This window comes from Pelobates fuscus, chromosome 2 (genome assembly GCF_036172605.1).
Source record: "Pelobates fuscus isolate aPelFus1 chromosome 2, aPelFus1.pri, whole genome shotgun sequence".
In the NCBI taxonomy this organism is placed as follows: domain Eukaryota; kingdom Metazoa; phylum Chordata; class Amphibia; order Anura; family Pelobatidae; genus Pelobates; species Pelobates fuscus.
The window spans coordinates 216,070,503-216,214,681 of record NC_086318.1 but is presented as its reverse complement, the minus strand read 5'-3'; the positions used below and the strand labels follow the sequence as shown (position 1 = coordinate 216,214,681).

The 144,179-nt window shown below is 40.7% G+C and overlaps 1 protein-coding gene across 1 annotated transcript; it reads right to left on the bottom strand.

The window, feature by feature from the left end:
- Positions 1–32,110: 32,110 nt before the first annotated feature.
- RSPO3 (R-spondin 3) lies at positions 32,111–116,321 on the bottom strand. Its single transcript, XM_063441170.1, has 5 exons — positions 115,409–116,321; positions 71,828–72,019; positions 69,873–70,019; positions 68,132–68,327; positions 32,111–34,259 (listed from the first exon to the last, which is right to left on the bottom strand). The coding sequence occupies exons 1-5, from the start codon at positions 115,503–115,505 to the stop codon at positions 34,124–34,126; spliced, it is 768 nt and encodes a 255-aa protein (XP_063297240.1). The 5' UTR covers positions 115,506–116,321; the 3' UTR covers positions 32,111–34,123.
- Between the last annotated feature and the right edge of the window lie 27,858 nt (positions 116,322–144,179).

Here is a 144,179-nt window from a genome sequence, read left to right as displayed (position 1 = left end):
CATCCTTTTTGAAAACAGACGAATACAAACATCACACAATGGCCTATGACATTACATGAACTACACCGCATTAACCAACTATCACCCTCATTGACAGTGTCCTCCCAAATAGTAGATTTGCAATGACAAATAAATGAAACACACATACAAAAAGCTGTGTTCATTTGAAAACAATAATTGCCACTACTTATGTACAAAGAAATAGGGCAAGCAAATTACTAGCGCACAGGCTTACAGAGAGACAGGCACAAACAAGAATACCATATGTTATGTCCCAAAATGGCCAAAAAGTCATGATACCTAGGGCCAAATGTAACAGATTTGCAAAGTACTACAACAACATCAATATATCCCAGCCTACCCCTGAAACAATCAACAATTATCTAGATGAGTTGTCACTGCTCACTCTAAGCGAATCACAAAGAATAGACACTAAGACAGTGTCTGGAAGCGTTGAACTGCATTAACCCCTTAACACCGCAGCCAAATGTACAAGTTGTGAACGAAACAAAACGTAAACAAAACCTGGCATTTGCGCTATATGTCTGTCCAACCGTAATTCACCTCTTTCATATTAAATGCACCCCCCCTTATTATATATCATTTTATTCAGGGGAAACAGGGCTTTCATTTAATATCAAATATTTAGCTATGAAACATAATTTAATATGAAAAAAATGGGACAAAATAAGATTTTTTTTTATTTTTTTCGTTCTACATGACATTTTAACTGTCAATGTCATAATACTGTTTGCTTTTACTGCAATAAAATACACATATTTGTATTCAGCAAAGTCTCACGTGTAAAACAGTACCCCCTATGTACAGGTTTTATGGTGTTTTGGGAAGTTACAGGGTCAAATATAGCGTGTTACATTTGAAATTGAAATTCGCCAGATTGGTTACGTTGCCTTTGAGACTGTATAGTAGCCCAGGAAATAAATTTACACCCATAATGGCATACCATTTGCAATAGTAGACGACCCAAGGTATTGCAAATAAGCGATGTCCAGTCTTTTTTAGTAGCCATTTGGTCACAAACACTGGCCAAAGTTAGCGTTCGTATTTGTTTGTGTGTGAAAAATGCAAAAAACGCCAATTTTGGCCAGTGTTTGTGACTAAGTGGCTACTAAAAAAGACTGGACATACCCCATTTGCAATACCTTTGGTTGTCTACTATTGCAAATGGTATGCCATCATAGGGGTAATTTTCATTCTTGGGCTACCATAGGGTCATAAAGGCAACGTAAGCAATCTGGCGAATTTTAATGTGAAAAAAATTACACACAAGCCTTATATTTGACGCTGTAATTTTTGAAAACACCATAAAACCTGTACATGAGGGGTACTGTTGTACTCAGGAGACTTCGCTGAACACAAATATTTGTGTTTCAAAACAGTAAAAAGTATTGCAGCAATAATATCGTCCCTGTAAGTGCTGTTTGTGCGTGAAAAATGCAAAAAACGTCACTTTTACTGGCGATATCATGGTTGTAATACATTTTACTGTTTTGAAACACTAATATTTGTGTTCAGCGAAGTCTCCAGAGTAAAACAGTACCCCCCATGTACAGGTTTTATGGTGTCTTGGAAAGTTATAGGGTTAAATATAGTGCTAGCAAATTAAATTCCCTATACTTTCGGCATGGGTGGTCAGGCAGGTCCCGCTAATTGTAATTAATTAGGATACCTAATTATGTAAAATTATTACATAAATATATGTGTAGAATTAATATATGTATATATATACATATGTGTATATATACGTATATATATATATATTTTTTTTAAAAATATTTTTATTTATATATAGGTATATATATAGTGATATATACATATATATTTATGTATATAGATATATATATTATTTCGTTCTACGTGTATTTTGATATAAATATATATATATTAATATCACAATACAGTTAGAACGAAATAAAACACATCTATATATTTTTTAATATTTTATTTTTAATTATTTATTTTATTTTATTTTTTTACGTATTTACATATTTTTTTTTTTAATATTATTTATAAATATATATAACAATAATTATATATATATTTAATCAGTATCAGTCTACGTGTAATTTGATATTAATATATATATATAATTATATATATATTAATATTAAAATACACCTAGACGGTGTATGTGTGTGTATGTATATGTGTATATATATACTTAGATCATATATATATAATATATATATATATGATCTAAGTATAAATTTTTTTTTTTACACTTTTAACATTATTTTTATTTTATTTTCAGCCAGGGACCGCCGGCGACCGGGTAAGTTACTAAAAACCGGAGGGCGTACTATTACGTCCGGCGGCGTTTAGAGCCGCTTTTAAAAGGACGTAATAGTACGCCCTCCGGACTTAAGGGGTTAAATGGACACTATGGTCACCAAAACAGCTTAATGAAGCAATTTTGCTGTATAGATCATGTCCCTGCAGTCTCACAAGGGGCGTACCTAGAGCATTTGGCATCTGGGGCGGATCCTGTGTTTGCCCCCCCCCCCCCCTCTCCCCTCCACACACTTTAAAATGTAAAAAAATTGCACAAATGTGTACATTTTGTTAAAACCCTGTCCTGCCCCTTCTACAAAACCCCTCTCCTGCCCCCGTTCTACAAAGCTCCTGCACCCCCTTCCACAAATCCCCTGCTCAGCCCCCCTTAAACAAAATCCCTGTCTCCATTCTACAAACCCCTTCACCACCCTTCCATAAAACTCCTGCACCCCCCTTCCACAAAAAACCTGCCTCTCCCTCTAAAGCCCCTGCTCAGCCCCTTACAATAGGATTCATTTTTTTTACACAACAATATTAGAAACAGTTTTCAGAGTCCAGTCCCAGGCACATAGTCACTCGCACACAGTCACACACGCAGTTACAGACAGTCACACATACAATTACAGGCAGATAGTCACACACAAACACAGTAACAGACAGATAGACACACACACACACACACAGTTACAAGCAGCAACCCCCAATCATAGGCAGACAGTAACATACATATAGTTACATGCAGACAGTCACACGCACACTCACAGGCACACTGTCACACACAGACAGTCACAGGCAGGTATAGTTACATAGTTACATAGCTGAAAAGAGACTTGCGTCCATCAAGTACTCTTTCTTTAATTCTCCCTCAGCAGCGAAGAGAGATGTATACAAACAGAAAAAACAATATAACATTTGCATATTCACAGTGCTACCAATAGTATCCACCCCCGTAGTATATAAGGTGTAGCACTCCATCCTTCTTCCTCTTTCAGTCCAATAACCAAAACGATAAACTTGAACCGAAACCGGAACATTGGGTAGTAGTCAAACATCCATTCTTTATGGGCAAACTGTAGAATTGTCCTTCGAAACTTCAACACCTCGATAGAAATATTCAGGCTAAAACGAGAGGAGAAATATGGTAATATCTCGGTTGTCACCTGGTTGTATCATATACTTCAACGTAGACTGTTACTTGGGCCTGAAGCAAAACCATTGTCATGATGCCATAATGCATGATACACATAATAGACTATATCTAACTTGATAAATAAACCTATGGCCACTTACCTGCGTAACGCAAGGGAGGTGGCTTATTATGACAAACCTGATTATAGAGACACACCCAATCTGCAACTGTCATTCATGTGAAATCCCAATCACTCCACCCAGGGAGGGCGGGAGGGAATAATACTCGCCTCCGTGTCATTAATAAAATCATGACTTTACGTCATGTTAATAGTAAAACCTTGGAATTTTATTAAAGACACTGAGGCTCCTATTATACTCTTTCAAAGCTGAGCTATAACTCCTTCCGAGAAGTGCTGGATTGGTTTAAAATAAAAATTCCAGAACATGGATTCCGTAGACCAACCTGCGGCCTTCAAGATGTCTTCCAACCGACATCCTATTGCCGATGCCTTAGTGGCCATAGCGCCCCTGACAGAGTGGGATGAGAAGACTGTGACATCTATCCCGGCTGAAGCCAATAACCACTTGACCCAACATGCGAGAGTAGGTGTAGTTACGAGGAGGTGCGGTTTCTTCAGTGAAATGAACAAAGGTACGTCATTCGACGAGCGTAGAGGAGAAGTACGAGATTCGTATTCTTTTTAGCACAGCATCGGGCACAGATTGGGTTGATTTGGAGTTCTTGGGTAGAAGACCTGTTTAGTTGCCGATTTCATTCTCCGTGAGATATCAAATGACACTCCTTCCGGAGTGAACATACGGGCCTGCCAGTCCAAAGCCCTCACGTCCGACACTCGTTTACAGGATAGTAGGCAGAATATCATAAGTAATTTAGCCGACAATTGTTTTAATGACAGTTCCGTGTTAGAGGGCCATTTCTCTAGGAACTTGAACACTATGTTGACGTCCCAAAAAGATCCATATCTAGATTTAGGAGGGCGTGAGAAATGTACACCCTTGAGTAGGCGACAGACCAAGGGGTTCTGTCCGAGTGGAAGTCCGTCTACGGTATCATGACCTGCCGAGATGGCTGGTCGGTACATGTTGACGGTACGGAAAGCCTTGCCTGATTCGAATAGGTGCGTCAGGAAGTCTAGTACCGTTTTTACAGAGGTTGATATGGGATCCACCGATCTCTCCAGGCACCAATTGGACCAAGTTCTCCATGCCGCAGCATATGTGCGCCGTGTTCCTGGTGCCCAAGCGTTTGCCAGGAGTTGGGTAGTTGTTCTCGAAACCTCTGTGATTTCCCAGGGTCCCAGGAAAGGAGCCACACCACAAGTCGGAGGATTCCTTGTTCTATCAGGTCGTGATTCTCCCCATCTGGATTGGTAGCAGGGAGGGTTGATCCGGAAGCAACCGTGGGAAGTCGATCGCCATTTCCAGTAGGTGGGGGAACCAAGGTTGAAATCTCCAGCACGGTGTTATCAGGACCAATGTGCTCTCGTAGTGTTGGATGTATGCCAGAGTCCGGGCAATCAGGTTGAACGGAGGGAAGGCATACGCTCGTCCCTTGGTCCAGTCCGGGAGGAAGGCATCTGTTGCCATGGCTTCCGGATCCGGCCGCCAGCTGAAAAATTGAGGAAGCTGTGTGTTCAGTCTGGACGCAAAGAGGTCCACACTCAAAGGTCCCCATAACTGAGCGATCTTGAAGAATACCTTCGGATGAAGTCTCCAATCCCCCAAGTTCCTCAGGTATCGGGAGTTCCAGTCCGTGGTGTAATTGTCTAGCCCCGGTATGTGTTCCTCGGTTACCGACACATTGTTCCGCAAACAATAATGCCAGAAGTCTCGAGCCAAGACTGCTAAGATGTGTGACTTGGTACCTCCTAGATGGTTTATGTACCTGACTGCCGAGACGTTGTCCAACTTGAGAAGTATCGAGCATGAAATGCCCCTGGGTGAAAGGCTACGGATGGCAAACGAGGCTGCCAGCAGTTCCAGTGAGTTTATATGTAGGAATGATTCGTCTACTGACCATCTGCCTCCTTTGGATATGGAGCCGCAACGCACGCCCCAGCCATGTAAGCTTGCGTCCGACTCTATCACCACATCCGGGGTGGAACTGAAGATTGCTTGTCCGTTCCACGCTTCCATGTGGGTTAACCACCAGTTCAGCTCTTCCCTGGACTCCTCGTCCAAAGTGACGTTGGTCTTGTATGACTGTCTGTTCCTTAGGCAGGATGCTTTCAGACGCTGTAGTGCCCGATAGTGTAGTGGCCCCGGGAAGATCGCCTGGAAGGTGGCCGCCAGTAATCCCATCACAAGTGCCAATTGTCTCAGAGAAATGTCTGGGCGGTTCATTAACCGCCTTATTTTCTTTTTGATGCTGGACATCTTTTCTGCCGGGAGGCATAGAATCAGTCGAATGGAGTCGACTCGGAATCCTAGGAATTCCATCTGTTGAGAGGGTTGTAGCACCGATTTCTCCCAGTTCACCAGGAAACCGAGGTTCTGGAGGAGGTGAAGGGTCCATAATAAGTGGGTTAACAGTAGGAATCGTGTCCCCGAGAGTATGAGGATATCGTCTAGATATATAATAAGACGAACTCCGTGTAATCTGAGAAAGGCAACCACTGGCTTCAGCACTTTTGTGAAGCACCAGGGAGTGGAGGACAGTCCGAAAGGAAGGCAGGAAAAACGCCATTTCCTTGTGCCCCACTGGAATTGTAGTAGATTCCTGTGATCTGGTGTTATCGGGATCGTGAGAAACGCGTCCTGTAAATCGAGTTTTACCATCCAGTCTCCCGGGAGGAGCAGATCTCGGAGGCAGTGTATGCCCTCCATCTTGAAATGCTGGTACTGGACAAAGACATTGAGGGGTCGCAGGTTGATAACTGGGCAGACACCTCCGCCTTTTTTCGGCACTAAGAACAGGTTGCTCACAAAACCTGGTGTATCTAGAGGGATTTCCTCTATAGCATTTTTTATCTGCAGGACCCTGATCTTCGCAGAGATGAGCTTGCGGTGTGACTTTGGCATGTGGAGCACATGTGGTGGGGAATCCTGAAAGGGAAGACCCATCAATTCTAGGTGATAACCGTCTATAGTCTGTAACACCCAGCTGTCGGATGTGATCATGGCCCAAGCCTGAGAGAACAAAGCCAATCTGCCCCCCACATTTATATGGGAAAAATTGGGAAAAATTGTACTCACCATAAGGGTGTTTTCCTGGGGATGTTCCTCTGCCGCCACGGGCATTCCAAGGTCTTCCTCGAGAGGGGAAGAACGGAGTATAGGAACGCTCCTGGTTCTGTCTCTGAGTGTTGAAGGAGCCTCTGCCCGGTCTGGAGAAACCTTGGGAGTTGCGGCCTGATAGACGGCTCCTACCTCTACCGGCCCCACCGAAAACCTTTTGGTTGAAGACTTGGGCTTTGTCCAGAGCCGTAAAGGTTTTTACATATGAGCCCAGATCTTTAACGAAGGACTCACAGAATAACAAGCCTTTAGCTGAGGCCCCTGGTTCAGAGGAGGCCATGCTAGCTAGTTCGGGTTCGATCTTCAGCAGGATAGCTTTCCTGCGTTCGGTAGACATGGCTGTATTGGCGTTGCCGATCATACAGACCAAGAGTTGGAGCCAGCCAAACGCCACTTCAAAGTCCAATTGTGCCTCACCCGACTGAGCTGCTACCAGCAGTTCATACAACTTAGTGACGGGACTCAGTGTGTCTAGGAACTTGTCCTGACAGTTACGGAGGGAATCGTCTAGTCCCCTCTTAGGTTTCCAGCTGGTTTTAGCCAGAAACTGCACTATCTGTGGGTCCACTTCCGGGGTTTTAGCCACAGCATCCGGTATGATGGGTCGGGGGCATGCTGCTCTCAGTTTATTACGACCCTCCTGGGAGAGGTATTTACGTACCCTGAGGGCTAGGCATTGAGTGATATGCTCGGAGGGCTCCCATTCAGCGGAGCGCGGATGTCTTAAATTATCCGGGTTAAACAAGGGTATAACTTTGGTGTTTCGGGCTGCGTCTGCCCCGAGCGCCTCTGACTGTGCCGTGGCACGTGTTGGTGTCGAAGGGAATTGTTTTCCCTGGAGGCTCTCGCCCTCTGAGAGCTCGGCCTCGTAAGGATCCAAGTATTGGACGTTTGACCCCTCATCCCCCTCATCGTCTGAGTCAGACAGTATATCTTGGGCCAGTGCCCGTTTCCATTCTTGGGCTGCCGTAGCCTGGCCAGAAGCTCTAATGCGCGGTTGTTGCGCACCATCATGGACAGCCTGAGGTGTGTCAATCAGAACAGGGTTTACCTGTGTGGGGGGGGTCTTGAGAATGTTTGCGCTTGCCTAGCGCTTTGCGCCCTTGTAATGCCCCCTCAGGAGGGGTAGGTGGCTGTACAGGGGTAGCGTGAGGGTGGGCTTGCTTGAGAGCCTGTGTAATGGATTGTGAAATGGTAGAGGACATAACCCCCATGGCTGATAAGATGGCCTTAGAGATAGAGTTGTACATGGTGGCGTCCAGTAGGCTCTGGAATTCTTCTGAGCCTATGAGCCCAGGGTCAGCCTGGGGGTCAGGGCCAGGTGTGCCCACTGAGGGACTAAGATGACTAGGGAGGTTATCATCAGACTGCATGGCAAATAAAATGAGTGCAAGAATGAAAATAATAAATAAATAAAGTACAAGGATTGATTAACCCAAGCACAGGATAAGAATGGGTACAGGGAGAAGGGGGATAGCTCTATTATATATGGAATATATACTAAAAATGTACCCGTCCGGAGAGTTAGAACAGTGCCGATTGCCGCTCGCTAAGCTCGACACGAGGTGTTAACACACTAAAATGGCCGCCGCCTGACTGGCGACGAGAAAACCCCCCAAAATATGGCCGCCGTGAGCTTACCGCTCAAGTGCGCCGTGAGCGAGCGGTGAAAGTGAAAGTTAAAGTAACCGCCGCGCGGACGGGTTTAGGCCCGCCGGCGGGTACTATAAACGTGCCGGGAACGGAGCGGGGAGTGATGATTGACCCCTGCTGGCGATACCCGCCAGAGTGTGACCGGGGAAGGGAGTACCCACCCGGAGGGGGGAGGGAGGTGAGGGAAACAGGGCTGGTGATACAGCTAGTAGAAAAAAACCTGTAATAAATTCCGGTCACACACAAACAAATAAGGCAAATAGGTAAAGTGTATGGAAACTAAGGCCAGTGGGAAGAAATATACATAAATAAAAACCCTAAAAGAATATGGACAAATAGTACAATCCCACAAAAGCACACAACTGGTAATAGGGAAAGTGTCTGGTCTGAGGGAGCAGCGAAGAAAGAGGCAGAAGGATGGAGTGCTACACCTTATATACTAAGGGGGTGGATACTATTGGTAGCACTGTGAATATGCAAATGTTATATTGTTTTTTTCTCTTTTTGTATACATCTCTCTTCGCTGCTGAGGGAGAATTAAAGAAAGAGAAGCATAATAGGAGCCTCTGTGTCTTTAATAAAATTACATTACAGCAGCTTGGCTGTAGCATACATGATTATGGCTAAAGATGAAACATTCATTTGTTGCAGTTACCCTGGCCTTTTTGTCTTATGTAAAAAAAAAAAAGCAAATGGTCTTATACTGTAGGTTCTCCTCCCATTTAACATACATCTGTCACCAACACATGTTCATGACTTAACCGTCATACTCTATAAAATGGACTAAAATCATCCTTTAATAAAAAAATTAAATTATATTAGGACATAACATGCAGAGCGGGTGAGGGGCACAAAAGAGGGAGACAGTAATGAGTTTCATTTTGGGCAAGACACTTCCTCAGAGAGTGTGAGGATGTAGTTATAAAAAATAATTGCCCATATAGTAACCATCATGATTTAGCAGTCTATTAAAGGGACACTATAGTCACCCAGACCACTTCAGCCAGGGCCGGACTGAGAACCCTCAGGGCCCACGGGCAAAATAAATCAAGGGCCCCCTTACAGGCCCCACCCATGCTCCGCAGCAAGCCCCACCCTTGTCCCGCCTCCAGCCACACCCTACACAATCTTTAGACACAAGGAACAAAAGTGCAATAATCCCCTCGAGGCCCCAGTAGAGACTACAATTGAGGGCTAATGGGCCATGGAGGGGGGTCTTTCTATCAGAGGCTATCTCAGTGTCCTTTAGAGAGTGTTAGAAAGAATCTACTCCAGGCCCCATTAGAGACTACAATGGAGTCTAATGGGGGCCTGGAAGGGGGTCTCTCCAACACTCTGGTCCTATTTACAATATAGCAACACTGTGGCGAAACCGACTTCACCACGTGTCCTTGGAGGGGGCTGCTTGCCCGCCTCTTGCCTTTAGACTATGGCCCCTGTTCTTTTTCCCTGCAGAAAGGCTGGTTTGTGCCTTAATGCGGACTGTTAAAGCCATGCTGCCCCAGATAGCTATGCCATGGAGCCCAGCCGTATACTGAAAGTCTGTATGAAAGACTTTGGCTCCATGGCGATTGAACTGTATGTATGTGATCTGAGCGCCATCCGGTAATAATGTGCGCTCAGATCTAAGCTATCTGGGGATAGGTAGAATGTCTGTATTTTATGTAATAAATGTAACCTTGTGTATTTTATTGTATTTTACTGTCTTTTTACTGCCATGTGGTTAATGGAGTTTTGTCTCTGTCCTTGGAGATAATTGAATTACTTCTCAATTATCTCCAGGATAGAAGACTCTGTGGAACTGGTTTTGGGCAGAAAAGTCATGCTTCATTTGGTCACAAAGGACTTCGATCTATCTTTTGAACCAATGAACCAATTTGGATGATTTTGACATATGTTTGTATTTGGAGTATGCTGATTCGGAAAATGTAAAAATTGTAATATTCTTTTTTTTTCACTCAATAGAACATAGCAAGTGTACATTCCCTGTGGGCGAGCCAAGGGTTCAGGCAGAAATAAAATTTTCAAAGAACATAAAGCATGTCAACGAAATGCAATACATGCCTATACATTATAATACCAACAGTACTTGCCGTCCATTGAGGGATTTTATCATGAAGGACAGACATTTCGGCGATACCAGTAGCCCAATCTATTCATGAATTAAGCTTGCGGTTGAGCTACCTTGTTCCTCCAACCGTTTAATCATGTCTGGAAAAAATAAAAAATAAAAAGAAAAAACACTTTCCGAGGCGAAGCCCTGGGAAGGGCTATTAAAAAGAACATAAATTAAAGTGAGACCAAAAAAGCGAGAAAATCTAGAGATGAGGAAGAGATAAGAAGAAACAAAGTGGAAAAAGGAGAGCAGAGAGGATATGGAGAGGAATAGGAAGAGAAGGATAGGAAGGAAGGCGGAGGAGTGGGGGGGAGTGAGGGCATGGAAACCCCGCCACATCGATGTAGGAGCTATGTCTCCTTTCAGGAGGGATCCCCTCTAAATCTGGACATATACCTCAATAAAAGGCCCTGTCATTCCCCGTTTGAGCCCACTAAACTGTTGTCCCATGGTTCCCAAAGTTTTTTGAAATGTCGCAGTTGTCCCTCTCACTTTTGCTGTAAAGTCGTCCATGATTCTACATTCTCTAATCCTAGATATTACCCCAGAGAATTCTGGGCCCTCTGGTAAGAGCCATGCAATCGCTATAGCACGGCGTGCGCTCAGAGTTATCTTATGCACTAATTTCTGTTCTCTCCTAGTCCATCCGTCTAGAGATCTATTTAACAGGTATATCCATGGGTCCATGTCCAGAGGCCTGTTGAACGTCTGTCTCAAAAGACCCTCCATGGGCCTCCAGAAGCTACTTATCTTCGGGCAGTCCCACCACATGTGGATATATGTGCCTAGGGATCCACAGCCCCGCCAACAGTCGTCAGTAGTCAATTTGTGCATTCTATATAATTTAACTGGCGTGGTATACCACCGAAGCATGGTTTTCCATGCGTGCTCCTGAAGAGTGACACAGATTGAAACAGAGGCATTTGCCTCCCATATCTCCTGCCACTCAACTCCTTCTAAGATCCGTTTCCCATTGATCAGTATAAGTCAGACTTCCCCATTCTCCATTTTCTGTACTAAGATGAGCGTATAAAAGCGTGATGATACCTTTAGGGGCTGCTCCATCCATACAGAGCCTTTCATAAAAGGACATTTTTCCCAAGGCTGCTGATTTGATGAGAGGTCTTCTAGCAAAGTCGCAGATCTGGATATATCTCAAAAAATCCGCAGGAGTTAAGTGGGAACCTTGTTGGATTTCTGCAAATTGAATGACCGCTCCATTCCGATATAGCTGATGGAGCCGTTGGAGTCTGGTCTTTTCTATATTACTAAATTCTCTGGGTGCCATGCCAGGGAGAAATTCTCTGTTTCTAAGGATTGGAGTCATAGGAGAGGGAGACGCTGCTAGCCCATATTTGGTGTTACAAGCGTCCCAAATTTGGAGTGAATTGAGTATGGCAGGACATGTAATCCGTATCGCAGGTCTATGTTCCTTGGGAACCCACATCGTGAACTGGGGTACATCAACCCCCACCATCATAGACTCGATATCCACCCACCGTCTCTCTTCCGGCGGGGAGTGCCACATGGCCACCTGCGTCAATTGAGCCCCGAGATAATAGAAGTATAGGTTCGGGAGGCCTAACCCTCCCCTGTCTTTACGTCTATATAGTACTCGTCTGGAGATTCTATGCCTCTTATTTTGCCAAATAAAGTCCCCCATCGATCTTTGCAGAGGGATCAATTGAGTCTTTGTGACACGGATGGGTAACGCTTGAAACAAGAGTAGTATACGTGGAAGTATGTTCATCTTCACAGAATTGATCCGGCCTATCCAAGAGATAGGCCTATCCGTCCACTTGTTTAGGTCTCCTATCAGGGCTCTAATCATCGGGGTGTAGTTCTCAAGGTATAGGCGCCCAGGGTCAGCCATCAGATGAATCCCTAGGTACTTTATGGAGTCTGTTTCCATCCGGATTTGATAGGTTTTCTTTATCCGAGCAGTATCTGCCTCAGAGAGGCAGACCGGAAGAGCGCTAGATTTCTGGATGTTCACTTTATATCCCGATAAAGCACCATATTCCATTATTACCTCCTGTAGCGCCGACATCGATTCCATCGGGTTCGTAACGGTCAGGAGGACATCGTCCGCATAGGCCGATACCGTAAATTCTGTATCACCCACCCTAACTCCTCCAATGTTTGGATGCCGACGAATAGCTTGCAATAAAGGCTCTAAAGCCAATACGAATAGGATGGGGGAAAGAGGGCACCCCTGTCTGGTTCCATTGTACAGCTGAAAAGGGGTTCGAGGGGCTCCCGTTATCTGAACCTGAGCTTGCACATTATGGTACATTGCTTTCGTTATCGCCAGATAACCCTCCGGGAAGCCCATATTCCTCAGAACCGGGAAAAGAAATTGCCAGCGGACCCTGTCGAAGGCCTTTTCCGCGTCTATGGATACCACCAGAGTGGGTGTCCCCGTGGCCACTTGCTTCCAAATCAAATCAATATTCCTCATGGTATTTTCAAACAATTGCCTACCCGGGATAAAACCTACTTGATCTGCATGGATGAGCGAGTTCAACAATGGGTTCAGTCTGTCTGCTTGTATCTTTGCCAAAATCTTCAGATCGTGATTAATTAGTGAAATAGGCCTGTAATTTTCAGGAAGAAGTGGATCCTTTCCTGGTTTGGACAGCAATACGATGGTAGCCAGAGACATATCAGGGTAAATTTTCCTCCCTGTCTGAGGTGTTCAAAAAGGCACACCATATGAGGAGCAAGCTCCTCCTGAAAGGTTTTGTAATATGTGCCGTCAAATCCATCCGGTCCCGGCACTCTGTTACCTTTCAAACTCGAGATAGCTTTGTCCACTTCGTCCTCAGTAATTTCCGCCTCCAAAACGCCCACCGCCTTTCCGCTCAGTTTATTAATCCCAGATTGTCCAAATATTGCAATACATGAGCCTCCTCATGGCCCAGCGTGTGGTTGTATAATCTTTTATAGAAATCTTCGAATACCTTAGCTATCTCGGTGGGTGTCGATTTCGTCGTACCGTCAGGATGTCTAATGGCTGTAATGTGAGTCCGTTCCTGCCTGGGCCGGAGTGTCCTAGCAAGGAGAGTGTCCATCTTGTTAGCCCTTTTCATAGTATGTCCGTTTTGACCAAACCATAGATCTTGCCGTGTCATCCAGCAAAAGTGTATGGATGTCTCTTCGCACTGCTTCTAATTGCCTGTATATTCTCTCATCCGGCACTGTTTGGTGTTTCTGTTCGAGAGTTCTCAATTGTCCCAATAAGGTCTCCAATTTCTGGTGTTTCATTTTCTTCCTCCTGGTAGTGAGTTTGATCAAATTCCCTCTCGTGACCACTTTATGAGCCGGCCATAATGTGCTCGCGAGAACTTCTGGGGTTGTGTTCAATTCGAAATATTCATTGATCCCTTTCTGAATCTGTTCTCGTATCTCCTCGTCCCGTAACAAGGACGCGTTTAGTTTCCACGTCCACCCGGATGATGAGCCCGCCATATGTCCATCAGCCCCGTTTTTGCTATGAAGTCTTTAAGGAGTCTATCCTGACAACCCCTGCCCTGGGATCTAGGTATTCCATCACGTGAGCTCCTGTCAACGGCCGGGCATGGGGCAGCGTTAAAATTGCCCCCCATGTACACCATACCGTGGGGTAGTGCCAATAGTTTTTCGCTGAGCCCAGTCCAAAAACCTGGGTCTGGCTGATTTGGCGCGTAAATGTTTATCAGATGTACGATATGCGAGTGTAGAGTACCCGAAAGGAGGACAAAGCGCCCCTCCGGGTCTGTCTCCTGAGAACTCACTTGAAAAGGGCAGCTGCCTCTAATAAGTATCGCCACCCCATTACGTTTGCAATGGGATCTGGCTTCAAAAGAGCCGGCAAAGGTGTGGTCTCTAAGCCGAAACTGGGCTTCTTTTGGCAAAGGGGTCTCCTGGACAAAAGCTTTATCAGCTTTCATCCTTTTCAGTTCTTTAAACATTAGTCGGCGCTTCCTTGGTGCGTTAAGACCCTTAACGTTCAAGGAGGTGATCTTAATCTCCATCTCGTGATGCGTTCACACCCGCCATATACACTAGACCTATTTCTTATCCGTGTCGCACCCTTTCAAGTCCCTAAGGTTCTGGCTTCCACCATCCCCCAGACCCCCAGAATAGGATAAAAGACAAAATGAAGGAGGAAAGAAGAAAAGGATAGAAAAAAGGTGAACAGCATCTGGACACAGTCCGATGCAGAACTACTCTGGTCTTACCAATTGCCAGAGTTATGTGGGGAACATATTCCCACATCCCAGCCACGATCAACGTTGGGAGGAACAATGGGTCTATGAGCTCCTACAACCTAGGCGCCTCTCATTGGATAAATTGGCCTCTGGTTCGCCCCCTATCGTATTGGTGTTTCTATGAACCAATAGGAACCCCATCCTTCCTCCTGTTCACTTCTAGTATTCACGGGAATTCCCGGGTCGGGGCCTTGCCATCAACTTGTCTATATAAGTCGGTGGTGGTCTATACATATGACCAAGGTGAAATCTTGTTGTTAGCCGTCGTAAATGACCTATATCGTCCTCCGAAGGAGAAGTACCCTTGTCCCTCTCTGGTCATCCTGCAAGTCGGGATTTGGCCCTGTTCCGTATTCCCTTGGTCGTCTGTACCTCTAGCGTACCGCTTATGTCCGCCAGTCTATGCTACTCTAAGTCTTCATGCCTCCTTGCACCCTAGCCCCTTCCAACCTCGTCAAGATAAATAAAAGGGAATAAACAATGGTGAATTGAACTTACATATTCATTTAAACATGACCTAGGTCCCCTTCCCATCTGTTCACAGTGTTATTAAGAGCGACAGTCTACCCCTTGTTATTACATGACATTATTATGTATCATGACGGCATTTAAAACACAAAGTTTGGTCCCTCCTTAGCTATACATGGCGGTTTCGAACTCAGGGCTGTACACATATCCAGAATCACACACACGAAATCCCAACCTTAGGAACCCCCCTTGTAAATAACATAACTTATAAGGATAAAGTGCAAAGACAACCCCGTTTTACAACAATGTTATGCTCGTATCACTTCAGGGCCCCACTCGTTAGCCTGGTCAGACCCTTCAGCCACCCCAGTTAATCAATCGATCTGGGAAAGGGACAAGCAAACTATGAGACCCGAGACACCCCCCACCCCCTTACCAATGGTCTAACAAGCAAGCCCCCCCCCCCACCACCAAAGCCACATTATTGCCAAATTAGCACTCTACCATGGTAACGGCTTGGATCTCCCCCCGGCTCCGCATCCAGCAGGGCACATCGGTATCAGGGGGAGGGGAACCGCTACGTAACAGACACCCTCCCACCACCCTCAGAAGTAGTAGTGACCACCCCCCGCCAGTGTCCCCTATCCCGTATAAGAAAACAAATGGGTCATAAACAACATGGAGTATAGGTCGGACCATAGTTAAACCGAGTTGGGGTAGAATTCTGGAGAATATAATAATCAGGTCCCGTATCTGTATACCCCTATTCCGTCCCCCGTGAAGCCACGTTAGTCGTGTCTTGTTTGAAGCTACACATTGGTTTAGTACATTGCACAAAATATAATTTACGATGAACAAATTCCCGAATCCCACGTGATCCCAATTAAAACTGTTTCTATTCTTTTTGAATTTTTCATTTTTTCCTTTTTTTAAAACCTTTTTTCCTTTTTATTTATTTTTTTTTTTTAAATATACACATATAAATATTTTCCCTTTAAAAGGCTTGCAAAACAATTAGAGAAACTCCTCGGAGGAAAGGGGAGGACCCATAAGTCAAAGACTAGCTGGGCCACCGCTTGCTCAATAGGAATTTCCAACTTTGGGGAGGGTTGGGGAGCATAGAGCCCATTACCCTGGGAACATCATTGGGACATCTACATATACATTCTCTAATTAAGTCCCGAAGCATCAATGTTCGCAACCATCCTTGTTGTCATCACCTGGGGGGTAGGAGCTATCCCTGCATCTGCAGAGGCTCCAATGACGACAAATTGTAATCAGGGCAGTCTAGATATGGCGATAAACCACAAGACCCGGACAACCCCAGACAAAACTATATCTCCTCGGGTCGTGGGCTGTCCACAAAAAAGCCTTCGGAGGCCGGGCGAGAAAAAAAAAGGGGGTGAACAAAAAGGGGAAGAAAACAAAAACAAAAAAGAGGGAATGGAGTACCGTTGAACCCCCCTTCATCCTCCCAAACAGACCGGCCCATATATGAGAGGCAAAAGGGTTATCCGGTGAGCCTCATAAATCCCCGACCAATTTGAAGGGGATGGCAGTGTTAGGGGTATATATTTCGTGCAGCTTGTGCACATGGAGCCCCAAACCCATGCCCCCCACCCAAACAAAAAAACCTGATGCCCCACACAAAAAACTAGGCCCCTGAGGGATAGTTAGCATACGATACCACTTGTGTATTAGCGGCGACTTCTCGATCCTACTTCCCGCCACTCAGCTCGCAGGTGTGGAAGGTCCCCTGGATACATCGCCGCTGTCGGAAGGTCCGGGGGCGGCTGGATCCACAGGCCCTGGAATAGACATTTTGGATTGCCGCCTGGTGTTAGCACATGCGCTCTCCGTTCTCAGAACACCATAAGTTTGAAGGGGAAGCCCCATGCTTATTTGATGCCTGCTCCTCTCAGCGCTCCGGTTGAGGGCCGCCAGTCCCTCCTCCGCTGCAGTGTCGAAGGGGCTAAATCCTGATAAAGGGAGATCACAGCTCCATCATGCCGGATCGGTCCCTCCCGACCCCTCTTCATCAAAGCCTCCTTTGTGCTGAAATGGAGGAAGTTAATTATTACATCCCTCGGGGTGTTAGTGTCGGCACGTTGTGTTCGCATCGCCCTATGAGCTCTTTCAATGTGCCATTGCTCCTCCGGAACGTGCGGAAGGAGAGGCTTGAAAATGGAAAGCAGGAGCCCTTTCAGGTCTTCTTCTGGCCCTTCAGGTAAGCCCCTCAGGCAGATGCTGTTCCTCCGGGACCGGTTAGCTAGGTCCTCCAAGGCCAGGTCTGTGTCCACTACATGGGTCATCATGCGGTTCAATGGAAAGAGAAAAAATGGAAAGAGAATGGAAAGAGAGTGCCATTGGAGTTCCTCTTGTTTTTTTCTCCACATATTACTTCACTGGATTTCAAGGACACCTTTGTGAAGACACACCCCATTTTACGCCTCAGGATCCCTGTTCTTATACATGGCATCTACCATTATGGACTTATGATAAGTGTTTTGGACTATTGCCAATTATCCATTTATATTTCATTTAATATTTAATATTAAATTGTATTATTTTATATTATTTATTATATACACTCTTATATGTTTTACTGTATATTTTAGGCGCAACCTTTGTTTGTTCTATTTTGCATCATGCGGTTCACCCTGTCAACTACCTCGTAGTGGGCCTGTGTGGTAGTTTCCATGCGGTCCTCGAGTTTCGCGGTGCGCTCCCCCAAGGCGCTAATGTCGGCTTGTAACACAGCTGTAGATTTCACAATTTCCCCAGCTAGGTAAGCCTTAACTTTGGCAAATTTTAGGAGCACTGTGTCTTGATCAGCGGCAGGAGCCCCTTTTTCGGCACTAGGCGATTTGTGTGGGGATCCCCTGTCGCCATCTTGACTCCCGGCCCGACCATGCCGCTGAGCTGTAAGGAGGTCAAGAACCGATCCTCCAGCCTCCGTGTTCCTCTTGGGCTGTTTTTTAGGGAGTCTCTTCTCCATCGTAAGGAGTCCCTTGAGGGCTCGTATGAGGCAGAAAAAGGCCGCTTTTGTGTGCTTAAGGCGCCTGTAGGACGGAGCTCTTGAGAGACACCTCTAGTCTCATCGACGGTGAGACCACGCCCCCCGGAAAATGTAAGTATGTGAATGTGATGCATACTTTCAACGTTATGAATATTGTGTAAAAAACTGTATTCCACTGCCTGTGATAATGAGATTACCCATTGTGTTCAGTAATCATATCACAGGCAGAGGGGAGGATTTTGTGTGGGAGTGTCTGTGTGTATTGTACGGATCGATTGGTTGTTCTATAAAACCATGTGGGCTGTACTATGTTTGTGGATTGGGAATAAAAGAGACTGTATGAGCCAGATTCTGCTTAACCCTCAAAACGAAGTGTCGTCTCGTTATTGGGGGAATTGGATTGTATGCTGACTGCCAGGAGTGCAACCCTTTCATATGGTTTTCCTGTTCGGCTGCTTCCTGTGTTCGTGTGTTTCCTATTCGGGAGTTGGTGACTTCGTGCAGTTTGCAGTTCGGGAGATTGGTGATTGCAGAAGCTGCTTGTCTATCTAGAAGGGGATTATATTTTTTAACCTCTGGTGAGCAAAACAGTCCGTTACAATTGGTGGCAAGCGGCGGGACCATTCCCACAGCCCAGAAGGACAGCTACAAGGTAACACCATTCCCTGGATTTACAAATTGAGTGTAACGCTTGTATCCGTACAGCGCCCCTATCTACAAAGGAACTCAGAAAATGGAGGAGAAGTTGCAAGATAGATTGTACTGTTCCGTATCCCTGAGGTCTGGAGCAGTGTCAGAGGAGGACATGTTGATGTACAGAGAGACTGCCAGAGCCCGGTTGTGGGACGAAGCCCTAGTGGAAGTACAGTATTCGCGAGGGGATCGGCGCCGCAGCAGAAGGCAGCGAATCCAGGCTCGAATGGCAGAGCGGATGCCCCTCCTGAGAAAACAGACCGAAGAAGCGTGGGTGACTAGACTCGAGATTCTAGTATATGCAGAACTGGCGCTCGACGACGCATACCAGGCGATACAGTGGTAGAGTATGAGTTCCCAGAAGGCGGAGATTACGCTGGCCCTGGCCTATTTTGGGATAATATTGACAATGAGGACTTTGGGAAAGCTACCGACTCTCGTTTTTGGGACCTGTGTTACGACCGAGAAGACATGCTGGGTCTCCCTAGCGCTGTTGATCTCAAGGCAGACCTACGGTATCTGGTCACCCAGGAATGTGACCTGGAGTGGGATTACCTGCGACTCATCAATGAGGCCTGGGAAGAGACAACCGGTCCTCTTTCCCAACAGCAACCAGCGGTACCCGAGGTAGCGGACCTCCTATGTAAGAAATTATGACCCTCTTACAAGGATATTCTTTTAGGGAATGTGTGACAAATAAGACACAAACACAAGTGTATAATAAAATGTATTGTTAATATTAATTTAAGGATACTGTTAGATTTTAAAAAGATATACACATTACACATTATAACCATAGTCAGTCCAAAACCAAAAGATACATAATAAAAGGGCAATACTTAAACATTTCAATGGAGGTCTTCCCCTTGCGCCTTCATCTTGGATAATCTGGGACAGACTATCAGTTCACCATGGCCCTGCTTGCTGTGCTGTCCTCTCCAAAGAGACAAAGAGAGCGAGCCTTCCTTGGATGTTGTCCTTTTAAAGCCTGATTCTTGGAGTAATAAACTACAAGTTCCAGAATTCCTTTTCCCTCCCAAAAGTGGTTTATCCCACCCTCTTTCTCCAGAGAGTTCCTTCTTTACACAAGTCTTTCCCTTTGATCTCTTCCCTCCAGCTATACTGTAATGTTCGAAGTCACCAGTTAGGGTTGGTTCCTGGGTAGGTTAGAAAGCTTGGGAAAACACACACAATTCCATGGTTACACCTAGATGTTAATTCTCTGATCTCCTGATAACATACATGGAATACTGGGGGGGGGGGGGGGGGGGGGGGGGATGTTGTACAATGCAATTGAAAGCTTTGATCCTTATCACACTGTTATCAAGGATAAACCCCAACTTGTGAAACCAGTCACATACACAGAAAGTTATATACAATATTGCAGTTTGGCATATCAATTTCTTACAGTCCCCACCTAGAGGGCGAATGACTCAAAAAGAAAATGAGCCCTCTCAAAGAAATACAGTATTTTATTATGTGTGTTTTAAAATGTTTATGTGTTTTACTGAGACACAAATGACTTGACAACCACATATATTTATAATTTAGGGTACTGCGAGGCATAATTTAGCCGAATCATTGAGGCACTCACAGTTATAATATTTTACCAATAATTTGTACTCCTTCAGCCATATTCTTAACCTTCCATTACCCTCATAGGCTCAGCATCACTGCAACCATTAGATTTCACTCCCATCACGCTCAATTACCTGTGCCACCAGCACTGCTTCCACCACACTGTTCCTTTAACCCTGGCCTTGCTTACTTTGAGCTGTTAGGCCCCTGACCTCTGCCCACCATGACACCAGGTGTATTTTCACACCAGCAGCAGTTAATTTGCTGTTTACTTACATAGTGTATTGAAGAGACCACACAAGGGAGAAACACAGTTTATTGTTTGCAGTGGGGATCTGAGTGAAGGTGTTTGTGCACGTTTATTGAAGGTTTCTTAAAAATTGTATAGCTGGAGTGGGTTTGTGTTTGAGCCCTTGAGGACGTTTAATAATTTGTCATTAGGCCCTTGGCTTCCGGAAATTAAAAGATACTAAGCACAGAAAGTGTGCAGTGTTACATCATGCAAATCACTAGTGGTTTGATTATCGTCCTTGTCTCAGTATTACCATCTGGATTCACAAGTGGTTATCTAAAACATTGTAAACACAAATGTGAGCAAAATGCAACCAGTATTCATGTGTACTAAGGAATACATCCTCATAACAGTATAAAATAATTTACTGTAATCTTACTAAAACCATAAATATTTAACCCCTTGTGGATAACCAAATAGAGCAAATAGAAAATCATATATTGTCACTCACCCCACCTTGACCCAAGACAATACAAAATACACAAAATTGTCTAACTTGCCCATATTCTATACCCCACCTTGAGAGTATAAATTAAACAAAAACAAACAAAAAAAACAAACAAACAAAGCATAACCACTATCATTCCATTGTTCACCCCACCTTGACTCAAGGCAATATACCATATACCCTTTAGAGTGTTAAATACAATAAAAAGCATAATAAAACAAAAAAATCAAAGGAAATGGAGAGAGATAAAAAAGTAGATTGAATGCTACCATCACCGTAAGTCATTGAACTGTATACAAAGTTTGGCAGCGTGCAATCTAAGGAAAACTGACAATGGTCTGTTGCCTTTTAAAGATAAAAAATCAAAAATTACCTTGAGGCTATTTTTGTTGGTAACCAAATGAAAAAAAGACAAAAACAAAAATATTTACTGTTGTGAACCAACAGACAGTTACACTATCACATCTCTCCAGTGTGATCAAAATATAAGCCTCACCTTGGCGACAATTCACCTGATCTAGAAATATATAAAATTAGTAATCCAGCATCAAAATACAAAAATAAAACATAGCTGGCAGTGCAGGTGTGCTAAACTAATAAAAACAAAAATAATTTGGAATTTGGACCACCTGACTGTAATGAATGAGTTTAGAGACTTATCCTTAATATGAAAAAATATATAAAAATACATATTAAGGTCCTCTATAAACTTTAACTGTATTTTTCCTGAAAGAAATAAACATGTTAGATGATTGGTCTTCTCACAGGTCTATATTTTTCTTCCTTCACAACTGGCGTCATCTCCATATTTTTCTAAAAAACAAACTTTAAGGGAAAGTTAATAACACACAACTAGAATAGGTCATTCAAGAGAGACTGTATCTCTTATCAGATTCTTTATGTTAACCATCTCCTCCAATGTACTTAATTGTGCCTTGAGACAATCCAGTTTTACAAGGAACTCATTTCGTTCACATGTTAGAGCAAGATTTTCTGCCTTTAATTGTCTATTGTGTGCTTTAAGCACATTGTAGGGAACCCAAGGGTCTGTGGGGGGTTTACTGTTGTTATCTCTTCTCTGTGATCTCCATCTAGTATTCATTTGATTATTTTTATTTCCCTGAGTCCATCTATCACACATGGGCCTTTCATGATGAATATGCACATCGGATTTACAGAATTTTTCAATATGTCCCATCCTACCACACCTAAAACATTTAATGGTTTTTATATGTGGGGACTTTCTCTGATTGATATATCTGTGAGGTTGGGGACGGTGTAACAATGACACTTGTCTTTTATTTACTTTTTCTTGATTTAGTAGAATTGCTTCAGCTCTTTTTAAGCAATTCAGTATATTTACAAAGGTGTCCTGTGGGGACACAGTTAAACCAATTAACTCTCGAATATCTGGCAGTGTCCTGTTAAGCAATGCTTTCTTATATGCATATTCATTCTGATCAGCATGTGCTCCAGGTGGAACAGTCAGTTTGAAAAACACAAATAATCTATTTACAAACCCTTGAACAGACTCCCCTCTCTGCTGAGCACATTTACCAAAAGCAAAATGATGATTTTTTTCCTCTAGACCAAGAACGTTTAATAACTCTTTGATAAGTTGTTGCTTGGTTCTAGGTTCTATAAAAATCTCATGTGGCAGACTTGCTCTTAGTGACTGGTCTGTACTAGCAAGTATAACATCAAAAATATCCAATTCATTTAAATTTCTGTGGATTTTTTCAAATTGATCAATTTTTAACATTATATCTACTGGATCATCATCCAAGCTTATACATCCCAGTTGTTTGCTCAGTGCAATAACCTCTGTACGTTTTAAGGAATGGGTCACAGTAGTTTTATGTAATACATGTCCCTGTGCATCCACCATGTGCTCTGTAGAGACTGGTGCCATTTTAGCAGGAATACTGCACTCAAAATCTCTTTCATTATTATTAAGTTTATGTTTTAAATCATCAATATATTCAAGGCAGGCAGAATGATCAGCCTCTTTCTGGCTACTGGAAGCAAGGATTCTAATAGCACCCTCTGCATCCTTCAGCCTTTCTACAAGCTGCACATTACTACTGCGCAATTCCTCATTTTCCAGACGCATTTGCTGACTACCTACACACAAAGCAGCAGCATTTTGCGCAGACAGTTTAAATGCTTCCACATCATTCTTTAAATTTAAAACATCTGCCTCTAATTTCTCTTTCTGCCTATTTAAAGATTTATACTTCTCCGCAATCCAACGGGCAGCATAAATCAAAGCAATTTTACCATTAGATTTGGACAATTTCTTTTCAATAATTGCCCTGGCCACATAATCCTGAGCATTAAGCCACGGATCTAATGCACCATCCATACATTTAATTATTGCTTCTGGATTAGACACCTTAGCAATCTTTTTCAATAAATTCTCCATCATTGACAACGCACAATTCACTGAAATGTCTATACACAATATCTGAACAGTATCGAAAAATCAATTTACAATCTATACACTTATGAATATGCTTATAAATCACACTAAATCCCTCCTACCTAGGCTCGCCAATTATGTAAGAAATTATGACCCTCTTACAAGGATATTCTTTTAGGGAATGTGTGACAAATAAGACACAAACACAAGTGTATAATAAAATGTATTGTTAATATTAATTTAAGGATACTGTTAGATTTTAAAAAGATATACACATTACACATTATAACCATAGTCAGTCCAAAACCAAAAGATACATAATAAAAGGGCAATACTTAAACATTTCAATGGAGGTCTTCCCCTTGCGCCTTCATCTTGGATAATCTGGGACAGACTATCAGTTCACCATGGCCCTGCTTGCTGTGCTGTCCTCTCCAAAGAGACAAAGAGAGCGAGCCTTCCTTGGATGTTGTCCTTTTAAAGCCTGATTCTTGGAGTAATAAACTACAAGTCCCAGAATTCCTTTTCCCTCCCAAAAGTGGTTTATCCCACCCTCTTTCTCCAGAGAGTTCCTTCTTTACACAAGTCTTTCCCTTTGATCTCTTCCCTCCAGCTATACTGTAATGTTCGAAGTCACCAGTTAGGGTTGGTTCCTGGGTAGGTTAGAAAGCTTGGGAAAACACACACAATTCCATGGTTACACCTAGATGTTAATTCTCTGATCTCCTGATAACATACATGGAATACTGGGGGGGGGGGGGGGGATGTTGTACAATGCAATTGAAAGCTTTGATCCTTATCACACTGTTATCAAGGATAAACCCCAACTTGTGAAACCAGTCACATACACAGAAAGTTATATACAATATTGCAGTTTGGCATATCAATTTCTTACACCTAGACTGGTCCTGCAAGGATCCCCAGCGGCAGTATGTATCCCAGGGAGCTGAAGGTACCATTCTTTCTCCCCAGCGGCAGTGTGTGTTACAGGGAGCCAAAGGTGCCATCCTTCCTCCCCAGCGGCAGAGTGAGTTACAGGGAGCCAAAGGTGCCGTCCTTCCTCCCCAGCAGCAAAATGAGTTACAGGGAGCCGAAGGTGCCGTCATTCCTCCCCAGCGGCAGTGTCTGTTACAGGGAGCCAAAGGTGTCGTCCTTCCTCCCCAGTGGCAGTGTGAGTTACAGGGAGCGGAAGGTGTTGTTCTTCCTCCCCAGCGGCAGTGTGTGGTACAGGGAGCTGAAGGTGCTGTCCTTCCTCCCCAGCGGCAGTGTGTGGTACAGGGAGCCAAAGGTGTCGTCCTTCCTCCCCAGCGGCAGTGTGAGTCCACGGGAGCCAAAGGTGCCGTCCTTGCTCCCCAGCGGCAGTGTGTGGTACAGGGAGCTGAAGGGGTCGTCCTTCCTCCCCAGCGGCCATGTGTGTTACAGGGAGCTGAAGGTGCCGTCCTTCCTCCCCTGCGGCAGTGTGTGTTAAAGGGAGCTAAAGGTACCATCCTTCCTCCCCAGCGGCAGAGTGTCCTGCAGGGAGCAGAGACCGTCGGTCTCGCACCCCAGCATAAGGACAAAATATTGAAAGGGGAGACAGTTGGTTCCCCCCTCCACCAGCAGAGAGAGTGTCAGGGAGAGAAACCTGCTACCCCCTCTCCCCAGCGGCTGAAAGTGTTCCAGGGAGAGGAGTCGGTGACCACCTCTCCCCAGCGGCAGCTTAATTCACAAAGGGGAGACCCTATTCCCCCAGATGGGGCAGATGAGGCAGTTGGTCTTGCCCCACAACAGCAGGACAATATATCGGAAGGGGAGACAGTCGGTCCCCCCCTCCACCAGCGACAGAAAGTGGGTAAGGGAGAGGAACTTGTTACCTCCTCTCCCCAGCGGCAGCCTAGCCAACCAAGGGGAGAGGAGATGGGACCGTGGTCTCTGCATATGCCTCCCAGGGGCAAGGGATGGTCCAAAGGGGAGACGGCCTGTCATGCCCTCCAGCAGCAGTACCGAGTTCAAAGTGGGGAGCCTACTACGCCATTCCCCCAACTGGGCTCCAACCAGGCTACTCCCAGGGTAGCACTGGCAGCACTCTGCCCACTCTCTGCCCACTCAGCAACCCACCGATTCGGAGCGCCAGTAAACCCCAGAGCCGAGGTGGAGCTCCTGGACATGGACAAGCGACCCACTACCCCAGGTGTAGTAACTCTCTATTGTGGGTGGGCTGTACTGCTGATTGTGTTCTGTGGGTGGGTTGCTGGACTAACCAGGGCACTGACCGACAGGAGGTCAGATACCCTGTTAGTCTGGTTGGAAAAGGGGAGAAATGTGGCGAAACCGACCTCGCCACGTGTCCTTGGAGGGGGCTGCTTGCCCGCCTCTTGCCTTTAGACTATGGCCCCTGTTCTTTTTCCCTGCAGAAAGGCTGGTTTGTGCCTTTCTGCGGACTGTTAAAGCCATGCTACCCCAGATAGCTATGCCATAGAGCCCAGCAGTATACTGAAAGACTGTATGAAAGACTTTGGCTCCATGGCGATTGAACTGTATGTATGTGGTCTGAGCGCCATCCGGTAATAATGTGCGCTCAGATCTAAGCTATCTGGGGATAGGTAGAATGTCTGTATTTTATGTAATAAATGTAACCTTGTGTATTTTATTGTATTTTACTGTCTTTTTACTGCCATGTGCTTAATGGATGATTTTAACATATGTTTGTATTTAGAGTATGCTGATTCGGAAAATGTAAGTTTTATGTGAATGTGATGCATACTTTCAACGTTATGAATATTGTGTAAAAAACTGTATTCCTCTGCCTGTGATAATGAGATTACCCATTGTGCCCAGTAATCATATCACAGGCAGAGGGGAGGATTTTGTGTGGGAGTGTCTGTGTGTATTGTACGGATCGATTGGTTGTTCTGTAAAACCATGTGGGCTGTACTATGTTTGTGGATTGGGAATAAAAGAGCCAGATTCTGCTTAACCCTCAAAACGAAGTGTCGTCTCGTTATTGGGGGAATTGGATTGTATGCTGACTGCCAGGAGTGTAACCCTTTCATATGGTTTTCCTGTTTGGCTGCTTCCTGTGTTTGTGTGTTTCCTATTCGGGAGTTGGTGACTTCGTGCAGTTTGCAGTTCGGGAGATTGGTGATTGCAGTAGCTGCTTGTCTATCTGGAAGGGGATTATCGCCTAAACGGTTTTTAACCTCTGGTGAGCAAAACGGTCCGTTACAAACACAACATAGCTTGCTGATACCTAGGCCAAGTTGGCTCCTCTTACCTTAATTACTGTTGCTGGCTGGCAGTCTGTGGGCTTGCTGGAAGGCTGTGGTCTTGCTGGCTGCGGCTGGCAGTCTGTGGCTTCCCGGCAGGCTGTGGGCTTGCTGACTACTGCCAGCAGGCTGTGGGCTTGCTGGCTACTGCCGGCAGGCTGTGGGCTTGCTGGCTACTGCCGGTAGGCTGTGGGCTTGCTGGTTACTGCCGGCAGGCTGTGGGCTTGCTGGCTGCGGCTGGCAGGCTGTGGCTTGCTGGCTGCGGCTGGCAGGCTGTGGCTTGCTGGCTACAACTGGCAGGCTGTGGGCTTGCTGGCTGTAAGCCTGTGGCTTGCTGTAGGTCTGTGGGCTGGCTACTGGCCTGTGGCTGGCTGCTGGCCTGTGGGCTGGCTAACTGGTGGCCTGTTGGCTGGCTTGTGGCCTGGTTGGCCTGTGGGCTGGCTGGCTGGCCTGTGGGCTGGCTGGCTACGGGGGCACTTGTAGATTATTTAAAGAAATAATCCATGCACAATAACCACTGCTGCTCTGTGTAGTTATTATGGTGCCAGGAGGGCAGGGACCCCCTCCCAGAGTAAGTAGTCAAACCGTTTAAGAACAGTTTGAAAACTTACCTGGGGTCTGCTGGGATATGGGGCTGTAGTAGGGTTCAGGAGCAGTGGTGCATTGTGTGAGGGGTGCAGTGTGTGTGAAAGGTTCAGTGTGAGGGGGGGTGTAGTGTGTGAATATGTCGGGTGTGTGTGGCAATGTTAGTATGGGGGGCTGTGTATTAAACCCTAATTTAAACCCTAACATTAACCCTAAATGTGCCTAAGGTTAGTGTATGCACTAACTATAATGAAAGTGTAAAAGTAGTTTTACTTACCTTCCAGGACCTTGCTGTGGAAGAGTAGCAGGAGTGCTAGCATGCATGTGCAGCACAGGATCCAGCTGATTCCCCTCACCGGAAGTGATGAGGGTAGGGGATTTTCACGGGTAGGGAAATTTGATAGAACACTGGCGCTGGATAAAGGTAAGTGGCTGAAGGGGTTTTAACCCCTTCAGCCCAGCGGGAGGGGGGCCCTGACGGTGCGGGGGTGGGGACCTAAGGGTTATATAGTGTCAGGAAAATGAGTTTGTTTTCCTGACACTATAGTGATCCTTTAAGTCAAATGCGTTATTTGCATCTGTAGATAAGCATAGGGCTGGGAAAACTGAATCTAATCTGTGTATGATATTCAGCATCCATGTATGCTTGGCCTTCCTGTTCTGCACAAACTCAAAATCTTGCACAAACCTTGGCCTTCTTGTTCTGCTCTGGTCCACTTGCCACAAAACCCGATGGGAAATAAGGTTGGTGATTATCTTAGCATACAACATTAGGTCAGTGATTAGAATCTTTGTGTTAAGGTAGCTAGTACTGATAAAGTTAGTAGATGGTTATTTCATCAAATAATATATGGAGACCAAAAATCTAGTGATTTTTCTTCACAGTTTCTTTGACTGTGAGTATAACTTTTAGTTAATGAGTTTCTAGATTAACAGTAACATATGCATTTAACTACTTTGCACCTCTTGAATCTCCACTTTAGACATCATGTCTTTTTAACTACATGAATAGTATGCAGGCCTTGTTAGTTAACTACCAGCCTTGTGTTTTATAGCAGTCTATGGGGTCCAAGATGGTGACAAGTTTCAGGGCAGTTGATAAAATAAGTAGGCTTAGGATCCAGGGTACATTAGTCCTATTGACAAAACCAATTAAATAGTACAGATAACGCAAAAAAATAGGTTTCCTTATTTCACACAAATTCGACATTTATTAATGAATACATAGACAGAATAAGACAGAATAAGTAGAATAACACATTATTGTTCCCAATGTACAAGTAAATATAAGTGTAGATAAAGAAAATAAAGTGTAGATAAAGAAAATCAAAATACTAAGAAAATAAATTACAGTAAACTACTGTCAAAAAAGTCAGACAATAAGAAGACCTAGCTTTACTGGGGTTATTGGAGGAAGTCAGGGAAGTAAGTAATTTCAGACTTGTTTGGGGTATAACAGTGACAAATGTAATCATTATAGTAAGATATTCTCTTACATAAATAAACACATACCCCAGTATCTAATACAGTCCAAATTTTTCACAAAGTAGGTGCTTTTAGGCTCCATTATTTTCCATTTGCAACATCCTAATCATCAATACTGATGAACTCAGTCAATCCATTTTTTCTTCGTAGGACAAGACTGGGGGGCAATTGTGCATATGTGGGAATCTCTGTGCCAATAAGCTTCTCGTCATAAAGATGCATCAATTTACTGTCTTCATTCAGAGAGTAGAGATGACAAATGTCAACTCTGCAATCATTGCAGGACTGCATCCAGGAAGGCCCTCTGATAGTTGTCCTAGTAACAGCCACTAGAGGGTACATTGGACAGCAATGTATACACTACCTTTCTCAGAAAAGGCAGCGTGTACAGTGCTCAGCCTGCGGGGACTATGTCTTTGCCCCAGAACCACTACAATTAGCTGTATTAGTTCTGGTGTCTGGAAGGTCCCTTTAATATGACTTTTTGAATTATGTTGTTCTCTCATATACGTTGATTTATGTTTTCTTTGCAAATCAGCATTTTTTTCCTCACATGGAATGTGTATGTTGATATGAAGTGTGAGAATGTATGCAAAAGGTAATTTTTTTTAGTTGTTTTATTTTTTTATAAACCAGACGTTGAGCAAAAGTTGTAATAGTGGAACCTTCATTATGGAAACCAGAAAATATCTCTGCTAATTGCTCCAGTTTTAGAACTTTGCCAAAGAACTGGTCTTCATAAATATTCCCAAATGGGCTTAGTTTCCCATTATTTGGTATTACTTCAACTTCATAGTAAAATGTACCTTTAGAAATTTCAATTCATTTTCAAAAGATCCGTATACATGAAAGGATTTGGAATTAATCTGCTCATTGAAGGCAACCTCTTTGAGAATGGCCACCCTGACAATATGTTGAGAAACAATGGCTTCAAAGAGATGCTATGTCTACTGAACCATTTAAAGTTCCAAAGTGATTTATCAATAGGAAAAAATGGACTCATGTGGAAACATTTATACTGTCATTTTGTAGAAAGTATATTGGTTGATGCCTTTAACAAAGCATCATAGCTCATGAAATGTTCTTTTTAACAATGGTTTTCATTGTACCGAGTTCAGTGTGAAGAAGAGCACCATGAGACCTTATGTTCTAGGAAATCCATTTTACAAATGTACTATATTTGTGGATCTATTGCTATGTCAAGGCCTTACAATAGAAAGCTGACATTACCAAGTCTATAAATATTGCAGGTCATAATTATTGTTGTAGCACTTAACATTCCCTTGGTTATAATTCTACACAAGTTCCTTTAACAGGTTAATTGTCGCTGATTTATGATATTTCAACAACTTCCATATTAAGCACCCGTTGTAATTATTTATTTGCATTTGCATTCTTTTTTTTAAATTATGTTGTGTGGAATATTCAGTGAATATATTTTATAACTTTGTGTGTCAATGGTAAATCTGCCAGCTCTGTGCTTCTAGTTGCAATGCTAGAAACATAAACCAGTAACAAAGAACTAATACAATGTCTAAAAATAAGGAATCTATCTTACCAAGAGAATGTAATGAGATTGTGATAGATAGATAGATAGATAGATGGGTAGACAGACAGACAGACAGATAGATAGATTGACAGACAGACAAACAGACAGACAGAAAACACAGAGCTGGCTGAGCTGCTGGGAGCGGAGGGGATTGTTTAGAAAATCTTCGTTTAAAAAGCAGATTCTGAAAAGTGGCTGTCTATCTCTATTCAAATTGTTTCAAATATTTTCCCTAAAAACAAAAGAAGAAGCAGCTGTCAAGTTCTTTTCGATTATATGTTTTTATTTATCTGTTAAGAATCTTCTTATTATCTGCAAAATTAAAAAAGGGTAATTCACCATTTCACTTCCACTGGTGTTTAATTTGGGTATTTCTGTGATGGTTTAGTATTTCAGTATCTTTCCTCGGTTCATACCCAAGTGTTCACTTTTATGGCACATAAAGCATGTTCTCTGACGTCAAACAATCCAAAGAAGCTAGATTCAATTCTTTATTCTCTATGCAAGAAGAAATTGGATCTCGTGATAATGTTAAAAATCTGGATGGATATTTTAAGAATTTAGAGAAATTAGCTATTAAAGAGACTAAAAATGGTGGGAACATTCTGTTCATGCGCAAAAATGGGATCCGGCGTTAGAGAAATTACCCCTAACCCTTATGAAAATCATTATAGAGTTTTAAAAAGACAACCTTAATACATTGGTGGGTGATATGGAGGAATTAGAAAACGATTTTGCCTTTGATAAAAATGATGAAATATATATAAAAAAAGACAAACAGATAGATAGATAGACAAACAGACAGATAGACAGACAGATTAAAAATATATATTTTATAGGAATGAATTGTAATGTCTCAGATATTGTATAAAAAACATGTATTCCAATAAAATAGATTTGTAGTTTCTATAGTAATAAAAAAACAAACTTTCAACAAGTATATTTATTGAAGTGGCAGTTTGTTTAATTAGATACACAACATCGTTGAAGTTGTATCCCTTTTCCTCCATGCTGGTTGACAAGCAGATTACAAAACAAAAATAAGCTTTTCTGAAGATAACATGACTGGGAAAAAAATATCACTATTCTTCAATGACATAGCAATTCTTTGCTTTTATTAGCTAATTCTGCCTGACAACTTAACCCCTCTACTTCTGGAAGGGGCCCGCAGCCAGACACACAGCACTGCTTTTAAGGTCCCACCAGCAGCAGAAGGTTTAAAGGTGACGGTCAGTGTAAAATGTTTTTTTTTCCTTTAACATGCAGACAGATGTATGATAGATATAGCAGTTAAAATGAAAGCAAAGGACTAGAACGTGGTGCCCTGCACAGAAAGTAATTATGTCTGGACACCATGTTCGTCTGAAAACCATTCTGACGTCCAATACATTAAACAGCATCTCTTGCAAAGCAAAATAACATTTTGTTCAAGAATTTTCTTCGAGTTTGCACAGAAAGAACCATTACAAACTCTTAAAGGCTGCAAAATGCTCCACTAAAATACATGTGCATATCATATTTCTTTTAATTTGTTAACTGTAAAAAAAATGTTGCTAGGCAAAGCCTGGTTGTATTTGAGGGTGTTTGTTGTTCCTCGGTAAGAAACAAAAAGAAAAAAAAAATTGTTCTCGTTCATGTGTAGCTGAAGCATTTGATAGATGCATAAGGTATCATGCTGTTGACCATGATGTATCTGCTATTGCCTGAAAAGTATATGCTATGCCTCATTAAATAAAACTGAGAAACATAGCAATTTTACTTGTAAGGTTTATTTTTTTGTTTCATTATTTTATAACCATAAAATAACCATAAATTGTAAAACAGGTTATTTTGGGGGCTAGGTTTAATAAATTAAATGCCTGTTTATTGTGAAAGTAAAAACAAATGTGCTTACATTTTAATGTTGTAATTTAACAATAAAAATATGAGTGACATCCGATTCACCTTCACTCACTCACTCACTCACTCACATTTTATATAAGACCGCAACAAGCAGGGCTGCCATTAGTTGGGTATGACTGGCACTCCAGAACTAGGTGAAGGAAGAGCCAGTGCCTCTACCATCTAGTCATATACCTACTATATTAAACAGGCATGAATGGGCCCCCAAAAGCAGAGAGCTTGCTTAGCGGTGGTAATATCAGGCTGGGCTAGACCGATTTTTTGGCCCATTCTGTCTGCACAGTGCTCCAGGCATTTGCCAGTAAAAACATTATGGATCTTGAAATAAGGAATTGTTAAGTACAGGGAGTCTTTAAAGAATAGTGCCAGAGTGAAATAGTAAGTGGCACGAGAAGAAAACAAGGAAGTAAGATGGACAAGAAGGAGGCAGGAAGGAACACAGTGAGAGTAACAGAAGTGAGTTGAAATAAACAGTAAGGATAATGAACAAAACTACAGTACATATATACATTGATGGTGTGTAAATGGGTAATGGTTGAGATGGTTAGAGGCTGTAAGGGAAAGAATGGGAATGAAAGGAAAAGGGGACTTAGCTAAAGAGGAACATACTACGGCCTGGAAGATTGAATACAAAAAGCTGATGGGCATGAAGGGGCTGAAAAACAACAAATGGGAATGAGTTTGACACAACCAGGCCCAGAGGAACATAGAGATGCTGAAAGGTACAAGAGAAAAGATTTCAAGGAAGAGAGGAAAACGCTTGGAAAATAGCAGGTTACGGAGAAGCGCTTGTGGAAGGCTGGTGGCGAAAGAAGTTTGTTGTTATTGTGGTGCTTGGAGATACAAGGATGATGCAGATGTGAATTTAGAAACAGGCATTCAATAAGAGAAAGAGAGAATACGTAGGAAAGGAAGGGTTGAGGACCATGAGTGGGTTTTGTGTTCTTAAGAGGAGGCATAAAAAACAACATTTTGTTTATTTTGTGCTTCAAGTTCCTGTTTGTAGCCTTTGCAACATGTTATGTGTAATATTTGGTTTTAACCGCTGAATCCTGCCTTTTTGTAATTATTATTCAATTGAACTGTAGGATATAAAGTTATTTGGAAAAGATCCAATTCTACAGCTGGCATGGAAAGACATAACCATTATTTTACTGCATATGCCATTTCATTTTTTTCATAGCAACATGTACTTCTTGTAATTTTTTATGATATAACCACATAAATGTGTTAGAGGAATGGTGCCATTGAGCTCTGCATATAACTTGCCTATAATTTTTGAAAATAAAAACAGCTTCAAAATATCTTACAAAAGAAAAAAGAAAAACGTTGCTGATCCAGGTGTCATTCATAATAATGATATATCTTCTATACTATTCATAATTACATACAAAATGTCTTAGTTGTCTTTGAAAGACGCAAAGGAAGCATACAAGACTAAATCATCCACTGCGCACTTAACAGCACTTTAACTCATTATTTTCTTCCTGGCTTTCATTCACCTAAAATGTTCTCTCTTTTTTTTCAGCATTTCCACATTAAGGATGACGGAGGCTTAGAATGTTGCACAGGCCTTCGCTGTATGTAAACAGTCCCGTTCCATCCATGGGTACAGTCTAATGTGGATGTGATCAGTATAGCAGCATCAAAAGCCAGTCACACTTGTGAGGCCTACAACGTCCAAAGGTAATGCAGAAAGATTTTGGCTGCACCTTCTGCACTTTTCGTATCCTAGTCTTTGACTTCACTTGGCCTTTCATCCCCTCTCTGATTTCTCTCCTGTTTTCTCTGCCTTTGTTTTCTTGGTACATCTCCATCTTTTCTCTTCTGCTTGTTCTTTTTGGTCTCGTCTCCTTTTTTATTTGGTCTGAAAGTAAAAACAAGGAATTAGTTACAGAAAACTGCATTGTTGTATGAAACTTGGCAAGTACATGAACTATACTGTGATCTACATTAGTCAACTCTGTATCCATCACATAATACCTCCCAGCAATAAATGAACAGTAGTCGGTTTACCCAAACTAGTGTTTGGCAGAAAAAAACATTTAAATCCACTGTGGGGTGTATTTACTACGTTGACAAGGTAATACAAAATAAGAGTACCATATTTTCCCATGTATAAGACTATGTTTTTTTCTAAAAAAATTTAGTTTAAAATTGGGGGTCGTCTTATACACGGAATGTCACTGCAGGGGATACAAAAAAACACTTCTGCGCGGGCCTTAGTTAAGATGGCGTCTGATGCATATCAGTGTGCCATGGCATACACACATACCTGGCCTCCCTCCTGCCGAACCCCTTCTGAATGCTGTGGCAAGGAGGAAGAGGTTCCTATATGCGTGGAAGCTGCAGCAGACATCAGCACTTACCACCAATGGAGCTAAGAAGTAGGCTGCATATTCTACAGAAATGACACATTGTTTAAAACACTGAAAACCAACTATAACTCGTCTTGGACATTTTCCTTCAAATGAGTCCAGCTAGGTCATATATGTTTATGTTTTTCATCCTTTGAGCTTCATTTATGATGACTGACACGTGAAAATGGCCAGTTAAAGCTTATAGCAATGAATGATAGGGATCCAAGATGGACATGGTTGTTTCTAAGCATTTAGATTTTTTTTTCATTTGTTTGTGCGTTTATTTATTTTTAGAGCTCACAAGCACATTTTAGTGAAATGTAGGTTATATCCCAACATAATTATTACAAATCCTGGAAACTGATGGATCTCCTTCAAGGTGACAAATTTCCCTGCTACAATGTACTTATAGCTAACAAATAATACACATTACAAAATAAGTGGACTTAAAAGGGGCATGCTGAGCCCCATAACCACTGCAGCTTATTGTAGTGCATATTTTGCAAGCCTTGTTTTTCTTTTAAACCTTTCTGAAGTGGACATGGTTGATTTTTCAAATGCTACAATGCAATTTTTTTTAAAATTCTTTATTTTTGTTGTGCAGGAGGGTACAAGATATCAAACAGACGCCACAACAACGTATTGCAGGGTTAACATACATTAGGTAGTGGCATGAGAGTTTGCACATTTTTATAATTTTAACCAGCTTAAGTAGACGATTATACTTGCAGTGTAAAAGTAATTAAAACAAGTGAGAACGATTATTGTTTAACAATTTTGTATTAACTATGTTAGTGTCAGTATGGTGTGCAATCATGTTTTCGTGTTTCAGGTCTATGGTATGTGTTGACCATGTATGATACAGGCTGCTATGTAGTATCCTGCTCGACTGTCCCATGGCGTGGGTGTCTGCATGTTGTGTAAAGTTCAGGTAAATAACTAAATTGGGACTACACATTGCTTATCTCTATTCGTATTCTGGCATGTACAGGTATATAAGGCATGAGAATATATGCTACAATATACAGCTAGTCACTGATTAAGCTTGCTGAGTGTATCTACTAGCAGGTAGGCGCAGCACAAGGTATGGTATGTTGGTCACAGTTCAGCAGGGACACATGTTGCGAGGTAGGTATCTGGGCTGTAGGTTGTTGTCAGCGGTAATAACGTCCCTGAGGGTGCCAAATGTATAGGCTGGAGCCCAGCACCGTAAGCCGTTTAATTCATCCCCCTTTTGCGGGTGTGAGGCATGGGAGTGTGGATGACCCCTCTTGAGCTGTGGTACCGATCGCTCCCGGTCCAGTCTTCGAGAGCGGTGTGGCTGGGGAGATTCCTGCTTCTGCTGTGAGGCTGGGTTGGGCTTTGGCACTCGGAGAGGTGTTCTTGAGTGTCGTCGGGGTCGGGCTCCTCTGGGCTTGAGGGCGTCGGGCTGGCTTCCGCGTGGAGCAGGCCTTGCACCTGTATGGCAGTGCCGCCGCTTTCTTTGCCGTCAGTTGTTTGTGTTTCGCATGAGTGGGTAGCCTGTGGCCTCGATGGGCTCAATCTCCCGATCACTCCTTGGATTTGTATGTGCTTGTGAGGGGTGCTTGTCATCCGCCATCTTTGGAGGCCATGCGGCTCCAGAGTTTTTGCTCTGACTTGTTGGCTCTGCTGAGGTGAGGTCGCACCCTGTAGGGACCGGGATATCCCCGCCGGTCCAAGGGGGGGGGGGGGGACAGGGCTGTGCAGATTCCTGTGGCCGCTTGGAGCCCGGGGTTGGGAGATCGGCTGCCTCCCCCAACACCCAGGTCGTCGACCGTAGTAGGCCGAAAGCTGTAGAGCTGTGTGCTGCCATCGGGTCACCCAGGTTCAAGCTTAGGGAGTAGTTGAGGGTGTTTAGGGTGATCCTCTGGTTGCCTAGGTTCGGTTTTCTCCAGGTTTTCCTTAGTTTTTCAGGCAGTTTAGTTTAGTTTAGCAGGAGCTTGTGACAAATGTGTCTAGCCATCTTGGCTGTCAGGCCCCGCCCCCATGCAATTTTAATATTATTCCACAAGAAGACTTTTATTCACTGTAAATTGTGTTGATTTGAAACCCAGATTACCAAATGTGATCTAAATGACTATGCATAGAATCTAGATGTATGGGTGAATTTTCTTAAAGCTCACCTATTTTTGACTAAAATTTGTAATTTTAGGCTTTAGTTTACTAGCCCTCTCTACCTGGTTGCACATTAGCAGAGGTACCCTCCTTATTGGAATATGCATGCAGCTTCCTTTGGATCTTTTGCATAAATACTGATTTGCAGCAGAACAAGGCAGACTCCTGAAAAATGGCACGTTATGAGCAATACTAGTTCATGTTGTTTTCATTATTGTTTGGGTGTGAATTCTGTTTCCACTTAAAAATAGAAGGTCAAGCATCAACCAATGTTCTTTTCCTTCTTTTTTTTCTTCCACTGTGATATACTTTTGTGTTTTATGTTGTTTTTTTCTAAACAGCAATACACAGTAAAACACTGAAAAATCACAGTGAATTGAAAGGGCTTGCTAACATTTAATGAAGTTTACAAACAAGTCCTTGCGACAGAATGGAAAAATAGTGGATATTTAAATTCCCTGCTCATCTCTCTTGGTTTAGTGAACTTTTGAAGTAACAGAAAAGTTGTGAAACTATATATTTTTAATTAATGTCACATTATTATAAAGGCGTTTATAACATACAAAAATAATATAATTTTGCTCTACAATGATTGAACCTAACACGGTGCAAGACAACGCAAACCCACCAACACATCTCCACGCAATGTGTAAATGATGACTATAAAAAAGAAAAGTATCCGATTTCTTTACATGAGCAAAATTAAACATATTAACTACTTAATCACAACTGAGCAGAATCAATAGTTATTTGAAGAATGCTCCAAGTCTAAACACAGGTATGCATCATGCATCTTGCAGAAAAAAAATGCTGATTTGTTTTTGTAGGATGACTTTGTTTGCCAGTGGCGTTTTCACTGAATGTCTTTTGCAGACTGCAGGGTTTGCATCTTTCCTTAAAAGCACAATAACCACTTTTACTTGGCCCAGTGTTCAATCCTGCTCATTCATGCCCATGGACGGACAACTTTGGAACACCAATGCCAAATGTACGTTTGCAAAAATATATAATACGGCTCATTGTCCTGTATCAAAATAAAAAAATAAATGGTCTTGTCTAGCCTTTAAAAATGTTATAAAAGCTGTAATATAAGCTATTTTCATACATATATTATCCAGTTATGTCAAAACATTGAATCCTGATCTCCTGCCCATGGAAATAGGATCCGAATAAATAAACCATACCGTCTCTATGCAACTATTTAAAAAGAATGTATGATTCCTGCTGCATGGCTGGAAACATAACGGCACATTTCTGGAAATGGCGAGGCCTGTAGAGCCAATCACAGGGCATCTCAGGAAATGTCCCATATCTGACCTCAATGGAAAACAATATCCAGCTAGAAGCAAGGGTTTTTATGTGTAGCCTCATTTTTTTTTTTTTTTTTTTTTTAATAGTCGAGTTGGGACGTTATAGTTTAGTTATTTATTTTTTTGAGCCAGAGAATAAATTTGGGAGGAGGTGTACACAGCGCTTTGAACCAGAGGATTTGGCATCCGTGGTTGTTTAATAGGTGGTCTTCAGAGGTTTAGAACTCCCTGACTCACTGTTATGGTTTACGCTTATATCACAACGCACTTAGAGTTGTGTCTCCCTCCTTTAATAATTGTATTGTATGTGGGAATAATAGTTTAGTGCAGGATCAGCAATCACTAGTTATTTTTATTTCATGTCATTTACCTTGTACTAGTTAGGGAACGCAGGGAGGAACAGTCAGCAAAATAATCAGTAGCATTTGCCAATCATTCTATGTGATTGTGAGACCAAAGCCCAATAGTGTACCCATGTACAAAATAAGAAACTGGCAGCCACCAGCTTCGTCTTTTAATTATTTGCTGCCCTTTCTGGTTGAACACTTTGATTCCTGATGCAGAAGTCTCCTGAGACTAAAACTCAGTCTCAAAGACCTGACCAAAGTTTAAGTTACTATGTTTCTTCCTTTGAATATTACCAACACATCTATTAGTAGGGCTTAATCTACCCAAAAAATGAAACTGCAATTCAACTGTGAGCCCCTAGGTGGTGTCCTTGATTAAATTAAAAGAGAAGTTGGAAAACAAGTCTCAAAATATTTTTCATGTTCCCATTTTTACTTACAGCATAAACAAAAAGTCATATAGACTATGTATTAGCAAATGCACAGTTTCTATAATTAAAACATTAGCTTTCAGTAGGTATATGTTAAAATGATATACTAAAAATGTAAGCTGTATAAGAATTTCCATGTTTAGAAGTTTAAGCATCGAATTGGGAAATATAAGTTTAAAGCTTATATCATTAACATGAAAATAAAAAATGGAATACCACTTTTGGCTGTTTTTTGTATCGTTTCCTGATGTATCCACTTTGTTTCATGGTGTCCCACTTTTTTGCGGACAAAGGAACAGTTTCCAAAAAGTGTAGCACTATTAGATGTTCTTACGCTGCACTCAGGGATCTAGGACCCTGGTACAGTACTCCCTGCATGGTCCTGCTCTTAGTGGGCTTGCCTGCTTGATTGCAGATAAGTACCGTATACTGTAACTACGTTCAACTTCAACCCCAGCTACAGCACAGAAATCAGGCTTGCCACCTTCAGGAGTCTTTGGAAAATATGAAGGTGAGCGAGCTGTTTTAACTTAATAACTGCATAAACTTTGCAAGCTCGTAACTTAAATATTGTTATGAGTGCAGCGTTCCTTCCCATATATTATTTGTATTAACTTAGTAATAATTTAACGCAAGAGAGGGCTTAATTAGATTTAACGAGATAGGGGTCTTCTGATCTCTTTTTGTAGTTTCCTATGTGATAAATTCAAGATTGCAATATTTCCAGGAAAACATGTATGGGTCATTTCCCACCGTTAATCTTAACTAAGTATAATAGATATAAGAGAAATATCTTATAAATAAGCTGTAATGAACCAATTTGTAGAATAGAATAACGACTGTTACTTACAACAATATGACTTTTATGGGAGTAAAGAATAGTCATTGCTATCATGTTGTTATACTCTGGTGAATAATATGTTTTGATTAACGAGTTCCCTTTTTACTGTATAAAGAAGGAGAATTAAACGTAGTGATTCTCTGGTTCATTATGGTTCTATATGTCCTCACACTGTGATATATATCTTGACTGACAAACTCTACACTGGGACTGTAGTACAAATTGTATTGCGCTACAAAATTGTGAGGCTAAATGTTGTTTGTTCAGAATATCTATGTGTAATAGATTCAGAACTACTAATCATTTATTTAGTTAAGATTCTCAACCAACTCTTTAAAGTGGAACTCTCACAGGCACAAACCAAAAGGTATTTAAGAACAATGAAATCTGAACCTTGTACATTTTTACATCATATTCTTGGCTGTCTTGCCAAAGCCAGAGCATTCTGGGTAATTTGTTTAACACCTCGCTCCCCCACCGCCATTCCTGCATACAACATTGCAACACTGTGGAATAAATGAATGCATGTGCTCACACTCAAACGGCAATTCTCTCCAGACACATGGCCTTACACAAGCATTATGGGGCATTATGTCTTATCTCCACTGCTCTAATTTTCCATGCAAGTGCTTCAGTATCACATGCCTTCCAACCATCCCAATTTCAGAAGTACAGTCTCAATATTTGAGTGCTGTCCCTCCTTAGTTCCCTGTTGTTCTGCTTTTGGGGACACAGGGGACTGTCCCCACCAATCATAAGACACGCTCGTTTGTGCTATGTTTGGGGCATTAGGTCCCTACGGTGAGCACTGACACAGTGAGCCAGCCTGGGTGATGGAAAGCAACCTGGTCTGTGTTCGCACCAGGTTGACTTTACATTAATTTGGATGGATCCTCCCCCTTTCCATCAGGGTCACCCTTTGGGCGCAGAGCTAGTGATGCAATTGTTTCACTGGCTGGCCCCCTTTACCTCCCTATCACCAGTGTCCCGATTCTCAGGACGCTGGAGTTGGGTAGTATTACCATTTACTGGAGTGAGGAAATGAGGACCTGTCACTTCTAGACTAGTGACAAATCTTTAAATTCACTGTACAATTTAAATACATAAAATGTAGTCCTTGTGAAACAAAAATACTCTGTCCAAAGAGGGTGGTTGTATTGCTGTTGCCAAAATGTGTGCTAAGGTATCCGTTATGAAATGTGCATACTTTTAGAGACCTTGATGCATGCCCTTTATAACTAGTTATATGATGATATTTAAATTTGGGTGAAGGACATCTCGGAAATCATCAGCTCATGCATTAATGTACTTAAGAGGTTCGTCACTAAACTTTAAAAATAGTTAGCAATTGACCAGAAATTTTTTTGGTGATGTTTGTCCAATTCAGCAATTTTATCTAAGATTTTGGCTGCTTGGTTAATGACAACAATTCATGGTTTTGTGATATTGTGACAGTGTATTTATCAACTTCGATGAATACAAAGCCTGTCTAGCCCACCACAACTCAAAAGGCCAGCTTTATAACATATAAAGGGTACACCATGGAAATGGAAATTAATCCAATAATGGAACTTCTACCACAACCAATGAAACCTACAAGGACTTGCTCCAGTTTATACATGTTCCATGCTTCTACCACAGGATAACTGCAGCCAAACCCCTGGTTGCCAAGAGGAGGGGCCTGCAAGGGTGAGGCACCATGCACTGCTGCTTCCAGAGGAGAGAGGCTGAACTCCACCTGGGCCAAGTCCCTGATAAGCCACATACATAACCTAATTAGTATAGTGTGGAGAGGAAAAAAGAACTAGAGATCTAGACCTGAGGCGGAGGTATTTATAATCATTGATTTCATTCCTGTCCAGTGTGAGGGGTAGGAGGAGCTAAACAGAGAGCAGTGCTGCCATGGCCATTGCCGGGAAAAGTTTATAGAGGCAGATGTAAATGGGTACAAATATATACAAATCTATATATAAACTCTATATCTCTTCATATCATGAGTTGCATTCAGTGTCATATCTATGTTTAGATGGAGTAAGGTGCAAAATCCCAAGAAATCAATAAATGGTGCAAACAGAATATATAACTCGCAGATATTCCGTCCATCTATCTAGTGCTCATCTTCACATGTTCACATTATATTTAACACTCACATCATCCCTCAGAACCTGCCATATTTACCATAAGCCAGTCACATGGTACAAGGGCAGGACTTGGCAGGGTAGTGTGTATGACTTTATGACCATACTCTGTGAATCATTCTTTTGTTATATTATGCCCATTTGAACTATTTTCAAAACATTATTGACCTAGTAGTTTATTTAATGAAAAGGCAAATAAACTGAGTATATTTAAAATACATAGCCTGCATATGTGAGAGGAACTGTACATGTTCCTTTCTTCCAGAGCTGTGACGTTACACTTCCAGTGACTTCTAACACCGTTTTAACTATCTGTTGGCTCACACTAATCTCGGACAGCACTAAGACATGGGACATGTATGTTCAAGTGCCTTTCTTACAATAACGTTCTCCCCTTTACCCTTATAATACCCAACACTGGTCCTTAACTTCTACAATATCTCAATACTTTACTAACAATAATCTCAACTTAAACATATCATGTAATACTAAATATACATATTGCTGAAGCATGCATTAGGGGGAAAAATATAATTTTGAGGTTTTGGAGGCTTCGATAAACTACACAACCTTCTGACTCGTGGTTTATTATGATGTCCTAGATAATAATCTATTATTATATATAGTTTATAGTAATGTGTATGTATGTATATATATAAAAACATAAATTAGGAAATCTGGCATACTGCCAAAAAACCTAATAAAATATACCTTATAGTTGAACCACGGCGCTGAAACTATATGTAAACCAAAAACATGAGAGCACTCGCTGGATTTAGTGAAAAATCAAATATGTGTATTCAAATCAATGCTTTAACCTGAACATCTTGATGAAGACCTGTTCAGGTCGAAACGTTGATTGAATTGATGCAAAATAGAATACACATTTTTTCATTTTTTTCACTAAATCCATCGAGTGCTCTCATCTTTTTGGTTTATATATACATATATATATATACTCCTAACATCATAATTTCCCTATTCAGGGCCCTCCACTCTACCATGTAATGTTGACATGTGTAAAAGTTTAGAATGCCGCAGAGAATAGAATCAGCACAAGACATGTTCACAGCCGTAAGTTGCATATAGTATTACGAGTCCTGATTGGGCAGTTTTGACTCCGCATGGTATTGATTAGAGGACATCATTGATTTTCTTTTAAGCATTAGGAGATTTGTGAAAGGAGGGCATTTCAACAAGAAAACAGAGCTTGATTATTTAATAGAATATAACCAATTAGTCAGAAATACCATCTTTGGTATGCAGCACTTGCTATTTACACACATTCCACAATGTACTTCATAAAACCTACACACAGATATTTGCTGTGGAATCAATGCTGTGATATATGACATATACATTGTAGTTGATGGAGAAGTACATACCATCCAAGAGATAACACTCAGAAAACAGAGGCGGAGAGCTTAGCCCTGTTGAACAGCAATCTTAAACCTTTAGATATGTTTTGCAATCACACATTACATTTATGTATTACCTTTCTCTATTTCTTTTTTCTATAATGTTCACATTCTGTGTTACATTGGACTTTTAATACTCTCCGTTCCATTGCGTATAACAGGATTCTTAATGTTTGGCATTGCTGAAATTCCCAAAGTCCTCTGTCTTGTCCTTTAATCCACTTAAGGTCACATACGTAAGCCTTAGATATAATAGTTTAAAAATTTATACACGTTTTTCTCCTTTCTTGGAAACATGATAGTCTGTCTGTAACAGTGGATACTTAGAAACACACCAGCACAAAACTATCCATATCTTCCAAGAAAAAGTGAAAATTGTCCATTCTTTAATCACTGTACCACAGAGTTCTTTTAGTTAAAAAGAAGTAATGAAACATAACATTAATTTGAATTGTGGGATGCACAGCTAGTACATAAACATAACAACTATTTAGTGTATAGATTTCTGTTGAATGATACCTTAATAAAAAAAAAAAAAAAGAAAGCATTCATGGAATTTGAATTCTTAGTATAGTTGTTATAACTAATATTTAGGTTTGCTATATCATATTAGAGAATGTCTTGTATTCCTTGTATTGTATTGTGTGTTTTATATAGGTTTGAAAATAACTTGGAAGCAAAAATATAATTCTATAACATGTTGAAAGGTGTGACATGAATAACAAATGTCAAATAATTGCCTATAAATACTTGTACGTTACCTGCTTCTATTTCTGTGATTGCAGATTCCCAAAAATGCCAGTAGAATGTAAACATTAGTACTTCATGTGAACATAACACCCCTAGATACACTTGCCTAGCTAAAATAGGCATCTGCTTCATAGTAAGCATCACAGGCTGTTAATGGAGGCTGGACATATGCTAATAACATGCAATTGTGAAATCATTTGTGATAAAATATTTACAAGATATAGAGCAAGCACTCACTGTATGTCAGTATCATTGGACATGATAGCATCACAAGAAAATCATGCTGATCTGACAAAAACGGTAAATAAAAATGCCTTTGTGCATCAGAACAGATGTTATTGGGAATATTACAAATCAGTAAGTTGTGATAAACTGTACATTCAAGGTGAAAATAACTATGTTGGGAACAATTTCAGCTAGCTGGTTGAAAGCTGAAAGAGCTGAGACAGTCCCTGCTGCTCCTGCAGCCCCCTGAAAGGTGAGTTAAAGGAACACTATAGTCACCTAAATTACTTTAGCTAAATAAAGCAGTTTTAGTGTGTAGATCATGGGTCGTCAACCTGGTCCCTACCGCCCACTAGTGGGCGTTTCGGGATTCCAGGTGGGCGGTAGGGATTTTCACATTTTTTTATGGATTGGGTGAGCGGGCGGGCGGGTGTGAAACGGCGGTACCCCTGCGATCGGGTACCGCCATCACCACTTGCGGCCCCGGCCCGGGCGGCAATCCGCCGGGGCCGCATATAGAGGGGTCCATCGGGTGGCCCATGCTGTCAGGGCCACCCGATGGATGTGGATTGGGAGGGGGCCCGGTCAGCGCTGGGCGCTTTAACAGCGCGACCGGCCCCCTGTGATGACATCATCTCTGCTGGGAGGAAGTGATTCCCCGGTCACTCCTCCCAGCATACTGAGAGCCCGCGCGGGAGGAAGGAAGAGGAGGGAGTCAGAGTGGGAACTCTGACTCCCATCCACCTGAGCCACCACTGGACCCCAGGGAAAGTCACCCTCCTGCACCTTAAAGGTAGGAAACAGGAGGGTGACTTAAATATAATGTGTGTTTGTTTGTGTATGTGTCTTTGTATGTATGTCTTGTGTGTGTCTGTATGTGTGTCTTGTTTTTGTATGTATGTCTTGTGTGTGTATGTGTCTTTGTATGTGTCTGTATATATGTGTCTTGTTTTTGTATGTATGTCTTGTGTGTGTATGTGTCTTGTGTGTGTCTGTATATGTGTCTTGTTTTTGTATGTATGTCTTGTGTGTGTGTCTGTGTGTGTGTCTTGTTTTTGTATGTATGTCTTGTGTGTGTGTCTGTGTGTGTGTCTTGTTTTTGTATGTATGTCTTGTGTGTGTGTCTGTGTGTGTGTCTTGTTTTTGTATGTATGTCTTGTGTGTGTGTGTCTGTGTATGTGTCGTGTGTCTGTCTGTATATATGTGTGTATGTATGTGTGTCTTGTCTTTGTATGTATATGTTTCTTGTGTCTGTCTGTATGTGTGTGTGCCTGTCTGTATGTATGTGTGCCTGTCTGTATGTATGTGTGCCTGTCTGTCTGTATGTATGTATGTATGTATGTATGTATGTATGTATGCCAGCAGGGCCGCCATCAGAAATTTTGGGGCCCCTAACACAGCTCAAGGTCTGGGCCCCCCTTCAAGCCCGCCTCCAAATCCTGTCCACAGGAATACACACACACACACTAACAGATACAAATACTGAAACAGACATACACACATGCATACACACTGGCATACACACAGTGCATATGCATACACTGACATACACTGGCATATACACATACACTGGCATACATACACACACACATACACTGGCATACATACACACACACACACTGGCATACACATACACTGGCATACACATACACTGGCATACACATACACTGGCATACACACACACTGGCATACACACACACTGGCATACACACACACACTGGCATACACACACACTGGCATACACACATACACCTCATTTTCAGCCACCCTCCTCTCCCCTTACCGTCGCAGGAGGGAGGCTGGGGATGATGCGAGTCGGCTGCCTCTCCTCGCGGCCTTTCTCTCCTCCTTCCCGCGCGGAGTAAACTGGGAGGAAGTGACCGGACGTCACTTCCTCCCAGCAGCACTTGCTTCCGGCTGCATTTTTTTTTTAAAGGGGCCCGGTCGCGCTGACCGGGCCCCTGAAGATAATAGGGCCCATTTGGTGGCCCTAAATGCTTGGGCCACCTGATGGGCCCCATAAGCGTGTGGGCCCCGGTGCAGATGCACCGGCGGCAGTTCCGCTGATACACGTGGGGCCCCCAGGGCCGCCAGGCCCGTGACAATTGTCACGGTTGTCATGCCCTGATGGCGGCCCTGTGTGCCAATCTGTTATACTGGGATACCTAGCTCAGCCTTCCTTCTGGGCATTGCTATAAGGAAGGTTAAAAAAAGGGGGAAAAAAAGGTGGGGAGGGGAATTGAGGAGGGATAAGAGGGGAGATGACGCACAGATGAGAAATCCTATTATGCGCAAACAGAGAAGTCGTCTGAATATCACCGAAAGAGGAGACCTTTGTTTGTTCCTTACGAAAATCGAACCAGATATCAAATATTTAGTCTTGCAGCATCAACCTCAAGGATCTCATTAATCACTAGTAAAGGTAATTTCAATTTACTTTATTGTTTTCTCATTAAACTTTATAAAGTTAAAAACATTATAAACATGCATTAACCCCTTCACGACGGGTGACGGACGAGGTCCGTCATCCTGGGGATGCCCTTAACGACGGGTGACGGACCTCGTCCGTCACGCGGTAAAATTAACCCCAGATCGCCGCAATCGCGGCGATCGTGGGGTTAATGGTGCTCCGGTCTGCCTCTGCATTAGAGGCAGACCGGGAGCACCGGATCGGGCTGTCCCAGCTCATGTGCCCGCTCTGACAGCATGTCAGAGCGGGCACATGTGCTCTGTATACTCACCTCCGCCTCCCTGCACTTCCGGGTTCACTGTGAAGTGCAGGGAGCCGGATCAGTGATGATCCTGCCCCCTGGTGTTAAAAAAAAAAGTTAAATTAAAATCCCACCCCCCTTTACCCATATTAATAAAAAATTAACCCCTTCCCTGCCAAATGATCACTGACTACAGTGATCAATTGGCAGGGATTACATTTTAATATGATCTGATTTTTTTTTTAACCCCTGAGGGTTAATTCTTTTTTTTTTTTAACCCTTAGGGGTTAAATTTATTTTATTAATTAATTTAAATATTTTAAAATGATAAATTTAGCTAGCTGGGGAGGGTGGAAGTTAGTGGGGAATTGGGGGATTTAGTGTTAGGCTAACTAGGGGTTAACGTTAAAAAAAGTTTTAAAATAAGCTTTAAAAAGTTAAAAAATTAAGTAAAAAAAAAGTTTTAATAACGTTTAAGTAAAAAATAAAAAAAAAATAAACCCTTTACCCAGTCCAAATAAAAATTAACCCCTTACCTGCCAGTCTATCACTGCCTACAGTGATCAAAATACAGATCACAGTATTATACTGTGATCTAATTTTTTTTTAACCCCTGACGATTAACTTTTATTTATTTTTTAACCCTCAGGGGTTAAATTAATTTAATTAACTAATTTAAATATTGTATAATTAAATATTTTGCTAGCTGGGGTGGGTGGGAGTTATGGGAAAATGGGGAATTTACTGTTAGTGCTGCTTACTGCTAGTTAGGGGTTAACGGTAAAAGAAAAAGCTTAGAAAAATGTTAAATCTGTAAAAAAAAAGTTTTACGAAAGTTTAGGAAACTTTAAAAAAATTAATAAGCAAAACAAAAGTTTAAAAAATAGTTTTAAAAAGTAAAAAAAGTTTTAAAAAGTTACAAAATTAATTTAATAACGCTCATTACCACTACACCTGGTACAAGCTAGCGGAAAAATGATCCCACGCTAAGGTTCAAAATATGCCTTTTGAAATACCCTGGGATGTCTTCTTTAAGAAATGGTATGGCTTTATGGGGTATTTGGATTATATAGCCTGGTAAAATACTCTAAAATGGGACATGGGCACAGCGTAAAAATTTAAAGTTTGAAAAAAAATGGAATGGCTGTGTCCCAAATGTGCCCCTCCGATGTCCACATATACCTGGCAAAGGTACATACGGGGGTATTTTTGTACTCAGCCGACATAGCTGAGCAACATATAAAGTATTATAGAGTGGTGGTACACATAAGGTTTGCAAAATATACTGTGCAAACTCACTTTGTGTGTCAAAAAGGCAGAAAAAACGCTTATTACCACTACACCTGGTACAAGCTAGCGGAAAAATGATCCCACACTAATTTTCAAAATATGCCTTTTGAAATACCCTGGGATGTCTTCTTTAAGAAATGGTATGGCTTTATGGGGTATTTGGATTATATAGCCTGGTAAAATACTCTAAAATGGGACATGGGCACAGCGTAAAAATTTAAAGTTTGAAAAAAAATGGAATGGCTGTGTCCCAAATGTGCCCCTCCGATGTCCACATATACCTGGCAAAGGTACATACGGGGGTATTTTTGTACTCAGCCGACATAGCTGAGCAACATATAAAGTATTATAGAGTGGTGGTACACATAAGGTTTGCAAAATATACTGTGCAAACTCACTTTGTGTGTCAAAAAGGCAGAAAAAACGCTTATTACCACTACACCTGGTACAAGCTAGCGGAAAAATTATCCCACGCTAAGGTTCAAAATATGCCTTTTGAAATACCCTGGGGTGTCTACTTTAAGAAATGGTAGGCCTTTGTGGGGTAGTTTGAATTTAAAACTTACGAAGATGCTTGGAAATTGCATATAGGCCCAGCGTCAAAATTCAAAGTTCTGTAAAAACTGATATGGCTTGGTCTCCAATATGCCACTGTAGCTTCACAAAATAGTGCCAAAGACATTCATTGGGGATGTCTTTTTACTCAGAAGACTTAGCTGAGCATAATTTGGGGGGTTTGAACTTAGTGGCACATATGAAATATACAAAATGCCCAGCAAAAATGCAATCCGTATGTAAAAAATGCACAAAATTATTTTTTACCACATACTTTGGCATGTAATGGTAAAAAAATGGGGGCATGTTAAGGCACAATATGCACCTTATGAGATACCCTGGAGTGTCTACTTTTACAAATGGTAGGCCTTTGTGGGGGTTTTTGAACAGTCAAACTGTTATAATACCCCAAATGGAAGCATAGGCTCATTAAATCCGTCTCTCAAAATTCTACTGTGAATACTGAAAAAGACAGGTCTCCTGTATGGCACTGTAGCTTCACGAAATAGTGCCATAGACATACAATGGGGGTGTCCTTTTACTCAGAAGACTTAGCTGAGCATAATTTTGGGGGTTTGAACTTAGTGGCACATATGAAATATACAAAATGCCCAGCAAAAATGCAATCCGTATGTAAAAAATGCACAAAATTATTTTTTACCACATACTTTGGCATGTAATGGTAAAAAAATGGGGGCATGTTAAGGCACAATATGCACCTTATGAGATACCCTGGAGTGTCTACTTTTACAAATGGTAGGCCTTTGTGGGGGTTTTTGAACAGTCAAACTGTTATAATACCCCAAATGGAAGCATAGGCTCATTAAATCCGTCTCTCAAAATTCTACTGTGAATACTGAAAAAGACAGGTCTCCTGTATGGCACTGTAGCTTCACGAAATAGTGCCATAGACATACAATGGGGGTGTCCTTTTACTCAGAAGACTTAGCTGAGCATAATTTTGGGGGTTTGAACTTAGTGGCACATATGAAATATACAAAATGCCCAGCAAAAATGCAATCCGTATGTAAAAAATGCACAAAATTATTTTTTACCACATACTTTGGCATGTAATGGTAAAAAAATGGGGGCATGTTAAGGCACAATATGCACCTTATGAGATACCCTGGAGTGTCTACTTTTACAAATGGTAGGCCTTTGTGGGGGTTTTTGAACAGTCAAACTGTTATAATACCCCAAATGGAAGCATAGGCTCATTAAATCCGTCTCTCAAAATTCTACTGTGAATACTGAAAAAGACAGGTCTCCTGTATGGCACTGTAGCTTCACGAAATAGTGCCATAGACATACAATGGGGGTGTCCTTTTACTCAGAAGACTTAGCTGAGCATAATTTTGGGGGTTTGAACTTAGTGGCACATATGAAATATACAAAATGCCCAGCAAAAATGCAATCCGTATGTAAAAAATGCACAAAATTATTTTTTACCACATACTTTGGCATGTAATGGTAAAAAAATGGGGGCATGTTAAGGCACAATATGCACATTATGAGATACCCTGGAGTGTCTACTTTTACAAATGGTAGGCCTTTGTTGGGGTTTTTGAACAGTCAAACTGTTATAATACCCCAAATGGAAGCATAGGCTCATTAAATCCGTCTCTCAAAATTCTACTGTGAATACTGAAAAGGACAGGTCTCCTATATGGCACTGTAGCTTCACAAAATAGTGCCAAAGACATACAATGGGGGTACCGTTGTACTCAGCAGAAGTAACTGAACACATAATAAAACTTTGTACAGGAATAGCACACACCAACTTTACAAAATACACATGAGAAGTTCTTTGTTATACGTTTGTGTGCGAAAACCCCCCAAAAACACAATTTTACTCCAATATTTAGCAGAGGTTGGCGGTAAAATGGCTACGTAGAAAGTGTCAAAACAACCTTAGGTAAATAGCCTGTGATGTCTACTTTATATAAATATATACTTTTGTGTGGCAATTTTGTTTTATTTTATGGCTATTAGGCTTACAAGACAAACATACCAAATTCTAAAATCGCTCCACATTAAAATTTTATTTTACTCCTTGTGCTTTGTGACCTGTAACTACCAAAAAAAACTTAAAATCCCAGACACATTATATATTCTGTAAATCAGAACAAATAAATGAATTTATTTTTAATTACTTTCCTTAACCTGCACTAATTATGCACACATTATGATTGCAAAAACTGTAAAAAAAAAACAATATTTTTCATTTTTTTTGCATTTTTCTGTATTTTTTTTATAATAAGTAAGCATTTATATATATATATGTTATATCAAATTAAAGCCCTTTCTGTCCTTTAAAAAACAGTATATAATATGTGTCGGTGCAATAAATGAGAGAGATGCAAATTGCAGTTGAACGCAAACAGCAAGAAAATGCAAAAATTGCTTGTGTCATTAAGCGTAAGTCAAGCTTCTGAAGCTCTGTCCTTAAGGGGTTAATTGGAAATAAAAAGATAAATGAATGTACACGCTCCTTTCGAAAAACATTCCGCACTTGCGCGAAAACTGGTGGGCGGTAAGGAAAATTTTTCAACCAAAAAGATGCATTAGTGGGCGGTAGTTAGAAAAAGGTTGACTACCACTGGTGTAGATCATTCCCCTGCAATTTCACTGCTCAATTCACTGTCATTTAGGAGTTAAATCACTTTGTTTCTGTTTATCCAGCCCTAGCCACACCTCCCCTGGCTATAATTGACAGAGCCTGCATTGAAAAAAAACTGGTTTTACTTTCAAACAGATGTAATTTACCTTAAATAATTGTATCTCAATCTCTAAATTGAACTTTAATCACATACAGGAGGCTCTTGCAGGGTCTAGCAAGCTATTAACATAGCAGGGGATAAGAAAATCTTAATTAAACAGAACTTGCAAAAAAAGCCTAAATAGGGCTCTCTTTACAGGAAGTGTTTCTCCTAAATGGCAGATGATTGAGCAGGGAGGCTGCAGGGGCATGTTCTAAACACCAAAACGGCTTCATTAAGCTAAAGTTGTTCAGGTGACTATAGTGTCCCTTTAATAATATTATAGGGCACTTGTAAATTCACACTGTGACATCCCCCATCCTCATAGCTGTAAAACACCCACCCTGCCATTATACCCCCACCCTCCCTGCCATTATACCCCCAATCCACACCTTGCCATAATACCCTCCCTGCCAATATTACCCCACCCTCCTTGCCATTATACCCCCAATCCACACCTTACCATAATACCCTCCCTGCCATTATACCCCCAATCCCCACCTTGCCATAATACCCTCCATGCCAATATTACCCCACCCTCCTTGCCATTATACCCCCAATCCACACCTTACCATAATACCCTCCCTGCCATTATTCCCCCACCCTCCTTGCCATTAAACCCCCACTCTCCCTGTCCTATATTACCACCCTCCCTGCCATTATACCCCCAATCCCCACCTTGCCATAATATCCTCCCTGCCATTATACCCTCACATTCCCTGCCTTTATACCCCCACCCTCCCTGTCTTATATTACCACCCTCCCTGCCATTATACCTCCATTATACCTCCAATCCAAAACCAAACTAAAAAACACCCATGCTAAATAGTTTAGAAATACCCAATGTTAACATGTACTTAGCTTTTTTTTGGAAAGTTATATGGCAATAAGTACAAGTAGCACTTTGCTATCTCCAAACTTTTTTTTTCAAAATTAACGCGTTACATTGTAACACTGATATCTGTCAGGAATCCCTGAATAACCCTTCACATGTATATATTTTTTAAAAGAAGACAACCCAAGGTATTAAACTTGGGGTATTTTGACTCTTTTCATGCAACCATTTTACCACCAATCTATGCCAAATAAAAACAAGTTTAAAAATTTGGTGATTTTTTTTGACACACATAGCAATTTAAGAATACATGTACTGAGAACGTTAAGGGTTACTGCCAAAGAACACCCCAATATGTGTTCAGCAACATCTTCTGAGTACAGTGATACCACCCATATATAGGTGTGTCAGGTTCTATGGGCGTTAAAATACCTTATTTGGAGGGTGCGCATTCCAGTTTTCTAACTTGGATTTTTCACATCTTGTAATCATGCACCCATGTCCCATTTGAGACATTTTTGAAGCCGGCCAATGTAATTTACCCCCATCAAACCATATATTTTTGAGAAGTAGACAACCCAGGGTATTCAATTTGGGGCATGTCCAGTCTTTTTAGTAGCAAATTAGTCACAAACACTGTCCAAAGTTAGCATTTATGTTTGGTTGTTGTTAAAAATGCAAAAAACAATTCTGAAAGCTAGTGGCTACTAAAAAAAGACTGACCATACCCCATTTGCAATACCTTGGGTTGTCTTCTTTTGCAAATGATATGCCATCATGGGGTAATTCTCATTCCTGGGCTACCATACGCTCTCAAAGGCAACATTACCAATCTGACAACCCAATTGTCATATGTAAAGATACCAAATTAGGGTGCTGTTTAGCAGATAGCTCCTTTATTTGGTGTCTTTAAATATGGCAATCTCACATAAGGATAGCAAATAGGGGAGTTATCTGCTAAGCAACAATAGAAGTTAAGAGGTGTCAGCCAGCCCAGAACAAGAAATTTGGTTGGCTAATGTAAATTCTATGCAAACGTGTTGTCTGATGCCAGCATGGCAGCACATTACCCCATCCCCTAGTTAGTATTATTAATGCAACCCCCCCCCCCCCAGTTTTGACTGTGGTATCTTATGTGCCTCCCCTTTATATTGTTCCTAGAGTCGCCACTGCTTCAGGGGCCTGGTTGTGCGCTACAGGTCTTTAACAGTACGACTGGGCTTCTGTAATAATGTAATGGCAGCCCACACTCAGTGCTATATTCATTAAAATAAATTTAGAGTGTTTTTTACATTTTAAAGTTGGTGGTGGGTGGGTGGGGGGGGGGGAGGGGGGGGGGGAGAGATTGCAAAAAAGAGAACCGCCCAGTGCCAAATGCTCTAGGTATGCCCCTGGCTGAAGGGAATCTTGTACATTAAATATTGACAGTAAGTCTTTTTAAAAAAAAACAAAAAAAACTTTATACCATTTCTTTTTAATTGCAATATATGCTCTAAGCAGCTTTGAAACAGTATAGCATTTGTTATATATGACTTAAGGTACATTTGGTCCATGTCTTCTTTTCCCTTAAGGGGAAGAGAATGTATATAGTGCATTATGCAAATAGACATGTGTTATGATGAACTGCATTATTTATAGACCTATGTTTGTGTCAAATGTAAATATTTATTTCTTTTACGTTTTTCAGATTGGTTTCCACTAAATTACATGGTCGCTGCTTTTTGAAGTGGTTAAACCGAATTATATTAACCCCTTAAGGACCAAACTTCTGGAATAAAAGGGAATCATGACATGTCACACATGTCATGTGTCCTTAAGGGGTTAAAGACATAAAATGTGGTACGTCCCATAATGTTCTTTACTATCATAATAGGATTCTTCAAAAGATTGTGTTATTCCATATAATGTCCCATGTTTTTTCTTTATGAAAAAAATATTTAACTGTCAAATATAATTTTGGATGCAGATGCAACTCGCTAATACTCATTGGACTTCTACTATTAGCTAGAATCTTGGTAAACTGGTAATAGGTAAGAGGTCAGTACAATTTTTTTCTGTTTAAATATATTGGAATTCAAATAGTTAAGAAAAAAAATTTGGATACAAGATTAGTAAACCGTCAACTGGTGTATTTTGTTTCAAGCAAATTGTGATTCGTCTAAATTTTGGACAATCAGAAATTTGGCCAAAATCCTGAACTCCGAAACTTTATATGGAAGAATCACGAAACAAAAGAAATGGACAATGGGCAAACTATATTGTTTGTTTCATGATTCGGAATTCTTTACATGGCACCAAAAAGAAGATGAGTTATAATTATGGGACAGCCATTAAATGTTGATTTTATTTACAGATGGAATAGTAAAAAAAATATATAAAAAAATATTTATATATCTTCCTACTTGATCTATGAACCAAATGGCATAAAAATGTGCCTGTTGGTGTACTGCAAAATGTATACCTAATATTTATATTAATGAGAGTTAATCTTGGCACTCACCCCTTAATTCTCACTAATGTGGTACTTGCCTCGGTGCAACCTGCGTCCATATATAAACTTAAAGCAAGGAGGTGCACCCAGCGGTCTTTTTCAATGTGCTTTTACAAATCAACTTTGTGTCCTGATCGATGTTTCGACCCTAATGGGTCTTTTTCAAGATTAAGTTAATATTTATATTATGTATACATGTTGCAGTGCACTTATATGCAACTTTTTGCTTCATTTTGTTCATCCAAATAGTTTTTCCCAAAGTGATTGCATGGACAAAATTAGTTTGAACTGAAACGCCACAAGGATGTGCAAGAAAGAGCCCAAAACAATAATTTTTTTCAGACAAATCGATTTGGACGCATTGCAAAAGTCTAGTAAACAGTACTGTCCAATGGACCGTTTTGATAAGGTCTTGACCACATACATGGTCGATGTAAATGGTCGATTTTTATTCTGTAAAGGATAGCTTATCATTGCGTTCTGAAATACAACAGATCATGCCTTAGATCCCTTCAGGTCGCTAAGGCAGGAATATTGAAAGAAGATATTTGAATAATTAAACTTTAAGCAAGAAAAATGAAAAAGAGTATCTTCCTTTTTTAAAGACAAGTAAAGATCTTGAAATATGCAGATCTGTCATAATGCCATATATCCATGTATTATATCCCCAGCCTCAGTAATGCAAGGGGTAGTCAGCCCACTAAAATATAATCCACAAAAAAGAAACAGAAGAATATGTGTTCCTGAAATATTCTCACCACTGCTCGTTCCTGGATAAAAAATATATATCTTTATTCAAAATCTTCTTAAAATAGTATACATAGACATACAGCGGGAAAAAGTTCCTAAATCTTCAGAGCCACGGCATAAAATCTATGCGTATCATGTGCAGAGACACTTTATCAAGATTTTATGTTTATACTATTTTAAGAAGATTTTGAATAAAGAGATTTTTTTTTTACTGGGAACGACCAATATTGAGGATATTTCAGGAACTAATATTTTGCTGTTTCTATTTTGTGTAATTTATTTGAATAATCAATGGCATTTTTTCTATATATTTTGTTGTCTGTTCCCCCTTGATTTACAGATCCCCCTCCCTCTTCCTTCTTTGGTAGAGTGATAGTGTGGTTGGAGAAAATCTCAAACAAGCACTTAACTTGTTTCCCTAGCAATTAGAAGCTAAAATGGGAGCTAGGGATCTTATTTGGCAAGTTCATAGTTATGCTCATGTGTTTAATTGGCCAGTAATAGACACATTAACTGTCTAGTAGTAGTTGACTCGTAGGCCGCTGTTACCCTTATAGATAATAAAAAATATACAAAATATAGAAAATGTAAATCAATAAACAATTCAAACATTTAAACATTATTAATTTAATGGCTTTAAGAAATGTTATTTATTCCAGGTGCCAATGACCTTGATAAAGCTGCACAGGTGTTAAATTACACAAATTCCCAAATGAATTCCAGTTTTAATTTTGTTGACTTTTAACAATATGCTTTTATCTTGAATCTGACTTAAACATGCCACTAAGCTGACTACCCAGAAATCACATGTAATGTATCAATAAACCATGCATACCACAGTCTTTCACTAGAGCAAGTGATCCCCGAATGACTACCTTTTAATAGATACTGTATAAAAGCAAGCTATGATTGTGCAGCCACTGTGATTTTAAGAATTATCATTCCTTAGCACATCTGGCTAAATCTGTGTTTGTCATGCTAACTCAATCTTGCTCAAGAATAAATGTTTCCAAAAATATGGTTAACATTTTGGACTGGTTTCTCTGTAAAATCTCATCATACACATACTTTACATTTATTGGGAGTTTTATATAGCTTAACTAAGTTTATACAATGGGAAACCCCAAAAAACGAAATCTCAAGTGCAAGGCACACAAAAATAAAGAGAATTGTGCAAACAGTATAGCTAAATATGATTACTGCATGTCTAGACCTTCATATAGACAGAATAGAGCTCCTATCCTATTGTGGATAGAAAATAAATTACTCCTGAAATTACCTCTGCAATAATAATTACCATGCAACTATGAAAAAAGTTAAGTAAAAACCAAAGACAAAAGAGAAAATAGAATTCCTAAAACTTACATTCCAATGACAAAGCCTAGCTTGAGTGCACGTGTCTTCAAATCGCAAGTGTCTATGCTGCACATATGAATGCGTGAATGACGAGGATCTGGTAATGTGCACACCACATGTTCTCTTGAATTAATTTCACACATGCACAGCCAACTTTAAATAGCTTTGTTGACCAAGTCCAAGCAAACTTCATGGCAACTTACACAAAATCTCTATGCAGTGTCACAGAAACCAGTATCCAGGAATTGTAATGGGATACCTGGGAGCACTTATGGTTCCCCTGGAGGATTTGTAAATCACATATGAACACCGTGTCCGACAAACAGAGAACTAGTAACATTTAATTACGTCCAAACTCTGCCCACATATGATCACTCTTCTTTGAGATCTTGCCCATTTAAAACCAGATGCTTACGCCAAAATATGCTTGCATAATGACCTCTTGGCCTTGCGACAATATGAAAAAAAATTTTTTTGGGAAGTAATTGTTACCCTAGGTTAGGGGTCCTCAAACTCCCATGATTCTTTGAATTACATAGATAGCCGGAGAATCATGGGAGTTGTAGTTCAGCAACATCCTGTGGGCCAGAGTTTGAGGACCCCTACCCTAGGTGATTGGTAGAATATGGTCAAATAAGTTTTATATATCATAATGGTAAGTAAGACTAAAGAGCTCATATTGGGAAGGATGTTGCATTTAAGGGCTGGTTCCTAAATTGTTCGCTGTCTTCTAGGATCAGAGAATTGTTTAATCCATGAGTGAGCTAGTCAGATTTGCGAAATGTTTGTTGTCACTTATTTTAATGTTTGTTGTCACTTATTTTAATGTTTGTTGTCACTTATTTTAATGTGGCCTATGCAGGGTTTTGCAATATCATATAGCCTTGTTCTACGCAAACATTTTAACCAGTACTAGATTCTTCCTGTTTGTTTTCATGAGTTTTTTGTGCTGTTCTTTAGTGAATACTGATATCGGTTAAACAGGACTGGCCAGTGCGCAGGTTGTTGGAAAATCTGTGTATTTCAGACGTGCTTTTGGGACTTTAATTACTGGTATATCTAAGCCACCTAATTGTGCTTGCCCCAGGCTGAAATTTGCGAGTCTGCCCCAGTCTGACTATTGCACATTATTACCGTGTTAATTAAATATCCAAGCCTGTTCATTTTAGAGAAAAACACGGTTGTGAGTTAAAATAAAAAGCTGCACTTCATGTTTAGCAATGCCTGGCAAAGAATAGGATATAAACATCTGTCATCTGCCATTCATTAATATTAATTATAAATGACCACTGGGTGGTAAATTCCAAACTGAGCAGCTGTGATCTTTCCAGATCTGACCTCTTCTGCAACTATGTGAAAAAAGTGTTTTGCTCTCTTCTAGCTGAATCCAAGTTCAGAACAAAAGTGTAACATTTAGGTTAGACATCTATAACAATACAAAAATAAGCCTACTCATATAGTACCATGGCAATGTAATCTTCTGATTTATTTTTACAGCACTGCCCTTGATCGCTGTGAGATTTCAGATTAGGAAGCTAAAACATCATGTTTGATATTTAAAAATTGCAATAAAAAAAATCTTGTGTTGAAGGGTTACTTAACCCTTTTCATGTAAGAAAAGCGAAGCGAAACAGTAAAATGATGACAGAATTATTTCACGAATTGGCTTCAAGGGGTTAAATAAACCCTTTCCTGGGATGAAATGACTGATTCTGTAGTTTTCTGCTGAATAAGCATATTCCTGTTTTTTTATTTTTTATTTTACTCTCATTCCACCATCTCTTATCATCTAAGTTTAATGACCTGATGCAGGACTGACTACCCATACTGGGAGCTACTATAAGTACCGGTAATAATGCCTGCCAACAAGTGTGATATATCTCCTTAATGACATTATCTGCACCAGTGTAAGAACTAACATGTCATAGATTGTTTCACACTAAACTAAACAGTCTGATTTTTATAAATTGTAAACTATCATGAGTCTGCTTGCTCATCTCTACTGTAAGAAATGACAGAGCCATGTGTTCGCCAAACCTGTATTTCCTTAACAATTCAATCTCCGAGAGGAGAAAGTTTTATATGTGTTGGCAACTGGGCAAATGCCACCCTCTTACACCAGTTTTCTGCACATCTTGCTGTTATCCAAGATTTCTATAGTAGACCTAAAACATCCAAGATATGCACGGACATACAACTTTAAAGTGCAACATTACTGGAATCTGTGTTACCCCAAGATAGGAGAGAGGACCACTACAAAAAGGCAGATTAGCTTACATTGTACCTTCTTATTATAGTGAAGCTACTTAGCTCCTCGTAACTCCTGAAACTATCCTGCCCCAGGCCATCATCAGATTTAAAAGCAGTTTGAAAACTGGAAATAAATTAACTAAAGACTCAATTTCTATATATAAAAAATATAAACTCTCTCAAATGTAAAGCATTCATTAAATACCTTCACAGAAAATTGCATTTGCTATTTTTAGAAATACAATGATAAAATGTATTAAAAAAAGTATGTGACCATATAGTGACAAGAGAATATAATTGTATTAACATAATGATAGTATGTATATATAATATAACACAATGTTAAAGGACCACTCTATCCAGCCAGACCACTTCAGCTTAATGAAGTGGTCTGGGTGCCAGGTCCAGCTGGGGTTAACCCATTTTTTTTATAAACATAGCAGTTTCAGAGAAACTGCTATGTTTATAAATGGGTTAATCCAGCCCTCAAATCCTCTAGTGGCTGTCTCACTGACAGCCGCTAGAGGCGCTTGCGTGATTCTCACTGTGAAAATCACAGTGAGAGCACGCAAGCGTCCATAGGAAAGCATTGATAATGCTTTCCTATGAGACCGTCTGAATGCGCGCGCAGCTCTTGCCGCGCGTGCGCATTCAGCCGAATGGGAGGAGAGGAGGAGGATCGGAGGAGAAGAGCTCCCCGCCCAGCGCTGGAGAAAGGTAAATTTTAACCCCTTTCCTCTCTCCAAAGCCTGGCGGGAGGGGGTCCCTGAGGGTGGGGGCACCCTCAGGGCACTATAGTGCCAGGAAAACGAGTATGTTTTCCTGGCACTATAGTGGTCCTTTAAACACAGATTTGCACACCAGTCATGCCATAAGACTTGCTTTTCCCAAAGAAATCACAAATTTGCAGTGATGTCACTAAAGGATTCTTGGTGGGCATATGCAGTAGTTCAACAATCAACAAAGAATCAAATTTTTGCCTCATTCCATTATAAACATGGATTCCTTGGAGTTTGTGTTTGCTATACAACAGCTTTGAAACACCACTCAGGATATGTATCCCACTATCCCTCGCTTTCTCTTTCTATATATATTTCTCTCTCTATATATATATATGTATAGAGAAAGAGAGAGAGAAACATAAACCTTTTTAGTTCACTTTAAAATCAGGCAGCAATGCCTTGCACCACCATCTTTTCACCTCCAAGATCTCTTAGGGGCTAACAAATATTTGCCCAATGGTTAGAAAGATATACAACCATTCAGCATCAAAGGGAAAATAAGGGTGTATGATAGTTTACATGGATTAAAGGGTATGAATTGTATGTTCCATGGTCTCAGCACTGGTCCATGTAGATAAAACACAGAAGCATTCCTGAGATATCCTGTCTGAAACCTCAGTTTTTCCCTAAACAGAAAGTTGATGACTAATGAAGAAAGTGTATATCACAGAAAATGCTGTATATCTGTGGGCAAATCTTAATAGCAGAGCTCTATGCTGTAAATCTTAGAATGCAAGCTACTGTTCCTTGCTACCGCTTGCTTGAGATTATGTTCCATGAATTTGTGAAAATTCCAGATGTTTGAAGGAAACCTTCCTCTCTGGAAGAACGTTAGCAATTTAGCCTCAAGGTTCTATTACTTAAATTATATCAGCAAACTGAATACAGATGGCAGTTTTGTATTGTTCTACAGTTTTGCTCAATTGTGCTACATCAAATAGACCAACCGTGCAGACACACACAAATAAAATGCGAGATCTGAACTATGCAAATTGGCTCCCGGTGCCCTGAAATTACAAGAAATCATGAAAGGAGTTGGCCTAAAAGAAAAAAGTAACCTAAAGAAATGGAAGTATTTTAAGAAATAAAGTAAAATTAATTTTATCCTTTAGTGCTTATATTGTTTAGCACATTGTTCAAAACCTCATCCATCCCTTGGAATTTATTAGAGCAATTTGATCTTATGGCTTTAGTGTAGACATAACAAGAGAACACAGATAGCTAGTTAGATCAGGGTGGTCCCTACCGCCCACTAGTGGGCGGTTTGGGAATTCAGGTGAGCGCTGGTGAGTTCTGCTGAAAACACCCAGTGGGCCTTGATGGCCTTGGGCCAAGGCTGGTGGGAGCAGAGATCTCACTGGCCCGCTGGCACTTAGTTCTAGCAGAGGGAGAGAAGTGCATGGGAGGTTCTGTGATCCTCCTGCGAGCAGACTGGTCAGAGCGTTGCCGCGCGATACCATGGCAATGCTCAGATACAGTGCTGTGCTCACAGGAGGACAGGAGAGCCAACCTGCAGCAGGAGGAGCTGCAGGCTAAAGTGAACATGCCACCACTGGACCACCACTGCTTGCAGCATTGACCCCCCTCCTTGGTAAAAGGAGTAGCCTTCACACACATTCAACATCCCTTACACACACACCACACCACTCACACAAATAGCACCCTTCACACACACACTGCACCTCTTACACACACACACTACACCTTTCACACACAAACATACACACACAGCACCCTTCACACAACAAACATAGCACCTCACAGACACACATAGAAAAAAAAGTAGAATAGAAAATAGAAAAAAAGGGAAAAAATGTGATCAATATAAGTATATATATATGTTTTTAAAAACCCTCCTTTCTAAAAAAATACTAATAAATCACACTTGCTTTATAAAATTAGTTACTGCGGCACCGGCGGGCGGTAAGGAAATTTTATCATCAACAAGTAGTAATACCATTGCTGAAAGTGGTATTGGAGTTAAGTGAAGGGACATTTGTGTCTGGATCCGAAAATGCAGCTCTATATGAGATAGATATGTTAATTACAATAATGCTGAAGACAGTTAACACATATCTGAAGTAAAAAAGAAATATATGTTGTATATGAAATGTCTAATGGGAAAGCCGTATGTGACACACTATTTACAAGGTGGTAGCCTTGATAAGGTCACTAAAACACCAGAACTTTGCTATTTTGTGGTTGGTTTGTCATTTAGTGTTTACTAAATGACACTGACAAACATTCCTATTTCTTACTAATTGATCTATTACTATGCAGTATGTTTACAAAAAATCAGACCAAAATTCGGTCAAGCTCACAATCTAGGATTTCGAACTCATCTGTTTTGGCGGGCATCTTTCATCTCCTTTCTTAGCTCACTGCATCTCAGTATTGAATAGATCTTGAAAATAAAATCTACATTATATTGTTATATAATTTTTTATTTTCAGAATTATTTTTCTACAACACTATTCACAGAGCATTTTTGCATAGAAACACGTATTTTTTTTGGTGCCTCTAAAGGACATAAAACTGCCATTTCTCCAAAAAGGTACTATTTAGAGCAAAAAGCCTGCAGGGACAGACTATACTTAGTAGAACATATACATTAAGCTATAGTTGTTCTGATGACTATAGTGTCCCTTTAATGAAGTCTCTTCTCAGTACAAAATGGTCCACAATATCCTGGAGAGAACACCACTACAGCACACAATTTATTACAGGGCATTGATTTTCTTCTCCTAATGACTTTATTATAGGGCACATTTCTTACCCTAATAACTTCCTCCTAGTCCCGAGAACCTTTCTATGCAGGAAAATGTACTCAATGACTAGTATAATCACTCTTCCTCCCATCCAAGTTTAATTGAATGAAATTCAATAGATTCTTGCTATAATTAATAGTTTGTTTACAAAAGTGAACATAATATGGTGCATCCAGCAAGCTACATTCTTGTAAAAATCCCTGTAAATGTAATTGTAATTGATTACTTAATGTTGACATATCAACTAAAGTCAAATGTTAACTGGAGCTTAATCATAGGTTATCCCGTCCTTTCTACAATAAGCCAGCAAATCCATGTTTGAGCTAAGGAGGGAAGGGAAGATTGGTTGTGGTTCTGATTGACTCATTTGTACTCAAGCAGGGATATCTGTAAATCTCTGCCTGTTGGTGGTCTAATGTCTTCATACTGAATATTGCATTTGACAACCCATGTTGCATTGAGTCACGGTGCAATTGTTTTTGAAAATGGCATAATCTGGGAGGACAAGGGTAATGAGTGATCCATCAGGGAAATTCTTTTGCTACATGAAATTTGTATATATATTTTACATTGCCTGATTATCTTACTTTTAATTTAACATCATATAGCATTAAATTATGCAAATAGGGGTTAGACACATGACCCCATCCTTGGTATATTTGACTCCTTTGAAGCTCTTCTTTAGATCCAACATATTTGTTTTAAATTGCTTTAAAGCATTCTTGAATGTCAACATGTAAACAATTCCTCATTGTTTTCTACTTGTAAAGACACGTCACAATATGCATAAGCAATAAAAGAAAAAAGCAAACAAACAAACGAATGACAAAAGCACAAGAGGCGACATGATTGCATAAAGAGGTCTCTTAAATGCTCACTTCTGACCTTGTAGTATATGCAAAACATAAACAGCAGGAAATGGTAATTAGTTTTAAGTTAATTTTAGAGTCCAAGAGGCCCGGGGAACAATCACACAGTAAGGTCATTAACCACACTGGTGTCTTTAACACACAAAACACACTCCGCTCAGCTGTGTTACTGACATCTACTGTCTCCTGCCTTCAATGTTATCCTGGGCCTGATTAGTGTCCGATACACCACATAGGATGATATGTTTATTTTTTTGACTGATTAACTTGTCTTCTTTCTCTGAACCATGTGTATTATATGCACAAGAACAATCACTATTCTAATTTGTTTGTATACCTTGTTGAAATGTCACGTGACTATGATGGTACCCATAAGAGCCAGTTGTACCTTTAAATACTTCTACTCTTACGAGTGTTTGACACTGCTTGCGGTTTGTTTACGCTGTCATTTTTGATAAAGTAAGTGGAAATATACCAGAACTCATTTATTTCCATCACGAATAAACTGTGAGATTAGGCACTAATTTTCCTGTTGATTTTGTAAAATAAACATTTTGATTTTTAAAGTGAAATGATGTTTGTATTTTCTGTATTCCGAGGCAGAAGTATGATGATTTTATTATAATAAGTATTTCCTGTGACACATGCAATATATTTAAAGACCACATGAGAGTCATATTCTGAAGCAGGCATAGCGCTGGCTACATTTAAGGTATAATTAAAGATTGTTTTGCTAAAGGGCAACTCCAGGTTATCAAGTCTAAATTTTTTTAATCTAAAAAAGCAAATATTTGAATAAAATCTCATCCGTGAGGAGTACTCTTGTAATAAAATGCAAAATACAAACAAACAAAAAAACACTACAATGAGTCTCAATTCATAGAAAAATAGATTTTGACAAAATGTTTTGTTTTTTACTCGGGAAGTTTCGTTCTTATCACAAAGTGTTTTTAACTTTTCCAGTGTATTAGTCTCACCACTCCTATACTTCCTTCTCCTAAATATTAAGTAACAGCAGCTGTAGCATCCCATAACTATAAAATAAAATATTTTATTTGATATTTCTCTCTAATATTTATTTATATCTATATTTTTTTAAGGGCCCTTTTCACCAATCGCTCCTGTGCATCAAACATTTACTTGCATATTGTCTTTTTCTTGCTTATTAATTGTAGAGCACGAATGTGGGATATGTTGAAACTGTAACACTTTATAGATAGCACTTAATTGAAAATGTGCTTACATTTTTATAGTTACTCCTGTTTAGCAATATGGTAGCATTCCACCTTTTGTTACTCTTCACTTGATAAACATTTGTGATGGACATGTTTGCATCAATATTTTAAATGATGATAGTCTGTTTTCTCCAGGTGGAACAGCACCCTGTGATATCTACGATCACCAAAATGTCCATAGGACAAGTTGCCTCCAGGGGTGCTGTGTGCACCTCCCTAGTAAGTATATCTGTGAGAATAAGCTACCTTGCATGTATAAAGTAAGTAAAGGTTGAGTGTTTATCTCTTTCCCTAGTGTGTTATGGTCTACATGAACTGTACCAAAACATGAATGAAACCCAATTTGTCCATCTAATTTCATCGACTAAGCTATCCCATTTACCATAGACTTCTCTGTCCCTTCCCCCTGGTATAAGATTTCTCGTTATTCCCAGGTATGGCTGAGAGTTTTCTAGTGTTCAGCAGCTCTGTTAATGTTTTCACACATTAAATTGATTTGATACAGGTTTTATTTAAATAATGTTTAATTGAATGCACAGCTAATTATGTAAGAATAGAATAGTTAACGAGCCTGAATTTCTACAAATATCTTTGCAAATAAAACACTGTACCACAGTGCACATTTAGCAAATTAATTCTGATTTAATTTACTTATATATGTAATGTGAGAGGAAAACTTCTGCTTTAGCTATATTTGAAAATGGAGCCAGATCCTGGGACCCATGTAAGTGACAAACTAATTAAAAACAGTTTGATTGCTAATCGTGGGATGATACCACAATCTCACCATAGTGGTTATGGAGCTTAGACTCTCCCTTTCAATAGAGACTTATGCCGAACTATTTAGGAATAGAGATGTCCCGAACAGTTCGCCGGGAACTATTCGCCGGCGAACATAGCTTGTTCGCGGTCGCCGCGGCGGGTGAACATATTCGATGTTCGGTCCGCCCCCTATTCGTCATCATTGAGTAAACTTTGACCCTGTACCTCACAGTCAGCAGACACATTCCAGCCAATCAGCAGCAGACCCTCCCTCCCAGACCCTCCCACCTCCATGACGAATAGGGGGCGGACCGAATATTGCATATGTTCGCCCGCTGCAGCGACCGTGAACAAGCTATGTTCGCTGGCGAACAGTTCCTGGTGAACTGTTCGGGACATCTCTATTTAGGAAGGAACTGGGGTTGTCCCCAACACACAGACCATGCTCTTATCACTCACACTGATAATGCAAATTTTACACTTGTGCATTAATTTAAGCTGTTGTGGTTAAGTTGTTTAGAGTGCCCTTTAATACCACTATGGGTGAGTAAAGGCATTGCATCTTTACTTATATTTGTGCTTCAAACATTTACTGCTTTTTTCAAGTTACACCATATGGATATGGTTAACAATTTAATATAGTTCCCTCTTTATTCTTGGAAAAAGATAAAGATTCTATAAAAATATATAAAAAAAAAAAAAAAAAAAACAATTCTCTATTCTGCTTTGTAAATGCAGTTTCGGAAACCTCACAATACATTTCTTACCAAAATGTCGAAGTTTTAAAACAGAGTTGGGACTCTACATTGACAGGATAAATTATTGAAGAATAAAGTGGATTAACTCAAGATTTTCATTGAGCACATCATTAGATTTCATAGCAAGTCTGCTGCCTTTCTGTGTTACATCAGAACGAATCTGTGATGAGTGTGAGTGGGTGGATGAGAAGAGAATTTAACACTTAATATTTTAAGCCTCTCGGTATTATATTACATTATCTCCAGCTAAAGTAACATTTACTCTAATCTTGATGCATGGTTTGGGGAATTTTTTCCTCTACATATTTTTGAACTGCAATCAAAGTATGATAAAACACAGTGAGTACAAGCCAACTGCATACTTATCAAATCCTCCTGCCCAGAACTTTCACAAACATTGCATGTAAATGCTCCTCTCCCACCAGCTGAACCACACATATTCACTAATATAACAATCAGTTTTTCTGACAGGGGAGTATATTAGGACCGAGCAACTTCATTCTGGGGAATCATGTCAATTCTAATTCAGGCATGTTGATTGTCTCTACACAAACAAGTGCTGATAAATTTACTGAATAATCCACAAAGTTTACATCATTTCTTATTCTTAGAAATCACACTTTTTTTTCTTTCCATTTCTCTAGGACTGCGTCTAGCAATTCAACCAAAGATTACAAAATAACGTTATAGAATTTATCCTTAATTATGTTAGAACATATTCTACAATTGTGTAAAACTCTCGTCATATGATGGTTCATTGTCCGTGCATGACAACAGACGGTCCCTTACACATTTCGCTCTTCGTCTGCAAGAATTTAATTTACAAATAAAATGACTATTGCAACTCACTACTGTATTGATTATATTGGCACATTGTTTCATTGTTCTAATGGTTTTATTTTCCTTTACAGAATAGTAGTTAGAGCTCTCTGACTGAGTATAGTTTAAATGATAACTAATATATGTAGAATTGATGCAAGGTCTGGTTAACGTTATTCTTTAACCTGCTCAAAAGTCGGCGATGTCACTGTCTCACCCCCAAAAATACAAGCATAACAATGAGAAATTTGACAGCTAGTAGAGGGTACATGCAGCATACACTAATACATCTAGTTGCCTAGTTTGACTCTACATATCTGTTTTATTTATGTGATTTTTCAAATAAAACAAATGTATTTTAGAATGATTTCTTGTTGTATGTATTTGCTTAATATGTCTAAATAAAATCCATGCTGCTGTAATTTATTAATTTATATAAAATATTACATGGCTTTATAAGAATTGGTATGGTCACAAGGTGGACAAAAAAACTAAAAACAAAACATAATGATTTATTTGCTTTACCAAACTATAATTGTTTGGTAACCCCTGCAAATACATATGGAACATATGGGAGGGTAGACGTATGGGGGGTGGCAGGGGATAGACTATGAGGGGTGGCGGGGGATAGACGTATGGGGGAGGGGCTTCAGGGCAATTTTGGAACCGGGGCCCCGTGGTTTCTAGTTACACCTCTGAATGGATGGGATGTGTTTCTCAGGAAAGAACCTGTTTCTTTTTGTAAATAATACATAATATAGAGTCATTGAAGTTACATTATAATGGACATTACCTTTTCCTGTCTGGACACTTCTTTTTCTTCACTATGCATTTCCTTGTCTCAGTTGTTGGTGGACACAGTGTACCCCTTGCTGAAGGTTGCTGCACAATCTCCCGAACTCTGGTTTCATTTCCTCTTTTGAAGTCACAAGTCTTACCCTTCTTTGTACAAGGACCCCAAGGACCCCACTCACTGACGATACAGTGCACTGTTAGAATAAAAATCAAGATTAGCTTCACAGTCGCCTAAATATTTCAATCTATTTGTCAATTATTAAACTAGAGGGGTGCTGATTGACTGGGCCTATAAAATGGTGTTTTTGCAAATTTTGCATAGCACTCTGGGTAGTTTGTGGAATTGTATTCATTCAGAGTTCCTGTGTATAGAGCACACATTATTTTCATTGCTAGATGCTACTCTTCAGTATTTTAGAATATACAATAATCACTACGTTTTCTTAAATCTTTTTTTTCCCAGCGCAACATTATGAAAAGAGAGAGACAGCTTCAGAAAAATTCATTGCTGCCACAGGATTGGGTATCTCTTATAATCATACACTGTTCCCCCATATCTGAATTTAGCCAACATGAGGGGCAGACTGTACACAGCACATGATAACTAATGTAGGATTATAGGATTCAAGTAATGCAAAGTGTACACATTGGGATATATAGTCTTCCTATGGTGCTTCCTGATTCTTGCCCCATCAACTGCTCAAACAAGAGTTCCGGCTGCTGCTTTCAGCCATGATTGGCTATTGGAACAGCTTTTGCAGCTCTACAGAAGCTGTAACCTCGGCAGCTGGCATGACAGGATCCTCAGAAAAACAAGTGACAGGAGATATGGCAAAAGGACAGAGAACTTTGGATGACAATAAGATAGAAATTAGGAAGATGAGAAAAACAGAAAGAAAGTAACAGAAGAAAAGTCAGTCCCCACACAAGAAGCAGAGGAATGACAAGGAAGGCCAGCAAATGGAAAGGACTTGAAAGAGTCTTAAGAAGAAGCTAGAATGAATATACTCTCATTATGTAACTGGCAAGAGATGTTAATTTGCTATGTGTAGTACTGCAATGCAAATCATTATATGTTCTTTGCTATTAGAGCAAAAAAAACAAATACAAAACAAAACAAAACAAAAACCCACAAGGGTCTAAAAGCCAGCAATATACACATTAAATATTTTTAAATGCAAATTGAACTTAAAACGTCCCGTCTCTTTTGAGCATAGTACGTCCCAGCATGCATCTGCCCTAGTCGTTCTGACTGTATCTTGTTTTCTTTATAACAAGAAGAGGAACTAGAAAGTCCGATCAAGAAACCAAAATACCCAAAGTGTAATGAACTTCAGGCTGCTATAAATCTATTATTACATATATCATGAAAACTGTTCTTTTTCCAAGTCACAAGTCACCTCTAATGACAAAAAAAATCCTACTTTTTTCTCAAGAATATTTTTTTCAATCCCTCTCTGTATTAATATTATAATTTTTTTTCAGATTTATTTTAAGATCTGCTGTGATATATTTGACACCCCTGTTTATGTCTTCTCTCACATTTCCACCTCGTTTGTCTACTCCATATAGGGTTTACATCATTCGAGATTTGTTTTTCAAACAAAAGAAACTGGTAAGTATCAAAGAATACAAGACAACGCAAAAGAATCATGCAAAATAATAACTGTAGTAAAAAAAAAAAGAGGAAAAAAAATCCTAGATCTCCTTATCATATGGATGGATATAAGAACACTCACCTATGTTACTGCACTCCATGCTGTGGTTGTTATTTTCAAAGCCTTCTGGACATGTTTCAAGGCATTTTCCACTGTGTAAGTAAAATCCACCCTTGCATTTTGTGCAGAAATTTTTGTGGAAACATGTTTCGCAATCAGCTTTACATTCTAAAAATATAAAATAGACAGTCATATCCTTCAATTCCACATGTTACCTCTAATGCATTCTTTGGTTAATCCTATCTAAAAGCAGAACATTAGACTGACAGAAACGCCATATAGTAACAGACACTCTCCCTTTACTTTAACAAAATGGACTCAAACAGCCTCAGTATTCACATTCCGCTCACTGGTGCTCTGCCGAATCACTTGAAAAAGCCCCTCAGTTGCCGAAATGCGGTATGTTGTTTTAAACCATTGTTTTTAAGCCTTAAAGGACCACTCTAGTGCCAGGAAAGCATACTCGTTTTCCTGGCACTAGAGTGCCCTGAGGGTGCCCCCACCCCCAGGGACCCCCTCCCGCCCGGCTCTGGAAAGGGGAAAGAGGTTAAATCTTACCTTTTTCCAGCGCTGGGCGGAGAGCTCTCCTCCTCCGATCCGCCTCTTCTCCTCCCCGTCGGCTGAATGCGCACGCGCGGCAAGAGCTGCGCGCGCATTCAGCCGGTCACATAGGAAAGCATTCATAATGCTTTCCTATGGACGCTTGCGTGCTCTCACTGTGATTTTCACAGTGAGAATCACGCAAGCGCCTCTAGTGGCTGTCAGTGAGACAGCCACTAGAGGAAAAAGGGGAAGGCTTAACTAATTGATAAACATAGCAGTTTCTCTGAAACTGCTATGTTTATAAAACAATTAGTTAACCCTAGCTGGACCTGGCACCCAGACCACTTCATTAAGCTGAAGTGGTCTGGGTGCCTAGAGTGGTCCTTTAAAGTAAATTTTACTTTCACTCTACTTTGTGTTTGTCTATTTTTTTTAGACCTTTTATGCTATTAGCTGCTTTTGGTTTTAGGTTATTTTTTATCTTTTATTTGTTCCTGGCACATCAATATTGAACATACTTACCTGATATGAATACCCTAGAGAGTACTCCTCTTTGGAAGATCCTTGGTGGGGATTATACCACCCAAGCGCTAACATCTGAGCAGGATCTAGTGCTCTACTAAATGTGTATAGAATACACATATCCTTCAGTGGGGATTGTGGGGATTGTACCGCTGCATGCTGTTATACTTAGAGCTGGTTTTATGGCTCTCTCAAATGTGAGTGATATACCATATACTTTTCTATTGTGTGTCCTGCACCCAGTTCCTAATGCTCTGCACCATCACTGGTTATATTCTATTTTATTCCATATACTTCCACTATTTGAAGTCTGGACGACTACCAACTAAGAACATATTCCAGCACTTGTGGACTTATTGGACTTTATATCAGCGCAACCTACATCTATTATCTCTATAAATGAATGCTTAAAGTACTATTTTGCAAGCCAGTGGCACCTTCACAGAGATCTTTATAAAATCTCCAAAAATGTTATAAGTCACCAGGAAATGTCCTTTAATCCGTTGTCCATTGTGAAGACTCACAATGCAGTTTAATATCATCATCTAAGGTATTTTTTTGTAAAATTGATTGTATTTTGTAATAGTTAAGAGATTAATTAACCATTTAATAGTAACAACCTGGTCTTAAATGAAAAATAATTTATGAATAATCTTTATCTATAGAGATAAGTATCAACAATCAATCTCTAACTGGGCTTGTGTATATTATGTAAATTTGTAAATGGAGTACTAGAAAAAATGCTTTAACAAAGATTTGAAACCACTCTTCATAGTTTTCATTAATTGTGCATAATGTTTAATTTAGAGAACTGTAATATACTAATATGTATAAGGGCAGCAAATGCTCTACCATGTAGAGATACATCAACATTTAGATAAACACACAGAAGGCAAATTGATACCACTTACTTGTACATTTATTTATTTCTGGAGATCTCATTCCAAAGTATCCACTTGGACAAGAGGGCAGGCAAACCCCAACTTGCTTCATGCCATTCCTCACCAGAGCAAAAAATAGTCGAGGTTTACATGACAAACAGCCATTGTAGTCAGAACATGTAGCACACCCTCCTTGGCAACCCTGGCTGACATTTGGATGCACTGAAGAAACAAGACAATAAGATGGATGTTAATGTGACATATGCCATGGTTTGGCAGTAAACAAATTGATTTCAAACAGTAAAACAGTACCACATAGTAAGCCAAAGGAAACATCACAATTTGCGAATTTTGCAGAGTGTGTGGATCAGTGTAAAACAGATCCACATACAAATGCATTACAATCTGCCTCAATTGAAAATGTGATTAATGGTTACTTGGATCCCTGATGATCCAGCTTTGGAGATCCACAGAAGGTCCTAAAGGAGATCCATTGAATGTATTAAAAGTCTGACTTTTAATTGCTAAGCTGAATCTCCAGCTAGGAGCTTCTGTTACCCATAAACCCATAAAGTGCCTAGTCAGCTCATCGACTGGGAGCTTCAGCTGATCACGCTCAATCAATGATCTAAGCCCTGCACAACCTGGCTTATCTAAGGCAGAAAGCTTCCACAGACTAGTGGACTCCAAGTAAGAAGTCAAACTGTTAGCAAACAAATTGATTCGTTATATTGGAGGGTGCCAGTGTGCTGTGGTGATTATGTTTTGCTTTTTCCAAGAACAGTTCTTGGGCAAAGTTCTAAAAGTAAAACAATAGACAGGAGCATGGCATTGTTTTCTAGAGTGGTAGCTCCACTTTATAACTTTGCCTCAAAATTGTTCTTGATCCATAATGCCCGCTTTCTTTTTTCTTATAATTGCAAATAATCCAGAATAGGAAGAGAGTATTTCTGGTTAGGATTTTGTTTTTGTATTTTTTTTTCCCAAATTGAACGAGCTGGCGGAATACTCTCCTTTTGGAGGATTTGGAGCGCGCTGACCATCTTTTATTTCTTGTATTTGTGATTAAATGCATTTTCAAGTTACACCACAAATAAAAATGTTAGAATGATTGCGTCAGAAAAAAAGTGCTACTATGAGAGATATAAGTAAAAAAAAATCATTAAGAAAAAAGTAAAGTTCAATTCATGTAAAAAAGCTGAATTATATAATGCTATTTATACAATATAGCTATAAAACATATACATATAAAAAAGCTGTTTACGTTCCCAACTATTTAGTGTCTCCACTGATTATCAACTGAGCTCATCAAGCAATGCACAAATTACAACATGATCCGGCCAATTCTCGTTATGACTAAGATATATAACAGGGATATACAAATACATGAAATGTCATTATTTGAGTTGCTGTTTCATTCCTCTCCAGACAATTTTCAAATAAAATAAATATATTCCATATTGTAGCATATTTTATGAATTTGAGTTCATATGGCATGCACGTTATAGATCTTATCCAGCCGAATGAAAACAAAATGACACAAGAACCGAGTATTTAAAGTGTAACTGGAAGATTGGCAGTCATGCTCTTTTAGAATAAAACAATAATCAATGTTCTACTATCTAAACTGGCAATACATCATCGAGGGGGTAAAAGAACTGGAGATTTGAATGTTTTTGTATTTAAAAAAAATGCTTTTTCTCCAACTATACATTTGTTAGTAATTGTATGGTATCCAGTTAAAAGAGCTTCTCTTTTTGAGCTTTTAGTTTTAAACATTGTTATTTACACTGTTACATTTTAGGGTGTTTTTATGTATTATTACTCCTTCCTTTAATTTGTTGAATAATGACAGTGGCTTTTTACCTAGTGTTCAGATTTCTACAATATCCTAAGTAATAGACAAATAGACGATGGATGGATTGATGGGTGGATGGATGGACAGACAGGCAAGCACACACCCGGCAAGGTTGGTTGGAGGTGCTTAAATCCAGGCATATTTGATCTTTTGTCCAGGGTAAAGGCATACATGGCAATATGTGTATGTGTTACAGTTTTACTCGTCTGATAATTCCTCACTAATCCATCAATTATTCCCTTGGAACTTAACACCATGCCCATTGGAACGCTTGATGATGGTTAGTGTGACTATAAAACAGATTCTATATTTTTTAATTGGCTGCACATTAATGTTTTTTCACTTGATTTAATGCTCCTTGCAATTGCCCCCCTACCTGTCAGACAAATGTCAAATTCACTTTTGAATTAGTTCCATCGCTTGTCCCTAACTTACAAGAGAATATTGACAATTGACTCACTAATGTTTGGTAAATGCTAAATATGATACTGATTTGCCTTCTAATTTGCACTCTGCGTTGCCACCTCTGTCTCTATTTTTATTCCTAACTTTATGTTCAACGATTAGGCTATTAGGGTGTATTAGCTTCTTTGGACCTCTGCAAGTTACATATATCAATAATTGTAATATGACACTCACAGGCAAATAGCTTGGTGAAGAACTAAAGTATCAGTGTCTTTAAATACATTTAAATAAAAGAGCACAACATTTGGTTATACACTCACTTTTGACATTTTTATTTTTTTGGTGATTGTTGGTCTTATACAGGCTGTAGTTGTGTTAGCTTTTAAAAACAATGAATTTGACGAATATCTTGGCCACTCTCGTGTTTGTTGAAAGAAGGTAAAAAATAACTCCCCTTTATTGTAGGGTTTACTTGAAATACTTAGAAAAATCTGTTACTCTGGAAACAGTTAATTATGTTAAGTGAATACAGAGGCAAGTATAAAATAGTTCTCACACAGTCCCCTGTTGAAAGAGGAATAATGTTTCAAAGAGCTACATGAGGATTTTGTGTGCATATTCAATTCTACCAAGTCACATTCCTTAGCACCATATCACTCACATGTCCTTGATAGGGAACCTATAGTTCCAAAAATAATATTTATTTTACAGGGGGACTAAGTTATTACCATAACTACTGTCCACCCCATTACAAGACGGAAAAGCTATTAAAATATATTTTTCTTACTTTGCTTCCAGTGTCAATACATCGCTAAAGCTGCCCGATCCGCCTCCTGCGACATCACGCTGACTCCTCTTCCAATCCAATGGTTCTCATAGAGAATTTTTTGAATATGATTGACAATGGAGAAGCTTATATATTATAATAATGGGTTGAATGGTTCTTATCTGCCGTCACATTCTATGTTTTTATGTTTTTTTTTTTTTTTTTACATTTGAATTTTATTGAATTTTATGCGCATGGGCAAATATTCATATCAGGGTATGGAAGTTAGAAAAGAAAGAAAAATAAGCAATAAACAACCATTTGACATAACGATATACAGTAAGTTGGGCTCTGTATTGGGTTCTATCCTGGGCAGTATATCATGCAGTGTATTGGGCATGGGGCGTTCTAGGTTGGACAGTCTGTGTATACCTCAGTGAGGTTTGGACCGGTGGTGCTTCCCTCTGGCATGTGCCTATGGTGCTGGCAAGTATGACCGTGATACAGTGCCGGTGAAGGGTGAGCGAGTGAGCCCGTGTGAAGGACGGGGATCAGGGTAGTGACAGGCAGTCAGAAATCAGGGCAGTCCCTGGGTTTTAGTCTCTGTTGATGATCCGTGTGTGCTCTGCTCTCTCGGCGTTCCGCTGTGCTCAGTCTGCGAATTCCCGGGTAGTCATTCCTGGGGTATTTTCGCAGCTTGTCTTCCCCTGTTGCTCCCCTCTCTTCTCCTGTGCGGTTATTCGTGTTCAACCTTGCCGGCGAGTGCTCTCCAGCCATGCAGCATCTTCATTTCTCTGGATCCTCATCCGAGGTAAGTGTGAGGGTTTTGCCTTCGTGTGGCACCATCAGGGTTCCATCAGCTCCCCAGCGGTACCTCACCGCGTTGTCTCTCAGTTTTTTTGCTATTAGGGCCAGTTTTCTTTTCTCTAGGAGTGCAGCAAAGGGGATGTCACTAAAGAGCATGATGTTAGCTCCTTCAAATTTCGCGCTCCCCATCTCTCTGGAGCGTGACATAATGGCCGCTCGTACGGCTGTGTCTCTGGTTACTATTATGGTGTCTCTGGGTGCAGCCTCTGGTGCCAACGGGGCTTTCCTGACTCTAAAGGCCGCCGTAATTATTGTAGGGTCTGTTTGGCCCTGCAGGCCAATGGATGCGAGGAGCTTTTGTGTGTATGATAAAAGTGCGTCCCCTTTAATGGCCTCGGGTACCCCCCTCAAGCGCACATTGCGGCGTCTATGCCTGGCCTCGAGGGTCGCCACCGAGTGGTGTAATCTTTGTACCTGCTGGGTCAAGCCGTCCACGGTGTCTTCAGTGGCTAGTAGCCGGGTTTCCCGGGCATTGCCTGTTTCCTCCACCACTTGGAGTTTGTTTTGTAGTGCCCCCATTTCCTGCTTAATGTCTCGGAGGTCCGACTTCCAGATTTGTCTCATCTCCAGGAGCATGTGTTTAATGTCCCCCTTAGTTGCTGGGGACGAGTCTTCGTCGGAGTTAGCTTCCCGGTAAATGTCTCCCCGCCTCGGAGAGTTAGGGGATGCTTCCCTCTCCTCGTGGGAGTCTTCCAACGAGTCTGCTGTGCGGCCTTCCACGGGCGCCATTTTCGGCGGCGCTTGCGGGGCATGCCGCTCAAATGAGAGCCTAATGTCTCTTTGTGTGGTGATTTCAGGCGCTTGAAATTTGCGGTGTTTGCGCCCCTTTTGCCTCTGGTGGGGTGGGATTGTGGCGGGTTCTCTCCAGGTGCAATTTTCGTCTTGGTAGGTGATTATTCGTTGTGATTTAGCAGAGCTCCACAGAAACACGTCTGTGCAGTCTCTAGGTTGGCCACGCCCCATGTTTTTATGTTTAATTTAAGTGTTAGTAGTAGACCTCAGTCATTATCTACACTCCTTCAGGAAGAGTTCAATGATCAGAAATCTATACCATCTTTCCAATGCTTTCTATAACACATGCTTTTCCCTGCCAATATAAGTGATTCAGGCTCCTGCATACATTTTATCCAGGCACATCATTAATTCTCTTGAATTCCAGCAACTTATGACTTTGATTTTATCACATTGGCAACAGGAAGGAAATCAGTTACCCTGTTGGTTGATTGTATTTATTCAATAAAATATATTATGGAGGAGTTCTCTTTGTGCTTACTTCTACTGTTCTGATCTTCAAATATGGTGTTTACATGGCACTTCTTATGGGTTTCACGATACTATCTCCACTAATTCACCCAAGAATTAAAGTGTATTTTTATATAAGCTTCATGCTTACACTAAGTGCATACTTTAATAACTTTTTGTATATATATCGAGATATGTTCTAAATCCCTTGAATGCGACAGAGCGCTCTGGACACTGTAGTGCTTCACTTGTTTTATCTTACGTAAATTGTCTGCGAATGTAAGCAAAGCGACAATTAAACGTATTTGAATTATTATCAAACTCTGTTTTATAGAGCAAGAGCAGTACCTTCCACTGGGAGACAGGTTTGCACAAATACCATAGCCTGTTCTTTTGGTGAAGTGCTCTGTGGAACTCAGTTTGGTATCTGGATCCAAGGAGAAATTTGACTACCAATTTGGGGTAAGAAGGACTTTTTTGCCTAGTTTGTTGCAAATGGGAAAGCATTTAATACATTTTTTTTGCGTTTTTGTTTTTAACTTCTTTTTGATCAACAGTAAAAACAAATGTAAGAAAGGCTGCACTTGATGGGCACAAGTTTTCTTTTAGCCCATGTAATTATGTAACTTTTAGACACTGATACCAATTCAAATACAACTTCCCTGTTACATTATAATAATGGGAATATTATACCTAAAGGGATACAATATGCATCAAAACAGCTTTAGCTTAATTAAGCAATTTTAGTATATAGATCATGCTCCTGCAGTTTCACTGCTCAATACTGTGCCATTTAGGAGCTAAATCACTGTGTCTCTGTCTAGGCAGCCCTACCAACACTTCCCCTAGCTGTGACAAACACAGTCCACATGAAAATAAGTGATTTGATTTCAAATCAAATGTTAACTTACTTTGAAAGTTTAAATCTCCTACTATGAAAATTGAGTTTTAATCACACACATGCTTCTGTAGCCTCTAGAAGGCTTTTAAAAGAGCAGGAGATAAGAAATTCTAAATTAAACAGCCTTTGTCATAAAGGAAGTATAAACATTAGATGTCTCTTTACAAAAAGTGTTTAGGAAACTGAGCAAGTCACATTCAGGGAAGTGACAATTATTATGTAGTGTAATTCTGTATAATGCCAGATTTTTGAATAAAAGGTTTTGAATAAAGACCAGATACAATGCACATCAGCTCTATCTCTCATTCTAAAAAGTGGTGCAAATATGTACAAGGGGAGGCTTCACCTGCCAGTTCCAATGGTTTCCATGGTGATTTCCCAACTTTTACTATTATGGACCACTTTTTAGATTACAGCACTGATAAATCTCACCCACGTATCCAACTGCCAAATATCACTGGACATGGTAAGGCACCTAACAATAAACATGGATGTAGTTTCATGTAAACTGTTGTGCTTGGCCTGTGCTTTAGCATGTTATTTAACCCTGCAATGTTTGACATGGCATCTAAATTTTGTCTATCTGAATTTTGTGATCTGTCTTCTGTATAACACTAAACATATTTTTAGGAATACAACTAGCCACCACAAAATTCCGAACTTCTCTGGTACTCAAAGGGTTGGCTGGCTTATGCTGGCTTATCTTAGCAACAAAAAGAGTAATTAACCCCTTAAGGACAGAGGCAATTATACAAGTTCTGAACCATAATTTACCTCTTTCATATTTAAGTACACCCACATTTATATTATATGTTTGTATGCTGTGATTTCCCACAAGTACAATGATGCTCCCCATGTACAGGCTTCATGGTGTTTTGGAAAGTTATAGGGTCAAATATAGTGGCTGGGTTTGCTGGGTTTGCCAGTCTGGCCAGTATGTTGCCTATGAGACTTCCAGGAATGAAAATTACCCCCATCATGGCATACCATTTACAAAGGTAGACAGCTAAAAGTATTCAATATGGAGTATGTCCATGTTTTTTTTTGTTTGTTTTTTTTTTAGCAGGGACTTAGTCACAAACAATGGGCAACGGTAGGTTCATATTAGTTTTTTGCCTTTTTTTTTTCATAAAAGCTGCACTTTCACTGATGATATCATGATTATACTTTTCACTGTTTTAAAACATAAAATCTAGATTTGATTAAATAATATGTGTAAACTAGGTCTGTCTTAATAAAAAAAAAGTTAAACTATTATTTTATATGGTATCCAATTCTGTCTCATATAAAGAATGTAATTTTATTGAAGAATGTAAATGATTAATGAGTTCACATGCACTGTATTAAGATTTGACCTTTTAGCTGAACTCAGCAAGGTGAATTGTTAAAGTTGGACTCGCCTAAGGTTTTGCCTTGTCTTGACAGGTGAGCATACACCTAAATGACCGTTGGAGTGATACTAAAAAAACCTCCAGTTATTTAAATGTGGATAGGGATTTGGGATAGTGTACAAGTAACTTTTTTCTTTGGTTATATAATATTAGTTAACTAGGTTTCTCTTTATCAATTAAATAAAAAAAAGTTAAACTATTGTTTTATATGGTATTCAATTGCTTCGTCGAAAGAATGTAATTTACTAAAGAATGTAAATTACTAATGAGTTCACATGCACTGTATTAAGCATGTAGTTACAAGCAAATTATACTGGGTATTTCCAAAAATGTTTGTCTACGGCTCATTAGAGTGGAAAAGAAAACTGTGATAAAATTGTGACCATGCATCATTCAAATTCTCAACATATTCCAGGCATAATTGATTGATGACACTAAAAAGATAACAGTTTGTAAAAGGACTCCTGCAGAATTTAACAAAATCACATGTTTAAATTGAGTGAAACAAATTGAACACATGTGCGGCTTAAAGGAACACTATAGTGTCAGGATTACAAAGATGTATTCCTGACACAGAAGTGCTGGAGTGGCTATTTAGTTAACCCGCCCCCTTCCCTATGAAGTGAAAAGGTTGTTTTACTTACCTCTTCTCCACCGCTTCACATCAGGCATCACCTTTATGGCTGCGATAATCAATGTTGATGATCTCAGCCAGTCCAATGCCTTCCCAAAGGAAAGCAGTGGGAGGCTATTGCACATGCGCTGCAAAATGCATAGTGTGGAGACACAGAATGTAGGAACCCTGGGCAGCACCGAGATAGCAAGCACATCTAGTGGCCCTCTGAGCGACAGCCACTAGAGGCGTTACTAGCCAGAAATGTTTTCAGTGTTAAGACTGCAAAGACAGACTATAGACACCAGAACCACTACATTAAGCTGTATTGGGTCTGGTGACTATAGTGTCCATTTAAAATAGAGATAAATGCTGACTTTAAAATAAATAGTCCTATCGTTCTGTATCTACATTACCTTTTTTAAATAACAGCACGTTCTTTGCTCCAGTTGTTTAAATAAATGATCTGATGTGTAGCTATCTAATTTGCATTTGATCTGATTTAAAGGATTTTGTTGATGCGGAAAAAATTGTGCGTATCATGGAAAAGATAGAGAACATGATAGTGTACATGTCATTATCATATTTTATCTCTAATGCTCCATGTAATCACTGTCTAAATTGATCACTGATGCACAAACGGCAACAAAAGTGCAAACATGCAAAATACAATTTCATTCTTCTGCCTGACTTCAGTTTATATGCGAAGACTCAGCTTTCTAACATACTCTTTACGGTCCGGTATGAATCTAAACAAAGGAACTCATATGAACTGGTTAAAGGAATACTCAACTATTTAGTAGATAAAGCCCCAATGAAAGCATTCGTGGATTTAAGTTAAGCATTTTTATCTGAGGAATATATAAACATTATTTGCCAAATTAAGAGAACCCTGGGAAGATATATGTTCTAATCTTGTAATGCTACAACCAAAACATGCCCCCCACATGACTCACTTATATAGTCTGCCTCTGAGACATAGAGCCATCTGTCTCTCTTGCCTGATGATGGTGGTGTTCATCTCCCAATGTTTAGTGTAAATAAATCCATAAAGTACAATTAGAATTATTACGTGTTTAAATTACTGTAAATAATTGCATACATATGTATTATTCATCACAAGTAAATATTTTATCCTTGGTATACTTACTCACTTCATACAAGTAAGCACCCAGCAATTACTATTAAAGCAACACATCCCTAAAATATCGAGGTAGACAGAGGTCTCATTAAGAATATAGTATTGATATCAACTTGTTTCTTCCTTAATAATAAATGAATCTGGTGCATGTTGTACACTTGTGTTGCTACTTTTATTTACGTCCGTCAGTATACGTATTTAATGACATACTATATATTATTCTGCTGGCGATTAAGAGTTGGTTATTGTAAAAAAACATGACTAAAGTGCTTAGAATAAGCCTTTCCTCAGCCGCCAGGAGGAATAATATCCATGTGGCCAAACCTCTGGGGAGTGTGGACTTTAAGGACTGCCCTTCCCTGAGGACATTAAGAGATTAATGGGAGCAACTTCCAGATGGAGTGCTAAAACTTTGCATGAATCAAAGATTGATGGATGAAACAAATATGTTGAAACAATGCATAAAAAGGTTACAACTCCACATGGGCTACAGCATTGTCTACTTACACATAACACACATAGCAATGCAAAAGCCCCCTCCAGGAATTGTATGATGTTATGTCCTCTTTACAATTACAATTATTGATATAGCGCCGACATATTTCACAACGCAGTACCATAGGTAAACTAGACAAACATTTAATTCTAATAAAACATGTATGATATCCAGGAAAAATAGATGAAAATGACCCTGCCAAAACAAACTTTCTTTGAAACTGTTCAGAATATTTGTTGTTTTTTTATCATTTGCATACAAATCTCTTTCACTGTTAATTATCCTGAAAACACCTGAAAAATATGTATGTTTTTCAAGCCGTTTTGTGGATGAGAAGCAACTTGTTGGCCAAGAGAGTCAGTTGAAGCTCTTGGCCAATCAGAAACGCCCTATCCAAGGGTTCCTGACTCAGGTCATGGACAAAATGGAAGGAGAGGGGCGGATGGGTTCAATGCCTTTGGTTTAACTCGGGGCCAGGAACTTCTTATCACCATAAAAACTTTATTCTGATGTAGAAGTTATAGTGCTCAGAGTGTTCCTTCCAGTTTAAAATCAATTTGAATCCACTTAAAATTTTAAGCAATTCTTACTTTAGGGAATAACCATGAAAGTGTTAGTTTGAAGTAATTAGATTTTCAATAAATGCTACATATTCATCTTCAACCCATTTATGTGCATTTGTATAATCACTCTGTCATATTATGTTGAAATTTTTTCTGCTTGACCGTTTTTTAACTTTTTGCCAATAACTCATGCCTTGTAAAATACCACTATGCAGCTTGACATAAATAGGAAAAAAATTCAAAATGATATAATACAGATAAACAAAAGAAACATATACTTCTAGGGTGAAAGAGAGAACATTTATTTTTTTATCTTTGGATCTTGTACATTTTAAATAATTTTACATTTGGAATCATTAAAAAAAAAATTACAATTTATTTTCACCAATATATATATATATATATATATATATATATATATATATATATATATATATATATATATATATATATATTTGCATGATTTAATGCAGGTATTTGTGTTGAATATACTAAGTGTAAGGTATTTTATGTTTTCTTTGTGTTTAATAAATGTGTGTTTAATAAATGGATGGAGCAGTGGACTGGGGGTGAAAGGGTCAGGGCTTTTTTTTTTTACAAAAAAAGTAATGCAACACATTACATCTGTCACTTGGAAAGGTTATGTTTTCTTTTACAAATAATTTATGCCCATTATATTTCAATAGACTGTATAACAGGATGTTATGTTTTTATATATGTGATTTACTGGCAGACACAATTGAACTTTCTATGGAAATATAAATAAAACTTTTTAGAGGTGAGAACAAGTATGTCTAATGTAATGTTGTGTAATAATGCATAATGTTAGATAGTTAATACCATAGGTTTCTATCTCTAGATCTGCAATGAAGGACTGTGTCACACACTGTATCACATTCTGCCATGTCTCCATTCAAGGGATTACCAGCAAATGCAAAATAGCATATGGCTCATTAAAAAGGCTAATATAGTATTCATGCATCATCTAAAGCTCTGATGTATTGAAGTTAAAAAAAAAATATATAGGTAAAATATTTCCTCTGACAAATATAATTTAGTTTCCTTTTTTCCTTTTTAATTTTTTTTTATGTCATTAGTTGCCTTTACTTTTTAGATAGTTTCTTATGGATATTCTTGAACACTTACAAAAAGAAAAAAAAATAATCTAATCTAATACAAAATACAAAAGTATAACTTGAGTTCTTGAAATTTTGACTTGCATAGCTGAAAAGATATTATGTTTATTTTTGGGAAGCACCAAAGTGTTTTGCATGTGTTGGAAGAAAAAAATGTCAAGGGGGACTGGACACTGTTATAATGCATATTCATATTTTATGGTTATCCCCTGACCAATTCTTTATCTTGAAAAACAAATTACACTTGCCCCTGTTGTCAATACAGACCAAGCCTTTATATGGGGTCCTGCAGACCTGTACTTTTAAATAACCTTCAAAACACAATCCTTAATATTGAATGGTGGAATCCATAGGCATCTGCTCATCTATACAATAACCTCTGCAACCCAGGTGAGGGAGAAGCACTGCAGGTCCCTGTGTTTAACCCTGCATGTTCCATTAACCCCAGTAGCACAGGCATAAGGTAGTGTGAGGGTGATGGAGTGGATGGTAGCTTTTGGTCACCCATTCTATATATTTCTCCTTTTCTAGCAGAAGGGAGTTAGTGATTGTGTTGTTATGTACACTCTGCTGATATGCTGTCTTGCAATTTCAATAGAGTCCAGCACACACTGAATATACAGTAAAGCTAGCAGAGTGTCTATTCTGAGTTTAATAGTTTAATAGTGATTAGTGGCCTGCTTTAAGTCAGCTCCAGATGCATTTAGCAGTGTCTGTACATTTAGTTAAATGGACAGGCAAAATGCAGGCTGATTTCTATAAACAACATAAATAAATAGTATACTATTCTGCTTTGTGTTCATGTATGTGGCCAGCTATAGCTTGTTGATTACTTTTTAAATAGAACTGCTTGCCAGCGAATGCCAGTTTGTTACTTTGTGGATGAAGGCGAGAAATTCATGATTGTGTAACCACAGATAATTCTTGGAAACAATTATACAAGATTGCATGTCATTTGCTGTATCAAAAAAGCTCTTCAATATGCAGAATAGGGTAAAGCTTAGTATGGGAACCATATGCACTTGCCATTTGCTCTGTTTAGTAACTATGCCTTATTCATTGTCACTTTGTAATGAGCAAAGATGGCCGTCACATCAGGAGACATGACCTTTGGCTAAAACATGTTTTACCTTTGGCATATTGGCGATATTGGGACCAAAAGTAAGTTTGTCCATTACTCTTTGAATTTGAGGGCTGTACGTTTAAATCAGTGTATCTTGTATTTTTTTTTAACAGGGACCCAAATTATATATATGTCTAACTTGTTCTTACAAAAATTAATTATGTGAAACATCTTCTTTACATGCTTCCCCATTTCAAAATGCAAAGAGAAGGCAGCTACAGTAAACAATTTATTGTGGGCAGTTAACTTGGGCCTGCCTTAAAATGTATGTCAACTACAACCAATGGTGGTAGTAGAAAACAAACTGCGCCAAATACATAAATATGAGTATCACATAAATAAGTGGATGTATAAGATTTACATCTAACAACTTGAATACAAAGTGCAGTATATGTTCCAAAGAGAAAAGTCTTTTTAGTAGCGAAGTAAAACTTTCTAGAGATAGTGTGTTTTGGAGGTCAGTGTGTTATCCTCTTTGATGGACAAACGATCAGACTTTAGATGAGAGGGCAATCGATTCTGGTTCTGTTATTGATGTCTAATTTGAGATATAAACATAGAAAAGAACAACAATAGTGAACCCAGTATATTTAATGATCTACTTTTTATAATGATAAAAATACACTCACAGCCCTAATAACTAACCCTAACCTTGTATGCAGACGATCTAATCTCATTCATACTAGTGGTTCAGATAACAACATGTGGTAAAGTGTCCTCAGTGTATAACCTTTTGCTTATTTCTCCAAGTGCTAGACACAATCAGTAATTGTTGGTCTACTGAGAATGTATCAAAATAAATAACCTTTTGCCTGCCAGATGTGTTACCAAAGTATCTCTGGCACGTAAGAGGTTAACCAAATACAGGAAAGTTAGCATTCCGCATTGTGCTTAAAGGAAACAGGAGTTGTTTAAATTTCTACTTCTCTTAGGAGAACTCACGCCTGTTCTCAATCATCCAGAAAACAGAAATGATGGAGTTTTATAATGTCCTGATCAAAATATACCAAGTATGTCAAGCAAAATTATATCTGAGCTTCTACTGATTAACTGATGACTTTCCAGGTATCAACCACATTGCCATTATCCACAGAGAAACAAAATATCACGTAGGCCACACAGATTTTTGAAAAAAGAAACTTTAAAGCATAGCAATGTAATTATTGATAGATAGCTCTGTAACTATAGACACACCTTGTCTGTATGTCTGTCTATACATACATGCATGCACACCTAATACTCCTATTCCCTTTTCACATCCTGTAGGTCACAAGTGACCAATTCCCATTTTGCATGATTTTTGAACTGTATGATGTATTTTCACATACTCTGTTGTGATTTGCATCTTGTAGTAAACAACCTTAGTTTACTCAAAATTGACATCAACCAGCAAATTCCTTCTAAATTACTTGAATTTCAACTCACATGTTTGCTAACATTGTACTCATGAGTTATTTGAATTTTTGTTATTGTCATTTATATAGCACCAACTTATTCCGCAGTAATTTACAATATTATAAAGGGTTGGCAATGTAACAATAAATGGGACAATTACAAACAGTTACAGGAACAAGAGGTCGATGAGGACCCTGCTCAAAGAAGATGAGGTCTAGAAGTTCTTAGCTTGGTTATTGAAATATATTATTGCACATGCCAGCAGCCATTTTGAAAAGTACATCAGAGATTCAGTCCTGCATGAAACAAACTGAGGCCTCAAATTTCTATAATGAGTGCAGCAGAACTAAAAAGAAGAAGTTCAGTGAAGCTGAGCTGGAGGCACTGGTAGATGGCAGTTGGTACTACTCTCATTCATTAAAAGTACCAACAAGGTCAAATCCCTACTGGTACCAGGGAGCCCCACATATCACTGATTCCTAAGGGTCCCCTCTGTCAACTGGGGCCACAGATAAGCTATGCGAGGCATTCAAAGTGAGAGCTGCACGTAGCCCTTTAAATGGTCGCTGCTAAATGATCGTGCTCAGCTGCAGTGATTTGAAGTCTGTCAAGAGTAAAACTCAGTGATACCCGAGGGTCCATAATTAGTGGACCCAGAATGACAGGTGAGCTGTGTGCTCAACCTTCCAGACCTATAGTTGTTTTATTATATTTCCGATATGGAATCTCTAAATTGCTCTGTATACTTAATCTGTGTGGTTTTCTGGCTAGACATGATTAGGGCATCAGGGTCAAAATGTTGTATTTTTTTCATTTGTCCTTATAGCCAATTGACCTTTTTTCACTCTAAACTGCTGTGGATTTGTGTTCATTGGAAAGTTTTGGAAAGTCATAAACTACAATAAACTACAAACTCCCCCAATCCCCTCCCAACCCTCCACTGTCAAAGTGGATAACCAAACCCTGCAACTTCCCTTAGATGTAGCAAATGCCTTTAACAATTATTTTGTCAGATGCTTTACTGCCCTGATTGCCAAGCTAATAAATGGCACACATCCTGAAACTACAAATGTGGATCAGGTCTTACTAGATTTGCAAAGGCCCAATATAGACAAGTTCATTTTTAGACCTGTATCTGTTAGTGTCATTGAAAAACATCTTAATAATCTAAAAATGAAAAACCAGTCCGGACCTGACAAAATCCCAGCAATGCTGTTGAAGCTCAGTGCGTCGGCAATTGCTAAACCCGTCGCAACTCTAATTAACGAATCCTTGGTGTCTGGATACATACCCAAACTTTGGAAGACTGCGAGAGTAGTGCCTATCCATAAAAGTGGTGACACTACTTTGGTTTCTAACTATCGCCCTATATCATTTCTCCCGGTATTGTCAAAAATCGTAGAAAAATGTGTCCATACGCAACTATGTGAGTATTGCCAACAATCAAACTATCTGACCCCTGATCAATCGGGCTTTCGCCAGAATCACTCCACTACAACTGCCCTCTTAAAAGTTTGCAATGACATCCAAACTGGCATGGAACAAGGAGACTTAACTGGAGCTATTTTCCTTGATTTTGCTAAGGCCTTTGACACAGTAGACCACGACATTCTACTGCACAAACTCAAAAACTCAGGTATTGGTGATCATTCGCTAAACTGGTTTCGATCGTATGTATCGGATCGCTCGCAATATGTGTCCATTTCTGACAGCGACTCCCTCCCCTCCACGTGTGGTGTTCCCCAAGGTTCCATTCTCGGCCCCCTACTATTTTCATTATTTATAAATGATCTGCCTAATGTCTGCAAATCCTCAAATGTACACATGTACGCAGATGACACGGTAATCTATGCGAGCAATTCCGATCTACCGCAGCTTGAGGCTGTGCTCCAAGACCAGTTTACAGAGGTAGAAAAGTGGATCGCAAAAAACAAACTGTTCCTGAACACTGACAAAACTGTCACAATGATCTTTGGAACAGTACCTAAATTACACAAATTACACAATTCCCACCTATCCATCAAAACAATTTCAAATGGCACACTGACCACAGTCCACTCTTTCAAATACTTGGGTATGATGTTAGACCCCAATCTATCTTTTGGCCTCCACATAGAAAAGCTTGTATCTAAACTTTATCTAAAACTAGGTGCCCTGTACAGAAACAAATCCTGTCTAAGCCCTGCAGTAAAGGAAAAGATTGTACAGCAAATGCTGATGCCAATCATTGATTATGGGGATGTAGTATATGCATCTGCATCGCAATCCCACATTAATAAACTCAACACATTGTATAACTCGTTCTGCCGATTTGTGCTACAATGTAATTACAGGACCCACCATTGTGACATGCTAAAAGAACTAAACTGGCTATCGCTGGAATCCAGACGCACCCTTCATCTTTCCAGCCTAAATAAATAAATTGTGTTCGCTGGGGGTTTGTGGACCTCTACCACAGCACTCCATTGTTACTTTGCTTGTGTGCAGCACATCTCCTAAATATTGTATCTTTTTCTTGTTGTTCTACTTTCCCTTTCCTCAACCAGTTTATACTGTACGTATTAATATATACGGTTGCACAGCCCTATTACTGCTGCCTTTCAGCGCACACTGTATTTATAAAAGGGCATCGGGACATGACATTGCATCATGCAGCATTCCATATGGAGCAGTGGAGAATGCCAGTGAGGGAGCTGGAAGCACAGATTCCTTCAGCCAAGTGCACATATATCATACTCCCCTGCCAGACACGAAGACCTGCAGCCCTCAGACCCTGCCCCTCCACCTCCAATATTAAACAGAAGGCAAAGCCAACAAATTTACAAAGTTTCCCACCCCTTGTTATGCTTTTGTTTTTAGAAGATATTACAGAGTTATATATATTTTTTAATTTTTATGCAGTTATATTTTTTTTAAAATCTTATAATAATTTGTCTTATAAGATATTTTTATGCATCTTGGGATATTTTGGGAAGCAACTCCATACAATTACATAATATGTAATCATTTATAATCCAGAAATGAACAGAAAAAGATTGGCTGCAGGGTTAGATACAGCTAACCCTAGAGTCAAAAAGGGGAGGACTAGATGGGCAACAGACAAGGGGCATAACCCAGAATGATGATTAATAGAAAAAGTTCCCACAGGTCAGGGTTTCCGGGAGGGAGAGCGACAGACTCGCCTCCAAAATCCAATAACCGAGGGTGTGCCCATGTATAATGGTATATAGTATAATATAAATCCCTGGTAAAAATCCCTTGGTATAATAATAATCATTTATAATCCACCGTGGTACCAGTCTGGGATTCTATGTCTGCACTGACATGTATAAACTGTATGTAAGATTAATTGGGACCACCTCTTTGGCATTTTCCAACTAAAGTTAGGATTCACTTCGAAAGAATAAAACAAAATTAATCTAAAACGACTAAAACGAAAAATTTGTGTGAAACATCTGTAGCTACTAGTACACATTTATAAAACATTATGTAGGAAAATGAAAACATGTTGATGGTCACTACAGTAGTACAATGTATTTAAATTATTTTAACTCTTTCAGGCCTAGTTGTGTGACATGGGAATCATGTAGAGACAAACTGTTTCCCTGTACTCTGTTGTATCCCGGTAGAGTACAGATACATCTTTCTTTCATTTACCCCATGTTCTTTTTCCATACTATCTGTGTAACGATATGCCATTTATCATTTTTAACACCTTCGTTGCACAAGAGTTCTATGGTTTGAATGACGCAAAGCACTTGTAAGATTGTAGATGTTATTATCACCATGGGGATCTAATATATATTTATGTATAATAAATGCCATCTGAAAGGACTTACTTTCTACCCTTTGTGAAGTCAACTCACATGTAATATTACATTAATATGCAATTATATGTTTCATGGAGTGGTTTACTCTGACATCTGTGTTTGTGTCATAGAAACAGTCTTGTCTTTACTCCAACATTAGTCTATAAACATGTATTTTGGAGAAATACATTAAATATGTGGCACGAAACACATTTGTTGTTTCCTGGGGCTTTTTTTTCCCTGACATTTTTGTATTCATGCTGTGCTTTGATTTATTTCATTAAATTTATTTAGCTGTTTGAAATTGTGTCCTTGTGAATTTACCTTTAGCTGTAGAAGTCCTCTCCCCTTTCAAGGGAGGTTTGGCTAAACATTGTTTGTTTGTTTGTTTTTTCTTAAATACTTTTGTTTTATCTCGAGTCAAGGTGAATCTGAAAAAACCCTTTAAACACGTAGAAGATTTGTTTCCTCAATATCCACTGAAAGCAATCCAACTGTTGAAGGCAACATTGACATAAGATCTCAAGTTGAATCGGTAAATAAAGCAGAAAAAAAAATCTTCTGAGAGGTCAGACAGATATGACGTTGGTGCCAGTTTTTTCTCAAAATAAGGGACTACCAGTGGTGCAGGTGATGCAGCTGCACCAGGACCCACAGAACTATGGGACCCATCTTTGGCTTCCAAGGTTGCGTGAACAGCTCAAACTAACAATGTACTTTGAGAGGTGTGTGGCCTGACCCATGTGCCTGCAGATAAGTGTAAGGGAGAAGAAGTGAGAGAGAATTGGGAGGGAACACTCTCTTCTCTTAGTGTCTTAGTGTCCTCTCTACAAAGAAGAGATAAGGCAGAGAGAATTACTTTGTATGGTCGCTGTAACGGATCACCTGGCACCCCGACTGGGTACCTCCGTTGATGGATGCTCCTAGCGCTTCTTGAGGATTCCAAGCACTCTAGCCGACAACACAACCACCGCAGGACGAACCTCTCTTCCTTCCAGAGCGAAGCAGGAACGAGCTCTTAAAAGAGCTTAGGAGTGATTATAGCAAGGGAATATGCAGAGCATAGCAATCCCTTGTAGCAGATTCCCCCAATAAGAGACAGGACTCCAAATTGAGGGTGAAGTAGAACTGACAAAATCTTTATTTTACTTGGGACTAGCCCATTTGGTCATTACATTAACATTGCTGTGAAAACTCAATAAAATTACAAACAGTCAAATCATAGCAGGCAACATTCAGTGACTTATTATAACATAATTACATATTTATAAATAGGTGGGGAAGACCATAATTAACACAAATGTCCCTCCTGCATGCAGAATTAGCGATATGCAAATCTACCCGAATATGCAAATTACCAGTCTTGCTATTCAGGTAGTGCATATTACTGTTGCTACCAACAGAGGGCACTACACAAGCTCCATAGCCAAATCCACCTAAGGGGTAGCAATCCTCAGCAGTACAGGAGAGCAGGCAATACATCTCAGGGGCCATAGTCACATGGCAGGAGGCTGGCAATCAGTCTTCTCCAATGCCCAGTGGCAAGGCTGGTACCGCCACATTTCTCCCCTTTTCCAAACAGACTAACAGGGTATCTGACCTCCTGCCGGTCAGTGCCCTGGTTAGTCCAGCAACCCACCCACGAAGCACAAACAGTAATACAGCCTACCCACAATACATGGTTACTACACCTGGGTAAAAGATTAGCTCGTCCATGTCCAGGTGCCTCAACAAAGCTGTGTGGGGTACTGATAGGCTGCCTTGGTGGGTTGCTGAGTGCCAGCGCTACCACGGGAGTAGCCTGGTTGGAGCCATGCTGAAAAGAAGAGTTGGTAGGCTCCTCTCTCGGGATCTGGGGCTGCTGCTGGAGGGGGAGACCGACTGTCTCCCCTTTGGTTACATAGTCCTGCTGCTGGAGGGGGAGACCGACTGTCTCCCCTTTGGCTAAACAGCCCTGCTGCTGGTGGACAGGACCGACTGTCCCTACCCCTAGTGGTGCATGTGCAGAGACCACGGTCCCATCTGCACTGTTGTGGAGCTTACTGTCTCCCCTTGGTGGGTTAAGCTGCTGCTGGGGAGAGGGGGTAACAAGCTCCTCTCCCATACACACTTTCAGCTGCTGGGGAGAGGGGGTAACAAGCTCCTCTCCCATACATACTTTCAGCCGCTGGGGAGAGAGACTAACTGTCTCCTCTCCTAATGACACACACTGCTGCTGGGGAGGAAGGACGACACCTTCAGCTCCCTGTAACACACACTGCCGCTGGGGAGGAAGGACTGCACCTTCGGCTCCCTGAGACTCACTGGACTGCTGGGGAGAGGGACCAACTGTCTCCTCTCCTAAGGACACACACTGCCGCTTGGGAGGAAGGACTGCACCTTCGGCTCCCTGAGACTCATTGGACTGCTGGGAAGAGGGACCAACTGTCTCCTCTCCTAAGGACACACACTGCCGCTGGGGAGGAAGGACGGCACCTTCAGCTCCCTGGGATACATACTGCCGCTGGGGATCTGGGCCGACTGCCCAGCATCCTTGTAGGGCCGGTAGAGAGACCTCGGTCCCATCTCCACCTGCCAGCTGGGTGTCTTCCCAGGACAAGTCAATAAGATCTTCCATCTCTGGTGCTGGTTGGGACATATGTGGTACAGTACCAAGGTCCCCTGATAACAGGCTTGGTTGCTGGGGAGGAAGAACTAAACTCAATGCTTCCGGTGGCATACAGTCAATAAGCCCCATCATGTCAGAGACAGGCGGCGTTATACATTGGAATAGGCAAACATAATCCTGTTCTAGTTCCCACTCCCGGTTGGCAAGAAAAGATAGATCTGGCTGAATGGCATCGATCTCCGTAAGGTCCCAGTTGTCTGCCCGCTCAGCTCGGATGGACCAGAAGCGAGCAATGTCGGTGTCTCCGAACCAGAGACTAGTTTCAATAGTATCCCACAACAAACCAGGGCCATCGTAGTCTTCCCCCTCAATACACTTGTACTCGATCAGCCATGGGTAGAGGTGGTAAGCATGCCACCGCAGGGCCCGATAGGAATCATCCAGCCACACCTCAGTCTCAACTAACGTCTCCAGTTCGCTTACCCATTCCTCTGAGGGCTGGTTTCCCAATAATGGCATCCGCAGCTCTAGTTGTTCTGCTTGGCGCTGGTTAGTGGTCAGGATTTCCTCGTACCGGAAGGGTCGAATTTCGTCGATGTCCTGTTTCCAGAGATCTGTACGAAGCGCCACCCTCCACTCTGTCTCTTTTTCCTCTGGGATAGGATACTCCATACTGCGCATCACATCCTGTAGTCGCTGCCGGAGCCTGGCATCAAAGGGAGATACTGCACGGCCTTCCATCTCTGAAGTAGTGCTGGTTTTCCCAAGGCTAGGAAGCCATCCCACCGCTGCCACCAATGTAACGGATCACCTGGCACCCCGACTGGGTACCTCCGTTGATGGATGCTCCTAGCGCTTCTTGAGGATTCCAAGCACTCTAGCCGACAACACAACCACCGCAGGACGAACCTCTCTTCCTTCCAGAGCGAAGCAGGAACGAGCTCTTAAAAGAGCTTAGGAGTGATTATAGCAAGGGAATATGCAGAGCATAGCAATCCCTTGTAGCAGATTCCCCCAATAAGAGACAGGACTCCAAATTGAGGGTGAAGTAGAACTGACAAAATCTTTATTTTACTTGGGACTAGCCCATTTGGTCATTACATTAACATTGCTGTGAAAACTCAATAAAATTACAAACAGTCAAATCATAGCAGGCAACATTCAGTGACTTATTATAACATAATTACATATTTATAAATAGGTGGGGAAGACCATAATTAACACAAATGTCTCTCCTGCATGCAGAATTAGCGATATGCAAATCTACCCGAATATGCAAATTACCAGTCTTGCTATTCAGGTAGTGCATATTACTGTTGCTACCAACAGAGGGCACTACACAAGCTCCATAGCCAAATCCACCTAAGGGGTAGCAATCCTCAGCAGTACAGGAGAGCAGGCAATACATCTCAGGGGCCATAGTCACATGGCAGGAGGCTGGCAATCAGTCTTCTCCAATGCCCAGTGGCAAGGCTGGTACCGCCACAGTCGCCCTTGGCACATGGCGTATACTTATATGCAACATAAAAACCTATAGGTAAGGTTGGTTGCAATTAACCCCCTTTCAATATACGCTAATTCTCCTATTTCCAAATCCAATTTACCTTTGGAGGAAAGGGTTCACACAAAAAATGTGTGCACTGGGTCACTCTGTGTCAAACCACTCCAAACAGTTTAAAAGCAAACAAAAGGGTTGGCACACAAAATACTCATAACACTTAACTACTATCAGCTGTAAATAGTTATGGGGCTTATAGTGCCCCTTTAAAGAGTCATAGCTTTATTACTATTTTAGATGTTATATACGTTATTAAATAGCAAACATATGCGTATATAAAATCAGCTTGCCTCTGCTGACTGGCAGGGTACTTCCATGTTTAATAAATAATGTTAACAGTTTCCTGCTTTTTATTAAAATACAATACATAATTCCTTCATGGATCAACTTTTTGTCAGCTTGGGAAGACAAACATACGCTGACCTTGGCTTGATGTCAAAATTTTTAGTTTTTGTCATGTAGTTTGGCCAAAACGAGCACGCTTCTTCAGTGCTGACTGTTCTCAGATGTTTACGAAGTTTACTCTGAAGTTGTATATGATGATGTAGAAATGATGTAACATACACTGATCTACATAATCTGCCCTGATTGTGCCTTTCCTAAGACTGTTGTGATGTCAGAGTGAAATTAATTAAAGAACGTATCTGAAAACAGGACATGGATTTTAAAAATGGTCCTGGTTATAACTAATTTAATTTCCTGAATTCCCAGATTCAAAAATACTCAAATTTGACTGTTCTGCTTTAAATGTGAACCACACTTACATTAATAAAGTTCATAGGTAAAACAGTAGTCCATTTAAACAAGACCTTGTGAAGACTTTGCTAATTGCTGGTTATTAGTTTTAATGTTTTTTTTTTTATAAATTCTTTATTTTGAAAAGATTTTGTTATTTTTTTGGGGAAGGGGTACAGAAAAGAAGTGTGGGATAAGGATTAGTTTCTTGTTGAACATGTTTCATATCATAAATACATAATGATTATTGCATTCACATACACTGTAGGTACATTTTTTTTTGGGGGGGGGGGGGTTAGGAGGAGGGGTACAGAAAAGAATTGGAGTCGGGAGAGGGTTACAATACATCAATGTTGCGGAACAGAGTTGGTTATATCACTGTCGCATAACAATAATTACATTAACATTAACATTAACATTAAGGAGGAAGTTATGGTCCCTTGAGATGCATGAGGGGGAAGATTACTGGGTGGTAGTCTGCGTACAAGGTCGTACATGTTATGAGCGGGTGTGGTAATTGGGTGGTTCCTGTATGCCCCTTGGGATTGGGGTTAGTCTGTGTCTTGGGGTTGCATTTGTGTTTTACGTCTGGTCCTAGCGTGTCGTTCTTGTGAATCATAGTCTCTGTCCTGTTATATTTGGGGTAGGAACCGTATGGGTCCAGTTTTGGGAGGGGAGGTAATGACTTTTGAGAATGTTTGGTGGGCGTTGATCGTCCTATGGTTTGGGTAGGTGTCGTCTATGAGGGCTATCAGCTGTATCTGAGATTCGTCTGCGGGTAAGGGGGGTGTATTAGGTTGTGAAGGGAGGTGGGGGATAGGATGGGTGGAGGGGAAGTGGAGGGAGAGTCTGCGGGTGTGGAGTTATTGGGGGATTAGTATCGTCCTAGTTAGCCATGGATCCCATATTTTGTGGTATGAGTTTGTAGTGTCGTGGACCAGAGCTGACAGTTTGTCCATTTCCATGGTTTCTGTTATTTTGTGTAGTACTTCAGATACTGTCGGGACAGCGTTGCTTCCCCAGTGTCTGGCTATGGTTCTCCGGGTGAATGTTTTATTATGTTAATGTTATGTTTCATCTTCAGCTCAGCTCTTCTCAATCCACTCCAAGAGAGAATGTGTGCAGTTAATCATTCTCTCATCTCCGAGGTGCCCTCCCCCCAACACACGTTACAGCCACCTACAAAAATGAGATGTGAGTGAATATGATATATTCCAGAGCATACAGATCTCCTGGTTTTATTAAGCAATGCAACAAATGTTATTTCATTGTTGCATAGGTAAAAACGATATATTTGTTTGATATATATAAACACACACACATATGTATATGTATATAGCCATTTTAGCCATTTTATTGGTTTTAGTGCATTTTTTGAGTTTTCAATCAAGGCTTCTATTAAATTAACAAAACAGATTCAAAGAGTCCACATTCTTTCTATGTGATTTACCAACACATTTTTCATGCAGACCGTGAAGCAACACAAGTTAGAATAACAGTCTGCGGCATTTGCAATTTTTGTATCTAATGATAACACAGCACAGCTCACATTACACCACATTACAGAGCCTTTCTTTTGGTTTCACACTCTGCGTTTTTTTTTTTTTTTCTATTGAAAGTATTAAGCCATTTTCTCAAGGCATATGGCTTTTGCAGTAACTAACATTAATATGAGCTATCGCTTAGGCATCGCTACTTACACTTTGTTTAATCTCAATGGAAGGGATTACTACAAATATTTACAAGAAAATGAGCAGCGAAAAAAAAAAATGGCTGAGGACCAAACAGTATTATGCAAGCTTTTACTGAGTATGAAAAAAAGGCAAGAAAGAAAAAAATGACTTCTCGATGTTTCACATTTTGGCTAGAGAATAAAGATCAGGTAAAATAAACTAAAATTGTATTAGATCCTTATTGGGTCAATCCAATATGCTGTGATATTGGTGTTTAAACTAACTGCAAATGTAAAGGGTTACTCCAAGATCGTAACCATTGCAGCCTGCTGTAATTGCTATGATGCGAGGATAATGCTGGCCCAGTTTCACGGTAATGGGGCAATTTTAGTTTAGGGTACAAATACTCTCTCTCTATAAATAGTATTTAAGAAGGATCTGCTGGTGTATTTGGGAATACTCATTCTCCAAAAATGTTATTCATCATTGCATATTTGGGCAAAATATCCATATATGGTAAATATCATTACTGGACTAAAACCAAGCTTTCTAAGTAATTTAAATGCATATTAGGTTTCTACGAGGATTTATTCCTAAATAAATTTAGTCCTAAATAAATCTCTCCCTGGCTGCTTCTATCTTTTGCATGAAAACAATGATTTTGGGAAGATATTCTACTTTGTTTTAAACAAAGTAATGTACTTTTTGAAAAGAAAAATACCTTTTTAAAGCCATTTTTATGAATGGGGAATCACTGGTTGGCTGAGAGCGTCAGCTGACTGCTCTCAGCCCATCAGCAGCGGCCCTCTCCTGCGGCACTCCACGCTTCCTGAAATGGAGATTTCAGAAGCCAGATTTAAGGGGGAAATTGAGATAAGGCTCACTAAGAGGTTAAACCATTCAAGAACAATATAACCTCTTGAGGTAAGAGTGTGCCCAGAGGCCTCCTGGTACCATAGCAACTTCATTTAGATTAAGTTGTTATAGTGCCTAAACTGTTTTTTTTAACTATCTCATAAAAATCGCACATTTTCTTGTGTTATATAACATAAAAATGCATATTCCAATCCAGATTGATTACTCACTTTTGCCATTCTAGACTTAAGGAAATGGAGGCATGTATTACACAGATTTACATTTCACATACCAGCAGGCTACGCATGCTTTTGGAATTTTTACAAAATGACAATCTGTATATTCAGGGAATTTGCTGTGCTGTCTCCTCTAAAAATTAGTATTTTTTTTTTCTTTCAATTTCACTGAAAGGAAAACCCATTAGGTTTTCCACCATAATTGAATGGATTGTCAATCAAATCCCTGCTGATAGTTCCTATCCTATTATCTATTTACAGCAGCCAGACACTATTGTGGTATCCTTTCATAGCTTGAGCCAGACCTCGGAAATCCAAATGCATCACTTGGCAAACATGGGTACATAAATTTACATTAACCCCTTAAGGACCAAACTTCTGGAATAAAAGGGAATCATGACATGTCACACATGTCATGTGTCCTTAAGGGGTTAAACACACTATCATATTTATAAGCCTTTAATTAACCCAGTTTAGTATATAAGCACTAGTGTTACATTACCGATCTTGTAGATACAAATAAATATGTTATCTTGAATTGGAGGCAGAAACACTGTCACTTGACCATGCCAATGGATGAACCCAGGATTACAAACAGAGTTATAATGACTTTGATAAGACTCTGTATTGCTTTGCCATTGCTAAAAGCCTCTCCTATATGCTTATATATTCCTGAAAGATTTTGCAGGGGTTGTTTTTCTAACAATATTGTACTAACTGCCCATAAAGGTTATTCATCTAGCAGGAATCTGTTGGCAGTTTTGGGGATTTATGTGAACCATGTAAAGGAATCCAGTACCTGAGCTATGTGATTTTCGATTTAGAGTTATCACCATGATATCAGTCTAACACATGTTATTTCTATAAGAAATCATAGGTGAGTCTCATAATTTGGGACATGCTTAGGACTTCACTTTTCGCATCTGCCTCAGATTCTGCGTTGTAATCTTTGTGGTCTTGGAAAGATGAAGAAAAAGCAACTGCTGGATTAACTGGTGTGGCAGTAAGAGATAGACACTGAGAGATAATCTGTTTCCACCATCATACCCGTAAAGGTCCTACAAAATACAAATAACTTAGGGACATGCTACTCTAGAAAGGGCAGTATCTACATAGATACATCTCACTCGAACATATGCAGATAAACTGAAAAATGGTTGTAGTAAAGGATAAAATTATTATGTTAAAGTTGTATAGAAAGAAAGAGTACAATAAGAAAGTCATTCTAATTAAAGCATCATTGTAGTTATATATAACTACCCAAAATAAAAAACTTCCACTGCACTGAACAAGTAAAAACATTGATTGAAGCATGAGAAGCATGAGAAGTATTGAAATGAAAATCGGTGGAGGAGTACATGCCTCCTCCGTGACATTGCAGGAGACGGAGAGGTGAGTACCACCTAGGAAGGCACAGCGCTGGAAAAAGGTAAGTAAAACTTAATTTCTTTTTAAATTTGAATGCAACCGGGAGGAAGACCTGAACAAGAATAAGGACAGGAACACGTAGCGTTAGGAATACAGATTTGTATTCCTAATGCTATAGTATTTATTCACGTTATGATGCTGAATGGTTTCATTGTTTGTAGCCTGATCCTAGACTTGAGTGTTTACTGGTCTTTGAGCTAAAGAACAATATTTTATTCATACTTTAATGTAAACCAGCCTTATAAATATTATTCTGTCAATTCATACATATGACTAGATTAATCAATAGGTAATCTGTTGTTGTCTGGCATAACTGGATATCCCGTTTTCCAGGATGCACGGATTCAAAAGGAATGATGTGTCCATCGACTATATCTTTGACACATGTGGCCTGCCCATTCTGAATAAACACCATTTGTGCCCACTATGAATAAGCACTACAAATGTGCCCACCATGAATAAACACCACTCCTAATGAGATTCAGTTACTTTGTAGTGTGATAATTTTGCTTGTGGTGGGAGTGGTCGGACATAGTAGTACATTGCATGGTGGGTACTCTATTAATGATTGAATTTTTATGTGGTTAGCATGATTGTCACCAAAGAATCTGGAGCATTAAACCAGATCTTACAAAATCAGTTATACTGACATCAAACAGGACACTAAATTACTCGTGCTTTATGCCACCCTGTAATATGTTTGTCTTGCCCAATTTACATAATCAGTTTGCAGTTGTAATTAAAGACTCAGATAACTATTACAAAGGTGTGAAAAATAAAGTCTAGATTTAGTCATACAATGATAAACCTAGAAAATCTCTTTGAATCTGCTGATAACGCTAACTTTAATCATAAACAAGATCACAGGGACTCACGTTGCACACCACAGTGTTTCCTCCTCCAATTCAACAATTTAAGGCCAAAGCTAAAATTAGTGGATCTATATTCCCGATGCCAAAAATACATTCTATCAAATGACTGAAGTCTATAAAGTCATTTTCCTAGAGACTGGCTATTTATAAAAAAAAGAGTATACATTAGACTTACAGAAACCAGGGGATTCTAGACTAAAGAGAATGGAAGTTGCCATGCCACATCATTAAATCCTTGGTCTGCAGTTGGGTTATTTTTTAATTGACACCTTAAGCTTGAAATCCTGGGTTCCCTGTTCTTGGTATTGATATTTCTTTTCTCAAGTTTATTTTATTAACACTGTTAAGAAAGCTGGAATGAAAAGGATATAATTACTGAAATTGTTCACTGTTGGATGAAGAATCCATGGTTCACCGAGGAATACATAAAAACATCCTTGTGACTTTCTCTTAGACAATGGACGGAGTCCAATTTACTAAAATGTCTATATTTCAGCAATGTTTGTCCCTATCCGTGCAGTATAGGACTTTCAGATGGACGTGAAATGCAATGAACATAGTTATAGAGCTCTTTAACGTTGTACCATGTCTTGGGTCTTGGGTCTTGTTTTATCTGAAATTCACACCTTCTCTGTAGAGGAATCTCATGAATATCGAAATAAAGCTTATCCTCTGAAAAAAATATTATGTTTAACTCCAACAGAGTTGGATGGATAAAATGTATGTTATGGAAACCACCAAAGTAGAACACAATCCAACACATGTTTGCGTGAATTTTTTTTATGGAATGTTACATAAAAGACTGTGTGTCTGGAAATGTGATACGTGGAATTTTAAATTTAGCATTGATTACAAGTAAACCTTGTTTTGATTTTGTGTAGTGTTTACTGATAAGATGACTCAGTTGGTAAAAAGACTAATTGTAGAACATCTCCAAGCTGTAGGGATACTCTTTGATCTTTCCAAGGGCAATATAATAAGGGGCATACTAATAATACCATAAGAAAAATGGGATGTATCCTTTGATTATTGTTATTTGCCAAATTATTTAAACAGTTTTATTAAAAAAAGTTTGCAGGTCACAATTAGTAAAATTCCAGTTATGTACTATTATAATGTATATTAGTATGGATTTAACGTTAATAAAAAGGACAACTAAATATGTTCAAAACACAACTTATTTGGGCATATATCAGGTAGCATCAGGATTATAAAATGTAACAACAGTAATGTGGCTAAATGTGTTAATCCTGTTGAATATTTTGTTTCAGTGCTTATTTTTTGGAGGTTACGTGTGACCCATTAATATTGCCATGCCCTTGGAGGTCCCTAAATGTCTCTGTTACTCTAGAGACAGAAACTAGAATGTGTTATACAAACAGTGGATAAAATGTGAGCTGCTTCTCTTAGGCTGTCAGCTGCCGGAAACAATCAAGCAATGTTTTATGATGATAACACTTCAAGTAACTGAGAACATAATAGTGACTTGAGGTCTCTAACAGGGACATTAACATTACGAAGGATAGTGTATGATTGTAACTGAGGTATAACATAAAGCAAAGTGAGTAGATGACCACATAGTTATTGAAAATGTGCAATACTGGGTTGGATTCAATATTGTAGTTCTAAATTATGTTTTACCATCATTTACCATAAATTGCAATACCAGCTAAAGGACAATTCAGGTAATCCTAGCATAGTGAGGAATATTAAATATAAATACAATGACTTGTGTTCATTTGATTGTCTATTTATAACTGTTTATTAAAGGACCAATTAAGGCACCCAAACCACTTCATCTCAATGAAGTGGTTTTGCTGCAGTGGTCCTATAGTTTTAACTCCTCAATATGAAACATTGCAGTTTTGTAGACAGAGCAATGTGTTTTTTTGCAGCATTTAAGGGACACTATAATCACCAGAACAACTACAGCTTAATGTAGTGGTTCTGGTGTCTATAGCCTGTCCATGGAGACTGAACACTGTAAATGCTGCCTTTGCAGAGAAGCCGCACATGCGTATCTCACTGCTGCGAGGGCTTAAAGGTAAATAAATCTATTTTTATTATTAACAATTGCATGGGGGGTCCGATAAACTAAATGGTAAGAAGAACACTATGGTATTAGGAATACATGTTTGTATTCTTAACGCAATAGTGTTCCAACAAGTGTTCGAGTGATGACAGATAGATGTACTGCTAAAAAGTCTTCTAGCATGCAGTGCAACCATTTTTGGACATTCATGTTGACAATGTATCCTAAATCTCTTCTTTACAAAATTAGTCACTTATGTTCCATGTGTGAAACATAATTTTTCATTTTCAATATTAATGTATACAAATGCTTTATACAAATGTGTAAGGATTGCTACTCATCCAGAGGAGTTGTAAATCTGTTCAAAGTATTTTTTCTTTTTGTATTTGAAAAACTAATCGTATTAAATGATCTATTCAAACTGATGTTTTTTTTGCAAAGATTGTAACACATAAATCTAATGAGAGACACTTTCATAAGAACTGAAAAAGTTGGACACATTCAATGATGACAGCTACAATAATTCCGGTATTTATTACATGCAATATCTCTGGCAAAAGTTTTCATCGTCTGCTTATCCATTGCTTAGACTAAAAAATAATTTTAGCAACATATTTATGCGACTGAATTTTGCATAGCAATACACCCAGTCAAACTAACTAAGTGGTTGAAGATGATATGGTAGTATGTGCCAACTCGGTCCAGGAGACGCCACATCACCGAATGTAGTAAGCCATCTTCTGAGATCTAGACTATGACTATGACATAGATTGATATAGTTGGAAGCTCTCTTCTAGCCGCAATGGGTCAGGGAGACGCCTTCCGGAACACCAAAGTCGATGCTGCTGAATGTCTAGATATTTTTCACATTTATTTAGACCGTGCTGTATTTTCTAAACCACTGGATAAAGGTGTTCCATTTTACAGAACAACATATGTAATGTTACAAATATATTTGTGTGCTATGCAACTGTAACTAACCAGATTTATGGTTTTTGTTCAGTTTTTGGCAGTATAATTTTTTTCATGACCTTTAAAGACCCTTCACATGTTTAAGGGTGAATTTAATATATTTGAACTTTTATAAAAAGTCACCTGCAACCATTACCAGAACATAATCCTTGTTTTTATGTTATTCTTTATAGTTTTTTATTTTAGGAATATCATCATACTTTTACTACAAATGTGGATGCTCTATCATAATTTGATTCTTTTATTTCAACCTCTATTTATTTATTTATCCAAATTATCCCATATTTCATACTAAAAACACTCTGAAATGTAAATTATAACACAATAAAAACTGCTCATTTTAAATAATAAAGTTTATCAACTTTTTAATTTTTATCCAATTTTAACCGCTATGTTACTAGAAAGAGAAAAAGATAATGTAAAATGAATTCAAAACACAATAAATTCAATATTATTGAAACTAATGTGATGTTTAATAATCTTGAGATCTGACATTCAAATTTGTTTCACAAATGTGTGTTTGAAATTCTGCTGTCTGTTAGAAGATCAACTATTTCTAATGGATGTAAAAATATATATGTCTACAAGATCCAGGATCTTAGTACATCTATACGCGCAGCCGGCAACATCCATTTATTTAAATGTAATCAGAAGTTGGAGTTACTATCTATTCCTAAAAAATAAATGTTACACTACCTAATTGTATTATTAATTTGTGTTTCAGATCCTTTTATTCTTTAGAAATGTTTTTTAAATTACATTTTTATTATGAAAACCATGCATGGAGAGGAAGGAAACCCAAATGTAAACAGCAATTTCATGTCACATGAATTACCAAAGAAAGTTTTTTCATTAATATGTATATTAATGAGAAGTGTTCTATAAAATGTAATTAGAAATATTATTTTATACAAATACATATAATTAAAAAGGTTCAAAAGACGAAAATCTGAATGTCCAATTGACGTGCAGTGCATCTTTAAGTTGTTTCGAAAAAAATCAGGGAGATGAGACAGCAAGTCACCGGTCCTACAACACCAGGTGCGATTGCTTTCATGACTCCCTGCAACTGAGACAGGTAAAAATTAGGCTATGGCCTGCAGTTCAGCATATTGCTAAAGTATGGCCATGATGGTCAGCCACGCCCACGTATAAGCCATCAGCTCACAATGCATTTACCGGTCCGCTCTTTGTCCAGGGAGCACAGGGCCTGTCAGAGAGAACTTTTGATTTCTCTGTCTGCATGTCCAGCAGCAGGCACTCATGCTGCATTAGGGTGTACCTGGACACACTCTGCACACCCCGTGTGCACACCAATGATTATATTGCTTCCAGCAGATAGAAAATATAATTTCAGTAATATCTTTCTTTATCTATCTATCTATCTATCTATCTATCCATCTATCTATCTATCTATCTATCTATCTGTCGTTCTGTCTGTCTGTCTGTCTGTATCTATCTATCTATCTATCTGTCTGTCTGTCTGTCTATCTGTCTGTATCTATCGATCTATCTATCTATCTTTCTATCTATCTGTCTATTATAAACAAATATCAGGAACCAAGTAGGGTTATTCAATAAACAGATAATGCATTAAGTTGACAAAATAATTGCAAATGCTCTGCAAATGTGCATGAGCTTAAACTATTACCGAATGTAAGAATGTTTTTAATTTTTACAATTTGGCCCCACATTTGCAATTCCCTAATCAATTATCCATGAATCTGGTGAATAAACTCCCATATGTAAGATTTTTACTAATATTACTTAAGAGGATTTGCAGCTCCAGACTGCAACCTTTACATGATCTGAAATTGGGCACTGGCAAACAGATTTATGGTGATATCTACAACCACCAGAGTTGGTCGTCGGAGCAGTCAGTTTGTGCAACAGATTCAAGCACAATTTTTTGTTAATTTTTTTGTTAAATTCTTGGGAATTCACATGAAATTTGCAAATTTTAGGCCAACTGAACTACACAAAAATCACTTATTTTGTCTTAAAATGTGTAATACTGGGGGCGGAGCCTAGCACCCAGACTGAGAGGTTGTGCTGCATCTCAGCTCCTGCTTAATCCTGCACCTTTCGGGGGTAATCCCCCCAAAATCTGGCACAATCCCTCACTGGAGAGCATCGATCATGACGGGGACACCCGGGGGAATCACCCGATACTACCCCCCCCCCCCATGGACCGATGGGGGTCATCTCGGTCCACATTAAGCAACTGGAGAGGCAGTAACAAGCAGCAAAGCCAAGACAACCGAGCACGTGGCACACCTAAAATGGCGGCGGTACGCACGCTGTGCAAGACATCGGAGTGCCATACAGGGGTGCTGGATTGCTCGGCCAGACTACATGCTATATTTGAAGCCTTTTGGGCGAAATTGGAGATCCGGGCAAAGCAGATTAAACACAAACAAAGCCTGAACAACGAGACACTCAGGCAACACAGCCGCAAACGAACTGCTCCACACCCACACAGAGCCTCAAGATGGCGCCGCAGGAGGAAATGTCCCCCGCACAAAAGCCACCACAGGAGAGGTCACCTAGCCCCAAACCGCAACCACGGAGTGCTGCGAACCCTCCGCACACCCGGTACCCGACCGCACTCTTCTTCCGAGCGAGGAGCTCACCTGGAGGTAGCTCTCCATCACCACCCATACACCCAGGGAGATAGCCGGGACCCAGTGGAACCCTGGGCCCACGACCCTGTTGATGGGGTCAATGGACATGTGGTAGGGGCCCCCGCTAAGGCCTCGGGCCGAAGACACATGGAAACACCCGGGAGTGATAGGAGAAGAACCGCAACGAGGAGGATCAAGCGACCGGTTGGTCGGAATGGGCAGGCAAGAAAAGCAGGACAGCCTCCTAGCCGAGTGCAGGTTAGAGGGGGCTTCTCCCCACTGCCTGATGGACTGGCTCTCGATTCTTGCACCGCCATCCCACCCTGTGGCGTTGGCTGATTTCTCAAGCGGACGACTGCAATGCCCATTACCCGGGACTCCTACTAATCATTGCAAGTGTTATAACCGGTACCAAAACTATTGCTAGCTTTGCAACTGTCACATCAGGCCTAAGCCTCATCGCATAAGACTTAATCAAAGTATTAATCACTGTGTGTTTCCTTAGTTACTCACTTAAGTATAACCTAAGCTAATTGACAGGTTACTCCACGAGGAAGAACTAGCTAAGCTTTGTTTATTTAGTTGCTTATAATTTTGACTTAATCAGTTACACAGTCTTCTATGCCTAGGCCCATAACCCAGTGGCATAACGTTCTCAATGCATGCAAGACTCAATGTTTAAATAACCTGTTTACTCCCAGGCACATCTGCCTAGTACACTTCAGCTTGAAGTCATTAGCCTGTATAGTTGGCTTAGCTCGACATAACTACATATGGAAAATATGCAGAACCATCATATACCTCCCATTGAGCAAAGTGTTTTCTTTATCTTATGTTTAAATTACTGTTTATCTATGTGTTACCGGAGGCTTAACTAATACTTGAACACCTCTGCCGGCACTGCTATAAGTTCACAGGTTAACTCTTGGTGGTTATAATTAGTTTAACCGTATTAGTTGTCTTTCCTACACCCCAAACAGGCTTAGCGGACTATCACAGCATGTGGCTTTAATGGTTAGAACAATTATCACTTTTACCAACTGAAGCGACTGCTTTAAGCTGTGTATCTGATAGCTAGTTAAACCAGCATAGCCAGTAACACTAGCCTAATGTACTGTATACTAATGGGATCTTGTGACGTCTACCTAGCTTGACATAACTACCTGTTGAAAATGTGCAGAACCATCATATGCATCTCATTGTGCAATGTGTTTTCTCTTGCATTCACTTTATTGTTTCACTATATGTTACCGGATGCTTGACTACTCTACCTTATGTTTAACTTAAAAAAGGTGCGCTGTTATTTAAAATGCCATACTATGTCCAACATTGTTTCTGATAATTAAGCTTGTGAGAGCTGTTGTGGCTAGACAAGCATGCACTGTTTACCCATGCACAACAAAAATAAAGATTTACAAAAAAAAAATAAAATAAATAAATAACTGAATTGGAAATTTAAATTTAAAAAAAAAAAAAAAAAAAAAAAAAAAAAAAATGTGTAATACTAAATTTGACAGTTCTTGGCTTAGCAAATGCTTATTATGCAGCAGTTTATCTACTGATATACAACAGTAATTCACCAAAAATCTAAAATATTCACCATGCTTAACATTTGAGAAGCAATACAAAAGCACAGTGTACACTTTGAGATTGTTGCAGAATAAAACATTATTATGTTATTTGAAGAGTGAAAGAGATGTAAAGCTATGGAGTTCCATTATCCATAATTTAAATAATAAATCTTAAGAGATTCATTCACCAAACAGTGATTATGGTGAAATGGCAGCTGATCCCCAAAGGTTGGGCCAAGTTGCCACCTTTGATTTTTGTAGCTCTTCTGACTTGACGTAAGCGTCAGCTGTTATATTATTTTAACTCACTGTTTAGTGAATATTTTCCAAATAAATTCTGCCAGCCATCCATATACAGCAACCGATGATTGGGAGGAGAATACAGATCTGCGTCTGGTTGGTGAAGATTTATAAAGTATTCTTCTAAAACAGAAGTGTGCAACCTTGTCTCCAGATGTTACTGAACTACATTACACCGGGAATTGTCCAGGGAAAATCAAATTTAAGGCCAAAATAGCTGAACTGGAAAATTCTCCAATGCCAATTTTCTGCTTGGTTACTTTGGCCTAACATGTTAAATTCTCTGCTTAGTCCCTGACAGCTCCCAGTTTTATGAAAAGCTCTGATGACTTCTAAGTAGATTTCCAAGTATTATAGGAAATATATTCCACCAGCATTAGCAGAAACAAGATGAGACATCTGTGCCTAAAACATATTGATCAGAGACTTTATCAAGCCTCCTGTTTCATTTTCATCATGTTTAGATTTAGCGGATTTATTCCCGCCTATGATGTTATATAGCTCAACATGGAACAGTAAACAATTTCCCAAGTTGCTTGTTAGCTGTGTAAATGGAATGAGTAATACAAGGCTCCTCTATAATCTGTCATCTACAATAGCAAATTGAAAAATATGGCTTTAAATTAATTAATGATAGATCATGAGCAGGAGGTCCACCACAACACTGGGCAGAAATAAATTATTGATCAAATAGAAACATTATTGATACATAGTTATGATATTGATGTCTATATATATAGAGCCAAAACCATAGACACAGAGACAAAAATATGGCAAGGTGAAAAGGGAGGGAGGGTGCAAAAGAATCATAATGGAGAAATAAAAACCCAAGAATGGTATTACATGTTTAAGGAAAAGACCCAAAGGTTAAAGGACAACTGGGGGGTCAGAGAGGGCAAGCAAAAATGACAATATGGCCAAGATAATCTACAAAGATGAGGGAGAAAGAGAAAGGAGAATGAAAGACACAAGGGGGCAGACAGAGAAAGGAAATGTACATATCAGAAGGGTTATCACATTATGGACAATGGGGTTATCACATTATGGACAATGGGGAGAAGCAAAATGCACTTGAGGGCCACAAAATGCACTTGACTGTGATGATAGGCCACACGTATGTCCCGTGATGAACAGGTGGTGTGACAAAATTGCACATATGAGAAAAATGGGGCAACAAAATTAAAATGTGTACAAAGAAATGGCACACAGGGAAAGGGGTTATGATTATAAGACACAAAAGTAATGCCACATAGATAAAAAGGAGGAACCAGATGGACAGAGAATGCAATGATAGGGCAAACAATACATTTATTTCCTAATTATCTCCATTTTCTAGACAACTGTTTAACTTGTTCTCTGTTTCAGATAATTATAAAGATGTCTGGCCAGATGTAATTTTTTTTTTTTATATGTATAACGTATCTAAATGTTATAATATAATATGTACCAAACAATGCAGTAAACTTTGAAAAATAGTTGGCCATTTGTAAAAATCTTTATTAACAGGCGCTACCTATGATCTATAGCACATTTGAAGGAGCACTCAAACACTGCAATTATGCTCAGTTAGAACATAATGCTAAACTGAGATTAGCAAATGGAATGGAGAATGAGAATGGAAAGCTGGAATTGCAAATTCTAGGATAAAATATCCCAAAAATGCAAAAAAATATCTGAACTTGAGATGTTTACCAGCTCAGCCATTTGTGGGCCAAAGTTTGCGGTTCCCTCATAAGTGGTGAAAACCCCCAGAAAGAGTATAGTCCACCCATTAACCCCTTAAGGACACATGACTTAAATATTCCGTCATGATTCCCTTTTATTCCAGAAGTTGTGTTCTTAAGGGGCTAATTCCCCTACACATTTAAAAAGGTTAATTCTTATTTGTTAAATGGATCATCCTTGGCATACTGTTGGCATGTTTTACTGCTTATCTATATTCTACTATCATTTTCATTGGATTCCAGTCGTTTACTGTACTTTCTGTGAAATCTTATTTATTTATTTTTTTAAGTTTTATAGTATTATATTATTGAGTGTTATATTTTGGTACAAACTTTGTAGTGCAAGTATTTTAAGTAAATTAATTTGTCCCCATTGCTATTTTATGTTAAAAAGTAAAAAGAAAGTTACATTAGAATTTCAGATTTCAGATGATTTGCTCTTTACTGATTAAAAGCCTGGTAGAAATAGTTCTGCCAAACATAATAGGTTGTCTTCAGACTGTCATGTAGATTTCCCAATAGTGTATTTATGGGGATTTCATAAGTAATAGAAGCCATATGATATTTGTCAAGGCTCTAATAAGTCCAGGGCTGAGTTGAAGATAAATATGTATTGCACATTAACCATAATATGAATACACCTAAAGTAAAATGCAGATCCATGATCAATTTATGGATTACTAAATCCCCACCATATTATTATATATACTAAATTCCTAAACATATCCCAAGGTATGCTCCAAGTAGCTTCACTGTTGAGACTACATCTAGGATTTACCACTAGAGGGTAGTACAAACCACAGATTTGGCTGTAGCCTTAAACTTGCAGTTTAAGCAGGCAAGATTCTTGAGAAAAAAAGTTGCATAGAATTGCAGTATCTTTTATGACCTTTATATAAGGAGTTTTCTCTTCGTGGAACAGAACGCTCTGTCCATGATATATATACATATATAACAGATATGAATAAACAATAATGTAAATCTGGTTTGTGAAGTAATAACTATGATGACCACTTAGAACTCAACGGCTTGTAGACTCTTGACAGGCAACTTTTTTTTATAGAACCTGTAGCAACTTAACACATAGATGTGTAGAGAGGCAGCTATTAAGAAAAGATCATAGCTTTTCATCAAATCACACTGAACGTCCAACATGCACCTATTGACGTTGTTCATTTAAATTTGTCCTTTAACACAACCGGCACAAACTTATTTACTAAATCTTACAAATTTTATGAATTTCAAATTTCCGGCCAAAATATCTAAATTGAAAACAATTATCCAAGTCAGCTATTTGTTCAATTCTGTATATTTGGCCTAAAAAATAAATACCAGCAATTCATGTTTTATTGAGCAACTGTGTTAGTTTATTGGTTTTAGTGATGATAACTAATAGTAGTTTAAAAAAAAACAAAAAAACATTATACAGGCATATTGTTTTATACATTTGCCTCTGCAATGTACAATAAAGTAGCTGACTTTTAGGTCTGGCCCACGATCACTATATGGTCCTTGTCCCCCTACACATATACACTCAATTCTCACTGAACATACTAACTTCCTTAGACTGTGCACTGTGCTTAACTCGTAAGTGCTATAAACTTATGAAGCCCAATGTTGGAATGGCAAAGGTTGGTGAACTAATTTTCCCATGATTCTCAGGGTTGGTCGAGCATCATGGGATCACAAACATACCACTGTTTGAGGCCTAAGTTTCATTGAAAATATAGTTTCATTAGTGCTCAGTGCAATCCTTTGTGAAGTCTGAGGTACTTTAATATTAATTTCCATTTCACTGCCTTCCTTTAACTTTTTTGACTATTGAGTATTGAGAACAATTTCCAAAACGTTAATTTCTATCAAAACATGCTCTTTAAATGTAAAACACACCATTTGCTGATATAAAAGAATATGCTGTGTGTCTGGTTTTATATTCTCCACAATAAAAAAAAAATGTAAGTTTGAAAGTGGGGTATAGTGATAGTGAAATTGGGGTCTAGTAATTAAGTGTATACTTCCTACATGGAGCTTTCTAGAAATCTACTGCAGGTGTAGTAGAGTTGTAGAGAATTCGAGATGGAAAGCATAAACTCTACTCCTGTGTATGGCATGTGAACAGCAATAATTAGAATGCATCTTGCGTGTCATTGTTATACTTTTTATTGAATATATGAATTCATTGTGTTTTTGTAATGGTCGTAATAGTTTATTTTGTAACTGTATTCTTTAATCAATCGTCAGCTCTTCTCTACTGCTTGTTGTCTAATTGGGATATTATACATGAAGTTTGCAGGTTGGCTCCCAGCTCACGTCAGCTCATTGTTTAGTAAATAAACCCCATTGTTTTATTTTATTTTTTAAACTTGATCTCCCCTGCTTTCTTCCCTACCAGCAAAGTGGAATTTTCGCCTAAAAGGGATCTATTCTCTCAAAAGTTAATAGCCTAGTAAATAGCCAAACTGTGACTATTGCTGGCATGGTTCATTTGTCTAAATTGACTATTTTTGCCTAATTTTTGCTTTCTGGTTTTCAGTCCACTGCAATTTGTTATTTAGGGAATAACTTGCTGATGGATGGGAGAACAGGCTTAAAAAATGTCAAAGGTGATTTAATTGTGCATAACAAAAAAAATACTAACTCCTTGTTACAAATAAATTTGTAATATATTGTATTATCCAACCTTTGCTCTATTACAGTCGTCTGTAAAATGTGTTATAATGATTTAAATCGAAGTATCGGAAGACACAATGACAGAAAAAACTTTTTTTTTGCTTAACATTTTGTTGCAAAAAGTAATCTTTATATTTTAATCTCCTAAATGGCAGTTGGTACAATTCTAGCTTTGTATAGATGCAGTTAAAAAAAAAAGTATGAAAACTATTTTGATTCAGGTTTTTATAATTCAACTCATTCTGCTTTCCCGTGAGGTGTCTTGCAAAAGATTTTTTATATTCTCTCTCATCTTTGAAAAGTCTGTTATTCTCACCTACGTCCATATATGTTAAAAAAAAAAGCACAGCTCTTAATACATTTTCGAGAATAAAGGTGCTTTTGAACAGTCATGCATCTCATGTGCACCTGTGCGTGCACAATTCATATGACTATCTGCATGTGCATAGATGTGTATACAAAATGAGTCAGCAAAGAGGGGAAAATGATACTTTCCAGCAAAAGTTTTTTTTGCAGGCTATATATATATATATATAAATATATGTCTAGACTTTTGGGACTAAGCAAGAAAGTTGTACCCAGCCCTTGGGACAAAACTCGCAGATTTTCTTGCATTTATAATTTTGATTTATTATATCAATGATTTTATTAACATATGTTCGTACAGAAAAGATTATCACTTCTTTCTCGCAGACGCTTGTTTAGCTTATCTGCTTGGCACATACAGCTCTATCAAACACAGCACATTGCGACTACAAATGCTTATTAAGGAGAGGTCTGCTGATCTGATCAGTGAGTACAGTTAAAAGAAACAAGTTGGTTTTGCCTGCTGGAGGGCACAGCTATACTCACGCAGACACTATTCGCCATTCAAGCTGCATCTGTAAGCAGTTTTAAAGGAACAGACAGAGCTCTTGATGAACTGGTGATAGTTTGGAAATCATGTCAAGATAACACTTGAAACTTCCTATAGATTCAAACATTCGCTACAACGTGAACTGTCAGGAATTTCAAGTGAATTCAAAGTAAATTTGACATTATAGGCCAAAATGAAAAACATAACTGATTTGGAGTTTTTTTTCACTTTAGCTGCTGTGGCCCAAACATTTGAAATGCACTTGGAATTAATTTAGAATTCCTGACAAATCACACTTTAGTAGATAATCACGCTAATGTCTATCTACTATTGGAAGCAGCTGCCACTTCAAAGGAGAATGTGTTTTCATGTAGAGTAATCTTAGGGACTAAAAAGAAGAACAATATGTATCAAATATAGATATATGTTTTTTTTTCTCAGTTAGAAATCTCAATGCTTACATAAATTGTAAGCCTACATTGAACTGAGGTTCAATTACTTTTTGGATACTTACATAAAGAAAAAAATACATAGTATTGCGCTGCAATTGTTAAAATCTAGAACGCTTTCTGTACAGGCGTATTCACTAAACTCTGGGTTTTAGTGAATTAAATCAGAATGGCAAAATTAAGGCTAAAATAGTCAATTTGGAAAAGTTCTCCAACTCAGCTACAGTTATAGCTTGACTATTTTAGCCTCAGTTTTGTCATTTAACTAACAGTTTGGAGAATAACCCTGAAAGCCTTCATTTCAGTATGTGTTTATGAGAAAATATAAGAATTAAATGTATGACTGTTTTAAAAAATATTCTCAATCTCCACAGTCCGAAAAACACTGATTTGATTCTTATGTGTGCAATTTATGACTTTAGGGAAAGTAGGTAAATCAATATGCATTCAGCAATTAGAGTGTAAGCTCCAAGGGCAATTACTGAATATGTTATGAGTATTAGGTAAGATTAAGCAAGTTTTGATTGTGCATTATAAATGGATTTGATTTGAAACTAAACTCTTTTGCAAATAATAATCTCCAGATCTCTGCCAGCAGGCAAGGGGTGTGTCAATAAGTACTCAAGATCTAAATCAGATATCTAGAAACTAAATATGTGGTGGGATAAGTACAAACATATTGTATGTATGGGATGCTGGTTACAGTCAGGGAACTTCAGAAGCATTCATGCAATGATTTGGTTTGTAATAGGATTTGCAAGAGGAGAAAGACATTCCAATTACAAACTAATTATCAGAGATCACCAAGATGAGCTGTGCAAATAAACTTAACTCCCACAATGCCAAACAATTCAACTCTTCTTTTTTTTTTTTTTTTTTTTTTTGGGCTTGTATTGCTTAAACAAGATAAATTAATACTGACTAAAGGCTAGTCTGTTATCTGAGGCAGACACACTAAAATGGCAAATCAGGGTTTGCTTCAAGTGAGGATTCTTGGATATTAGCACAGATAATCTGAGCCCCAGGCAGGTCTAAGAATGAATGAACTCCAAAGACTGTTTGCTGGTCACTGAGATAATTAGTGCTGCTTTTCTATAGTTATAAAGCACCTACAGTATGACTTAGTGGGATTGCAGCAACCGTTAGCTATTGGCCCTTGCTGCTGCAGCAATTCCTAGCCTCTTGATGGAGGTGTGTGTATATAGAAGACTGAACTTTCTCCTGGCGCTGTCTGCCACTGGTGTGGTCTGGGCTTAATCTGACTTTAAATTGCATAGATCCATCGGTCATAAGGTGAAACTGTATATGTTTCCCGTATTAACTAGCCCAGTCAAAACAAAACCAAGAAAAACTCCATCTGTATCTGATAAGAGTGCAAGGGTTTCAATAAAATACCTCCCTGAGACCTGCCCAAATTCTTAGAGTCCCAGATAGAACCCCTTTTCAGAGTCCATGCCTTTCTGATAGAGAGAGAGATAGACAGACAGACATACAGACTGATAGATTTACAGATAGATCGATAGATAGATAGATAGATAGATAGATAGACGGATAGATTTACATATAGATAGGTAGACATAGATACATAGATTTATAGATACATAAATAGTAGATAGATAGATAGATAGATAGATAAATAAGTAATAGATATACATTTGGATAAATTGATAGATAGATACATACATACATAGATGTATAGATACGTTAGTAGATAGATAAATAGATAGATAGATAAATTGATAGATGTATTTCTACCCAATAAGCATTGTTGTAAAAAAATGTTAAAAATATATAAAATAAATATAAAACATGCCCAGCAGTTGCTATTAAACTATAACTCCCAGCATCCTTAGATGACTTTCAGATGACTGAAGGTCAGGTGAGGAATTACAGTCTGGAACAGCTGGAAGCAAATAGTTTCCAAGAAGACTTACTGTCCCAGTCTATAGGATAGCTTACAATCAAATCTCTCATTCTACAAGTGTCCACTTTAATGTCGACAAAAATAAATATATCATTTCAGACCCAGTATCCCAAATCACGTCATTGTGAACGCATGTTGTACAAATTAGATGAATGAATAAATCAATAACTTACCTCAGGAGTAATACACACAGCTCAGTGTACAGCGCTGCGGTCTATGTTAGTGCCTTATGCATATTGAAATAATAACCATATAGACTGGGTGTGTAGTCCTATTAATGCGCTATGAAAGTGATTAGTGGTGTAAGAAAATATTTAATGCGTAACCATTTATTGTGTGTAGGATGCGTGGACCTAACTTACATTTTATTAATACAAAATTTGTTTAAAAAAAATAAAGAAGCATCGCAATAAAGCAAAATTAAATACTGCAATGTGAATGATGATAATATTATCATCACTATTATTTTAAACAATACATTTATGATAAATAGCAATATAATGATATTAGTTTGCCTAATACTACAATTAATATTATAATTCTATTTTATTCTGATGGGGCTGTTTTGAGGTTCTGGACACTTAGAATTACCAACATAGAACGAATGGTCACGAGCTATATTAGTAGTTAAACTTATTATAATTCTATTATACACCCCTTTATAGCCCTGGGACGGATCCCATAGGGTCATGCTGGTGCAGCCGTACAGAGCACATACAGTTTTATTTGCTATTTAAAGTGACCTCTGCCACCCAGTATCTGTAAGACCCACACACTCCCCACAGCAGGTGAATCCTAGCACCAGCTACAGCACTTACTTCTACGATGTCGCCTCCCTCTGGGGATCTGCTGGCTGCCAATGTATTCCAAGAAGTTCAAAATGATAAAACACCAAGAAATCAGTCGAAATTGCATAGTAACCTTATAATGCTTTCTCCTCTATTTTTTTTTTTTTTTTTTTTAAAGTCTGGAGTGTTGTCTCCAAATGATGCTCTCAGGGTCGATCCAAAATGTGCCCCAAAATCCAGAAAGATTAAAAATAAATCCAAAGAAATTTGTCAGGAAGCACAATGGAGCAGAGGGGGTTAATGGTCAGGAGAGGGTTATTTCTCAATTTTCAGATGCCCTGGGTATCTTGCAAAGCTTGTGGTGGAGTTAGCAAGCAGGGTCCTGTGGAAGGATGCTGGTAGCATTTTGCATAGAAGTGGCAAACTAAGTTTGTGCTGCTTAGATCCAAAGAGAGGAACTTTTGCCCAAACACACCAAAAAGAAGCCCGGCTCCTGCTCACATGGGGTACTGCTGTTCCAGCTATCTGTCACTTGCAACAATAACAGCAGCAACCCATCCACTTCTCCTAACTCTGAGTTACACAGGAGAGACATCCATCTGACAAGCAGGCTCCCTGATAGCCATCTGTGTTAATATACCAGCAGACCTCACAGGCAAAGACTGGCAGTGGTCACTGACTCCTCACTTGAGCAACTGCAGCAAGTTTCTTGGTCAAGACGACCTAACATTCCAAAATTTACAGAGCTGGACTTTTCTAGGGAGAGATCCAGAAAGAAGAAAAAAAAAGTTGCAGGTTCTAAACGCTGCAGTAGAAGAATAGAGTTACCAATGAGCCACACAGATTCTATAGTTTTTTTTTTTTCACAGATCTGGAAAAAAAGTTCTCTGCTCTCTGTTACACAGTAAATCAAGCCCTTAGGACTGCTTGACTGCTACTCCATAGGCTGTTCACTTAAAGACTGCCTGCCTCTGCTGTCATCACAGGCTCTCCTGGCTGTGCCCTCTCTCTCCCTATCTCTCTCTCCCATACTAGTCTCACCCCCTCCTCTTTTTTAAAGAAAACCAAAGACTGAGTGTGTAAAGTAAACTACAATGGGACGTGGGCAGTGCTTTGGGATGAGAAGTGGGGAGTTAAAAAAAAAAAATGCTAAATGAAAGCCTTCTTTCGCATATACGTTTAGCTCTGGGTTGAATTATCCCATAGAGAGAGATTGAGAAGGATGGGAGAAATTCAGAAAAAAAGTAACTGTGATTTCAGAACAAATAACCAAAAATGTGACTGTGAATTCTCCAGCAGGCTGTGTGATACAAGGCATTCTGCAGATCTTCTGCAAGCTTCACACCCCTTAAAATCAGTTTTGGGGGGCTGTGCACACATTTTATCTCGATTTTCTTGAACTATAGTTGTTATGATTAGGTCAACAGCTATGGCAGATTTCCTTAATTCTTTTGATGGGGAAGAAACCACATCTGGATTTTAATCTCTTCATTAGAGGCGACTCTCCCTCTGAGTATCCCCAGCTTCTGTTAGGGTCCCAGTGCAATTCACACATGAAATGAATATTTTCTCACTTTTATTTGATGTGTGAATGTGTAGTCTTCTTTGCTGAAAGCAGACATAAGCTTCCTAACACATTTCAGGATAATAAAACAAATAAGAAATGATTTAATGCAAAACAAAGTACTTAGCAGGAACTTTGACTGCATTTAATTTTGTGTCTTTTTTTCTCAGTTAAAAATATCATATTTTTTTCCCCAAATTTATACCTATCATTAATAATAGATGAATTTAATTAGATTAACACAAAATTCAAAAAGGTTAAAAAACAAACAAAAAACAATGTAAACCCCCGTTAGTTTGCAATATTTACAAGGTTATTCAGTAAACTCAGAATTATGATCTGAATGGCAAAATTGTAGCCAAAGTAGCTGATCAGGAACATTTCTCCAATTTAGCTATAATCACAGTTTGGGTATTTTAGGCTTAATTTTGCCATGCAAGTTAGCGGTGGACTAAATTAAGTATTTTGATGACAAAGAAAGCAGATAGTACTCCAGGATTGCTTTACAATTGCCCCACTGGTGACTGTCTGTCAAAATAATATTTCAGTTTTGGAAAAATAATCATCTCTAAAGCAATCAATTCAATAGCATACTTAAGTCTTCCTATCCGTCATATCCAAATTCCTGTCCCAGTAATGATGCTTCATTTGAGAAAAGAACTGTCATGCCCATCAATAATGGAAGGCTTTTGTTCGTTCACAGAGTAAGCACAGTGTTCATAGAAAGGTAAAAAATTATAGGGATTAACCTCACCTTCAATGTGCTAATCCCTGTCTTCTTCTCCCACCATGGCACCCCCTAAGGTGTTAACCTAAAACAAAGGCCTTTGCTGAGAATATGGAGCAGTTTGTCCAGAGTTATTTGGGAAGGACACTTGAGAATAGGGAGAATACTATGATATCTGTATAGATAAACCCGTGTAATTAAATACGTCCAAAAAGACCTGTGTTTTTATATGTGAGGATTGACCTAACCTAATGTTAATTAATACCCCTGAGAGTAAACTGTGGGATTATAAGGGGCATGTTATTTATTAGGTTAACTTTATGCCTAGTGTGGTCCATTTAATGAACTCCCACATTTCAGTTATCTTTTAAAGGAAAAGTCTAGTTAAAGTGACACTTCAAGTATGAATTTATGCTCACTGTGTTATGGTTGCAAGGAGATCCTTTGAACCTGACCAGTGGCATTTGAGATAAGATATAAATATGTACGTTTACCAATTGGCTTGAGCTACTACATTGTCTGAATAGAGCACACAGCAAAAGTCGGAACTTTGAAGGTGAGGATATTTATTTATTGTATCTATATAATGCATAAAGGTGGGGATCACTCCTATTCTTTTTACTGTCCCTTTAAGTCTTTTTAAGGCGCACTATTTACTAAAAAACAAATATTGAGAAAAAAAGAATTAAAATATAGCATAAAACCTATAGACTTAAAAGGAAACAATGGGGAAAACATCCTCTTTTGAATCGATTTTAAATAGGTAAAATAGAAAACTATATATTACTTTTCAAGATCCCAAAAATGCATCTTAACCCCATAAGGACACATGACATGTGTGACATGTCATGATTCCCTTTTATTCCAGAAGTTTGGTCCTTAAGGGGTTAAAACAGATCTCTACTTTACAAACCAGGTGTCTTTCATTCTGGTCTATAATCTCTAATTTTATCACATAACCACTTACATTGGCCTCCTTGGTGATCTCATTACAGAAGTGAGTGTTATATTTCTGTAAAACCTACCTCCTGTCCTCCCCCACTCCTTCTCTGCTGTTCATTGATTTGCCCTGCTTGGGGTCGTCTTCAAGCAGGTTTAACGTCCTCATGCCGGCGTCCAGTTGGAGTGACATCACGTCACTTCATTCCTATACTGGTTAACCAACGCTAGCAGTGCTGGCTAGGTAGTTTCCATAGCAGCCACAGCGCATGCATCTATACATCTGCTATGAAATCAGGTAGCACAATATATAGATTCATTTTAATGCTCTTTTTAAAGCGTTAAAGTTGTTTTGGGCATTGCAAATGCCAATTACTCATCTTAAGTCTCCTTCCTTACCAAAGTTAGACGGATCCTCATCTCCCCCCACATCATGTCACCATACCAGCTCCCCTTCTTGTGTCATACTAATCCCTCATCCCATGGAATGTTCCTTCTTTCAAAAGCTTTCTTCACTCTTGAGGGCTTTTATTTTTTTTTAAAGAAACTTACTTCAACAATATAAGATATGAATAAGTGGGAATCAGTGAACATGCAAGGTTTGGTAAATATTAGTTTTAATGTAACTGGTAATTTTGACAGGTTACGATTAGGACATTTTAATTCCTATATCCACAAATATTTATTTGTATGGGGGGGGGGAAGGAGGGGGAGAGGTATAGATATTTGTGTGGACACCAACAATTTAATACAGAGCCCCAAGAAGGCCCCAGTGCTTGTCCAGGCCCTAAACCAGAGTATAGGTGGCATAACATTAATGGCAGCCCAAGTCGGGCAGCGTTTCTGCTATTTATATATTGTAGAGGACCCTTAGACAGTATTTGCACACATATATGTCTCACATATGATGTACATATACTATTCCACAAAGGATACAAAAACAGATCTCATTGATACAGACATTCCTATATACCAATTCCTGCAAAAACATATTCATCTTGTGATCACACCAACCACAGATGACCTTTGGGTGTCTGCCCATCTGGAAACCTTCAGATGAACTTTCTCCATATTTACTGTCCCAACCATCAGTAACATTAGTTCCAAATGCTGCGATGCTTTAGTTCTTTCCCCCAAAAATTGTGTTTTTTCCTTCTTATCATAACCACTTTCGTGTCTCTTGTTTTTTTTTCTAGAGAGATGAACCAGTCTAGGCGATGGTAAAAACCAGAATTAGACGCAAAACTTGCTTCATTTCCTGTATTCCTTGTGATACCATCCAACTTTGTTCTGCTTCTTTAAAAGGTAAAGGTATACAGTGTGTGCAACAGACTAAAAACAGAAGAAAGCCGAGGGTCACATCATCAAACTTCACTGCTTATCATACGGACCGCTAGGAACGTGGTTATAAAAGTTGTATTCAATATTGGTTTTAAAGGGATTTAAAAGAAATATAAAATGTTTATGTTTATGTCTGGATTGTAAATCGCATTTCTTCCTGAATGCTATGGGCAAATCTCTCAGTTTGTTCTTAATAAGTCTTGCATTATTCCTACCAATCGGATAAATACTTAATTGGCATCTTGACAATTTGTGGACCTGCTTCTTTTTTCTTTTGAATAGAGCGTGAAGATGGAACTTTGCACATGTGTCATCTATTCATAGCATTAGCTTTATTTTGCAAAGTGAGAATTGGCCCACATATATATATACATTGAATTAATGTATTTCAGTGTAATGTACTCTAGTAGTATAAGACACTTTAATGTAAATATAATGTAAATATAATATTCAGAATTATTAGCATCTTTGGTACCAAACACTACACAAAATAACTTAAATACAATATTCTAAATATAATTTAACATGTACAACATATTTCCGTGTAAAAATGTCTTTACTACTTTAAGCCCAGAGAACGTAAACTGGAGGCTAACGTCTGAAAGTTAATGTGCAAAAATACAATTTTTTTTTAAAAAAATTGTAGTCGATAGCCATAATAGCCTTCCAGTGGTAGTAACAAAAAAAACAGCGCACCAAAAGAATTCTATATGTTCACAAGGCAAATGTAAAGCATAAATAAATACAGTCAAAATTTTCTTTTGGTCACTACTGAAAAAAATTGAAAATTCTTTAAGACATCTGAAACGGCCAGATGAATCCTGGATGAAGCTCAGTTAATTTTAGTTAAAACAATAAAATAAAATAGTGTAGGTCGGAGCATGCCCTGGAATCTTTCTTTTGGTCCAAATTAATGAATATCAGTTTCTTCTAAATTCAATGTGCTTACATGTTGTTCTTTCTCTCTGTAGTTTCAGAACTTCCTTTTTTATACTTACTATGTAAAGAGTATATGTTTGCTTTGATGATGTCTTGCAGTGCAGGACAACTACTCCCTTAGGGCGTTGTTGAAACTATACTCCCTACTGGGTATTGATTCCATGAAGAGGGCCTCAATCAAAATTAGGTTTGGTCATTTTTTTTTGCCTATGCTAATGAATATTGCTGCAGAGAAAAGGAATTCCCTGCCGTCTTTAAACATTTGCTACTCATTTCAGCATGTGATTTTCTTTGCATTGGGGCCAATAATTCTAAAAAAAAAGTCTCTTACTCAACAGTACACTTGTAAAGTGTATACAAAGCACTTTAAATATATTTAGAAGATTGACCTGTTTGTTTAGAAACACTGTTACTGATATCTTCATCTCAGTAATCGTTTTAAAATCTAAAGGTTCTTCTAGACCAAATGAAGCACAATGATTGCATTAGCATTCCTTGGTAACCAATAAGTAATGTGAACTTTGAATATATGTAAATATGTTTTTAAACTACAGCTATGCCTATGTAAGACAGTGCATTAAACAGTCGTGTAGCTACAGAACAATGGATGGACCTTTCCTTTGGATCATTTAATGATCTTGATGATTCAGTGTGGCTGACTGAGTCTCTCTGTTTTTTAGTCTTTTCATTAACTCTAGGAGGTTCTATCTAGACCAGGGCTGTAAAACATACGGCCCGAGGAGCGGCCAAATTTGGCCTGTGGCTGTTTCTCCAAGAGCTCCCTGTGCTGGGAGGAAGTGATTAAACTTCAGACAGCAGCGCAGGGGAGCAAGGTAGTACCAGCATCTGGCACCAGGGACCTAGAGGGAGGGAAAGGAAATGGGCTGCACTGTCTGGGGCCTGAATAGAGAAACTGGTGGGGGACTCAGAGCATGAGATAGCAGAGACTAACATCTGCTCCGTTAGATTGCCCAGCATACTGCACCAGGAGCAGCCAGACACAGTGTCTGTGTATATACATGTGTAACTGTGTGTGTATATAAGTGTAAGAGAGTGTGTGTCTACATGTGTAACAGTATGTATATATACTTGTGTAACAGAGTGTGTGCATATGTGTAGCAAAGTATATAAATGTGTCACAGTGTGTGTGTATGTTGGCAGATATAGATGTGTGAGCAATTTGGTGATGGTGGTGCGGCCATTAGGGCAGTGTTGGAAGCCCATGGGTCATTGTAGGACTCAGGAGGGCTCTTAGATCAGGGACCCAGTCGTCCTTTAATAGCGCACCAGACCGGGCCTCTGTCACAGCATTAGATTCCCTCCTTTTAGCCTGCTGGGGAATGCCAACATTTCATATGGACATAATTTGGGCACTTTCATTTTATTGGTGTGACTGGGTGTGTAGTCAGGGGCGAGGCCTTTCTGAAAACTTTTTGGTGACTTGCTAATAATATTATATGCAACAGAAATGTAATTTAGAACAAGAACAATGTATCTTGCTTACACAGAGTGATTTAGAAACATATTTTTTGTAGTTTAAAGACACATTGATGTGAGTTTTAGTGCTGTGCAGCTCTGCAGTACACTCAGAAACTCCAAGAAAACGGAGCTCCTAGATGACAGGGACATTGGAAGTGAAAAGAGGCACAGAGGAATTTGGGCCCTTAATAGCGACTGTCCCTCCTAAATAATAACACTTAGGAAGTATGAACAGTGGTGTAGATAAGAGAATTTCTTAGTTCACATACATGCACAACTACCCACTTAAGCACATCCTACCAACACACACTAACACATATACACACACAATTTTTTTCATACATGCATACATAAATACACACACAATTAAAGTTGAAATATCTTCCAGTGTAGATGTCAATAAATAACACATAGCCATGCATCCATACATACACACACAAACAAATACTGCCACATGAAACACATAGCCTATTAAAAACCCAACATGCCCTCATAACAGTGCTTGGTTGTTGTCAGTGCCTTGCTCTAGACTCCTGGCATTCTTGTGTTATTCACTTGCTCGCGTCCTACCCTCCAGTGATTGGTCTCCTAATTTTGACTTTGGCTTGCTATACTGACTGAGTTTTCTCGCTGCCGAACATGACTTTTGGACTAGCTCACCACATCTCTAGCTTCATCCACTCTTTTTCACTATAAAAGGTCCTTGTTCCATCACAGACCAAGCAGGCCCCTGCCTCCATCTCCAGGTGTCTCCCGAGGATCGTGATTGTAAGGGAGAACGGAGTTCCTTAATTCTACAGACCCTTGATAGGTCATCTCAGAGTTATATCTGGCAGAGCAGAATTGGTGATTTCCCAGCAGCATGCACTGTCCATTGTGCCTGCTCTCTCCCCCCTCCTTATTGTGGTATACTGTAGCTGGGAGAACATGATGGTGTGTGCTTTCCTAGCTGCATTATTATTATTATTATTATTATTATTATTATTATTACTGGTATTTATGTAGCACCAGCATTTTCCGTAGTGCTTTACAATATTATAAAAGGGGGAGATTTAACAATAAGTGAGACAATTACAAAAACTTACAGGAACAATAGGTTTAAGAGGGCCCTGCTCAAACGAGCTTACAGTCTATAGGAGGTGGGGCATAAAACCCAACAGGACAGGAGGTAGCAATCAAATAAGGTGGGAGTGAAGCAGAGCCGGAGGAGAGAGTAGAGTGCTACCCTTTAGGAGAGAGCAAGAGACAGGTATGTGAGGTAGAGGTTACTCTGGGAGGCCATAAGCTTTCCTAAAGGTGCATGATGCACCTTTATTCCTGCTCCCTAGAAGCTCAGTATCAATGGCATGAAACACATACAGTATGATTTATTCTGCTTGTACAGGGCCACAAATGAGCACAGGGACCTATGTATGCAGATAGGAAAGCAGATTAAGAGCCCATTGGGCCTGGTGCTGACAATAAGAATGAGCCTAATTATAGAATCTTATCGACAGAAAACACAAAAACAGTTATACCTCCCAAGCGTCATGTATCTGGTGGAGGTGGTGCTGGAAGGAAACACATAATATAGCTTAAGAAAACACATACCATATGCTAATCTCTCGCTTTCATTTATTTATTTATTTATTATTGCCATTTATATAGCGCCAACAGATTCCATAGCGCTTTACAATATTATGAGAGGGGGATTTAACTATAAATAGGACAATTACAAATAAACTTACAGGAACAATAGGTTGAAGAGGACCCTGCTCAAACGAGCTTACATTCATCTTTCAAGTACATCCATATCCCCTAACAGCAGTGTCCGCTGAAGCAGGATTTCGGTGGGCAGGGTAGAAAGGTGGGCCACTGATGTGAATCACATAACCAGAACTGCCCAAAGTGACAAATGGCAGAAGCCATTTCTGGGACAGAAAAAAAATTGTATGTAGTGAGTGTAGAAGAAAGGGAACATGCCACAGTGTTAGAGAGACTGAAGCAGCAAGAATATTTGCATAGTCCGCAAAGTCAGCTTTACCTTAACTAATTTTATTGTCAGCCAGTCTACACAAGTTTTGTTCCCCTACGTCCCTCTTAAGTGTTCATACTTAAGCAAGAACATGTGAAGCATAGTAAAAAAAATGTTTACCTATTTAATAGGTATGGGGCGGCCTGGAGCTGCAGCCCCATCAGGGGGCTGCAGCCCCCCCATGAAGCACCATGGAGCCGAAGAGAGACCGAAAGGCAGGCAGGTGAAGCGCCAGCGCCGTCCGTGCCATGTGAAATGGAGATAGTCCCTGCAGTCGGAAGCAATGGGGACCGTGAAGTAAGCGTCCTTCAGGTCCAGTTTGGCCAGCCAATCCGACTGGTGTAAAAGGTCTCTGAGGCAGTGTATACCCTCCATCTGGAAGTGTTGGTAATGAAGGAAAGCATTGAGGGGGCGAAGATTTATCACAGGGCGAACTCCGCCCCCTTTCTTCGGTACCAGGAACAAATTCCCGTAAAGCCTCTTGTTGCGAACGGCAATTCCTCTATTGCGCCCTTGGACAACATTTCCACGACTTCCACGGAAATCATTTCGTCCTGATCTGGTGGAAGAGAAAGTTCTCTAGGGGGAAAAAACTGGACAGGCATAGAAACGAACTCTAGGCGATATCCCCTTACACATTGCAGTACCCAAGCATCTGAGGTTAGAGCTGCCCACCTGTGGTAAAACAAGGCCAGCCTCCCCGCTACCCGAACCTGAGCGAGAGGGGAAGAAAGGGTACTCACCGTAAGGACGTCTGTTTGGAGCGCCACTGCGGGGGTATCTGGAACCCCAAGTTCTGCCCCTGGCTGGGAAGAAGGTGGGGGCTCTCGGGTCTTGAAATCCTCGTGTGGGGAAAAAGGAACCTCTGGTCGCACGGAACGAGCCTCTGAAACCGCGGCCGGGTGGACGGTTCCTGCTTCGCCCGGCCCCTCCAAAAACCTTGGTCGCGAACATACGTTTCATGTTCGCCTGCGCCTTATCAATTGCCGTTAAGGTCTTTACATAAGAGCCCATGTCCTTTATGAAGGAGGAGCCGAACAGTAAGCCCTCCTCAGTCGGGTCAGGTTCTGCCACTGTCATAGCGGCCAACTTAGGGTCGATCTTTAAGAGGATCGACCTTACGCCTCTCGGAGGACATAGCTGTATTAGCATTTGCCAGTAGGCATATAGCCCGTTGGACCCATCCAATGGCCACATCCACGTCTAAAACTGAGTCCCCAGTTCTGGCGGCGAGAAGCTCGTATAGCTTCGATAGGGGTCCCAGAGTATCCAGGATCTTGTCCTGGCATCCCTTCAGGGAGTGGTCAAGACCCTTCTTGGGCTTCCAGCCCGACTTATTGAGGAACTGGGCAATCTGGGGGTCAAGATCCGGGGTTCTACCAGCAGTGCCCGGGAGGGAAGGCCTTGGGCATTCGGCGCGCAGTTTATTGCGGCCTTCTTTAGAGAGCGGGGTGCGAATACGCTTAGCCACATATTGGGCAATATGATCTGGGGGAACCCACTCAGCGGACCGGGGGTGCCGCAGGTCGTCTGGGTCGAACAGGGGGTTACCCAGTGGGTCAAGAATCGCCTTGGTATCCCCAGAGGTGTCCAATAATTGGCCACTGGCCTTGGCAGAGGACCCCGAGGGGGTCACACCCATAAGGGGCAAGTCCTCGCCAGATTCACCCTCATCAAAGGAATCATATCCCATAAAGTCGGATTCGTCCTCCACACTCCGGTCGGTATCCGACCCATCATCCAGGGCTCTAGCCCTTTTCCATAGTCTAGCCTTTTTAGCCCGGCCAGGGGCTCTTTTGCGCGTGGGGTGCGCGCTATCAGTGACCGCCTCTAGCGTGTCAGTAATGGCAGGTAGTACCTGCATCGATGAGTGGGAGCCGACATTTTTAGACTTGGCCTTTGCCTTACGGGCTCCAGGCACTGTCTGAGCAGGGGAAGGGGACCCCCCACCCTGTGGAGCCGGGGTGGCCAGTGCAGGCAATACCATAGAATGTAGGGAGTGGGTAAAGGAGGAGGAGACAGCCCCCCATGGCTGAGGCAATAGCCTTCTGCAGTGAAGAAGCCATAGTGGCCTCTAGCAGGGCCTGAAATTCTTGAAAGGCCATAGCACTCTCAGCATTCTCCATGTTAAAGTCCCCAGAGGGACCTGTAGGCCCATCATCCCTATCCTGCATAATGGCACAAAAGCAGTAAAGGCTAGAAATGTAAAACAATTGAAGAAGAGCAGGAAAAAACTGAAGGGTTGATTAACCCACAGCACAGTAGTAAATAAAGGAATCAGACCGTTAGTGTGCCCAGGAGAAAGCGAGGCGACCGACCGCACGGCAAACCAGAACGCAGACCGCGTGGAGGTCTGTCCAAAATGGCCGCCGCACGTGAGGGAAGTGCTCGCGGCCGTGCACCCGTCGGGGGAAGGGGCGCGTGCACTATGCCCGCGCGGGAAGCCTGTGAGCGGGCAGGGGAGTGCACGCAGCCGCGGTCGTGAAATAAGGAACGGCCGCGGCAGAAAATCACCGCTGGCACCCGCGAGAGACGCGGGGAGCAGGGGAGGGCAGGGAGATAATCTCCTGGTAAAGGGGAAAAAAACAGGGATCCCCAAGGCACACTAAGGTGTAAGAAACAAGCACAAAACGATGCAATATCGATGAAATAAATCAATTAAATAATAAATGCAATAATAAAAGAAATACAACAAGAGCAGTAATAAGTAAAATAAGCCAAATAACAATAACTACAAGAAAATATCACAATTAAATTGCAATGAGTAAGAGAGCTCAAACAAGATACTTAGCTGTCTGAGGAAGCAGCAAAGAAAGAGGGGGATTGTGGGAGACACAGGACTTATATAGTTAATTCTCTATTTTGTGATTGGTTGCCTATGTGCCTATACAGTTTTTCTTTTCATTTTGATAATATTTTTATTCCTCTATCTTTCCTGCTGAGGAAATAAAGAAAGAGTTATGCATAATATGTAAAATTCAAGTAAAACGTTTGTTGCTATTGTTCACATAGATGCAGGTAACCATGCTTTAACCTAGTTCTTCTTATCACTAGCCAATTATTATCTATATTATGCAGAAAGGTTCTCAGTTCGGCAGATTTTCGATAGAGTCCAATATTACCAAATAAATCAACTTAAGATCAAGATAAACCTGTGTTTGTATGCCAACTTTTTTCCTGAAAATCAAAATGTCTTTTACTAGGGCAGCTGTTCTCCATATAATATTTGTATTGCCATCAGACCATGTTATATGAACCCTTTAAAGTCCCTGTTAGGCTTTGCTAAAGGGTAAGTAGGATTTCAGAATAAAAATGTTGAAGACATCACTTTTTTTTTTTTTTTTTTTTTCCAAAAATCTCTCTCTTTATTATAGAAATATATGGAGCACGTGAATGGTGCAGCAAATCAGAAATGGTGTTATATTCCCAATATGAAGGTACTGGGCGCCTTCCACAGTGATCAGCTGGACAAAGAGATCACGGCAGCCAATCAAGCTTCAGTATGCACATTTACAGTAGCCAATGCGGCTGCGTTAAGTCAACCGGTAAGTTATTTTCCTGTATTTATGAAAGTCTGTTCATTCACATTTGGAGTATCTTTCACTGTAAGTTTTATTCACAGAAGTGTCAACTGTTTCAGAACGAGTTTAGAAATAAATCACTTCTGGTTTTCCTCGGATACAATACTGCCTGCAAATATTAGCACGGATTTATTTTTATTAGTATTTTTTATTCACAAAACAGGGAATTGCAAACTTAGGCTAAAACAACTAAATTGGAAATTGCCTTTAATCCATTTATTGTTCTATTTTGTCTCATGGGCCCTAAATTTCTATTCCCTTTTCAATTTTCCACAATCATCCATTTACTGACTGAAACCTTTTATTAGTAAATTTGAAATCTGGGTAAGCATTATAAGCAACGTGTCAAGTTCTTCAGAATATGCCATGATTTTAATTCTGTTTTGATGAGATGATAATTGTGTTTACTTGAAAAGATGTTTATGAAGACATCACTTTTAACATACAGTCCATAGAGTAGGTGGTAGCCTGGGTAATGTAGTACCATAAAAAAAAAAAAAAAAAAAAAAAAGATTATTGAAAAGCCTATTCCAAAAATACCCATTAATACACCTATTTATGTAAAATGAAACAATTACATATTTAATTTCACATTCTGATAGAAATATGTTATTACATTGCTTATGCTCTTATAATCCACTTTCTTTAAAGTGTAAGTTTAAGCAGAACTCTCTTCATCTTCTTCCTTCTCACTTTGCTTGTGTTTTTTTTTTTATAAACAGATTATTTGTGGTCTTGATTTCCATGACCGTAACACATCCATTGAGTGTTGTATATATATATAATATTAGTATGTTTGTACAATATAAAATAAACTGTCTTCTTTGATTATAGCTTACTTCTTTGTTTGAAATAGTGCTTTATTTGTACAGCATAAAAACTTTAGGCTTTTTCTTGCACAGAGGAGTAAACACTAGTAATGCACTACAGTAAATAGCATTTAACTTTATTGGAGTCTCTAACTTTAAGATCCATTTAGTTGTGTTACATCCGTTACTCGCTAGTATGATACAGTATACATAATATCAGTTGTTGTGGATTACCAAGGCCTGATGTGGTGGCATGATTGCGGTCTTTCTGGCCAGGGCCGGACTGGGCATTAAAAGCAGCCCTGGAAAAATTATTACTCCAACGTAAAAAAAAGCACTCATATGCTTCAAAATAAACAAAAGTGCTGATTTATTTTAAGAAGACGTGCCTTTGCATGTAATCAATGTTTCAGTCCAACTACCATGACATATTAAGGAAAGCTTGGTAATGGAACTGAAATGGTGAATGTATGTTGGGCACAACTGTAAAAAATTGACGTTATCTTGTTTACTTTGAAGTCCTGTGGGTGCGCTCTTCACTTTAAATATGTTATTGTGCTGGAGTATGCACCTACCTAGCAACAAGACTGGGCCAATATCTGCTCATTACGTATGGTCCACATTAATGACATTTCTCTGTGTATTATGCATATATAAATGTACATTAATATATGTGTAAATATAATAGACATAATTTTTTATATATATATATTATATATATATAATATATATATATATATATAACTAATACACACATTAATATACATGTCATATACCAGTGGAGGATCCAGAGCCTGATCCAGGGAGGGGCACTTGTAGTTTATTTAAAGAACAAATCCATGCACAATAACCACTACTGCTCTGTGTAGTGGTTATGGTGCAAGGAGTGCCGGGACCCCCTCACAGAGTAAGTAGTCAAACCGTTTAAGAACAGTTTGACAACTTACCTGGGGTTTGCTGGGATATGGGGCTGTAGTAGGGTATAGGAGCAGTGGTACAATGTGTGAGGGGTGCAGTGTGTGTGAAAGGTTCAGTGTATGTGTGTGTGGGGGGGGGGGGGGGGTGTAGTGTGTGAATGCGTAGCGTGTGTGGGGAAATGTGTGTGTGTGTGTGTGTGTTTATGGGGGCAGTGTGTATGGTGTGTGTGGAGGCAGTGTGTGTGTGTGTGTGTATGAGGCAATGTGTGAATGTGTATGGTGTGTGTGTGGGGGCAGTATGTGTATGGGGGCAGTGTGTGAATGTGTATGGTGTGTGTGTTAGGGCAGTGTGTGTGGGGGCAGTGTGTGAATGTGTATGGTGTGTGTGTGGGGGCAGTGTGTGTGAGGGCAGTGTGTGAATGTGTATGGTGTGTGTGGGGGGGGCAGTGTGTGTGGGGGCAGTGTGTGAATGTGTATGGTGTGTGTGTGGGGGCAGTGTGTCTATGGGGCTAGAGTTCACTCTCAACACTGCGACCACCAGGATTCGTGGTGAGAGTGAACTCTAGCCCATAGCTCCAGGGCTAGAGTTCACTCTCGTGAGAGCCGGAGCATTGCCGTGGTAACCGCGGCAACGCTTTGTGCTCGTGCGAGAAGGACGGATAGGAGCTGCAGGCTGACCTCCTGGGTCCTCTCTCCCTCCCTCCCCTACCGGCTGCCCGCAAGGTGCCTGTGGAAGGGGGAGGGAGATCGTCTGGCAGGGGGAGGGGGGGTTTACCCTCTCCTTCCCAGTCTCTCTCTTTCCCCTCTGTTTCTCTCTTCCCCTCTCCTTGTGTGTCTCTCTCCTTTCTCCCTCTGTCTCTCTCTTCCCCTCTGTCCCTCTCTCCCCCCTCTCTTTTTCCTCCCTCCACCATCTCTCTATCCCCCCTCTGTATCTTTCCCCCATCCTTTCCATGTGCCCCTCTGTTTTATTTGCCCCCCCTATCATTGTGTCTCTTTTCCCCCCCTCCACATCTCTCTATCCCCCCTCTGTCTCTTTCCCCCATCCTTTCCATGTGCCCCTCTGTTTTATTTGCCCCCCTATCATTGTGTCTCTTTTTCCCCCCTCCACATCTCTCTATCCCCCCTCTGTCTCTTTCCCCCATCCTTTCCATGTGCCCCTCTGTTTTATTTGCCCCCCCTATCATTGTGTCTCTTTTTCCCCCCTCCACATCTCTCTATCCCCCTCTGTCTCTTTCCCCCATCCTTTCCATGTGCCCCTCTGTTTTATTTCCCCCCTCTTCTCCCCTCCCATTTACCTGAGTAGTGAGTGGGGCTGGGGCCGGCCGCATTCCGCGCTGGAGCCGCCGGACCGGGTGGCAGCCTCGCCGGTCCGGCGGCACTGCTTTCACTAATGCAGACTCGCTGAAGGCTGCTGGAGGAGGGAGGAGCATGTCTCTGTACCATGCTCCCTCGCGGTTCCTGTGCTGGGAATTGTGGGAACCGCGAGGGAGCATGGTACAGAGACATGCTCCTCCCTCCTCCAGCAGCCTTCAGCGAGTCTGCATTAGTGAAAGCAGTGCCGCCGGACCGGCGAGGCTGCCACCCGGTCCGGCGGCTCCAGCGCGGAATGCGGCCGGCCCCCTCAGATTGTGTGCCACCGGACCGGCCACCCGGTGGCACATACTTGCTCACAGCAGCCCCCAGGTGCCGCGGCCCACCGGGAAAATTCCCGGTATCCCGGTGGGCCAGTCCGGCCCTGTTTCTGGCCTGGTAGTAACAGAAGTTGTAGGTATGGGCAGCCTAGTGCTGCTCAGGTCAGACACACAAACATAATTTGGGCAGACTGTCTGCTCTGTGAAGTGGCTGCGTGGTGGGAGTAGTCATGAAGCATGAGTTGTTTTTTTTTTTTGTCGTGTCCTTGTCCCTAGATGTTCTGGCCTGGGTGTGCACCATGACATGGTGGGGCTTGACCTTCTCCTAGCTCGCCTTTTGCCAGAGAGATTAGGGTGTTTACAGTATGTCTACCTATTTGTAGTGGTGTGATCTGTCGTAGAAGGGTCGGATAGTTGTTAGTGTTATAGGGCATTTTGATGCTGCGTGTGGGTGTTGTAAAGCTTCCCTTCCATGTGAGTCCAGTCTATGGAACTGTCATTTTGTCAGTCTGTCCCATGGGGGCTCATGTCATTCTGGTATTCTGGTTTGGGTGCATTGCTGTCGTTCCACCCGTGCCGTCCCCCCTTATAGCTTTCAACTCCTTAGAGGTGCTGCCGGTCGCCGGCCAGGCAGCTCCTGGCCAGGCGGCTCCCGGCCCTGGTCGTTGATGCCGGTGTGGGGGTGGGAACAAAGGAGAGGGAGGGGAAGAGGGATGAAAAAGAAAGTTAAAGTGGGTGAGAGAAGAGGGTCCATCCCAGTGCGATCAATCTTAACCATCAGCTTGTGAAGTCTGCTGATGATATGAGCTCCAGCCAGTAGAACCATCGCTGGGTGTACCGTTCTTTCTTCTTGACAGTGGTGGCTTTCATATCCTCAAATTTTATGGCATCCTCTACTTCTTCCACCCACTGTGTGATCTTAGGCATCAGTGTCTGTCTCCAGTAAATCGGGATGGTGACCTTCGCTGCATTCAGGAGTCTCGAGATTGCTGAGCACCTGTAACTTTGAGCCGGTTCCGGTGTGTGATGTAGAAGGTATGTTGGCGGTTCCTCTGGTGGGGGTTCGTCTGTTAACCATCTCACCACTTGGCTGACCTTGTCCCAGAATGGTTTGACTAGCTTACAGGTCCACCAGATATGTACAAATGTGCCCCGTTCTGCTCCGCAGCGCCAACATAGATCAGATTCATCCGGGTTCAGTCGGTGAATTACAGTTCGTGTCAGGTACCCTCTTGTCAGGAGTTTATAGGAGTTCTCGTGAGTTCATGCATGTTTTCTGGATAAGAGTGAGCATTTTGTCCCAGTCTGCCTCTGAGAACGACTGCTGGAGGTCCTCTTCCCAACTGTGCATGCAGGGTGGTGGTCACTAGCATGGCGTATATCGTGAATATTGTCTTGGTGGGTGCAGCCTCCTGGAGACTGAGTTACTCAAATGCCGTCAGTTCCCTGGTGAGGTTGGGATTTTGCAGGATTGAGGCAACGTAGCTCAAGAGCTGCTGTCTCACCAGTGTGTGGAGCAGAGTGTGGGTCACGTCCGGGAATGACTTTGCCACTGAGCGGGTTGTTCCATTGTGTCCCAGTACATCCTTCACCCTCGGGAAGGGGTTGTTTCTCGTCGCCTTTCCCAGTGCCCCTGGGTGCTGGCTGGGAAGTCCGGGTTGCCTGTATGTGGAGCATTGGGCCTGAGCCCGTTGTCAGATAATGTTTGGGTCCTTGCCTGTGCCATAGACATAGCGTCGCTGTGACAAACGGGTTCTTGGCTGCCTCACTCCTGCCATATTTTCTATCAATCCATGGAAGGACCCTAAGTCCCCCCCTTATACTGTCCGCCTCCAGGCGTACCCACTACTTGTTGCCCTGTGAGGCCGTCCAGCTTAAGGATCCTTGAGAAATGGGATAGTACTTTTTGAAGTCCGGCAGTGCCAGAACTCCCCTCAGTTTAGGTAGCGTCAGTTGGGAGTGTGCCACTCTCGGTGATCTGCCCTTTCAGCTAAACCTCCAGACTTCTGACTTGAGTGTCTTTAAGAATGGTTGTATATATATATAATTATGCCTATTATATTTACACATATATTAATGTACATTTATATATGCATAATACACTAAGAAATGTCATTGATATGTACAATATGTAATAAGCAGATATTGGCCCAGTCTTGTTGCTAGGTGCATAATCCAGCACAATAACATATTTAAAGTGAAGAGTGCACAGGACCTCAAGATAACGTCATTTTTTACAGCTGTGCCCTACATACATTCACCATTTCAGTCCCTTTACCAAGCTTTCCTTAATATGTCATGGTAGTTGGACTGAAACATTGGTTATATGCAAAGGCACGTCTGCTTAAAATAAATCTGCACTCTTTTTTTTAAGCCTATATGTGCTTTTTTTCACGTTGGAGTAATCATTTTTAATTTTAAGTTCTCTTTTCTAACTCTGTATCTGCACACTATGCTGGCGCGACGCATTATGGGGCTGGTAAATAATTTTTTTCCAGGGCTGCTTTTAATTCCCAGTCCGGCCCTGAGTGTGAGTCCCCTCTTGGTGGCATTGCGACCCGGGGTCCGGCCTTCGAGGTCTGGCTGCAAGGGGTGGGAGAGGGGGAAGGGGGAACGGTAAGGTGGCAAATAGGCTGAAAGAGAAGAGGGTAGAAAGGAGCACACCTGGGTCGGAAAGCATAGAGGTTCTATGTCTGTGGTGTGGATCAACGTACAGAAGAGGCACGTGAGCAAAGGGACTGAGGTCCTAATGGGCAGGGTTAGCCTAACGCCACCCCGCCGACACGCCAGCAGCACCCCCAAACTATCCCAGAGCGACGCTATCCCTCCTTGCCAGGGGGACGCCTAGTCCTGAGCTGGTATGGGGGTCTGGGTGCTAGTTGCCGTCCAGTGGTGCGTCCACTGGTGTCGGCAGTATGGTGTATGTTAGTAAGTAATGTGTTTTAACTACTAACTATGAACTAATATACTGGTTAACTCATGAAGAAAAATGCAGTCGCCTATCTTCACTGTGGGACTGCAGACCGGGGTCTGGCTTTTGCTTAATGGGCCGTGGGTCTGGCCATCATGGTGAGTCCTGGGGTTCCGTGTGGTCTAGGGCTCTGGGGTTTTTCGGTGCTTTTCAGCTGTGGCAGGGACTGCCCTGGGGTTTCCCAATGGTGGGCTCCTCCGGTGGGGCATCCTTCGCTTTGGGGCTGCTGTGAGTGTACCCGCGTAGCCTTGGATCAATCTTGGGTCCCCCCTCCCTAATTCCTCCACTTGTTCCATTTGTGTGTGTCCAGCTCCCTCACTTGTGTGCCCCCTCAATCATTACTTCCCCCAATCATAACCCCCCTTGTTTTGCTTGTTTAACTCCCCTCAACCTGTCTGTGTATGCTCTACATTTGTGGCTGCCCCCCGCCTCTCCCCCCCTAGCAATGGTTATACCAGTATCTGTTATCTGTTTGTCTCCGTAACCTCCTTTCACACTGTTAGTACAGGTACAACATTGGAAGCAGCACCCCTCCTCCTCCCGTCCTCCCCCCGCTATGGTTATACCCTGAATTGTTATCTGTTTGTTTCTATAAACTCCCTTTGCACTGTTAGTGCATGCACAACATTGAAAAAAGCCCCCCCCCCCACCAGCAATGGTTATTCCTTTAGCAGGGATCTGTATGTTTCCATACCTTCCCGCACACTTTTGGTATTTGCCCAACTTTAGAGATGTCCCCGCTACTCCTCCCCCTGCATTGGGCACTTCGGCACTCTGGAAATTCGGCACTTCAGATATTCGCCAATTTGGACATTCGGAAGCAACGAATTGCACATGTCTACTATTCAGTTACAATTTTGTATTTTTTTTAATTGTATGCTATAGATGTGCATATAACATAATGTAACACAGTAAAACAAGACACTACACTTTTCCATTAGAAAACAACATCATTTTTCAACTGTAGGGTAATAGCTTCTTGATCCAAGGATAAATCTAACTGCCATTCTAGGATTTTTTTCCCCCTAGTTTGTTGCAAAAATGGAAGTGCTACAAACTGTTTTTTTTTCCTTCTTTTGGATCAACCCACAAAAACAAATGTGAGGTAGGCTGAACTTGATGGACGCAAGTCTCTTTTTAGCCTATGTAACTATGTAACTATGTAACTAAATGGCATACCAACGTAATATATTAGAGCTTCTTAAAGGACCACTATAGTGCCAGGAAAACATACTCGTTTTCCTGGCACTATAGTGCCCTGAGGGTGCCCCCACCCTCAGTGTCCCACTCCCGTGGTGCTGAAGGGGGAGGAAGGCGTTAATCCCTTACCTTTTTTCCAGCGCCGGGCTCCCTCGGTGCTGGGACTCTCCTCCCTCTTCTTCCGTCATCGGCTGAATGCGCATGCGCGGCAAGAGCCGCGCGCGCATTCAGCCAGTCTCATAGGAAAGCATTATCAATACATCCCCAAAAAATAAATCTTGTTGTATATTGTGTATCATCTATGCCTTACCCAAATTAATTTATATTCCTGGTGAGAGCCCACAAACCATGGCATAAGTGATAAAGACTAATTTGAAACATTCATAATGGAGTGCTTCAACACACTTCTCCCTCTCCAGTTCCTCATATCAAATCTTAAGTTCTATGTGTATCCAAGCAGAAAAAGAGAGAAAGCAGGAAGAAAAAAAGGGAGAAGGGCAACTGAGACACATGCCAAGCCCAGTGAAGGGACTCTCACACATGGGATCTGATATCCAAGCAGAGCAGGATGCAATGCCACCTCAAAATGTAGGGTGGGTCAGGGGTGTATTTGCCGCGAGGCAAACAAGGCATTTGCCTTGGGCGGCATTTTTCAGGGGGCGGCAAAAAAAGCCTCCCCCAAATGCCCAGGGCAAATGCCTTGTTAGCCTTGCGGCTAACAAGGCATGCTGGGCGGCCGGCGGGCTGCTGGGAAGTGCGGGTAGGTGGGCGGCCGGCGAGGGAGCACTTCCTCTGAGCGGTCTGCTCAGCTCCCTCGCGCGCCGCAGAGTGAGGCTGGGAGCCGGAATATGACGTCATATTCCGGCTCCGCCTCCCAGCATCACTCTGCGGCGCGCGAGGGAGCTGAGCAGACCGCTCAGAGGAAGTGCTCCCTCGCCGGCCGCCCACCTACCCGCACTTCCCAGCAGCCACTGGACCACCAGGGAGACAGATATCCCCCCCCCCAGCTTTCCCAAAGGTAAGGAGGCTGGGGGGGTTAAATTAAAAAAAAAAAAATGTATTAAATATGTGAGTGATTGAGTGTGTTTGTATGTCTGTGTATGTCTGTTAGTGTGTGTGTGTATGTCTGTTAGTGTGTGTGTGTGTGTGTATGTCTGTAAGTGTATGTCTGTAAGTGTGTGTATGTCTGTTAGTGGGTCTGTGTGTGTGTCTGTTAGTTTGTGTGTGTGTTTGTGTGTGTGTATGTCTGTTAGTGTGTGTATGTCTGTTAGTGTGTGTATGTCTGTTAGTGTGTCTGTGTGTGTGTCTGTTAGTGTGTGTGTGTATGTCTGTATGTGTGTGTGTGTGTGTATGTCTGTATGTGTGTGTGTGTATGTCTGTATGTGTGTGTGTGTATGTGTGTGTTAGTGTGTGTGTATGTCAGTGTGTGTGTCTGTAAGTGTGTGTCTGTTAGACTGTGTGTGTGTCTGTTAGACTGTGTGTGTGTCTGCTAGTGAGTGTGTTTCTGTTACCTAGTGTATGCGTATTTGTCAGTGAATGTGTGTGTATTTAGAAGGCGGGACGGGGGAAGGGTTCGGTGGGGGTGGCGCGGGTGGGGGGGGGAGGGTTGGGTGAGGGTGGCGTGGGTGGGAGGGGGGCGCCTGAGTTTTGTCCTGCCTAGGGCAGCACAAAACCAGGATACACCACTGGGGTGGGTAGTGATGATGGCTAAATGGGAACAACTACCTACAGCAGCTTCTTCTCTACTCCTGTCTTCCTATCAAAAGCAACGTCACCTACTGCAAAATGTTAAAATATATATGCAGGTATACCCAAATGGCTACATAGAAACATAGAATGTGACGGCAGATAAGAACCATTTATCCCATCTAGCCTGCCCAATTTAAGACTATGTTGTCTTGTCGTGGTAGTTTTTCTTCTTTTAATTATAGTCTCCTCCTTTACCTTGTTGATTTCCTTTATGTATTTAAATGTTTCTATCATATCCCCCCTGTCTCATCTTTCCTCCAAGCTATACATGTTAAGATCCTTTAACCTTTCCTGGTAAGTTTTATCCTGCAATCCATGAACCAGTTTAGTAGCCCTTCTCTGAACTCTCTACAAAGTATCAATATCCTTCTGGAGATATGGTCTCTATTAATGAGTACAATACTCCAAGTGAGGTCTCACCAGTGTTCTGTACCTCTCCCTATGCAACCAAGCATTCTGATAGCATTCCCCACTGCTCTATTACATTATCTGCCTATCTTTAAGTCATCTGAAATAATTACTCCTAAATCCCTTTCCTCAGATGTTACCTACGACCTTATAGATTTGGCCCTTAGTAGCATCATGGGGAAAGGCCCATGAGGTAAACACTGTTCAAGTAGAATGAGCAGTGACACAGCCTGGGGGAGGTTTGTTAGCTAGGACATTCTGAACTTGTGGACTTGCAAGTGGAACAGCAGTCTTGCATGCCACCATGAGTCCCATAATCACAATGCAATATGTCACCAAATATGTAGGCAGAACATGAAGTTGCGAGTAAATGGAACAAAGCTTCTCCTGCTACACAGGTAGTAAAAGCTTAATTTTCAGAATGTCCAGAATCCACCTCTGGTACAATAGTTCCTGAAAGCTGAACTGTAGATGCTGCTGATGTTCTAGATGGATTAGAATAAAAAGATATACATTCTTCAGATCCACAGTTACTATGAACTGACACTTCTGCACTGAAGGCAGAACAGATCATAGGGTCTCCATCTCAAAAGTGAGAACTCTGAGTAACAAGTTAGGGGCCAGAGTATTCTCTCCTTATTCAGCATAATTAATAAGTTTCAGTAGAACCCAAGACCCTGTTTAGAAATTGGAACAGGCAAAATTACTCTTTACCCTACCAATTTTTGTCCATGGAGTCTTTAATGGCATACAATCCTCCAAAGGAATCATAGTCTACTTAGTCAAGGTTGAGATACACACATTTACTTTCGTACTGTGCTCCATACAGCCAAAAAGTAAACATTTTAGCAGATTTAGGGAAAGAAAACAAGAAAGCCCTTGGATTGTCGCAACCTTTTGCAATAAAAACCCAAGAATGTTAAAGACAGGAATTGATTTAGCGCCTCAGATTTTGCATGGGTAGATCCTTTGCCTTCTTAAGAATGTGGAGCATCAGAGGACAAAATGTAATGTATTCGACTTTAAGGATGTAAGACATATCTTGCTAGAGCGGACCCTTAAAGGCTGAGGTCAGTAATCACAGCCTTAATATTAGCTTGAAAAGTAACAGGGATTTCCTCATGTCCATGAGCAACCTTAAGCATAGCCACACTTTCAATGGGAACACTCAAAGAAACTGACCTAAAGGCATTATGTGAAACATACATTAGCTTTCTCGTAAAAGGTTAGGGGTGCATGGGCAGCCTGACTAACTTCTTCTCTTTTGGCAAAATCTCAAATCTGGAGGTATCGTAAGTGGTCACCAGGTTTCAGTCTTTGTAGTTCTGGGTATAATATCTTGTATAATGCAAGAGTGCCGTGATTGTGGCCGAAAGGTTAAAGAGCATCACCACTGAGTAAGAAAAACTGATTTTATAAAGAGTTCTCCAAAATGCCTATATGTATCTTGTATAATGTCTTCATATAAGTGGAGGTATCTTTGTAGCCCTGTACCCTCACTGAAGTCTCTGGCCCTCACACCGGGCAATGGTTGCATTGATGATGAGTCATTGGGGAGGGAGACGAGCAAGGGTGAATATTTCAAATCCACTGTTTCCCATAATTGGAGGGAGTTTAGTATGGCAGGACATGTTGTTTGCAAAAGCTTCCTCTATATGTCTACTAAACATCTATGCTCTGGGGATGAGTGCCAATGGGTCAGTTGTGCTGCTAGATAATAGAAATATAGATGTTGTACAACCTTCAACTTATCTTAGTCTGTATAATAGGTTACGTACTACTATAGCTTTTGTGTTGTCATATAGATTCATCTATTGCAGTCTGCATACCTGCCAAGCCTCTTCTGGTGACCCTAACTGGAAGGTCTTGGAATAAAAATAGGATTTCTATGGAATATGTTTTAACAGAATGGATATGCCTGATCCATTATAGTGGCTTTTCTATCCAGTAGGCTATCTGCTGTCAGTGTGCATGGTAATGTAAGTGCATAATTGTGGTGGTAGAGTTTTGTTGGGTCAGTTGTAATCTTAATACCCAAGTAAATGCTCCCCTTCCTATGTGGAGCAGTGGCGGATCCAGAGCCTGATCTCGGGAGGGGCACTTGTAGATTATTTAAATAAATAATCCAGACACAATAACCACTACAGCTCAGTTTAGTGGTTATAGTGCCAATAATGCCAAGACCCCCTCCCAGAGTAAGTAGTCAAACTGTTTAAGAACTGTTTGACAACTTACCTGAGGTCCTCTGGGGAATGGGGCTGTAGTAGGGCAGAGGAGCAGTGGTATGTGTGAGTGGTGCAATGTGTGAGGGGTGCAGTGTGTGTGTGTGTGTGTGAGGGGGACAGTGTATTAGCAGTGTGTGTGTGTGTGAAGGTTGCAGTGTGTGTACGTGAGGGCGGCAGTATATGTCAGGGGTGCAGTGTGTGTGTGGGTCAGTATGTGTGTGTGACAGTTACAGTGTGTGTGTGGGGCAATGTATGTGTGTGGGGGCAGTGTGTTTATGGGGGGCAGTGTGTGTATGTGGGGGCAATGTGTTTATGGGGGGCAGGGGCAATGTGTGTGTATGGGGGGCAGGGGCAATGTGTGTATAGGGGGGGCAGGGGCAATGTGTGTGTATATGGGGGGCAGGGGCAATGTGTGTGTATATGGGGGGCAGGGGCAATGTGTGTGTGTGTATGGGGGCAGGGGCAATGTGTGTGTGTGTATAGGGGCAGGGGCAATGTGTGTGTGTGAGTGTGTGTGTATGGGGGCAGAGGCAATGTGTGTGTGTGTATGGGGGCAGGGGCAATGTGTGTGTGTGTATGGGGGGCAGGGGCAATGTGTGTGTATGTGTGTGTATGGGGGGCAGGGGCAATGTGTGTGTGTATGGGGGCAGGGCAATGTGTGTGTGTGTGTATGGGGGCTGGGGCAATGTGTGTGTGTGTGTGTGTGTATGGGGGGCAGAGGCAATGTGTGTGTGTGTGTGTATGGGGGCAGGGGCAATGTGTGTGTGTGTGTATGGGGGGCAGGGGCAATGTGTGTGTATGTGTGTGTATGGGGGGCAGGGGCAATGTGTGTGTGTATGGGGGGCAGGGGCAATGTGAGTGTATATGGGGGGCAGGGGCAATGTGTGTGTATATGGGGGGCAGGGGCAATGTGTGTGTATATGGGGGGCAGGGGCAATGTGTGTGTATATGGGGGCAGGGGCAATGTGTGTGTGTGTGTGTATGGGGGGCAGGGGCAATGTGTGTGTTTGGGGGCAGGGGCAATGTGTGTGTATGGGGGGCAGGGGCAATGTGTGTGTATATCGGGGGCAGGGGCAATGTGAGTGTATATGGGGGGCAGGGGCAATGTGTGTGTATATGGGGGGCAGGGGCAATGTGTGTGTATATGGGGGGCAGGGGCAATGTGTGTGTGTATGGGGGGCAGGGGCAATGTGTGTGTATGGGGCAGGGGCAATGTGTGTATGGGGGGCAGGGGCAATGTGTGTGTATATCGGGGGCAGGGGCAATGTGTGTGTGTATGGGGGGCAGGGGCAATGTGTGTGTGTATGGGGGGCAGGGGCAATGTGTGTGTGTATGGGGGGCAGGGGCAATGTGTGTGTGTGTATGGGGGGCAGGGGTAATGTGTGTGTGTGGGGGGCAGGGGCAATGTGTGTGTGTATGGGGGCAGGGGCAATGTGTGTGTGTGTATGGGGGGAAGGGGCAATGTGTGTGTGTGTGTGTGTATGGGGGGCAGGGGCAATGTGTGTGTGTGTGTATGGGGGGCAGGGGCAATGTGTGTGTATGTGTGTGTGTGTGTGTGTATGGGGGGCAGGGGCAATGTGTGTGTAGAAGAAGGATAGGGGGGGGGGCTTTTTTTTTTTTAACATTTAATTAAAATTAATATATAATTTATGTCCCCCCTCCCTTCTTACCTTTACTGGGAGGAGGGGGGACATCTTTCTTTCCCTGGTGGTCCCAGTGGGGATTCCCTGGTGGTCCCAGTGGTAGGAGTGAACTCTAGCCCGCGCTCCAGGGCTAGAGTTCACTCTCGCGAGATTTGGAGCGTTGCCGTGGTAACCGCGGCAACGCTCCAAATCTCGCGAGAGGAGGACCCGGAGGAGCTGCTGGTAACAGCTCCCGGGTCCTCTCTCCCTCCCCTGCCGGTCGGCTGTCAGTAATGTGCCTGCAGACCGGGGAGGGAGATCACTGATCTCCCTCCCCGGTCTGCAGGCACAATGCAGGGCTGGCACTTGGGCAATGTCAGCCCTGCATTAGCCGGCAGGGGAGAATCTCGGGGGGGGGGGGCAATTGCCCCGTTGCCCCCCCCCCTGGATCCGCCACTGATGTGGAGTCAATACGTTGAATGCACGAGTGCAGTGATTGTGCCGAAAGGTTAAGGAGCATCGCCACTGACTTAGAAAAACTTATTTTATAACCCAGTGGTTCCCAAACTTATTAGGTCCAAGGCGCCCTTAATATCTGAATATTTCTTCAAGGCACCCCAAGTCAAAATGTCTAGGTTGTATATCTGTACAGCGCTGCTGCATTTACTGTCGCTATAGTGTAATGTATAGTGTTAATGTTTGAAGTGGTGCTTGTATATAGTTTTAGTGTTTTGATACAGGGGTGTGCTTCTATGTAATGTTTGTGTTTGATTGCAGGGGTGTGTTTGAGTGTAATGTTCACTTTTTTTTTTTTTTTTATTTCTTTTCTTTTTATTGTATAAAAGTTTTAACAATTGCATGTGAGGACCAGGGCCGCCATCAGGGCATGACAACCGCAACGGTTGTCATGGGCCCGGCGGTCCTGGGGGGCCCGGACTGCTCAGGTCGTCCGGGCCCCACATTCAGTGGGAACATACCAGGTCGCAGGGGGCCCTGCGACCCCGGTATGTTCCCACTGGGCCGGCCTCTTCTCCTGGGGGGCCCAGCAGCCGGTCACCTCAGGGCCCCCCAGAGGCTGGCCCTGCTGACACCCGGCGCCGGCGGGCGCGCGAGGGAGCACTCTCCTCTGAGTGCTTCCTCTTCAGCTCCCTCGCGCACCGTACTGATGCCGGAGCCGGAAGATGACGTCATCTTCCGGCTCCGGCATCAGTATGCGGCGCGCGAGGGAGCTGAAGAGGAAGCACTCAGAGGAGAGTGCTCCCTCGCGCGCCCGCCGGCGCCGGGTGTCAGGAAATTTGAGTGGGTGGGGGTGGGGAATTTGAATGAGTGGGGGGGGAGAGGGAAGGCAGGAAATTTGAGGGAGGGGGGAGGGAGGAAATATGAGTGGGGGGAGGGAGGAAATATGAATGAGTGGGGGGGAGAGGGAGGGAAGGGAGGAAATTTGAGGGAGGGGGGAGGGAGGAAATATGAGTGGGGGGAGGGAGGAAATATGAATGAGTGGGGGGGAGAGGGAGGGAAGGGAGGAAATTTGAGGGAGTGGGGGGGGGAGAGGGAGGAAATATGAATGAGTGGGGGGGAGAGGGAGGGAAGGGAGGACATTTGAGGGAGTGGGGGGGGAGAGGGAGGAAATTTGAATGAGTGGGGGGAGAGGGAGGGAAGGGAGGAAATTTGAGGAGTGGGGGGAGAGGGAGGGAAGGGAGGAAATTTGAGGAGTGGGGGGGAGAGGGAGGGAGGAAATTTGGGGGGAGAGGAAGGGAGGAAATTTGATGGGGGGAGAGGAAGGAAATTTGGGGGGGGAAGAGGAAGGAAATTTGGGGGGGAAGAGGAAGGAAATTTGGGGGGGAAGAGGAAGGAATTTTAGGGGGGAGAGGAAGGGAGGAAATTTGAGGGAGGGGGAGAGGAATGGAGGAAATTTGAGGGAGGGGGAGAGGAATGGAGGAAATTTGAGGGAGGGGGGAGAGGAATGGAGGGAATTTGAGGGAGGGGGGAGAGGAATGGAGGAAATTTGAGGGAGGGGGGAGAGGAAGGGAGGAAATTTGAGGGAGGGGGAGAGGAAGGGAGGAAATTTGAGGGAGGGGGAGAGGAAGGGAGGACATTTGAGGGGGGGAGAGGAAGGGAGGACATTTGAGGGGGGAGAGGAAGGGAGGACATTTGAGGGGGGGAGAGGAAGGGAGGATATTTGAGGGGGGAGAGGAAGGGAGGAAATTTGAGGGGGGAGGAAGGAAATTTGAGGGAGGGGGAGAGGAAGGAAATTGGAGGGGGGAGGGAGGAAGGAAATTTGAGGGGGGAGGGAGGAAGGAAATTGGAGGGGGGGAGAAGGAAGGAAATTGGAGGGGGGAGAAGGCAATGAGAGGGAGGGGGAGAAGGCAATGAGAGGGAGGGGGAGAAGGAAATGAGAGGGAGGGGGAGAAGGAAATGAGAGGGAGGGGGAGAAGGAAATGAGAGGGAGGGGGAGAAGAAGGAAATGAGAGGGAGGGGGAGAAGAAGGAAATGAAGGAGGGGGAGAAGAAGGAAATGAGGGAGGGGGAGAAGAAGGAAATGAGAGGGAGGGGGAGAAGAAGGAAATGAGAGGGAGGGGGAGAAGAAGGAAATGAGAGGGAGGGGGAGAAGAAGGAAATGAGAGGGAGGGGGAGAAGAAGGAAATGAGAGGGAGGGGGAGAAGAAGGAAATTGGAGGGGGGGGGAG

What these genes read in the sequence shown, in the direction of transcription:
- RSPO3 (XM_063441170.1), bottom strand. Translation starts at nt 115,505, where the DNA reads ATGCAATTTCGACTGATTTCTTGGTGTTTTATCATTTTGAACTTCTTG. An exon ending in AGGGAGGCGACATCGTAGAA is followed by an intron (nt 72,020 to 115,408) that starts GTAAGTGCTGTA and finishes TTGTTTCTTCAG; the next exon opens with TGCATCCAAATGTCAGCCAG. An exon ending in AAGTGTCCAGACAGGAAAAG is followed by an intron (nt 34,260 to 68,131) that starts GTAATGTCCATT and finishes TTTTACTTTCAG; the next exon opens with ACCAAATAAAAAAGGAGACG.